Here is a 144,179-nt window from a genome sequence, read left to right on the forward strand (position 1 = left end):
CTTATAACTGAGCTACAGTCTCTCCCAGCCCAAAACAATCCCTCCCCATGTGGACATTATTTAAGCTAATTCAAATATTTATAATCAGAATATTTTTGCATTTGAGGCGAACCACAAACTGGTGCCCCTGCCCAGGCCAGGGAAGAAGGAGTGGCTGCAGATCTACATCAGGATCAAGAGGAAATAGAGATCTACATTGAAACAAGGGGAGGAAGGAGACCACCTCCTATTTGCCAAGAGGCCACTGCTGAGGAGGTGGGCAGAACCTACCTCCAAGGTACACAAGGCCAGATCTGCTGTATCTGTGGATCCTGCTGCCCAAAGCGGCCACCTCAGCTTGGCTCGTGAATGGGCCAGCCGTGCCTGGGTGGACACTGAAATGGCATTCTATCCCCTACCCCCCAGTGCCTTCGTAGAGTGGGAACTCGCTGGGTGCTAGAGGCCATCCTCTCTTTCCCCCTGCAATACAATAACGTGTGTCTACATTCTTTGGTTCCTTAAGGAAATGAAGTGATGCTCAGTAGCAATGCAGGCAAGCCGTTGTGGGGCTTTGTTTTTAAGCTAGTTGCCTGCTCAGAGTTTGAATAGGGCTTTTTGACAGGTGCTACTTGTGCCAGATCCTATGATTGTACAGCACAGATGCTGTGATCCGTTCCCTTAGCTCCATCCCTTTCCCCCAGTTAGCCCCGTCTGCATGTTCCAAGCACCAACATTGCCACCCTAACAGATGGGGGGCGGGGCGGGGGTCCACAGGGTTGGCAGAGATCCCTTACAATGAGCATGTGTCCTTCTCCCCTCCTCCTCTCCCTTGTTTGTTGAGAGAGACAGAGCTGGATCTGGGTATAGAGTTTAAAGGACAGCTGACAAGGAGGAGTCTTTTTTCAAAAAGAAAGAAAGAAAGAAATGTATCCCACATTGTCCGAGCATAATTGTGGTGCTGCTGCAGGCGAATCGTTTTGCCAGAGTTAGTGCAGAAACGTGAACGCTGGCCTTGACACAGGACCGTTCTGCTATTCTGGAAGACACCAGGAAGGAGACAGTAAGAGCTTCTGTGGTTACACATTGTTTAGCTGTCTTCTGGGAACTCTACTACTCAGGGATGTGTTCCCATCCCATGGCAGAGATGACCTCTGGAAGTCAACTGGAGCATCCAAGCTTCCTGTTCCATGTTCTTATGGAAAATGTAGGAACCCGGGGGGGGGGGGTGAGCTAGCCATGGACTACTGCAGTCCTTACTTGCTGGCCGTTCCAGCCTAAAACTAAGCTGGTTTTCTATTTCTATTATGGAGGATTGCACAAAAATATTATAGTTTGGGAAGGTTGTTTTTTTTGGGGGGGGAGAATAAGTGAAGATGTACAATTTCTTCTTCTTTCTCTCAACTCTAGCTCTCTCTTAACCTAAATATAGGAAAGTGCATACTGAAACTGAATGTTTTGCCTCTGCTCTTGCAAAGATTTTGATAAGGAATAAAGGAAACAGCAAGTGAAAATTAAGGGGTAGGGTGGAAAGGGGGGTAAGATAGGAAAGCTGCTAAAGTGGGAGCTTAAAAGGATATTGTTGGGAGAAATGTAGGGATTAAAGGAATAATAAACAGTCTGATTGATGTCCTGATATGTTGCATTTAAAGTGTAGTTTTTCATCACATGATTTCAAGCTGTGCTTTACAAATAGGGTAACTGGTGCAGTCAACTTCGAACAGCTTTTGAATTAGACATGCCTTTAAGATGTATTAATTGAGAAAACCATTATAATTGTTTATTACATTTATGTGGCTGCCCATCAGTAACAGTTCCTGGGCCACTTACAAAATATTAATCTAATACAGAAATATTATCAAACATTCACAAACTACCTGCATGAAGATAATGTAATTATTTAATAGGTTGATTAATTTATTAAAAGTTCAAAGACAATCCAAAAGTTTGTCTTTACACATCACATTTAAAACACCAGTGTCCCACAGCTAAGTTGGAATCTGCACACATATTAAAAATGCTGTGGAAATGCTTTTTAATTTTTTTTTGAAAAATACATTAAATTTGGCATAGCTCACTGTAGCCATCTAGTGTCACATTTGTATATGGCACTTTACAACACATTTAAAACGTTTTATTTGCAGCTGTATAGCTGAGTCCTAAGATGGTTTTCCATGCTGCTGTTTGGTGATAAATTAAAAAGTTTGTTCAAAGCATTTCAGAACCTCTGATGGCAATCTTGGCAGGGTAGCTAAAATTTAGATTTGACCTTACAATTATAATTGTTATGAGGCCATTGGTGATAATAAATCAGGCCCATATTTCCAATGATAGGAATGCCAATTTATTCCTTCCCATCTGTTTTGGCAGATGTTTTGTGAGAACCTTTTTCTTGCTTTCCTAGCTTTCATACCATTGCAAACCAAGAAGGACAACTCTTCCTATCTGTGGAAAGCTGTTCCTGGGCTTGTGGTAAGACTTTATGTGATATATCCTGTCCCACAGAATCACCCAGACATTTCACTCAATTAACCAGGGCAGAATATGGAGGCGAGTGGCTGTTTTCATGTGAACAAGCCCTTAGAGGTCAATCAGTCTGTAAACAATTAGAGAACTTAAATCATGATAAGCTGAGCCTGACCTGTAGAATCTCATCTCCAAAAGAGAGTGTGCTTAAACTATGCAGTTTTAATGCCATTATTTGCATGATCTCGATGGCAAATGATATCTTGATTAGTCTACCTTTCTGCTTGAGAGGTGCTATAATTTTGATGTTGTGAACAAATATGAACCTATGTGGATGGAGAGGATTAGGTAGCCTCAGTGGCTAGAAATGTATTTTTGTAGCTGCAACTCGTATGACAACTGTGGCTGTTTCTGGAGAGCTTGGCCACAGTAGCTCAGGCACTGGAGACTTAAATGTTGAATTACTGCAATACTTTCTCTCCTAACCTGATCTGGCAGCTGCAGTTAGTGCAGAATGCAGCAACACAGCAGACCCTTCAAGTGTCCCTAGTTTCCAGGGACACCCCCAGATTTACAGAAGCCATCCCAGTTTCTGATTTGATCCTGGAATGTCCTGCTTTTCCTTAGGACAGTGTTTTTCAACCACTGTTCCGCGGCACACTAGTGTGCCGCGAGATGTTGCCTGGTGTGCCGTGGGAAAAATTGAAAAATTACTTTATATATATTCAATATAGGCACAGACTTAAATTTTTTAACATTTTCTAATGGTGGTGTGCCTCGTGATTTTTTTCATGAAACAAGTGTGCCTTTGCCCAAAAAAGGTTGAAAAACACTGCCTTAGGACACCCCTATTTTCTTTCAACAGAGAAATGTTGGAGGGTATGGAGTTATCTGAACTCCAAGCCATCTGAAGGCAACCCTGTATAGAGACTTTTTAATGTTTAATGTTTTTTATATATATGTTGGAGTGACTGGGGCTAACCCAGTCACATGGGTGGAGTATAAATAGAACAACAACAACAACAACAACAACAACAACAACAACAACAACAACAACAACAACAGAATAGGACATCCCTATTTTCATCAGAGAAATGCTGGAGGGTATGAGCACAGCTACCAGCAGGAATTAAACCCTGTCAGCACATAAACACCTCTGCTCAGAGAACTGCATTGCTTGCTGATGTGTTACTGGGCCAAATTCAAGGTGTTGCCATTAGTATATAAAGCCACTAACAGCTTGGGACCAGTTTACATGTAGAAGCAACTTACTCCATATATGCCCACAATACAACAGTACTTACACTTTGGAACTCCCTGCCTGTTGACATCAAGCAGGCAGTTTTGCTGTATGTTTTCAGTACCTGCTTTAACGTTTTTGTATAGGAAAGCCTATGAAAACATGTAGACGCTGCATGTGTTTTAATCTGTGTTTTGTTTACTGTTGAGTTTAATTAGTTTTCAAAGTGTGTGTTTTTATAAAAAAACACCCTGTTTTTAACAGTATTTTGGGGGTAATTTTAATTCTTTAGTTTGTTTTTGTAAATCACTTTGAGGCTTTATTACAATCAAGTGGTATATAAATTATGTTAAATAATAAGAATAAAATAAAATAAAATAAGAGAGCAAGAGATGCAGGCAAAGCTGGCATCAGGGCTTCCTGCAGTCAAACTGGCCCATCTTGCCCCTGAGGCTCATGGGCTCTCCCCTAGCCCAGGCCACAGCAGTTTGCAAATGTGCCTATAGGTCCAAAAAGGTTGGCAAGCTCTATACTAACTAATCCTGTTCAGGAAAGAGCTCTTGCAAATTTTACTGAGAATCTGCCTCCTTCTAGCCTCAGTCTCCAAGTGCTTCCTGTTCAGTGTGGTCACAGTATTGCAGATGATTTCTTTCCTTAACTGGTCTTTAAATAGAGCAATTCCTTTTCCTTATGGTCAGATGTTAATTACTGGTTTTCTCTCATTTTCCCCTGCTCTTTTGTTTCAAAATTGTGCATTTTCAGAAAGACAAAGTAAAATAATGAAAGGAAACCAGTAATTAAGGGCAGTGGAAAACAAGAACAAGCTAAGAATGGGTCGATTCATCAGCAATGGCTTGCTGCACTGAACAGGAAGCAATCAGAGGCAGACACCACAAAATGGTGTCTAATTAAAGACACAATAGCCCTGGAAAACCTTAGTGGTATTTTGCCTGTCTGCACTGGATAGACCGATGCTACAAGTGCCCCTTAACCATGAAAACGATCAGCACAAATCAAGTTGAATATAGATGGAAGGACAACATGGGGGTGTGGCGAAATTGAATGCAATAGGTTGGCAAAATCATCTGGATTCCCTGCAAAAAAAAAGCAAGTGAACAATTGCAGACTGCATAGCTAGATTGGAAACAAACTGACATATCCTTTTGTTACAAAATTCCAATTTGGAATTCCAATACAAAAAGCCCTTGATCTGGCTACCATTATGTCATCAGACATGCTACAGTGAAATGGAAAAAAGAAACACATTATCACTACTAGCTTTACCTAACATACAGACAACTGGTCTCATTGGGCGGCACCAGAAAAAAGGGGATGAGGCACACAGAAGGGGCAAAGTATATTTACAAGCGAGTGATTTATAGGTGATCTGTCATAGGTGTGTTAGTTGAGATTCTTGCATTGCAGTGAGTTGGACTAGATGACCCTTCCCTTCCAACTCTACAGTTCTGTGATTGTACGTCCCACACGTTAAGATCTCTGAAAGAAAAACAACCATATATGTTACAGGCAGGAGTCCAGCAAGAGGGACAAGGTGGGGTTGAGGTCATTTTGGGGGGAGAATGCTTGCCCCCCCCCCACACCACCCATCATGATGGGTCTTCCCACAAACAACCCATGTGGCTTACTGGAAACCCATTGGCTTCCTAATAGTTTCGTTGTGTTATGTTATTACATTGTTGCACGCCATTCCAAGCTCTGAGCAGTGCTGGATTCCAGGGGCTCCAGCCTCTCTCTCTTTTTTTTTTTTTTAACTTTATTGTTTAATACAGAAAGAATGAATCCAAATAATAACATCGTCTCGAAATACACAAGACATATACAGAAAAAAAGAGAATTTGAGTTAAAAAGCCTGCATATGGCTCTTTGCTTAGATAAAAGCCTCATTATACATGTCATGACCTAATCCATACATCATTACTAAAAAAAGAAAAAAAAGAAAATAATAAGATACCTCTCTAATTCATGACATCCTATTCCGAATACATTAATCATATCAGTCACTTTATTATCTGACCCTTTACGCCTATTACACATATCTCCCTTTATTCCTTCTATCCATTCGTCCATTCAGTTATTATTCTATCCTTCTCCCTTGTGACTTCCACTTGTCCTCCTCCCAGATTCCATTTAACACTTCTTTATACTACACTAATATTCATTGTAATCTTTCATTTCTTCACCATTCCATTAACACTTTTCCTTTTGATCCCGATACAGAATGTCTAAAAATGGAGCCAGCATTTCACAGTGGGGCATTGCTTTTTGATGTATTCTCCAAATTTTCCCCAGTCTTGTTGGAATTTTTGATCATTGTATCCTCTAATTTTATCTGTTAATTTAGCCAGATCAATATAATTGAATAATTTTTCTTGCCATTCTTTAATTCCCGGCAGATCTTTCTTTTTCCAATATTGAGCTATTAAAGTTCTGGCCGCGGCAGTGGCATAATGAAAAAGTTTTACATCCTGTTTATTTATTTCTCCATCCAGAATTCCCAATAGAAGTGCTTCGGGGTTTTTCTTTATATTGTATTTCATCATTTTTTTAATTTCTTCTAAGACCTGGGTCCAAAAATTTTGAATCACCTCGCAGTGCCACCACATATGTATAAAGGTCCCCACTTCCTTTTGGCACTTCCAACAAGAGTTGCTCTTTCCTTTATACATTCTATTTATTTTACTTGGCGTCATGTACCACCTGTAGAACATCTTGATTAAGTTTTCCCTGATCCCTTGTGCCGCCGTAAATTTCCATGATTTTTTCCACAGCCCTTCCCATTTTTCAAGTTCGATTGTCTTCCCTAGATCTTTTGCCCACTTGATCATGGTTTCCTTGACCATCTCGTCTTTGACTTCCCACTCCAGTAATACATTATACATATTAGATATTAGTTTACATCTATTCTGCAAGAGGTGTTTTTCTAATAAGGAAGGTTCATTTAAGAATCCTTTTTGCATCTTGTCTTTATTAAATTTACTATTTATTTGGTGGTATTGTATCCATCCAGTTAAGAGGTGTTTGATGTCGTTATATTCTTTTATCTTCAAGTTTCCATCCCGCTGTTCTGTTAGATCTTTGTATGTGCCCCAATGTCCTTTTGAATTTATTTTTTTAATTGTGATTATTTCAATTGGGGATATCCATTTAGGTGTTTTGGGTTCTAATAATCTTTTATGTCTTTCCCAGATTTTCAATAAAGACTTTTTAATTACATGATTATTAAACCCTTTGTGGGCTCTAACTTTATCTTCTGCTAAATACGCGTGCCAACCAAATTTATTTTCGGATCCTTCCAGGTCTAGCAGTTCATGGTTATCTAGTGTTATCCAATCTTTTAACCACAAAAAGCCTGCCGCCTCATGGTATAATTGTAAATCCGGCAACGCCAGACCGCCTCTATCTTTGGCATCAATCAGAAGCTTATATTTGATTCTTGCCGGTTTATGATTCCATATAAATTTGGTCAGATCTTTCTTCCATTCTTTAAAAATGGTTGAGCATGTTCCTAGTACTGGGATCATTTGGAAGAGGAACAACATTTTAGGGAGGATGGTCATCTTTATGGATGCAATTTTACCTAACAGGGATAAATTAAGTCTGCTCCATTTATCTAGATCTTTTTTTATTTCCTTCCAGGTTTTGATATAATTGTCTTTGACTAGATTATTTGTGTTATTCGTGATCCATATACCCAGATATTTTGTTTTATTTATCACTTTCAAGCCTACCTCTTTTTGCAGTCCCTCCATTTCCTCTTTGTTCAGATTCTTAGTCAAAATGTTCGTTTTGTTCTTGTTCAATCTAAGTCCAGCCAGGTTTCCGTATTCCTCCACTTTCTTTATGCTTTGTTTAATACTTTCTGTTGGTTCTTCTACCATGATCATGATGTCGTCCGCAAAGGCTCTTATTTTATGTACATCCCTCCCGTTCCTAATACCTTTGATTTTGTCATCCTTTCTTATGTTTTCCAATAAAAACTCCAAACTTAATATGAAAAGTAACGGGGATAAAGGACAACCCTGCCTGGTGCCTCTCATCCAGGGTTTGTGTTTCCTTTTTGAAATGAGGCACAGCAGAGACTGAGGTGTCTTCATGATATATGGTTTATTTACACATATATACAACCTGAGCCTATGATGGAAGGTTCACAGCATAAACATCCCAAGAGAGTTTTGCTTCTTCCATAGCTGCAGCCCTGAATAAGCCATCATGCTCTATCTGCTGCCTTGCTTCTCCCAGACACATAACTCCTAACTCTAACCTCTCCAAGTTCTGGCTTTATCTGTTGAAGGAAAGTCCTCACTCCTTCCTCATCTCACAACAATACCATTTTGATCTTTGGTTGTCTTAATGGCCCATCAACCAGGAGGCTTCCCTGGCTGAATTAGCTTTTAACACTTGCTAAATTGAGGAATTAAAGTAATCTGTCACTGAGTTTAACACCCTAAGGTTTCATTAGATTCTAACACTTTGCTAAATCCGGGGATTATAGTGATCTGGCAATTTCCTGCAGTTAGAGGCCTTTAATTAAATTCTAACACTTACTGATTCCATGAATTGAGAAGTGTCTAGCACTCACAAGCTCATAACAATATATATACATTAATTACATTCAAGCCGGAATTCTTTTGTTGTTGAAACATAGTCAAGTTGTCAGACAGAATTTCCTAATAAAAGCAAGATGTTTCCCTGTCTGGTGCAGAAACAGCTGTAGCAATACTCTGATTACAGTGAAATTATTTTATTTTATTTTTGCAGTGACTTTTGACTCAGGATAGGGGATTGCAACTCGCATTGTCACTGACTATTGGCCAACCTGGGGCTGAGGGAAGTCCAATAACATCTGGAGCAGTGTTTTTCAACCACTGTTCCGCGGCACACTAGTGTGCCGCGAGATGTTGCCTGGTGTGCCGTGGGAAAAATTTGTTTATTTGATTCCTATTCAAGAGAATTACTTTATATATAGTCAATATAGGCACAGAGTTAAATTTTTTAACATTTTCTAATGGTGGTGTGCCTCGTGATTTTTTTCATGAAACAAGTGTGCCTTTGCCCAAAAAAGGTTGAAAAACACTGATCTGGAGGGTCCCTATCTGTCCTTAATTTAAATGTTACTCCCTGTCCATGACTATTGCAGAAATATCTTCCCCTACGTAGGCAACTGAAGCATTCTGTGTAGGAATTAATGTGCACCTTGCCCACAGATTTCTGTATGCAACAATAGGGCTCTTCACAAATTATGCTGACTACAGTGAGACTGCACCTTCTTTTCCTGCCCTGCCCCATGGGTGCATCTAGGATTTTTGTTGGGGGGGGGGCTTTTGTTAGGGGACCAGAACCTCAGTTATTTAAGTGTTTCTTTATTGATTTTATTTATTGGGGGGCAGCAGCCACCCTGCCCCTTCAAATTTGGCATTAAGTTTTGAAGTAGCAAATGTATTTACAAAGCAGCATCACAGCTGTTGTATGTGTGAATCTGTATTCTTTGACCGTGCAAATAGAGCCTACAACTGTTCAGATCATGTACACTCGCCCAACCCAAGCATGTGGAGCTTTAAATGTGAAATCTACACAAGCACAAACGTGATGGCTATAAATCTGTGTTCACGGCACAATCGTGTCTGTCTTAACACTTAAAAAAGCACTCATGCCAGGAAATCATATCTGTCATGTGTTGCAATAAATCTATGTCTTCTTTAAAAAACTAGTTACAGGTAGGTAACCGTGTTGGTCTGCTGTAGTCGAAACAAAAACAAAAAAAAAAATTCCTTCCAGTAGCACCTTAGAGACCAACTAAGTTTGTTCTTGGTATGAGCTTTTGTGCGCATGCACATGAAAGTTCACACTAATAACAAACTTTGTTGGTCTCTAAGGTGCTACTGGAAGGATTTTTAAAATTTTATTTTCTTTAAAAACTAGATTAGTACTGGTTTTACTTTGAATTACGTGGGGACAGAGCACCATGCTCTTTTTAGTGCTTAGGGCCTCTGGAGGTCTTAATTTGGCCCTACACACATGCCTATAAATTTGCGTTTCTAATTGCACGTGCAAAGAAGGCTCTTTCAAACACCAGATTCAAGTAGGTGGAGGGGAAAGGGCCTGCAGGTATGCTTCCTGTGTGTCTGCTCAGTTGGAAGCCCTGCCCTAAGGCCTATACAAGCAGGGCTGGATTTAGGTTTGATGAGGCCCTAAGCTACTGAAGGTAATGGGTCTCTTTATATGTCCAGCTGTCCTTTTCAACAACAAATTGTCGCTGGTTTTTTTGTGTTGAATATATGCTATATGGTAATTTACTTACATCATAGGAACCTACACAACACAAAACACTGTAGCTGTATATGTAGGTTTTATTTTATTTATTTATTATCTTATATTTTGGAAATGTACATCCAGGTTTTTTTTTACTTTAATTTTTTTTTGGGGGGGGGCCAAGAGAGAGGGGCACTTAGCTATAGGTTGTTTAGCTTATAAGTAAATGTATAATACAAGCCGCAGTTGACATTGCTCCAGAGAACTGTCTTCTGCCCAGTTGTGTGAAGAGCAAATACCGAGAAACTCTCTCACAGTGAAAGTTCCCCCCCCCCATCACGCTGCGCTCAGCGCGCATTGGGCTGCGGCTCCGGAACAGCAGCCCCTGCGCCGCAGGATGGAGCGCGGATCCTTGGCCAGGCCGGGAGCAAGCGACAATCAGCGATCCGGGCTCCGGACTCCCAGCCTCTGTCCGTCCAGAGCTCTAGTCCCGCCTCCCGTGCCCGGAGGCTGTTGGAGTCCGTGTTCTCCGTTGCTATAGCGCCTGGGGAAGTTTCCTTTCCGAGTCCCCGCGCTTTGAGCCTATCCTTGTGGAATTCAATTGCATCATCGCCTCCGACGCGCTCAGTTGCTAAGACAACTCTGGGCACTTGCAGGGAACGTTCCTCTCTCCTCCGCCCGATCGCCTGCACGCTCGCTCGCTCGCTCTCCCTTCCCCTAGATTCCAGCGGCCCGCGCGCTAGGTGGCAGGAGAGGACGCGCAGCAATAAGCAGGGGAAGCGGGCGTGTGGCTTAGCTGTCAACCCTCCCTGCTCCTTTCCCAATGCTATAATAAGGGAATTTCCCGCAAAAAAGGGAAAGATTGACAGCTATGGCTCGTGGGGTTCCTCCGATAGGACAGGAGGCAGGAAAGCGAAGAACCTTCCCTCAGTTCCCTTCTATAACCTCATCCTCTAGCTAGCAAGAGGCTAGTGGCCGGGTTACATTCTTTCCCGCGCAATTTTATAGCTTCACTTTTAGGCGAACGTGCGCGCACACTTTAAAAGGGAAATTGCACTTCAAGCAAACGCATGAGATTGCAAGGGGGGGGGGAGTTTGCCCCATCCTTTTCTCTCTTGGCTCGCAGGTGCCTAGAACTCCCTCAGGCTGCTTGCAACTAAACCGAAGAAGAGAGCGCGAGCTGTAGCGGCGTTCGTGTCTGAGTGAGGCGCTAAGGCGGCTCCTGTCGTCTTTAACAGCCTCCCCACGGGCAGAAATCCAGCAAGCGACACCTTCCTCAGTACGGCTGCCTCGCGCTGGGAAAAGCTTCACCTGTTGGATTTCTGTCGCGCGGCCGTTCAAAGGCGCCGGAGAGGCGCGGTTCATTCCAGCTGCTGCCGGAGTCCCTTCCCGCATGGCGCGCGACGGGATGGGTGCGCCCTTTCGTTGCTTTGTGTCGGAGGCGTCCCTCTTCTCCCCTCGTCAATCCGTGCTCCTTTCCCCCAACTGCACCCCGAACCTCCTCCGGGAAGCGGCCGACTTCCACCCCCAGGAGGGAGAAAGGCTGCGCGTTTTTTTGGAAGCCGTCTTTTCCCCTTTGCCCAAGCCGCATTACCTCATGCTAAAGAACTCCCTGCCTGAAGGGCTGGGCTAAATATCGGGACTGGAACCGGGACCGGGAGTGGGAGAGAAGTGAAGACGGGGCCAGGAGGGAAAGGGAGAAAAGGAAACAGGCCCGCTTGAACCCTGGGTGGGTGGGTGGGTGGGTGGTGGTGGGCGCGCGCTCCTTCCTTTCCTTCCTTCCTTCCTTCCCTCCCTCCCTCCCCCTCTTGCTTTCGGCCGCCGAGCAGGATGCGCGCCTTTCCGTGCCGCGGCTGCTCTGACCGCGGTGTGTGTCTCTGTGCCTCCCCTCGCAGATCCCCGCCGAGCGCCCGGAGCGCAGCATGCCCGCCCCGCTGCTCGCCCTCCTGCTTCTGCGAACCCTGCTGACTCGCCTGCTGCTGGTGGCTCGCCAGCGCCTCCTGCCGCTGCTCCGGCGCCTGGGGGCCCGCCTGACTTCCCGGCAGTCCCGCGAGGCGCTCCTCACCTGCCTCCTCTGCGTCCTCAACCTGCGCAAGAAGGTGGACGACGCCTGAGGCGAGCTCTGCAGGGAGACGCCAAGGAGAAGGGGCGGCCGCAGCAGCAGCAGCAGAAGCCCCCAACTTTGCAGGTAGGTAGCCCCACCACCACCACCACCTGTCATCCTCGCCGCCGCCGCCGCCGCTACCACTCATACAGAGACTTTCGAAGTGGAGCAGCACCCCAAAGAGCGAGGAGGAAACCGACGTCACCCCGCGCTGCAGCCAATTTTTTTTCTCTCTCCAGCATTTGAAGGGACATTTTTAGCTTCTGGGTGAGTGCGTGTGGAGAAGGAGCTGCTGTCCGCCTGCCAAAGGAGAGGGAGAGCAATCAGGGAGCAATCAGCAACTCCAGCCCTCCCAAGGAAGAAGATTTAATTTCTGATCTCATTTCTCAAGATCCACCCCCAGACAAAACCCTTCCAGCTTCAAGCCTCTCCCAATGCTTTTCTCCTCTTCGCTTTGAAGCCAGGACCAAGCTCCCACCCACAACCCCACACTCATGGTCTTTTGGTTTCTGGTGGAGATTTATGGATGGGGAAGCAAAGCACCACCACCATCGCTGACCAGAGGCCTGGCGTGGTGGTAGCAGCGTGATTTCTCAGGCCTGGAAGCCGAAGAAGTCTGGAAGTCCCCTTCCGTCAGACATTTCCGAGCAAGCTTAACTTCTGAGAGAGTTCCTGGGAGGACTGAACCCAACGGAGCAAATTCTGCATCTGCATACTTCAGAAGAGGCTGGAAAAGAATCTCTTGTGACCTTTCGAAGTGTTTTATAGTCTCTTGTTAGAGTTCAGAACTGGTGGCCCACTCTCCCCTTCCCTTTCCCCTGTTTCCTGTGTGGCCAATGCGAGGGGGAGAAATGTCTGGCAGCAGAGCAAGGAAGGTCCAGCCGTTCACTATTACCACCAAGCTTTCCCAACCCAAGTGCTCCCTGGACTTTCCAGGAGACAGCTGCCCCGACATAGCTGCTCTGGATAATCACGCCCTGCACCAAAACCTCAATGAGCGTGTGTCTCTGTATCTGACTCAGGCTTCTCCCGTGTCCTCTGAGGGTAGGTTTGACAGCACCAGCCCCATTGAGGTGGCCACCAATGAAGATCGCATCAACCGCAACTCCCTGTCCCGCTCTATCAAGAAAATCACCTTGTCCAACTGGCACGGAGAACCTAATCCAGGGGAGGAAACATCAACTCATACCCGTTGTGAGAGGAACTGCAACAACAACAACTGCAGAACAGGGAAATCACAGTTTAAGGTAAGGTCTTTTATATTCTTCCTCTGCCTTACTTTGTTTTGTTTTGTTACACTAGAGTGCATTGCTGCACTCTATATCACAGTCACATCAGGCCTGACCTCTCCCTTGGTTTTAGGGTCCTCTGAGAAGACACTACAAGTAGATGAAGGGGTGGTTATGTGTGGGTCAATATGTGTCTCAAGGGTTTTTAATAGCTTAAGTTTCCCCCTTTTTATCTGTTGAGGAAGATTATATTGAGAGCTTTGATCGCCTGAGACTAAGGAAGCAGAATTACTGTACTCCTCATATCATGGTAGAAAATAATTATTAACAAGGGACAGTTGGAGATGATGATGTCATCCTTTTTTCTGTAGGGATAAGATGAAACAAAGCACCTGCCTCCCTTGAACCACCACTGAAGTTTCCTTCATTATCATATTTTGCAGTTTCTGATAGTAGTTTTATGCAGATAGATCGATACAAGCAGCACCAGCCTTGCTTGTCAGAGATAGCTGTAGATCCTGGATAGTTTAATCCCTATTTTGATTACAATGGCTTTTCCATACAACCCTTCCCAAAACTGGGAACAGAGCCCAGGGATTTCTAGTTCTGCCTTGCCTTCTTTTATATCATTTCTATTCCATCTCTTATCTGTTGGGTTCATCTGCCTTTTTGGATGGCCTGTGGATGATGTAGTGAGAAAGCAACTAGCTGAGCATGGTATGGCAAGCCCAGGAAAGGCTGCCCATATCTTTAGTAAGCCTCTTAAGTTTCCTTTTTCCATCATGCTTTGCCCACAGGCATGTCAATGATGGGCAGGTTTTTATAGGGGTAGTGAGCAGAGTGATGCTGGTAAAGGCTTGGAGGTACACAGTTGAAAGACTTTGTACTTCTTTGCAGCAGTGGTTCCTGGGCTTGAAAGAAAAGGCAGTTTGCATTCTGGTGAAGCCTTCTACTTTTGTAATCCAGAGTCTCTCTACATAGTATTGTGCCAGTGCTTAAAAACCATACCCAGAGTTGCTTTCATTTCTTGCTCAGACTTGGGTATTTTTTGTATACACACAACCCTAGCAATGCCCTTTATTCCTGCTATGCTAGTACTAGGGTTGTTTTGAGCAGTTCTAAGGGCCGATTGTTCTGCCTGTGTTTTTAAAGTCCACATGGAAGTGCTGGCAAATCCCTGAAAAGATGCATTGTTGGGCAAACTTTATAGAAGCACCTTTTAAAAGTGGATGTCTCTGGATCACATAAGATCCATTTCCCCATTACAAAGATGCATTACTTGTAACAGTTTTCAAGCTGCTTCTCTGCAGAACTTTTAAACACTCAGAGAAGAAGAAAGTAACACTGAGACTACCGGTGATTCTATCCTCATGACACATCAGCTTTGTGAAATTATGAAACATGCCCCAATGGGATAAACTGAGGACATCCTGCTTATTTCGGTTTTGAGTGAAGTCAAGATTTTGTCAGGTTCTCTGTAGTGTCTGGTAAAGGCATTACTTCATTGTGCTATCTCATAGGCCCCAGGGAAAGCGTCCTCCAAATTGACCTTGACATCTCAGCCAAGAGTCTGTCTATAAGGCCTTCTGTGTTTCCCTGGCATTGAGCCTCATAGGACCCAGGCTAGTCCTTCCTTTGGATAGACATACATTTGCCCTCATTTGTGTAGTCACACCAGCCAGCGAAGGTTGCAGCCAGTCACTTCTCAGTTGCAACCTCTACTTTCCAAATCAACAGAGAGAAAGACTAACTCGTTTCTTGTTTTCACATGTGCTCCGGCTGCTGCTTGTTGAATGGGATGATATGGCAAGGGAGGGAGGGGGTCCTGCCTCCGCAATCCAAGCAGAGCAGCTCTGCAGGAAGGATGAGATCATCTTTGTGCTGACAGCCTTGTTTTCCTGCAGCTGATGGATTGAGGGAGCTTCGTATGTAAATAAAGCACTTATGTCACCTACAAGCTTATCTCCCATTACTGAGCTCTGGCTGGAGAAGGGCCAAGTGGGTTGTGGTGGGGAATATGTGGGCAGGTTTAACCGTGAACATCTCAGACCACAGGGCACTGTGCCAAACACAGTAACAATCATTTCATAAACAGGATAGGAGCAAAGCATCACCTAACACACCGATGGGATAGTTGTCCAGGCCAGGAAGTCTAATTTGTATGTTTGAGCTCTTCATCACTTGGATGCTTTGATAGTTCAAGCCCCTTTAAGTCTTATCTGGATAACAAAATGTATCCCAAAATCCGTGGTGGAATATTCTTGTTCGTATATGTTTTGGAGAGGAGTAGCCTGGCTCCAGTGGCCTAGCTAATGGTTTTCTTACCCACCCACTCACCCACGCCAGATCTCAGATGTACACTCCAGTAATGAACAGAGGGAGTGTACATACTTCAAAGAAATTGTGATATGGTGATTCATACATTTATAAAACACCCCCACCTCCTGCTAACTGAAGATCTTCTGAGCAGCAAGAAGCTTGTCTTGGGCTATCATTTCTTTGCTTGAAAAACTGAGCCCCAAACTTGCATGGTCCACCAGAAATCTCAAGAGATTTTGGAGACCCGTTGGAAATGATGCATTCAAAGCTACTTACGTAACTTGCCTTGACCAGACCCCTCTGCACGTACATGACACTTGGGCTGTAGTGCAATTCACAAAAGTTAAAAGTAAATCCAGGGTCTTGCTTCCAAGTAAATGTGCTTAGATTTGTGCTGTTGTAAGCCCAACAATAATTAAACAACCAATAGAAGAAGAAGAAGAAGAAGAAGAAGAGGAGTTTGGATTTGATATGCCGCTTTTCACTACCCAAAGGAGTCTCAAAGCGGCTAACATTCTCCTTTCCCTTCCTCCCCCACAACAAACACTCTGTGAGGTGAGTGGGGCTGAGAGACTTCAGAGAAGTGTGACTATCCCAAGGTCACCCAGCAGCTGCATGTGGAGGAGTGGAGACGCGAACCCGGTTCCCCAGATAACGAGTCTACTGCTCTTAACCACTACACCACACTGGCTCTCCAATAAGCTTATTTAGAAAAGTGCAAGATATTGAATGCTCATATAAGATGGAAATAAACAGTACCAAAAGGCAACATGAACTTCTAATATGTGCTTAAAATGTAGTTATGCTTGAGTGCACTTAAGTGCAAGCTTAACCTCTGCTTTTTGTTCTTATTCCCAGAACATAGCTTGTCAGTATTCAAATATACCCAGTTTAGGGTTCAGAGGCCACCACCACAGTAGCAAACCACCTGCTCTCCTTTGTTCTGAATCATGAACTCTGACAAGCATTTGTATTCTCTGGAACACAATAAATAATGATGATGATGATGCTCCCATGCTGTGTTCCTTCTTTGTTCCTTCCAAAAGAAAGTTCTTCAAGTCTGCTGAGCTCAGTCACAAGCATGCTACGACCACCTCCAGCGAGTCTCCCCTAAAAAAAAAAGTAGATTACATAGCTTTGGGTTGGGTGTTTGGGTGCTGATTTACTGTTCCCTCACAGAAACCTATGGTACTTTGTCTAGCACCATGTCACATTTGCTTCTAATAACATTGGCTGTTCACTTGTGTGAATTGCTTATAGCCCAATGTGTACATTAAGAAGGTACCTTCCTTTACTGCTAATGAAAGACAAATATAGAGAAGAAAATGTTCTGTGTCACTGCAGTCCATATCCTTCCTGGTTACATTTGACCATTTGTCACTGTTCTGTGCCAGATTTGTTCATTCCTGCTTCCCTCCCCCCACCCCCACCCCATATCCTAAGTCTTTGGGTATAGGTGAAGAACGTCTCTTCAGATTGCTTAATTTGATATTTCAGGCTTTGTGGATAAATGTCTGGCATAGGTAGCGTTGAGTGCTTATAGAGATCTGGATCCTGAGAAAGTATAGTTTTGTTAGACTTCAGGTTTTCTGCCTCTTCAGATAACACCTGTATTTCCTTCCTTCCCCGCTTGATAGCAAATCATATGGTATGTAAAGAGAGGCGGTGCAGTCCATTGGCCAAGATGTTATGCTTTTTGAGGTGGCTTTGGATATTAACTTCAGCCATGTACTTGCTGGGTTGCTTTGGAAAGTAGGCCTAGCGTATTAGCTTCTGTACTTCAGATGTAAAATAGGAATAAGTAGGCTATTACTTCCATTGCACTGTTCTTCCAAGAGTGAGAGTGGAACTTAGTGTTGGATAGGCAGTATTTCCAAATACAATAAAGGATTGAAGAGGGTTGCAAAGTGATGAGACTTTGTTCTGTATTCTTGTGGAGTGGCTGCCTGCAGATTTGTGACATAGTAGCAGCTGGCAGATAGGCTTTGTTGAAATTGTGGTTGCCCAGCTAGCATAGGTGTGTGATGCTCACCTAAGAGCATAATTTGGATGAGTCCTTGCTTTATGCTGCAGTTGGGCAAATGTGATGAAGTCTGCCCCTGAGAAGTTTCCTTTCTTCTTCACTCTGCCTTTGCATCATGAACAGCCCTTAGTTGTCCAATTCAAGTATTGTCTAATATTCTTCAGAGCTGGATGAGGTTGCACTCTCCTCATCTGTTATCTTCCCTCCCCCCTTCCTTTTTAGGTCTTTCTCAGAAAAGAGGTGGAAATAGAAGAAGAAAAGCAAGACTCTAGGAGGCCCCAGGCTAGTGGCCATTCTTCATTGGGCAGAGTTGCTCCTCTGCACCTGGGATGTGCCTTTATACCCCCTCTAATATATAAGCCCTTTGTTTGTGAGCCTTGGTGACTGTTTTGAGTCTTTTCAAATGTAAATAAAGGCAAACTCAATTATAGAATATGGACTGCATGCTTTCATTTTTGTCCTTGTAGAGCAGTGCAGTCAAATGAAGAGGAAGGAATGAGCCCATGTGAATTCCTTGGGTTCCTCGATAGATCATTGAAATCTCAAGGATGCAAAAAGCCTTTACAAATTAATAGACTCTCCACAGTTTCTCTGTACATTATCTACATAGTAAGTGGAGGTGCACACATTCTGAGGTTTGGATGGGGAGCCTGTGGCCCTCCAAATGCCATTGGACTCTCACTCCCATCAGTTCCAGCCAGCCGGGTTAGTGGCCAGGGATGATGGGAGTTGTAGTCTAACAGTATCTGGAGAGCTCAGATTTCCCATCCTGTTCTAAGGGCTGCCTCTGTTGCAGCCGTACATTCTGGCTCTGTTAAAGCATGTACAAAAAGCTACCTGAACCAAGGAAGAGCACATTCCATGAGAAGCTGCACAAGTGATTCATATGTGATGTAGATGTAGCAACAGAAGATATCTTGCGGCACAGTCCTGAGAACGTTTGCTCAGAAATATTGCCAAGTTCAGTAGAAGTTAATCACCAATGTGCCTGCTTAGCATTGTAGCTTTAGTGATTCACATGCCACCTTTCCAGGTTTATGGGGTCTTGTCTGAAGGGGGAGCTCTCATAGCTCTTCCATGTACAGATGTGTGTTCTTTCAGTGCAGTATATAAAAATGTAATCTGGGAGACCCTGGTACCAGTTTGCATATTCTTTCAGCTAATTGACAGCTAGCGTAAAGGACCAGAGCATTACCAGTTCATCACTTTCTAATGCATCCTTTGAAAGGCCACCACTCATGCCATGAGAACATGGCATGCCATTTTGTCTGAAGGCACAAGCTAATGGGAAATGTCAGAGTATTGTACCCCCCTCCAGTCTCTCAAAGGCTGTGCTCCACCACAGTCTCTTTTTTGTGTCCTTGTGCAAAGTGTCTTCCTTGTTCATTTCCAGCTTCCGTCGCTATATCCCGCCAGACAGAAATGCAAATGAAAAAAAGTTATGGGGAAAATGTCATGGGAGGAAATTAGGTTATGCCTGGGGCATGTCCACAAGCTTATCATGCAAAAACTGAACAGGACATCATTAGCAGGGTGATAACTTAGGCTATAAACAACTATAGATTATCAAGGACTCAGTCATCTGTGCTGTAAAGTTCGGTCCCTTTAATAGTGCCCCCCCTTCTTGAATAAGAATAAGAATTATTCTTGTTTTCTATAATGTGTCTAGCCGTGATCAATTTATGAGGCTGTTATGCTACCCCCAGTCTTGATAGGGAGCCACTTTTCCATTGTAGATATGTGTGTCCTCACTGACAACCCTATGCCACTTGCTGTCCTTTAGGAACTGTTTCTGTTCAGTCTCTTCTGTTTTCATTCCATATTTGTGTTCTGAGACATTCCCTTGCAAAACCTCTTGGTTTTCATTCAGGACTCCTTTTTGGATGCCCCTACGCTATAACTGGTTTAGCAGTGTTGGGGGCCCTCTATGTTTGTATAAAGGTGATGATGAAGAAGAGGAGTTTGGATTTGATATCCCGCTTTATCACTACCCAAAGGAGTCTCTAAGCGGCTAACATTCTCCTTTCCCTTCCTCCCCCACAACAAACACTCTGTGAGGTGAGTGGGGCTGAGAGACTTCAAAGAAGTGTGACTAGCCCAAGGTCACCTAGCAGCTGCATGTGGAGGAGCGGAGACACGAACCCAGTTCACCAGATTATGAGTCTACTGCTCTTAACCACTACACCACACTGGCTCTTTGCTAGACATCTTTCGCTCTAGAGTCATAGCTCAGTGGCAGAGCATCTGCTTTACATGCAGGAGGTCCCAGGTTCAATCCCTGGCATCTCCAGGTAAGGCTTGGGTTGTCCCCTGTCTGAACCCCTGGAGAGCTGCTGCCAGTCAGTGTAGATAGTGATGAACTAGATGGACCAATGGTCTGACTCAGAATAATGCAGCAGCTTTTGTCTCTCCCCCTACCACCTAGTTTACATACACTTACAGGAAACTTTGATCTCCAGGAATCATTGAGAGGGGTGAAACTGATCATTAAACTGGATTGAAACCAGCTTGTGTTTGCAGTGTAGACCTACCCTTAGCATGAACTTTGTTGGGAATATGCACCCAAGCTTTAATCTTAAAATGTTAAAAAGTCATGCTCTTCATGCATCATGAACTATTTCCCTCCTGACTTACACCTTCTCTGCTTGAAGGTCTCAAATTGTATCTTTCATAAGTGCTCTGGTATGTGTGCTGTCAGTGTTCTGAGTTCAGTAGTGTTAAGCCTTTCTTTCCATGCTCTACCATTTAAGAGCAGCCAGTACTGACCTCTCTTCCTGCAGTGGGATTTGAGATACTGTTTACAAATGTAGCCCTCCGTGGTAGTTTGCAGCTGGACCTTGGGCTGAGCTTGGAGGAAAGCCATTTCTGCAGTTGGCTGACCTTAGCGGTCTTGGAGTGGTGACAGAACATTGCATCATTTCTGACCACAAGAACAAAGCCTGGAAGAAATCCAGACTTTCTCCCATTTGATGAGTTACTTAAAATAAGTATCTCTCTAGACTGCTTTTGAGGAGCAGGGTCTGAGCTCATTTGTAAGGCAGGCAGACAAAAGGTCTCCCTGTTTGTTCAAAAGCTCTTTTACCTGAGGGCTGGGAGTTTTGCAGAAATAGGTTTACTTCTGCCGAACCTGAGGGAGGCAGGACGAGATGAAGTTAAAGATAGGGCCTTTCCTCTTCTATGTTTTGCTTAGATGACGCCTTAGGCTTGATCCCTGGCACCTTAGTGGATCTTGAGTAGCATTGCCAGGAAAGAACTTCTAGAGAGTTTTGTCTTCAACTGTACCCCTAGACTTGTCCATATGTGCTGAGAAAGATGAATCATTTACTCATTGCATACAAGATTATTGCAGTGAACAGATAATGCAAAAACACTGAAAGATTTCAGTGGAACCAAGCTTTAAAGTACAGTGCATACATACCCTAAGGCTCTATCTTTTTGATTAACTTACTTCACAATATCTGAAGAAGTGTGCATGCACACGAAAGCTCATACCAAGAACAAACTTAGTTGGTCTCTAAGGTGCTACAGGAAGGATTTTTTAATTTTATTTTTACTTCACAATGCCGTTAGTTCCAAACCCCTCCTGAAGCTCAATGAGGGCATTGCTGCTTCCCTTTTATCAGACTTGGACCAAATCCAAACAAACTTTCCCTCTGTTTCTCTCTCCTAGATGTCAAGCTGTGCTGTTGCAGGTCCCTGGAAGGAGAATGTCAAGAACATACAGGCAGGCGAAGTAGCAGGGCTGAAGCCTTGCCTCCAGAGCAGCCCAGGGCTGGCTGACCTTTCCAAATGGAGCCCTCACATAGCTCAGTTCAACTGTGACATGATGCAGGTAAAAGAAAACGAGATTGGCAGAAGAACAAATCCACTTCAGTGTCTTGGTGGAGCAGGAACATGTTCTGCTCTTCTTTCCCATACTACAGTAGAAAGGAAGGGAAGGCAGCCTTTTCCTTGCCAAAGGTCTTTCCTCTGTTAAAGTGAGAGGAACGTGCAGACGGAAGGAGACAAGGTCCCTTGGCTAGAGGGAGGCTGTTGTTATGGCATGAGGTCATCCTTGGCAGCTTGTCTTTAGGATGGAGGACCAGAGGAGAGGGGGTCAATCCACAGATATCTGATTTCTTTCCCATCTCTTTGAGGTGAAGGGGGCACAGAATAGCAGTCTCAGTCTGGTGTAGGGTGATAATAAAAGCGTATTATTTTTATATCAGAATGTTTGGGTATGTAGCTTTTGTCATGTGACTTCACAGAAGCTCTGTGAGAAAGGTGGCTGTCATTCCTCTCTGTGCCAGGTGTCTTGAACCAGGAACTCTTAGCAATGGGACTAAGCCACTTTACTTTCTACAGCACCATGGCTAGTTGCCATGGTAGTAGAAACAGGAAGCCTGTTACCCATATGGCACTCAGGAGTTTAGCATTGGCCAGGTGACACAAGGGACCAATTGCATTCCACCTGCTCTTGTGAAGCTGCTAATTCATGCCTGGCTCTTCAATCTGAGCAGCTCAGACTGAACCCAGGCTGAGCTCTTGCGCTGCACATAATAGCTTCTTTGCTCCCCTGTTTTCCAGCTCTTGCTAATCCCAAACACGTAGCTGGAACATGTTTCAGTGCTTGTAGGTATGACTATGAGCTTGGTAACTGAAGAGCAGTGTAGATGGGTAGTACATAATTAAGAGAAATAAATTCACACTTGTGCCACTTGAAGCATCTACTTAGCATTTTTCCATTCTATGGATTGACATCTGAAACCTCTGGGATAGATCTGTGGGGAGGTTAACTCAAGGGCAGCCTTTGCCAACCTGGCGTCCTCCAGATGTTCTGGACCACAACTCTCATGAGTCCCAGCCAGAGCAGCCATCTGTTCACAACATCTGGATGCTGCTTTAGGGGAATATTGGAAGAAAGTCACATTTTACCCGGTCAGACTGTTTGCCCATCTAGCCCAATATGGTCTTCTCTTGCTGGCAGCAGCTCTCCTGTGTATTGAAGAGAGCTCTTCACCATCAAACCCAAGCTTTGGTTAAAGCAGACAAATGATTAAAAACATTGCAATTCTACAAGATTACATGCTGTAGCAATGGGGAGTTACATGGAATAGCCCTGTTCTGGGTTTTCTTTAATGTCATGCCAGAACAGGCATCTTCTCCATTTTGCCCAAAGTCTCTCCTTTCTCCCACACAAAATCAGACTTTTGAACTTCCTAATGGAAGTAGAAAGAGTGCTTTCCCCAGCTGCTTGTCCAGTTCCCATCTTGGCTTTTGTCTTCATGTTTCAGGCTGAGAAATGGGTGCGAGCGAAACTCCGAGACCTGAAGGATGGTTGCAGTATTCAGGAATGGGAGCGGGCAGCTCAGACGTTACAAAGAGACATGAAAGACTTCGAGAATACCATGATCAAACTGAACCAGGTACAACAAGGTCTCTGGAAGCCCCCTCTCCCCCCTGCTTTGAGTCCTTTAGGTTGCAGCACGGCCCTGAAGAGAGACTTAAATCCTGTTCACCCTTGCTCCCTCTCCTGTAGTCCAGCATCTTTGTGTTTTGTCCTGTTTCTGCACTCTTGATTTCTAGAGTTTCCATGAAATCAGTGCTCTGGCAAGACTGGATGACTTTTAAGTCTCGCCTCTCCATGGAATGTAGATTCCATGTTAGGGATCGTTAGGAGAGGGACTGAAAATAAAACCATCAGTGCCATAATGCTGTTATATCTATGCCGAGAGAGCGCACTTAGAACACTGTGCACAGTTTTGATTGCATCACTTCAAGATTGTTATTATCAGAGCTAGGGGGGAAAACACAGTGATTGCCACCAACCTGGATGGCTTTAAACTAGGATAAGACAAATTTGTGGAGGATAAGACTATCAGTGGCTACTAGCCACAATGGCTGGGTTCTATCTCCATGGTCATTGCCATTATACCTCTGAATACCATTTGCTGGGAATCAGAGGTGGAGCTAGCTGCTCTGGCACCTGGAGCGGTGCACATGTTGTGCACCCGGGGGCGGGGTGAGCATTTCAGGGGGGCACAGCGATTGGCCCAGGGGGCCTCACGGCGATGTCACCTCCCCTCAGGGATGACACACGGGGCGGACCGCACCCACCGCACCCCCCTTCCTCCGCCAGTGCTGGGAATCACAAGTGAGGAAAGCGCTGATATGCTCAGGTTATGCTTGCAGGCTTCTCACAGGCGACTGTTCAAACAGGATGTTGGACATCATCCTGATCCAGCAGGGCTCTTCACGTGCTCTTATGTTCTTTCCCATCCTTAGATGGGTGACCAGCTTATAGTCCAGTCAAACTCCAGTGCCGAGATAGCGAGGCGACTACAAACCCTGCGTGAACAGTGGCAACTGCTGAAGCAGATGGCAGCAAATCAGAGCAAAGCAGTGAGTGGACTCAGAAACTTACAAGAGTTCAACCAGAAAGCTGAGCAACTAGAAGCTTGGATCAGGCAGAAGGTATGTGCCAAAGCAGGGCCAACCCTCAGTTCCCCTGTTTCTGCAGCATGTATAATATATATGTTTGCTGCCCTGATCTCATAGAATCATAGAGTTGGAAGAGACCACAAGGGCCATCCAGTCCAATCCCCTGCCAAGCAGGAAACACCATCAAAGCATTCCTGACAGATGGCTGTCAAGCCTCTGCTTAAAGACCTCCAAAGAAGGAGACTCCACCACACTCCTTGGCAGCAAATTCCACTGTCGAACAGCTCTTACTGTCAGGAAGTTCTTCCTAATGTTTAGGTGGAATCTTCTTTCTTGTAGTTTGAATCCATGAATCTCCTTTGGGATAGAAATGTAATGAACGGGTGAATAATAATGAGGGCTAGGGAAGAGCTATGCATAGCCATAGGGAAGAGGAATTTATGTTTGGCCTGCAGATGCCAGACACATATATGGAAGGATCTCCCCAGCTGGTCAGATTTTTCTGAAATCCACCTATGGAATTAACTCAATAGATTACATTTTAAAAAGAAAGCATTCAAAAAATCTTCCAAGGTTGTGGAGCAAAGGTCAGAAAGATTTGGACAGTAGTTGGTTACAGCAGATGGGGAGCTAAGGTAGTCGTTTCCCCATGGCATCTATAGTTTGCTTTCTCCCCTGTCTGCTGACTGCACTGGCCATCTAATAGCAATTTTCATGTGCTCTTGTCTTCACCCCCCAAATTGCATTCCATAACAAGACGTTCTAAATTCCTAGAAATCCTAAATCTTTAAAAGAGGAAAACAACCCTGAATACAAAAATAGAAGCAAGATTAATTGATTTTCATAATTTCCTCTCCATTTGGCTCTTGGGACTCTTGCTTGCCTAGATGGGGAGAGTTAGAGGGGCATATGTAGAATCCTCGGTCTTCACACGGCTGGAATGTAGCCTATTGTACAAAGGTTAGAGTGACACCCATGACTCTGTCCACCTTTGCCTCTAGTCCTGTCTTTGGAGTGAAAATGGTTCCCCACTCCTAGTCTACAAGTTGGATTCTAACTGTGTATTCTGAAGCAAAACCAAACCACTCCACTTGCATCTCTTAGGATTGGGATGAAATTGTAACACTGTAGTCACTGTGCCTTCAATATCTCATATATTCTAACCATTTCTATCTGCCCCTCTAGGAAGAGAAACCTTTGCTAACTGCCCTGCTGCAAGAGAATGCAGACAAGATTCAGCTTACCCGACGCATCCTTGACTTGAAACAGGTGACAGTCATGTGGGATTCTCTTCTCTGTACGGTACAGTGTTGTGGGGGATGGTTCTGACAGTGCTGTTTTACCTGGGGTGGTTGCAGTTAGGCTTTGTATCCTACCTCAGATTATATAAATGGCATTGCAGTTCATACCTAGGTCCTATTGGGGTAGCAAGAGGGTAGCCTGGTGCAGTCCTTCATCACATTTTGCAGCTGCCATGTGCAAGAGCAGAAAGGTGCCACTGCGAAGATTTTGTCTCTTGTCTGTACTGGATAGTACTACTGTTTTCTCAGTCCTCCATCCCCTCCTCCCTGCAATTTGGGAATAATAATTCTTGGCCTGCATCATAGTTGTTGCAAGGATTGCTGAGATAATGTATGAGAAGTACTTGAAACACCTGAAAGCACTGTAAAAAAAAAGTTGATGCTTAATTATTATCGGGAGCTCCTAAGCTCCCTTCGAAAACAACTTCTGAGTACAAGGTTTATTCTGCTGGGGCTCTGTTGGCAATGCCAGTAGCGGTTAGCTTCTTATGAGGTCATACTTTTATAAAGAAAGTAAGTTTATGTTATCCTTCTTCTCCCCCGCCTCTCCTCCCCTTTTCTTTCTCTCTCATCCAACTTAGGAGGAGCAGCAGTTCCAGGCCCTGCATGAGGAAATGAACAGCCTGGCTCACAAACTTGAGAAGCAGGGGAAGAGCGAGAGCAGGAGCATTATGGCACGGCGCAAGCATCTCAATAAAATGTGAGCTAGAGCAGGAGCTGGTGGGGGAAGAGAGATGGGGCATAACCAGCATTAGGATGGGTTATGGAATCATCTGACAGCATTTGCTTTACTTTAACTGTCAAGGATGTGCACTAGGCCAAGCTACTACCCCGTTCCTAAGATCCTTCTGCCCATCTTACCTTCCAGGTGGCTGCGTCTCCAGGGGACACTGAAGGAACACCATGAAACCCTGCAGCTGGCTCTGGAAGCAGCTGCCTTCGTCCAGCAAGCAGAAGTGCTCCTTGGGGCCATCCATGCAAAGGTAGGTTCTAGAGGAGCTTCTAAGAGGAGGTGGTGGGTGCTTTCTAAGAACTGCATTGCTACTTGTCTCAGGGCTTAACGCCTGTTGTTTCTGTTGTAGCGGAGGAATCTCTGTGGAGTAGGGAAACAGAGGGAACCTGAAACCAGCCCAGACCTGGATGTCAGGGATATAGCTAGTCAGGTCATGGTAAGTTGGGCAATGCCCAGGAACATGACTTGGAGCCCCTCCAGATGCCCTATTTATTCAGCATTCATCTTGAGTTGCTTACATAGAGGTCAGAGTATATTCAGCCTTTATTGAGCAATGATTCTGATTTGTTTGTGGGGTGGTTATACAACAATGAGCAGCTGTCTTACATTCATCCTGATGTGTTGATACATATTCATGTTAGCCATTTGTTCATCCCACACTTTTCAGTGAATTTTCTTGTCACTTTCCAAACTACAAAAAGTCTTGATTCTTTAAAAAAAAAATGGATTTGTGCTAGCGCAGCAGAGTGCTTTGATCCACTTTAATTGCACAAAACCAAATTTCTGGTATGTGCTCGAATCCCTTCTGCAAAATAGTGACAATCTGTTGGCATGCTTAAAGAAGATTGGGGGGGGGGTGTTTTTTAAAAGATTTGTAGACATGTCCATTTCTCCCTTAGTTTAGAGAGCAACTTGTCATCCTGTAAATAATGAACTAAGCAAGATGGCCTGGACTCAAAAACTGATATCCAGCTGAAGTACCAACATCTGGTATATGTCCTACCCCTCCACTGCTGGAGTGATTGTATCCAAAGTGAGGTGCTCATGCTGGTATTCTGAAAGAAGCTCAGTTTTCAGCAGAAGCTCATGAATGCTGAGGAATGATCCACAAGAAAAGGAGTCAAATCCTGCATTGTCACACGTTTGCTGCTGAAAGTCTAATTCAGCATCGTCTTTGGAGGCAGTCTATAGATTTGAAATGCACAACTTGTCAGCCATTAAGATGCATGGTAGCCCACCAGGGACTGAGAAAACCACTTGGTTTGCTTATGCGCTACATGATACAGTATGTATAGCTAGTGAGATGCATTTATCTTGATGGGTCATGTTAATTTAAGTCAAGTGACCAGTTGTCACTCCTGCTCACTCATTCATTGCCAGCCTTTTTTTGCCACCCAGATGCTGGATGTAACCGTGTCCCAGTTGATAAGCCTCCACCCCAGCCTAGTAGCACGAGTATCTCACAAGCATCAAGATGTGAAGGAGAGCTGGGCCCAGCTCCAGCAGTTATTGAGGTATTTGCTGAATGCCTAATTTTTGTCTCTCTGCATGAGGTGGATCCTGAGCTGGTTAATGATTATATTTAGCAAATGTCTCTAATTTGGGCACGCCAGAGCCATTGTTGACAATACTAGTACCATATTGTGTTTTGCTGTGCCTTTAACAGAAGTGTGGCATACAGAAACTAAGCAGGTGAAGAGTGTTCTGTGCCCTGCAAAGCTTTGCATGCTACTGACATTAGATGCACAGGAGCAAGGCTGTTAGGAAAAGGTGGCAACCCAGACAATGTCCCCCCCCCATTTCATTCCTCTAGAACAAGGTACTATACATGGTAGTTTAATCACAATTTTTTTTGAGGTTGTATGCCTTCAGGCAATGCATTTGTTTAGATTTTTAAGTTATGAATATGCAGCCTATATGTGTGGGTGCTGAGGGTGGCATCTATTTCTCTCCACCAGTCAAGGCAAAAGACAGTTTAGGAAGTAAAGGGAAGCCCCCTCTTTTGCTTACCTTCAACACTTACTTACTTACTTACTTACTTACTTACTTACTTACTGTCTTCCTTGTTGTGAGTAACTTGAGGAAACTTTTACTCAAAGCTAATGTGGACTCTGGAGTCTGATGACCTCTGCTTCAGCAACAAGGTTAAGCCAGCAGCTCTGTGACTATCACTGTAACTTCGGGATGCTCTACCCAAGACATTCCTCTCTCAACAAAAGCTGAAAGCATAATGAAAGCTGAAAGCATAATGGGTCAGAATAAAACAGCCTGAGAAAGCTGAAAACAGTTGGGTTAGGTGCATAAGCCCAAGACACTCTACCCTGAAATACTGAGTGTTGAGCTGCTCTGTGCTCATTTGGCTTGAGCACCAGGATTTCTTCAAGGATGTCTGCATTTATTCTGTGGTGATTATCATCTCTCTTTCTTGCCCTTTTCTGTTTTCTACTCTAACAGTTTTGTTTTTTTCACTTCTCTGCTTTCCCTCGCTCCTATTGCCCCACTACTGGCTTCAACCAGGAGATCAATTGATTCCCCAAATCGTGAACAAATGAAGATCACGTCCAACAGTGCAGGGAGAGAGGCTGGAGGAAAACCTGTGTGGGAGGTAAGAAAAGTATTCAAGATAACACCTCAAGATCTCCTGGGTACTGTGCATAGATGACCAGCCTCAGAGCATCCTCCATTTGTAAGGCATGTCTCATGGGTAAAAGTTACCTCTAGAGAAAATGTTTCATGCGTGGATGCATGGCAACAGGCAAGACTAGTCTTTCAATCTCAGGTGGCCACACTTAGGCCAGAACTGGTGGCTCAAGTGTCCCAGCAGACAAGGAGGGTCTCTGTAGCCTTCTCAGCTGTAGTCTTCTCGTCATAACATGGTGGTGCTTAAAAGCCCAAGCCAGTGCAATTACTTTTTATGGTGAGGAAAAACAGAGAGGAGTGCTATGTACTCTCTCACCCAGAATTAGTAAAGAAGACCACTGGTGATTGCTGCTAAGCAGTGGCCTGTTTGCTTTACCAATATCCCAGAGCAGACTTCATGCTACTTAAGGTTTTTTTTGCCTCAGCCAAGCTCTAACACAAGAACGATGCAGCTGGCAAAGGTGGGGAAGAGGAAGAGGATGGTGAGTGGCAAATTCACCCCCCTTTCTCCCACAAGGTGGCACCTGGGAAGAATGCAAAATGCTTGGCATTGGGCCAAGAGCTGGATTAAGACAGATCTCTGGGAACTGGTTCCATAATTTTGGAACCACTTCAGGGTTCAGACAAGGTCCTGCCCAGAGTCACAGCCAGTCTTACTTCTCAGGATTCTGAGCAAAATATATTCTTACCCTTCTTTTAATCCTAGATATGGAAGGACATCCAAAGAAGCCAAGAGGGCAGCACGGACTCACCAGGCAAGGAGGCCATCACCAGTGACGGCAGGAGGTATTGGCACACACAGTGCTTTCCTGGGAGAAGAAAGCTGGGGGAAAGCTGTGTGGGATGTGGTGAGAAGAAACTGGGACTGGGGAGGGTAGAAGTTGCTTACTGGGGTCTGCTTTGTTGCTTAGCAACAATTCACTATGGGAAATAATTTATCTCTTACTCCTAGGAGAGGGGCTGGCCCTTTGAAGTTGAACGGGTTGGGGGGTCCCTGTGGTCTTGGCACTAAGCCCAGCCTCATTATGGGTAGATGCTGAGAGCTCCACAGAAAAACAGTGAAGCTGTGAGGTTGAGCCCACCACTCAGTGGCTTCTAGTTGAATCTAAGTGGCACCTGCAACAAAATGCTCAGTTCAGCGTTCCAGTCAGTCATGCCCCCTCCCATTCAAATTTTCCTGGTTTTCTATCACTCTCTTTGGTTGTCAGCATTCCATGGCCACTGAGCATGCTCAGTCCTCATTTTGCTGGGGGTGTGTGTGTGTGTGTGTGTGTGTGTGTATGTATGTATGTACTTATATAAACCTCATGGTTCTCCTGAGCCTGCTGGTACTTCCCCATTGAGCATGGATGCTTTAGCTACATTAGGACCTGCACTAAGAGAATTGAGTTCGCTATTGGTTATAGAATGCAAACTGCCTTCACTTCAAAACAAAATAAAAAAATTCCTTCCAGTAGCACCTTAGAGACCAAGCAAAGAATCGTGTGCTATCTTAAAGACTCCCACATTTATTATAGCAGAAGCTGTCATAACAAATTTGTCAGAGTAGAATTCAGTGTTACACTATTATGAACATTCCATTTGCGCAAGCATTTCTGGAGGAGATGATCCCTCCCTCTCCTAAAGGGCTGTCACATGGAAGATGAAGCAAGTTTGTTTTCGCCTGCTCTGGAGGGTAGGATTTGAACCAATAGCTTCAACTAACAAGGAAGATTCCAACTAAAAATCAGAAAAAACTTTCTGGCAGTAAGAACAGTTCAACAGTGGAACAGACTACTCAGGAGGTGGTGGGCCCTCCTTCCTTGGAGGTTTTTAAGCTTAGGTGAATCCCACCCAGTATTTAAAGTGCAAAAAATACCCCCAACAGAGTAATATGGTTACACTTCTGAAAATCCATTAAAATGTGTTGTGTTTTATGGCGATCTCAATATGTATGAATGCTCTCTCGCTCTCTTTCTGTGGTGTTTGAATAGCTGTTTCGCACATGTGTAATTGATGTGGCAGTTATCAAGCAATGAATTGGAATATATGGCCTCACCCTAATTTTCTGTCTTCTGCAGGAGGAGAAAGAAGCTTCTCTGGCATTCAAATGCCTTGAAGGACCTGCCCCAGCAGGAGGCACACCTTCAGGACTTCTGCCAGGTTGGTGATGGGGTAATGTCTCTCTGCAAGCTTCACCAAATCCCCAAGTCTTTGTCATTCTGCAGCCCACATAGATTCCTTTACTGTGGTAGTAATTCTGGCTTCCCTTGGGCTGCTGGTAGGCTGCCACTTGGCTAAAGAACAGGCCTAGTCTACAAGCATAGCTGAATGAGGTGGTTATCAGAAACCAAAAGCAAAATGTTGACAAAGAGGAATCCTATGTTTCAAATACCCAAGTATTTAAGCAGGTTTGTGGAATTAAAGTGTTTTTCAATTAGGACTGTTGTGGGTGGTAAGAAGAAGGGAGGCATGAGAGAGGCTTGTTCACCAGGGATGCTCCCAGTTCCTGCCAGGCAAAATACATGACAGAGTGGGGAAGGGTGGTTGGGGTGTGTGTGATCCCTCCCCCCCATTCTGAAGTGACTTCAAAGCAATCCATTATAATCTATTGCAGCCTGACAGGATGGCCCCTCTGGAATTTCACACACACACACACACACACACACACACACATTTGTAAACCTGTCTGTGCTTGGCTACCCAGAGCTTAAATACATGACCTTTCACACACCCTTTCAAGCACATGCATTTGGAGAGGATCCCTAACTTGGCAGAGAGAGAGAAAAAGAGGGGGGGAGAGAGGGAGGGAGGGAGGAGACCTGAAATACAGGACAAAACTGTATCAATACAGGATGTAGCATCTTACATTGAACTACAGGATAATCCTATATTATACAGGACAGGTGGCAACCCTAGCCCAGCCTTACAAAGGCATTTTCTGGGTCCCACAGGAGATTTTGTTTATTTTTTGCATTTCTATCCATCTCGTTCTCCAAGGAATTCCTAGTTCTCCCTCTCCTCATTTAATCCCCACAGCAACACTTTGAGGTAGGTTAGGCTGAGAAGCAGTGACTGGCCCAAGATCAACCTGTGAGCTTCTTGCCTGAGTGGGGATTTGAACTGTGGTCTCCCAGGTCCTAGAGTCTGACCTCCAACCACTACACCACAGTGGATCTGTTAATACCCCCCCCCAACAGGGACAATGGCTTCTACTCTTAGAGCATATCTGAGGAGGGAACTGAACAAGTGGGGACCATGGCTCAGTGATGGAGTGCGTGCTTTTCATTCTGAAGATCCTAGGCTCAGTCCCCAGCATCTCCAGTTAAAAGGCTTTCTGGTAAATGGGCTAGAAAAGATACACACATACCTCAGGCCCTGTAATTCAGCTGCCTATCACTAGATGAAACTGGAATTTGCAGCTAGCAGAGTCCATAGGTTTTGTCTGTGTGAGTTACCGATTGGGTAGTTTGCGCCCCCTTTCTTTGACGCCCTAATTCTCCCCCCCATACTTTGTGCTAGCTGCCCCTTTTGCTGCGAGGGCTTTGCCCATTTGTATCTGGCTACTCATAGATGAAAGGCTGTGGCTTATTTGCCTTTCATTGCTGCATAGCTATTCCCGGGGCTTTGTGAATTCCAAGCGGTCTCTCCAGCTCGGGAGCTCCCTCTCGTAGGAGAAGACACCAAAGGTGATTTATTATTGACTGCCAAACCCCTATTAGGTGTTTGGCATATAAACACCTGCCCGCCCATTCTGGGCCTGTTAATTCCCGTTTAGCAGGAACGCTATCTTTAATTGCGGCAGCCATTTTGGGGAGCTTCTCCCCCTTTTTGTGGCAGGAATGCAATTTTGCAGTCCGGCGGCCATTTGGGGAGCCTTCTTCTTGCCCCCCCCCTTTCGGGATATCTCCAGCCTAGGAGATTCCTCTTCTGGGAGAAGAGGCCTTTCATTATTGACTGGCCGCTCAAGGCAAACAGAAATAAAACTCCCTGTAAAGCGCAAAGCGCCAAACCTCGTACGAGGCCACTCAAGAAAATGGGAGAACGCGAGTGCTAAGCACCTAAAGCCAGCCTCTCAATGGGCAACAGCAAGGCCACAAATGACAGGCTTTGAATGGCTCAAATAAAGCAATGGATTACACAATTGGAATCCGATGGAGACAAACTCCAGGCACCCTAAGAAGGCAGGGTTGGATCCCCTTACCAGCACTCGGAAGGGCCTGAAGGGCAAAGCCCTTAAGGAGCTCCGATTAAACGGGGGGGGGGAGGATAAAGGAAAGGCAAAGGAAAATTCTAAATAGGGAAAGTTATTACGACGGGAAGGCAAGGATAGGAGGAATTTGATAGTCACCGTCATCGGTTGAATCTCAGTCTCTGTCTCTCAGGATGCAGCGGACACGATGCAGATGCTGTGTTCCGATGCACTAGCCCCAAAGAGGAAGCTCATGATCACGTGCATGGGCTTAAATAGGTCCCCCATGTCCTTTACTTGCGTCCCATAGGTCGGATTGAACCCAGCAACGAGGGACCTACCAATAGGGCGTTGTGGCTATCCAATGATCCCACCCACAACACACAGGGTCTGGTGGCCAGGTCGCACCACAACACGTGCCCTCTTTGAGGGAGGACCCGATACATCTTAATGGCATGTGTGTGTTGTACATCTTAGGAACTACACAGGTGGAGTCCTCAGATGGAAGATGCCCTTGGGGAACTGGAGGATCTATGGGAGGAACTGAGAAGGCGGCACCAAGAGAATGGCGTGGCCCTAAGGGAGATTGATACAGTGAGTAGTGGCTGCCACTGGAAAGGGTTCTCATCCTTCCCTTTTGTATACATGGTGTGCCAGCTTTTCACATCCTGTGATCTCATGGCACTGCGTGTTTCTCCACCCTTGCTGGCAACAACCAAATGATGCAGAGTGGAAGCAAATGAAATCTACACCATCGTCAGATGAGACGAATTATGCTAGACGTTAATAAGAGGTTTGGGGGTGGAAGGGGATGAGACAGCTGACGTTTTTGGCAGCTGCTCCATGTTTTGGGTAACATGTAGTTTCAGCCTCACTCAGAAGACCCTAGCAATTCTAATATTTGTAGCTCATTCCCTGCAAGTTCTATCCCTGACAGAGGTTACATTTCCTGTTCAGTTGGATTGCTTGCCTGTCATCCATGTGTTGAAAACTTTTTAGCCATAGGGAACAGATTATTTGTGGTGTTGTGTTCAGTTTTCTCCCACAGTTAGACATTTGAACCTTGGGATTAGGATACATTCTCTTATTTATTTAAGAAAGTTGTTTGCCAGCTTTCAGGGCGAAGACCTTCTCCTGCAGAGGACAGTGCGCAGTCATTTTCTTGTTATACTCAGGCTGTGGGGCTGCCTTGCTCATGCAACTCCTTTTTGTTTGCAGGCTCTGCGGTTGGTTGGGGAGGTAGAAGAGGCTGAGTGTTGGCTAGAAACTGTGCTAGGCTTGCTCTCTGAGCCAGCAGCAGCAGCAAAGAACCTTGATGACCTCCATGGAGACCTAGAGAAGGTTGGCACCCTGGAGAACCAAGTGGAGGCATGGCATATTAAGCTTCGAGCCCTGCAGGAGGATATGAAAATGGACTCATCCTCGGAACACACAGCAGCTGCAATGATTCATAGAAAGATGGAACGAGTGAAGGAAAAGTGAGTTTTCGGGAACAAAAGAGTATTCTCTGTATGGAGGTGGTGTAGGAAGGAGACTTGGCTTCTGAGAAGCTGGAGAAGGAGGTTACTTCAGGGAGGAAGAATGGTTTCAAAGGAATAGATGCAGGCAACCAAGGAGGAGGAGAGAGCCAGGGTATTATTATTTTTAAGTTTCCCTTGTCATAGGAGCATAGGGAGCTGCTTTCTGCTCAGTCAGACCATTGGTCCATCTAGCCCAGTATTGTCCTCACACTATATAAGCAGCAGTTCTCCGGGATTTCAGACAAAGATGCTGGGGATTGAACCTAGGTCCTATGCGGGACTGCCCCTGAAGCTGACCCAGAAACTCCAGCGGGTGCAGAATGCCGTGGTGAGACTCCTCATGGGGTCTTTGCCGTGGGACCACATTCATCCAGTGCTCTACCAGCTGCACTGGCTCCCAGTGGAGTACAGGGTCAGGTTTAAGGTGCTGGTTTTGATCTTTAAAGCCCTGTGCGGCTTAGGACCCTCGTACCTAAGGGACCGCCTCTCCTGGTATGTCCCGGGTAGGAACTTAAGGTCCCCAAATAATAACTTTTTGGAGGTCCCGAGCCACAAGGATGCTAGGTTGGCTTCAACTAGGGCCAGGGCCTTCTCAGTACTGGCCCCGACTTGGTGGAATGGTCTGTCACAAGAGACCAGGGCCCTGCAGGATTTGGCATCTTTCTGCAGGGCCTGCAAGATGGAGCTGTTCCACCTGGCCTTTGGGTTGGTTTCAGTTTAACCCTGATGTGGGGTATAAATAAAAAATTGTTGTTGTTGTTGTTGTTGTTGTTGTTGTTGTTGTTGTTGTTGTTGTTGTTGTTCTGCATGCAGAGCAGATGTTCTACCACTGAGCTGTAGCCCATGTCATTCTAGACCTATCTCTCATCTCCATCAGCTTTGTCTGTCCAAATTGAAGTTGCGTATGTTTAGGAAGCAGGTAGCATTGCTCTCGTGAAATATGCTTTTAGGAATATGCCATGGTTTCCTTCCCAGGTTTGCCTGTGTGCAGGAGGCTCTCCAGCGCCGAACATCAGACTTGAAAGATTCCCTGATTTTAACTGAGTTCTTGCAGAATGTGCATATGGAAGAGATGCTGAGTCACAGGAACCAAGGACAGGTGAGAAGCAGAGAAGACGTGGGTGAGGGAAGGAAAGAACGAGGTGATGTGCAGAGGTGTGGTCTGAATTCTGTCCTGTCATAGGAACATAGGAAGCTGCCTTATAGCAAGTTAGACCATTGGTCTGCCCAGCTCACTACTGACTGTGCTAACCGGCAGCAACTTTCCAGGGTTCCAGATAGGGAGTCTCTCCCAGCCTGGAAGTGCAAGGTATTGAACCTGGGACCTTTTATGTGGAAAGGAGATGCTCTGCCACGGAACTACAACACTTTCCCAGAAGGGTCAGAGTTCTCTTTATGTTTAGTTTGAACAATGAGGGAGCATGGCGCTGAAGGGACACAGATCTCCATAAAAGTCCCTTGTGCTGCGTTGTATCTAAGTGGTCAGATTAGTGACACAGTTTGTGGGTTCACATGATTTCAGTATGGTATGCCATCCAAATTACTGCGGAAGGTAATGTACAGAACCTGTACAGCTGAGTTCTGTCACCATTCTAGCTCTGGCCACATTTAGTAATGAAACACCTAACCATAATGCCACAAATTGCAACTCTTGACACTGTTGGTGAATTGGCTACTGCTGCTTATTGAGGCCTGATCTTACTGATATCCACTGGCAAGTACCTGGGCCTTCAGCAAGGTGGCAGAAATTAGCTTCCCATCTAAACATACTCGGGACTTAAGATCAGTGTTGGAAATTGAAGACACTTTTATTTCAATTTGCTTTTAATTTATAAACCTAGTTTGATCGCTGCCAGTTTTTAATGCGTAGCATCTTTTACATTTGCTGGTGTTAGGTCTTCCTTAGTTTGAAATAAAATCGAAAATTCTTTCTAGTAGCACCTTAGAGACCAACTGAGTTTGTTCCTGGTATGAGCTTTCGTGTGCATGCACACTTCTTCAGATACACTGAAACAGAAGTCACCAGATCCTTAAATATAGTGGGGGAGTGGGGAGTGGTATTACTCAGAAGGGTGGTGGGAATGGGTGATAGGCTGATAAGTGTGGAAAACCTGTTGACGACTCTAAACGGCTGCAATTAGTCTTGCAGGGAAAGGCAAGGGGTGAGATGGCTAAAGATGGCTTTGTTATGTATAATGAGATAAGAATCCAATGTCTTTGTTCAAACCAGGTTTCTCCATGGTTTTAAGTTTGGTGATTAGTTGCAATTCAGCCACTTCTCTTTCCAGTCTATTTCTGAAATTTCTTTGTATTAAGACAGCTACTTTGAGATCTTTTATAGAATGTCCTGGGAGATTGAAGTGTTCTCCTACTGGTTTCTCTGTCTTGTGATTCCTGATATCAGATTTATGTCCATTTATCCTTTGGCGTAGGGTTTGGCCTGTTTGTCCAAAGGCTCTGAGTTATATTATTAGTAGATTGCATGGTTTTATTTATGATTTTGATGTAAGTTGTGGTAGATACAATTAGTAGTAGAACAAAGATTTAACCAACTCTATTATCATTATTGATATTAATATTGAGTGGCTTTTAGTCAAGCCTCTATCTTGAAGTTTCACTTTCCTTCCCTATAAAGTAGGAATCATGGCAATTTGCTCAGAAGACTTCTGTGAGAGAATTAACAGGGTGGCCTGTCTAGATTGGTACCCAATACTTGTTTTGCTTTAGGCAGCAGCGAACCAGCTAGGCTCCCAAGAGCCTCTGCAGCTCCTCATAGCCCAGAGTGCTCAACAGCTGAGCAATGAGGACATGAGCAGGTCACTGGAGGAACTGCAAGAAGCAGTGGACATGCTGAACAGTGTCGTGAAGGAGCGCGAGCGGGCCATGGAGGCGGTGACCAAGACAGAGAACCTGAAGTGCTTTGTGCAGGCCTTGACAAGTGGGGAGGAAACTAAGGTAAGAGAAGGTTAAGAGGGGCTGCATGCTAGAAAATCACTCTTCCCTAGTGATTAGAGGTGGAAAGCCTGGACCACCCCATCCTTCAGTGTTGGTTATGGCATTTGGGCAAGAAGCTACAAAATCTTATCTTCTTGTTTCATAGAGGAGGACTGACCGCCTATTAAATGCTACCAGCACTACTCTGTTGCAGTTCCAACTTTGGTTTGGTTGTCCAAGCAGTCCGTAGCACAGAGAACTGTTTCTCAGGTCGCCTTTCTTTTTTCAATTTTTCAGCTGGCCTGGGTCACCTCACAGATTGAGACAATGAGGGACAGAGCAGAAACACTGGCTCAGGACATCATGCAGGCAGAGAGAAGCTTTGCCACAGTCAAGAGTGAGGCAGATCTTCTGGAGCTGCAGGGGCTCACGAAAAGGCAGAAAGAGATAGAGGTGAGATCAAAAGGTTATTTCAGGGCTTATAACAAGCACCCCACATAACCAGTGTTTGCTCATGGCAATGTTGGAGAAGTGCTAAATAAGGCATTATGCACACCTTGGAAGTCTGTTCTTCCACCCAGGACCATTGTAAATTGCAGGTTGAGATTGTTATGCAGGTTCAGGTTTGACCATCGGTTCTGAGCTCTCACTTTTTTAAATGGGTCAGCATAGATCTGATGTTTGATGGTACTGCCCTGTTGTTTGTTTGGCTTCCTAAAGCCACTTGGGAGTCTCATGCTTCTTTTTAGATTGGGCAAGCATTTACTATTGGGAAGGAGCCAGGAGTTCCCTGTTCGAAAGCCCTATTGCTAACCTGAATCCTGCTGTCTTGTATTTCATAGAGTGAAATGTCTAGCCTGAGAGGGGACATGGAGAAACTAGAGAGAGCCTTCATTGAGCTGGAAGATTGCTGTCTGATTGAAATGCCAAATGAATCCAGAAGAATCAGTGAAACACTGGAGGCTTGGAAAGATCTGCAAAAGCTGGTGTTGGGAAATGCAGTTCATGGACAGCAAGCTGCTCATTTGCAGCAATTCTTCAGAGCTTATTTAGCCATTATGTAAGTCAGTAGACCTTAGTGGACTCTTCCTGTCCCTTGAAAGTTTGTGACTCACCCATTTGTGATATTAAGCCCCCATATGGAAGCACCCCTTGTTTTCAGCTGCGCTTGGGGACTCTCCATCTTATCTACTTTGAAGTCAGTCCAGCAAGCTTGAGTCTCAGGATCAATTCTAACTCCCATACACACACCTGGATGGGGTGGAGGTGGGGCAGGGTGGAAGTGAGATTTGGGACCTTGTAGGGGTACCTGCCTGTTGTCTTTGTCCATGGAGTTTTCTTGGCAGGGATACTGGAGTGGCTTGCCAGTTCCTACTCCAGGTGGATCACGTTTGGTCCAAACTCTCCACTACGACCTGTCCATCTTGACCTGTCCATAGCTTCCCTGAGTAATTCAAGCCCCTTCGCCACGACAAGGCAGTGATCCATGAAGGGGATCAACAACCTCAGATATGCTGATGATACTACCTTGATGGCAGAAAGCGAGGAGGAATTAAAGAACCTTTTAATGAGGGTGAAAGAGGAGAGCGCAAAATATGGTCTGAAGCTCAACATCAAAAAAACTAAGATCATGGCCACTGGTCCCATCACCTCCTGGCAAATAGAAGGGGAAGAAATGGAGGCAGTGAGAGATTTTACTTTCTTGGGTTCCATGATCACTGCAGATGGTGACAGCAGTCACGAAATTAGAAGACGCCTGCTTCTTGGGAGAAAAGCAATGACAAACCTAGACAGCGTCTTAAAAAGCAAAGACATCACCTTGCCGACAAAGGTCCGTATAGTTAAAGCTATGGTTTTCCCAGTAGTAATGTACGGAAGTGAGAGCTGGACCATCAAGAAGGCTGATCGCCGAAGAATTGATGCTTTTGAATTATGGTGCTGGAGGAGACTCCTGAGAGTCCCATGGACTGCAAGAAGATCAAACCTATCCATTCTCAAAGCAATCAGCCCTGGGTGCTCACTGGAAGGACAGATCCTGAAGTTGAGGCTCCAGTACTTTGGCCACCTCATGAGAAGAGAAGACTCCCTGGAAAAGACCCTGATGTTGGGAAAGATGGAGGGCACAAGGAGAAGGGGACGACAGAGGATGAGATGGCTGGACAGTGTTCTCGAAGCTACTAACATGAGTTTGGCCAAACTGCGAGAGGCAGTGAAGGATAGGCGTGCCTGGCGTGCTCTGGTCCATGGGGTCACGAAGAGTTGGACACGACTGAACGACTGAACAACAACAACAACAACAGGGGTACCTGCACAACCAGGTGGTTGCTCCCACTGGTGCACATGTGAAGGGCTGAGCTTGCTGCTGTCCCAGCCCAGCACCATCCAGGCAAGCAGCAGCAATGCCTGCATTGAAAGGGCAGCTCCACCCCACCAAATATGCTCTTACTGAAACTGGATGCAACTTCAGTGTAGCACATCACAACTTATCTTGCATTTATTTTGGTGCAGTTACACATGCCCTGGATGTTGTGATTTAGCTGCAGGTTTCCTGAGTATTTACTCCTCTTTGCTCACACATTTGCCAAGACTGGTGATTTGCTTGTGAGATGTAACACCAACTTTTCCATGGAAGGGCTTAATGTGTAGATTGTTTTGCCACAATGGAAGCACCCCCTTAGTGCAGGCACCCCCAAACTCGGCCCTCCAGATGTTTTGGGACTACAATCCCCATCATCCCTGACCACTGGTCCTATTAGCTAGGGATGATGGGAGTTATAGTCCCAAAACATCTGGAGGGCCGAGTTTGGGGGTGCCTGCCTTAGTGGTTAAAAAAGAGGGGGGAAACTATTTTTACTGGGACACACCTTTTTAATACTGCTTTAAAAGGCTTGGGGAAATGGTATCTATCTTAACTGTATGCCACTACTTGAAAGACAATGCTGTCTAGAGGCTGAGACAACTTGATGCAGAATAGGTTTTTATTGGGATTCTTCCAGGTTTCTCTGTCAATTGGTAAGTACCCTGATCTGTAGCTTTGTTGGAAGGGTAGAGGATAAACTGAGCTGCAGTTTTGTGAGGTGTTAAGACACATTTCCTCTGGTCATATTCATAGCTGCTCCTCCTTCCTTGACTCTCCAGCTCCTGGACAGAGGATACTCGGGCACAGATCTTCTCTGAGACTATGAGTGCCCATGGTCTCTCAAAAGCTCAGTGGGAAGACCTGGAAAGTAACATGGAGACTAAGTTCAAGGAGTTTGAGGAGCTGGCAGCAGTTGGATGGAAACTGGTAGCTGAGGAGCACAGCTTGAGTGAGACAGTAAGTGTGGCAGGCCATGATATGCAAGCTTCCTACATGCCTGCATCATCCTTCGGGGAACAACCTCCCATCCCACCTCACTTCCCTTTTCTTTCTCTTGCCATCATTGCTTTTGGAAGGGAGAAGGTGAAGCATCTCATCAGGTGGGTGGGAACTAAACAGTTGTCCCAATTGTTTGTCATCCTGAGGGATGGCCCTGACTGACATCTGTACCTAGAAGAGAAAAGAGAGAAATTCATCGTGTGGCCTTTTCCCCCTCCTTTCATTTCTTTCTCAGTTTTGTTCTGTCTTTTTAGATAAAGGAGCGAATGGAGGAGCTGCAAAGCATGCTGGGATGGGTGATGGTGCGCTGGAAAGCACAGAGTTCCCAGAAGGACCCTGGCAGTAAGAGTGATGGCAGGGAGACTCAGAATGGCACGCTGAACGTGACTGAGCACTGCCAAGTTAGTATGCAGCCCCTGAGTGGCAATACTAGAGCTAAACTTGAAAAATAGCTTGCCCTGCACTGTGTGTTCATTGTGGAATAGCTATGCTTTGTTCACTCACTTTTTATGGGGCATCTGCACAAAGTTATAAACATAACACCCCCCTTTCATGTTTTCTCTCTTTAGCTTCCTTCCTCCACCATCCCCACAATTTCCCCATGTGTATATTATCTATCTTGTTGCTATTCTGCCTCATAAAGACCTGTTTTGTTTTGTTTTTGCATAAATTTTTATTTGCTTTTCTATTTTATCATATCATCAACACATACTTGTCAGAGTGGTGCATGCTCTAGTTATCTCTCGCTTGGATTACTGCAATGCTCTCTATGTGGGGCTACATTTGAAGGTGACCCAGAAACTACAATTAATCCAGAATGCGGCAGCTAGACTGGTGACTGGGAGCGGCCGCCGAGACCACATAACACCTACATTGAAAGACCTACATTGGCTCCCAGTACGTTTCCGAGCACAATTCAAAGTGTTGGTGCTGACCTTTTAAGCCTTAAACTGCCTCGGTCCAGTATACCTGAAGGAGCGTCTCCACCCCCATAGTTCTGCCTGGACACTGAGGTCCAGTGCCGAGGGCCTTCTGGCAGTTCCCTCGCTGCGAGAAGCCAAGTTATAGGGAACCAGGCAGAGGGCCTTCTCGGTAGTGGCACCCGCCCTGTCAAAGAGAAAAACAACTACCAGACTTTTAGAAGACATCTGAAAGCAGCCCTGTTTAGGGAAGCTTTTAATGTTTAACAGATTATTGTACTGTATTTTAACATTCTGTTGGAAGCCGCCCAGAGTGGCTGGGGAAACCCAGCCAGATGGGTAGGGTATTATTATTAATAATAATAATAATAATAATAATAATAATAATAATAATAATAATTACTATGCTGCATCTGTTCTCCACTTTTGTGCTATCAAAATTTGAGCAGCTGTAGTTATGTACATCCATAGAGTAATTATATTTTTTTGGTGGTGGTGGGATTTCTGTTGTTATTATTCCCAGAAGGAAAGCTTCTGAGTTTTTGGGAAACATTCTTTTAAACATTTTCTTAATAAATAAAAAAAGAATTATGGGAGATGATATATAACAAACTTAAGAAAATGTCATAATGACCTGTATAGATTGCTCTACCCTTTTCCTTATCTACGAACTCTCTAGGAATCAACACTTTAACCCTTTTCAAATAGCAGTGTCATTATGTTCATGTTTTTCTTTCCCCCTCCTTAAATTGCAACAGGGAGGCAGTTGTGCCTAGGGGTGCAGCAAGCAGGGAAAGGAGTATTGAAGCGATATCCCCCCCCCCAACATTTGGGGCTATAGAAAGGGGTAACTGCCCACTTGGCTCCAGACTGCTAGATGTCTGGAAACCGAATTGTTATTTCACTTCTGGCTTAAACCAAAACAGCAATAATTAGATGCTGCTGATGGTATTCACTTTATGAGTCAACTAATAAAAAATATTCTCTAGGTGACATACGTAGTGCAATGGATAAAATTTAAAAAACTCCATGTGATAATTCAACAACATCATAAATTGATAAAACTGACCCAGCAATCCTACTGTGATTTATTGAAGCAAATCAACTTAAAAGTGTGGTTTACGAAGTTAGCTTGTTTCAATAGATTAACCACAGTTTAGTCTTCAGACATGGCACTAAACTGTAGTTAACTGAAAACAGAAGCAAAAACTGGCCTCTTCATGGCTGCTCCAGAGTATGAGAGGAAAGGTGGGCAGGGAGACCACACAAGGCTGGGACTCGTGCATGTAAGCTAAACCACAGTTTTGCATTACTTCTACCGGTAAACCAGGGCCAGCTGTGTGTCACTGAGTGGCTGCTAACATTGCCACCTTTTTTATTGGCCCTGCACCTATGCCCGTAGCAGCAATCTAACAGAGAGAAATCAAGGAGCTGAAGTTTTTCACAGTTTGATTTCTGTGTGTCACATTGCTGCTATAGGTACAGAATCAGGGCCAGTACAAAAGAGGTGGGAAAGTTAGCATTCATCTAACATACCAAGCAATACATTTTGACAGAATCACTGGCTGCTGTTCACACACACACACACACACACACGTGAGCAGAGCAAATTTTAAGCTGCATGTATTGGTCTTTAGGTGGGGGAGATCCCATTTTAACAGGACACCCTAGAATTAACAAAGAACAAAGAAGCTATCACTGCAATTTCATTCTTTATTGTATTACCTTACTCCACAGATTAAAGTAGTTCCTGAATCAAGTGTGGGTGAAGCAAATAGTATCCTTAATTCCAGTGTTTCTGAGAGGCCTCCACCTACCCTTGGCTCCCTCCCAAATGGTTCAGCAGCACAGCAAGAGAGCAAACCGATCTCCACTGCAGTGCTATCTACCCTGGATGTTCTTCCAGGGCACAGGCAGAGTTTGGAAGAATTGGAAAACCACTTGCCCTTTGAGATGGACGTCCCGAAGGAGACTCTGATCCTAGAACCCTTGGAGACTCCTGTGCTGCTGGTGCCCCAGCCAGGCCCTGGCAGTCTGGGTGGCACAGTGAACTTGATATTGAGCATTGGGAAGAAAGCAGGGAGAGAGGCCACAGGAGGCCAGGTTGGAGCAGCACCATCAATGGGACCGGAAACCTTGCACAAGGTAAGGTGCCCTTTACTTTAGGCGTGTCATCGATAGACCTGTTTGCTATCTCCAGGACATCGAATGAGTGCCCCTGTGGCAAAGGGAGGCAGTGTTTTCATGATGCAAAGTATTGCCAAGTGGGATGTCAAGTGAGGGAGTGCCAAGCTTAATGGCTAAGGCTTGCAAGTAGAGAACTTCTAACTTCCCAGTGAGCATTAAGATGTTAATGGACACTCTGAATCAGGGAGACTAGCAGCTCTGTTGCTTTTTTGCTTCTCGTTTAAGCCACTGCCAGGCATGCAGTTCTAGAGCTTCCTCTTCATGGGTCAGGCACTGATTTTGCCCTTTTCTTCCTGGCTTTTGCAGGTCATCCTTGCTATTCCTTCTCATTCATTCATTCATTCATTCATTTATTGTCTCTCTCTCTTTCCTAAAAATCCAGCTCTCTGAAACTAAATCCTCAGCCTGTAAAGCTTTCTGGAAACGTTGCCAGGGGCTTTTAGGAAATACTTTGGGTAGTTTAAAGAGAAAGAAAAGGCCACCCCGCCAGCATGCAGAAGAGGTAACATGGAGCAGTGGGGGAGAGAGAATGGACGATGAAGCATGTCAGACTGAGAGTGGTTGCATGGTGCAAGGAAACCTTGACTAACCCATCCAATAGCCTCACTCAAAAGGCAGCTCCTAAATTAGGAGAGGGAAACGCTCCAGGTGGGACTTGGCTATCATCCTTGACCTGGCTAGCCGGCTTGGGACTTAGTAAGTTGGAGTCTCAACAGCTTTTAGAAGGCTGCATGTTCCCTTCTCCTATATCACTTAAATGGCATCTCTAAAATGTTAAGACAGGGGTCAGCAAACTTTTTCAGCAGGGGGCCGGTCCACTGTCCCTCAAACCTTGTGGGGGGGCAGACTATATTGGGGGGGGGGAGAACGAATTCCTATGCCCCACAAATAACCCAGAGATGCATTTTAAATAAAAGGACACATTCTATTCATGTAAAAACACGCTGATTCTGGGACTGTCTGTGGGCCGGATTGAGAAGGTGATTGGGCCGCATCCGGCCCCCAGGCCTTAGTTTGCCTACCCATGTTTTATGAGGTCACACAGATGCTGTGTCTCTCCTTTCCAAGGCTATGGTGAATAAGTTACTAGACTCAGGTAGGTAGCCGTGTTGGCCTGACACAGTTGAAATATATATAAAAATTTAAAAAAAAAAGTCCAGTAGCACCTTAGAGACCAGCTAAGTTTGTTCTTGGTATAAGCTTTCGTCTGCATGCACACAAAAACTTATACCGTGAATAAGTTAAATATGTATGCATTCTGTGCTTGCACCTGTACTCCTGAGGAGATGCCCCCTTAGGGGAAACACCTTCAAATATTTTGTGACTTCTCCTAGTTAAACCATAGGGTTGCCATGTGCAGCACAAAATGCTTGTCATGTCATATTATTGCCATCTCGGGGAAAGCAGTATCTGCAGGAATCCCCCCTTCTGGATTATTCTTAGAGGCACAGGACTATCCAAGCAGACAAACCAGAGCTTAAATCTGCAGCCAGCACAGTGGAATATGGAGCTGTCCTCCTCAGCACAATAATTCATATCCCACAGCAGAAGAGCTACTGGATTTGCTACAGGAAACAGGAAACGAGCCTGAAGTGCACTGCCTCTTGATATGGGCTGAAGGCAGGCCAAACTAGTTTGCTTTGAGGAAATGACCCGCATGACAAGACACGCTCACTTTGGGTGAACAAGAATTCAGAGTCTTGTGGTGATTTGGGGATGAGATGAATTGAGGGTTGCACGAGGAGAGGAGTACACCTACCGGTATTTGCTAGCAAGCAAGTCTTCGTAATCACTCACACATTAGCAATTGTGATTAAAAGGGCACAGCAAGACAATAATTAGGGACTGAAGCAGATGGGTAGCTGCTACAATTGAAAGGCTGAGGCATGCTGTCCAAAACTAGTTTCTGGCGAGGTGCCTGAGCATAGAAGGTACAGTAGCTCCAACAACTTGTGAACTGGAGAGGAGGACTTCAGGACTGTAAAGTGTAATCATTTAGAAAGTCAGCTGCCAGTCATGAAAGGAAAGGTACATCAGCCTCTACAATGTACATTAATTATTCCTGAATTAAACTCCTAGACATCTCCTGCAGCTGCTGCAAGAAGGGGGATTCCTATTATGCTGAGAGCTGATTCATGTGCACAAATACCCCTGGTACATCAAGGAGCTCATACAAACTTAAAGCCTTATGCTTTATAGATCCAGATCTTATAGAAGCCTTATACGGTCAGATCATTAATCTTTCTATCTCAGGATTGTCTGCTCTGACAGGGAGTGGCTATTCCAGATTTCAGACTGGAGTTTTCTCAGATTTTCTGAAGAGGCTGCAAAAGGAACCCAGAATCTTCTACATGCGTTCTGCAAGCATGTGTTCTATGTATTGGCTAAGTCCCTGCCTAAGGGTTTATTTAAGCCCAGTTCTCTTCCTGTCGTGATAGCTTTCTGTGTAGAGGGTTTCTTTGTTTCTTTTTACAAGGAGGAGCATTCATACGTGCAATCTGCACCACATGCAATCTGAAACCATACAGTGTAAGATTCTTCCTGCACATTTCATTTGGCCCTGAGCTGGCCTCAACTGTAGCACAGCCCATAGCTGCTATCATGGTACCTCCCATCATGGTGGGCTCTTCAGTTTCTACTGCAATATTTCATACAGTCGTACCTCGTGTTGCGTTCGCTGCAGGTATCCCGAACAGCACGGGATACGAACGCGCCGAACTCGCAAGTAATGGAACGGAGTACTTCCGGGTTTGGTGGGTCACACAGGTGCAGACTTGTGCAGTGACATCACGTGCATGTGCAGATGCACCGAATCACGACCCGTGCATGCGCAGAAGCGGCGCTGCGGGTTGCGGACTTCTCAGGATATGAACGGGCTCCAGAATGGATCCTGTTCGTATCTAGAGGTACCACTGTACTGAGTTCTGTAGCCTCTTTTCAGGCTGCATCATCTATCCTGAAGTAGAGTGGGGTGCATCTAGCAGCCTTGCAAGTTGCCATTGTGCCCCTTCTGGAAAGCCCAGCAGAGGTGGGTCATCTCCAGCAGTAAGCTTGGAACCATGGTAAGCCAGAAGTTTTGTTGCCACTCCCTAGGATTGAACTAAAGTGATCCTAACATCCTGGAACCTGTTGCGGACAGTCTACCTTAGTGTCTGCTACGATTAATGAACATGCATGCATGTATACTCGCTGAGTTTAAAGGAGCATGTGCTAGTGCATGTCAGTTTGCTGCTGTGGCATCCAAAATAGGTAGGTTTAGGCTCCAGTGACCTTGTGCAAATTGAAGAGTGCTCCTCATTGGGTCTTCCCTCTTTCTGCAGGTGAGCACCTATTTGCACGTGAAGGAGAAAGAGGGAGACAGAGATGCAGGCATGGTTTGTGGAAGCTCTACTATGCTGCGGCCTGCTAAGCAAACACCTCCCGGAGCTCACTCTTCCCCATTTCCCAGTCCTGGGTGGGGCACCTCAGCCTTCCACACCTTGCCCAAGATCAGCTCCAGCTGCTTCTTACTGAGCCTGAAGAGAAAAGGCAGAGTGGAGGCAGAAGATGCCCAGCTACTCACCTTGCAAGGGATCATGGGAACCGAACCAAGAGACCTGCAGGCAGGGCAAGGGGAGAGGCACAGCACTAGTAGCACCTGGCCCCCAAAGGGTAACAGGAGGGCACAGGCCTTGCAGGCAGAGTGCCCGGCACCCTGCAGAGAGTTGACAGACTATGTGAAGAACCCATTGGCACGGGCTATTGACGCTGAATGCGACTCAGTTAGGGAAGTATCTGGATGTCATGTGTTCCCAAGAGAGAGCAGAGGTCTCAACAGCCCCCCGTCACTGGCAGAGCGGATGAGCAACACATGCCAGCATCTTTCTCTTGGTTCTGTCCTGAGCCTGGAGCTCCCCAAGGATCCCACAGTCCTAAGGAATATCCATGATACCATCAGAGTAGCAAAAGAGGGAGCAGCAGGAAGGAAGGGAATAAGCCAAGCCTGCCACGGAGCTCGGAGCAGCCCAGCTGGGGCAAAAGTGCAGGAGGTTGGTAGTAGCCTGCAAAAGAGGGTGCTCGGAGGGCAGCCAGTCGTGCACCAGAGGCCCCTCAGGCCTGAAGATGCTCATGACAAGCTTCCCCAGGGTAAGGGAGGCACATGGTTTGAAGAGGTGAGCATCAACCCAAGCTACAGCAGGCAGAAGGCCTGCTTCGTTACTCTTTGTGGAGAAGACAGGCAGAGTCCAACTAGCCAGAGCAGTCCCAGTGACGACTTCCTGCATTTTAAGCAGAACCGGCTATCCCGCATTAGTGTCCTGCATGAGCAGATAGGTATAGAGTGGGACAGACTAGCTACCTCACTGGGTACAACTGGCAGCTCCAAGGAGGTGCAGGTAAAGGGTTCGGCTGACCACAAAGCCAGAGAAGCATCTCGGGTGAAGCTGAAGCCCTCACCTGCTAAGCACACGGGCAGCTCCGATGCGGTTTCCAGCATAGCCAGAGCTAAGAACCCTGCTGTGAATGGGGCAGCAGAGAAGGGAAGCCTTGTGAGAACCTCACCCTCGTTCCTCCACCTGGGGGTCAAATCTCCTGCCAAGCTGTCTGTATTTGAATGTGAACTAGACACCCCAACACCCTCGGAGCTGGACCCTCTTGTCCTGGCTGCTGGAGGAAGCACGACTAAAGGACCAAAGTTGCTGGAGGCTTGTCACCCTGCCCACGAGTTGTTTGAAGAGGAGGAAGAGGAGCTGCAGGCCATATGGAGCAACGTGGAGAAGCACAAGAAAAGCTCGGGAATCCACAGCAGCCCTGCTGGAAAGGTGGATAAGATGCAAAGTCCAGACAGCTCTGGTGCAAGACTCCTCCGGGCAGCGGCAGACAATTTGTTGGTGGCTAAGTTCAAGCTCCCCACCTCTGCTCAGCTGCTTCAGAGGTCTGAAGGAGAAAGAGGGACTAGTTGTGGCAGTCCAAGTCGCTGCCGGGCACCCATGCCTTCTGGCCAGGAGCCATCAGAAGGGGCAGTAGCTGCAGCTGTGAGGTCACTGCAGAATACCTGCCCAGGGGCCCAGCAGAAGCTTCAGGCAGAGGGCAGAAGTATTGGCAAGGTCAGAACCATTGGCTTCTATGGGGCAGGGGTGGGGATTGTACGCCTGGAAACCAGGTGTTTACTGTTCTTTTCCTCAAGTCCCTGGATACTGCTGGCATTGATCTGCAATGTGTACTTGAGCAGTTTCTCATTGCACAATTATTAAAATGTGTATTTTTTCCTATCAGGAACCAGCAACTCCGCAGATGTGGAGTATTTTCTTTTAAAGGAGATGCAGATCGCCTAGCTAATGAGATGTTTGCCCATGAGATGTTTACATCAGTACTGTTCCTGGTTTGACTGTGGGGAGGGAGGGAGGGAGAGGAAGAGAGATCCCAATCCCCCAAACACTTTCCTAGCATGAGCTATACAATGTATGTCTTTTCCATTAATCAGTGACTGCTCAAAGCACACTTTTTCTTTTTGCTGTTTTGGGGAATGTGGTGTTAAAATGCATTCGTATTGGAAACACTGTTGCTTCATTGTGGTTGCTTCATTCATTGTTGCCTGCCTCTTTCTAGAATCTTCCCAGTAAACTTGAGCTTCAGATGATGGAAGGAGCTTTGGAGAGGAAGCATCTGTTGCAGGCAGGAGGCAAGAAGGTACTGTCAGAGCTGCGTGGCATTATGTGAGGGGGTGGGTGGGAATGTGAATATGGATGCCGATGACTCGCCACCAAGAAACAACTTCATTGGAGTTCCAGTAACACTTCAACAGAGCCTAGCCCTGTATAGCAGAGCTTTCCAAACATTTCATGTTGATGACACACTTTTTAGACATGCATCATTTCGTGACACATTAATTCAGTTTTACTAGCAAACCGGACGCGTTAAACTGACCCCTTTCCAGCCCCGACAGAAGCAAGGTGAGCATTTGTGCAACACACTTAACACACTGCAGCTGACTCAACACACAATTTGGAAAGCTCTGACTTATATCAACACGCACAGAAACACTTCTGAGTGAGGTGGTTCAGGCATAACAGCAAACCAATATTCGATCCTGATTTGCAGGGGAAGCATAAATACAGTAACAGTTTGCCGTGTGACAAACTAGCTATGGTTTGGTCCAAGCCAGGATCTGCCCAAGGCTTGGTGGCTGAACTCACGAAACTGAGGCTCCGTGCTGCTTATTCACACAATGCCAAGCCATGGTTATGTCTAAACCCAGGGGTGGGAAAACCTCCAGTCTGTGGGCCTACGAGGCTGTTTCATGAAGCCATTCCCACCTGCTCTACCCCTGAAGTCAGGTGTGGAGCAGGTAAAGGCAAAGCTTGAATGAAATGCAGCTAGTTGCCACTTTGCAGATTTTGTCTGCACAATTTGATTTCAAACCACACAGAGAAATACAGACCACTTGACGCTATTGTGACATCAAGCGATTGACAGGTGGAAAGCCCCACCCACTGGGCAAATGGGGCCTGTGATGGGGTGTGGATATAAGGATCTGGATCACTGGCCTGGCTTAAACCAGCACAGTGTGGGTAGTGCATAAAGCAAAGGGCCTTTACAAATGACGAAAAACTTGTGGATTTTATTCTTACCGCTATACTGTATTGCCAACTGTAGCTGCTGCAGACAGGAGGTGGAAACATAAGGTCCAGAGTAAGCTGACCATATATCTGAAGGTGATGTTCACTTTTACTTTGCACTGATGTTCATGTTCCCATGCTTTGAAGAGCTAGAAGGGGCTCTCAGGCAATGGTTGCCTTTCTTTGTCTCCAGGGGAAGGGAGGGGCCTTACTCTGGAGGCAAGCACAGGCAGATAGGGACTTCATGCACATGAAACCATCTGAACAGGTCACCTTATGAACCAACCTTAACTCTTCACCTGCTTCAGATCTGATCTTTTCATTTCTTTTCTCCTAGGCAAACTGTCGTTCCTGGAACACATTCCACACAGTACTGATGAGACAAACTTTGTGTTTCTACCAGGACAAGAAAGACACCCTCAAGGTAATGGTAGGCAGTGAGGTGCCCAAAGACAAATGGAGATAAGAAAAGGGTATGAGTAAGGCCTGTGTCACATTTTCATATACCTCCAGCCAGTGCTTTTTTCCTTAAAAAAAAATGTTTAGGGGTATGATTTTCCTACTCATAATGAAATACTGCCCCTCAATCAGGCAAAACTTTGATTCACAAAATGTTTAGGGGTATGCGTCCCCCTGCGTCCCCCCAGGAAAAAAAGCACCACCTCCAGCATTTTCATATCCTGTATAGTCCTTTGCCTACTGACATCTCCTGTGAATGTTCGGCATGCATAGATTGTCAAGCATCTACACTTTGCCGATTGCATTTATTTTTGTCTAAACTTTCAGTGCATTCTCTGCCAAAATAGAACTAGAAATTCTTGTAAAGACTAACTTAACGTCTAAAACTAAAATAAAGACAGTCCACAAATCACAGTAAAACCAAGCCTAGTCATAAGTGTCAAATCTCAAAACCGTCAGGCAGCTTTGGCAGAAGAAAAGCTCAACAAATATAAAAGCTTGGTGTACTAGCACAGGCTGTCCCGAATAACAATTGCCCACCCAAGAGAAGAGTGAAGTAGCTAGTAGGAGCCCACTTCAGAGTCTGAGAGCATCACTACCAAGAGAGCCCTGCAGTTTGTAACTGAAGAAACAAAGGCTGCATACACACCATGCCTTTTAAAGCACATCCACACCCCATGAATCCTGGGAATTGTGGTTTACCCCTCACAGACCTACTGTTCCATACACCCAGAACAAACTATTTCCTATGTTTCTTTTGGTGGGCGAGGATGCTTTAAAGGCATAGTGTGTATGCAGCTGAAGAAAGGCAGAGCAGTAAACTCAAGCAGTCCCTTTCTTCAGACTCAGCAGCCATGCCTTGGGATGCCTGCCTTTCCTCCCCATTAAAACCTGTCCCTAATTTATAACTTCAGAAAGAACAGCTTTGCCATGGACATTGCTCCCTGGTTCTCCAGTTGAACTCTTCTTCATGTGAGAATATTATTATTATTAGTTATGCGCCCTTCAACTTAAGATCCCTGGGTAGCTTACAACAATTAAAGCACAACGTTAAAAACAGTTTAAAACAACAGAAACAAGAAGGGTCCTACAAATATATATCTGTACTGACATGCAACTTAAAAACAGTGGCTTTCTGATTCCAGGGACTTTTATCATTTGCCTTCCTTTGCACAGCAGAGTTCTGTAGTGGCCTTGCCACTGAACCTCCGCGGAGCCGTTTGCACGCTAGAAACAGAGTATATCAAAAAGAACAACTGTTTCACACTACAGTGAGTAACCTCCTTTTCTTTTCGTTCACAAGATAATACATGCAGTATACAATAAGCTCTATAAAGGGGTAATAAATGCTAAACAATAATAAATACTATTATGGTTTTTTAAAAAGAAAATAAAGGTAACTCAGGACTGTAATACTGCAGGGACAGCCTCTTCCCATATGAATTGACCTGGACCTTGCAATCATCATCTGAGGCACATCTTTGTGTGCCTTCTCCATGAGAGGTCTGGAGGGAGGCAGCACGAGAATGAGCCTTTTCTGTGGTGGCTCCATATTGTGGGATGCTCAGAGGTTTGCATGGAGCCTTCATTACAAATCTTTAGGTGCCAAGTGAAAACATTCTTCACCCAGGCCTTTGACTAAATGCAGTGGTATTTTGGGTTACATACGCTTCAGGTTGCATACTCCGCTAACCCAGAAATAACGCTTCAGGTGAAGAACTTTGCTTCAGGATAAGAACAGAAATTGTGCTCTGACGGCGCAGTAGCAGCGGGAGGCCCCATTAGCTAAAGTGGTGCTTCAGGTTAAGAACAGTTTCAGGTTAAGAACAGACCTCCGGAACGAATTAAGTTCTTAACCCGAGGTACCACTGTAATCAATCTGTGGCCATTTAAACTGGTGGGAGTATTGTTTCGTTTGTTGTTATGTATGTTTGTGTTTTTATATTGTAAGTGACCCTATGATCCTCAGATGAAGGATGGCAAGATAGATAGATAGATAGATAGATAGATAGATAGATAGATAGATAGATAGATCTGGGAAAGACAGACTTCAACATGCTGGGTTTCCATTGTGAGGATGTTGATGAAATGCCAGCCCCTGAACAGCATAAATGGTGATAATAGAAATCCTTGTGGAGGGTGCCTGCTTCTAGCTCCTAGATTGCTAGGTATTTGAGGCTGGTGTTGGTTGTTGTACCTGTATCCCATCAAATTCCTTCAGCCGATTTCCTTGCATACCCCAGGTTGAAGGATGGCTCCAAGTACCTCCTTAGAGCTCCTACTGAGCCACTCATGTGGGAGTGGATTACCAAATTGCAGCAGAACTCAGGTAAGACTGAAGTAATTACTGTATAAGGAAGAGACCATGGGGGCATTGGAGGTCTAAGTGAAGAAAATATGGTTACGACTCAGGAGCAAGAGGTAACTTGAGGCCTCCTGCAGACCACTCTGGTGGTCCACATGAGCAAGAGACCCACATGGGCACTCTCGGTTTTCCCTCCAGTTCACTGTCGAGAGAAGCAGCAGTGCCATGTCATGTTTTTGGTAACTGGTTTTATATTTGTGTCAGACTTTATATCTCCCACATTTCCCACTGTAATTGAGTCAGACGTGAGTTCAGAAGGGGGATTCATCTTTGACATACAGAAGGCCCATAGAGTGCTGGTACTTGCACGTGGGAGGCTGGAGCTCAGATTCCAGTTTAGCTACAAGGTTTTCTGCAGAACAGTTGGCTCCTGGGCTCCATTCCTTTTGTGTAAAGAAGAAAATAATAAGTCTGTCCTGTAGGTTCTATGGGCTACTGTACACCTTGCATTTTTTAGGTGTACACTCCAGAAACAAGTGGGCATGTGGCAAAACAGGTGAATGATATGTAGCTTTTAAAAGTCTGCTTATCAGAGAGGCTACCACTCCCTATTGCAAGGCAGCAAGTATGTGGAACAGACCTATGCCTCAGGTTTCTTCGGGTGAACAACACTCTTGATTTTCAAAAGCCATCTCTCAGTGTGAATGAATGAATGAATGAATGAATTTATTTTACGGTCACAGACCAACTCATTAAATCAACAATACAAAAGTGATACATTAAAATTTGCACAGCAAATACCATACACGTATATGCACGTATACAGCAGCATCTAAAATATATGGATTAGAATCGGGGCATTTAAAATATTGCCTAAAAATTGCCATTTAGGGTTCTGTTCATAGCGATAACACTGCTTGTTCTCTGAGCCTCATGGCTGCTACACAGTATTTCGCTACTTTCAGGGTAATCTCAGGGTCCCTGTCCTCCACAAGGCATTTAAGGCATAGGAATTCATTTAAAGGATTTTGCATGACTGGGGAAATAAAAACACGGCGTATGTCATCGTAAAAGCGGCAACGTAATAAAACATGAGTAACAGATTCTACCTCCGGCAGGCCACAGGGGCAGAGTCGTTCCGCATATGGTTTACCTGCAAATCTTCCCTGCAGTAAGGCAGATGGTAATACATTAAATCTAGCAAGGGTAAACGCCCGTCTATATTTGGGTATTTGTAATTTTGTCAAATACCTCGCTGGAGAAAATCCTCTCCCATTGTCCCCTATAGCTAGATGTTTGCTCATCTCACTCGTATGACGTTGGAGTTCCACATCCCAGACTCGTTGGCGAATGGTTGCTCTTGCTTTCTCGTATCCCGCAGCCAACAAGACCTGAGGCGAGAATCCCAAGTCTCTTAGCTTTCCATACAGAGTGACTTTCCATTTGGATTGGAAAGCATCCAAAAGAGTTAAGGGTGCCAATCCAACAGGAAAGAAAATAAGTTTCAGCCAGTAATGAATCTTGAGAATCCATATGCGGGCGCTGACAGGAATTTGCCCTACCTCCAAGCGAACCGCTATATTGGACACACAAGAAGGGATCCCTAGCAAACAGCGGTAGAACTTAGTTTGAAATGATTCCAGGGGATCATAGTTTGAAAAGCTGCAAATCTGTGAGCCAAAGGTCAGTTGTGCTAATATTTTTGCAGCAAACACCTGAGAGGCTGCTGGAATATATTGTCCTCCTCTCCCATAGAAAAATCTTATGGTAGCTTTAGTAGATCTTTGGACATTTGCAATGGTGTTTTTAACATGATAAATCCATGACCCCCTTTCCTGGAAGGTTATACCCAGGTATTTGAAAGTTGCTACTTGTTCAATAGGGTGATTGTCAATTCTCCATCTGTGTCTCTTTCTTTTCTTAGAGAACACCATAATTTTAGACTTAGTGTAATTAACTGTTAGTTGTTCAGCTTTACAGTAGGCAGTAAGTGCTCTCAAGAGTTTCTTTAGGCCTACCCCGGAGAAGGAAATTAAAACAGCATCGTCTGCGTATAGAAGAACTGGAAGAGGTCTATCAGCCAACTTTGGAGGATGGGCGTTTTCTCTTTCCATCTTTTCTACTAGGGAGTTGATATAATAGTTAAATAAAATGGGCGCAAGGACACATCCTTGTTTAACACCATGGTGGATTTGAATTTCCCTGGATAGGTGACCCTGCCGGTCGCACCTTACTCTGGCACGGGTATTTTCATATAATCTACGGATGAGGCACAGCAGGCGCCTGTCTATATTAGAGGCGCCAAGTTTTTCCCAAAGCCTATCTCGTGATATTAGGTCAAATGCTGATTTAAAATCTATAAAGGCTGCATAAAGAGATCCTCCTTTTCTTGACGAATATTTTTCAACAAGGTGCTGAAGCACTAGACCTTGGTCTAAAATTGACCGTTTCGCTCTAAAACCTGCTTGTGCCTCCGAGAGAACATGCTCACGCTCCAGCCAGCTCTCGAATTTATTACGTAAGTGGGCAGCGTATAGTTTGCTGATGATGCTTAAAAGGCTGATTGGTCTGTAGTTAGCAGGGTCTGATCTGCTCCCTTTCTTGTATATTGGAATAATAATAGCCAGACCCCAGTCCTCTGGGATGATGGCCGATTTGTCTATGCTGGTAAACAAGGCTGCAAGGACTGGGGCCCACCACTCCACATTGGCTTTGAGTATCTCGGGAGATATGTTATCGACTCCAGGAGCTTTGCCATATTTAAGAGATTGAATGAGCCTGTGGACCTCTTCAGTAGACACTGGCGGCCACTCATCCCCAACATCACTCATTGTTGAGGGCAAGGCCTGTTGCTGTTGATTGGTTAAATACAGAGATTGGAAATATGTCTCCCATACCCCAGCAGAGATGTTATATTCCACTTCAAGGGGGGAGTCTTGCCATCCTTTAGCGACTATCTTCCAGAAGGTGGCTGAGTCCCTCCTTCGAGAGGCCTCAATTAGACATTGCCACTCTTCCCTCTGGGTCTGAAGTTTCTTCTTTCTAATCAGAGCTTTATAGCTTTTTTTAGCTTCGAACCAATCTGGGGGGAGTGAAGGTAAATTGTCCAATTTGTACTTTCTGTATTTCCCAAGCAGAGAGCGCTTCATAGCAAGACACTCCTGGTCGAACCAGGTCTTAGATTTATTTGAATACCGTGGCCGACACTTTTCTTTTTGAGGGGTCAGGGTAGTTTGTAAAAGTAGAATCAGGTCTTGAAACAGATTTATTCTGGTACTGGGGCATGGGGAATTTAAAAGGCTATCCCTCTTTTTAAGAAATGTATCTGAGCATAACCTCCCTGAAACTTCCTTATCCCGACTGGCTGTCCATCTTATACGAGAGAATCTCAGCTCCACATCAGTGGGCCTGGAAGATTCAAGTTTATCAAGGCAGAGTGGGGCCTCTCTCACATCAAGAAGAACGTAGAGCGGTAAATGATCACTGTCCATACGCTCCTCTACCTTACATTCAATGGCTCTATTCATTAGATTGTAAGACACCATGATATAATCGATTGTAGAGGCTCCAACACTGGATATAAACGTAAATTCCCCAACACTCTCCCCTTTAGAGCGGCCATTTAATATGATCAGATCCAACTTGTTTGATAGATGCATCAGGCACAGCCCAGGGAAATTGCAGCCTTTGTCCTTTGAATACCTAGTTGGAATGAAGTGGGATTCATCTAGGACAGGCGGCAATTCATGGAAGTGGGCATATAGGGCATCATCAGAGTGGCCGATTCTGGCATTTAGATCACCGGCCACTATTACCGAGGCCGCAGGAAATTGGGTCATCAGTTTGTCGATATATAGTTCCAAGCATGCCCAGGTGTTTTTGATCATCTGTTTTCCTTTTTGAGGGGGGAGGTATACATTTATCAATAATAAACTGGAGGATCTACATCTCATCAGCAGAGCCAGAGCCAGGTGGTTCAATGGCTCCAGCTTTGTTAAGGTGACCCTCAACCTGGTTGAAACTAGGATACCGAGGCCACCTTTAATTCTCCCACCTTTGCTGCTTGGTGTTCCTGGAAGGGAAAACGAGGAGAAACCATTGGCAGCTATTTCACTAGAACTCCAAGTTTCCTGTAGGAGAACAATATCGTAGCCTTGTATAAATTTTACAAAAGATGGATCACATGTCTTTTTGGGCCAGCCTGCAATGTTCCATGTTACAAAGGAGAGCTTCTCCAACGTGGTGAGTTCAGGTGGAGTGGGTGAAGTATGGTAAGGAGAAGAAACATCACCTGAAGGAAGGACTGGATTGAGGTGCCTACTTTGTCCATCACAACCTCCACCCATTGAGTCTGTCCATCAGACTTCCTCTTGGATAGCCTCTAGGGTGCCGAATTTGTCTACAAAAATTGCGCCATTTCCAGACATTGGAAGTGCAATTTCAGCTTTATGCGTTATCAGTTTAGGTGTTAACGGGGGTGCTGGCGGGCCCATTTCTTCTGGTGTCAAATATTGGCATGCAATCCATTCTTCGTTGGTTAGAGGTTTTATTTTACAGTTGGCATAATTGTATTCCATAGGGGCAGGTGGAAATGCAAGTAATATGCATTTCCTTATAGCCGAGAGTTTATCAATTAATGCGTCTTGAGATTTCTGAATTAACTCTAAGTTGGCCATCAGGCACTGCCCGTTTTTAAATGTGGTGTCATTTTCTGCCTTTTCTGGAGATATTTGAATTTTCGGGTATTGATTTCCCTGAGTACAGGTTTTGGCAGTGTCCAGCTGGGTTGGCTTGGGGATTTCTGCCTCACTGTGCTTTGTGAATCTAAATTTGCATCTGTCCGTCTTGCATTTCTCTAAAAGTGGAGGGGGGGTTCCAATGTTTTCAAAGAGGCGAAATGTCCGTAGCCCAGTTCTCCACAGTTTGTCTTTATTTGCCAGTACTTGCTTTACTGCCCTCCAGTCCTTAAAGGTCACCACCACCCTGTTGTATATCTTGTCATATGGGAGAAATGTTATATTGCTGATGTTTTCTGCTCGTACGAGGTCTCTGATAGCGTGGTCAATTTTCATCCGAATATTGCCTTCCCTTTGTCTCTGCCTTGAATGGTATCCGTAATTATCAAAGGTTATAAAAACCAGTTTGTATTTATTTAAAGTTAGATTCCATCCATTCTGCAGAGATTTAGCGGGCGTCTTTTTGGATTGTATAGAATATTCACTAAATCCCACAGCCCTCTTGTGTAAGGTTGACCGCTTGGGCACCAAGAGATCCTTTCGCTTTTCCGGGGCTTTGCTTGGCGTTAACGTACATTCTGTCATATTTTGGAGCACTGAGGGAGTCTTTAGCTTTTCCGCGGCTTCATTTGGAGGCAGTATGAGTTCTGCTGTATTTTGGGACACAGCCGCAGATTGATTTATTGGGGTACTTGGTTTTTGGATTTTTTCCTTTATTATTGTGGAAGAATTCTTTGTCATGGAGTCCTCCAGCAATTTGAAGAGTTTTGAGAAGTTCATTTTCCTGCACTGAGAGTACAGATTGCCAGAGCGGCGGCCCATTTTAATGTTTTTGGTCTTTTTCTTTTTTTGTGTTTGACGTTTCCTCCTTAAGAATGATTTCCTGGCTACGTGGGTACTTTTCGTCTGACCTGTTATGGGGAGATTTAATTCCCTAAATTCAGTGTCTGGTTGTAACTTATCGCTGTTAGGGGCATTGCTGCTTGTTTCATGAGGTAGAAACATTTCTTGACTCTTAATTAGTTCGACTAAGGTGGAGAGGAGGCCCAGGCTCTCTGACAGAAAGTCTTTGACTGACTCAAGGTCTTTGCTTATCTGTGCAGAGTAGTTGCTGAGCAAATCTTCAAACATCCCAACTATGATATAACGAAGATTGTCCATAAATTGTAGCCCGGTGCTGCCTTGTCGTTCTTCTGAATCAGACGAATGAAAACCCCTTAAGTTCTCTCCAGAAGGGGGGGGTATGATGGCTGTGTTTGACTCATTTTCGGAGCTCCCAAGTGGCAATCCCTGCTCCTGGGCTGGATCTTGATCTGAGCAGGCAGCTTGATCCTCGTACCCCTTGTTAGCCAGCTCCGCTTGTTGCAACTCAGTTGCCAGGTCTATTGCAGCCCCTCTATCATCTATTTTGTCCTCTCTCCTATCCCAGAGGTGGTCTACAGACCATTCGTGTGGGTGGGGGAGGGGATTTTCTAAATTTCCACATCCTTTTTTTTCCAACTGGAAAAAAGAGGGGATCTTGGTCTGCTTTTTATTTGGAGGGATATCCTTGTCACATAAGGGTAATATGCCCAGTTCTTTATAGCATTGCCTTGTCAGAACCATGACTAATTTCAAGGTGGTCAGAGCGACTTTAACGAGTTCACGGTTAATCTGACGGGCTGCAAGGAGGGGGAAAGATTTAAAGTTCCTTCTAACAGCGTCCTCCTAGCAACTCCCGGAATTTTTTGCTGATAAGACTGCTGGTTTGTAGTTATTATTTCTGAATTGAGACTCTTCTCAGTCTCTTTATCAGCGTATTATTGTTATGAACGCTCTTACTCACGCAGACAAAGCGGAGGGATAGCTTGCCTTGACGCCATTATCCCGGAAGCTCTCCCATCTCTCAGTGTTTGCTTTTCTGTTCTCAAAGGCTTACCTGAAGTGGACTTTTTCCAGTCAGCTTCCCAGACTGCCCAAGAGACGACCTCTGCTGTTAGGTAACTAATATAAGCAAAGCTTGATCCAGATGTATTTGCTGGGGGGAGGGGCTAGCTTTTAAAAAAGTTCTTCTCATAACATTTGTTCCAATGAGGACTCCTGTCCAGTGGCAAGTAGATCTTCTCATGAATCATACAGTGCTATTTTGTCAAACTTAACATATTAAACAGAAAAACAGGTTTTGGATTTGTCTGCATTCTAACCAAAATTCAAATTTTGGAGTGAAAATTTGTATGTGTTCCCCTTTTTCTTCTCTCTCTTTTTAAGGACGGATTAAGATTTAGGAGTGCATCTAGGACAATTTAAGCTGAGGCCATTAGTTAACCTGTTTAGGAGTGATCCCATTTGCCCCTTGCTGCTCTGCTCTAATTTCTGCCTTTATTAGTGATAGCAGCTTCCTTGTGCTCCCCACCCCCAACATGTTACATCCCATTATTGTTCAATCTGCTGAATTTTCTCAGCTACGTAGAAACCACTGGTACATCAAATTTCCCATTCAGATACTCTAAACCCAGGCTGTGATTATGGTGGCTTGTATTACCTTTACTCTAGCTTGGCATAGCCCTGTGCAACTGGGCATGTGAGACCAATTCTCTTATTTTCTGCTGCTTCCATTTGCCCCCAGTGTGATTCCTAGCCATGGAGTTCCCCACTTGCTTGGCCCTCATCAGTCTCTCACAGCCAAGAGCCAAGAGGCCATACTCTTACCCAGATCAAGTGTGAGGCTGCAGCTGCCTTGTGAAAATCAGGATGACTTATTGGACTCAGCAGAATCACGGACAGGTGTGTGTGTGGGCTGTTCTTGAGGGTTCTCTTTAAAGCAGGGATGGGGGACCTGTGGCCTTCCAGACTGAGCAGTCTCTTATGATTCTGCAACTAATTTGGGAGGGGGTTGCACTTACTTGAAGGATGTGGTTTGTGGATTAGAGCAACTCGTGGGTCCATTGCTGTCAGTGGGGGCAAATGTAGCCTCTGTGGTGCAGAATACTTTCTATTACTGTTATGTATTGAAGTTCTCACCCTAGGTCACTAGGGGTGTGTGTGTATATAGTTCATTCTACTGCAGTTTTCACTCAGGTCCGCACATGCAAATGAGGGATTGAAAGTGACGTTCAGGGATTGGGTAACTACAGAAAGTTGTTACTGTTGCTTGTAGCTGAGTTCTATATAAGCAGGCTGCTGAGCCCTTCAGTTCACTTCTGTTCCAGCCTGAGGATAAACAAGAGCTGCTTGAAAATCACTGTGTCGTCTGCTGTGTCCACCCACTACTTAACAATTACCTTCAGCTATCCATGTCCTGGCATGAATAATCTAGCTTTGGTGGTCTGTGGCCTCATAACCTTCCAAGTGGATTCCTTTCATGCATTATATATGAGACTGCCTTTCTAGATGGTCCAGAAACTGCAATTGGTGCAGAATTCAGCAGCCATACTGCCAATAGGATCAGACAATCTGAACGCCTTACAGCAGGTCTGGCTCCGTGCACTGACTTCTGATATATTTCAGGGCCTAATTCAAAGGGTTGGTTTTAATTATATATCCTCATGTAGCTTGGACCCCCAATACCTCATGGTACCCTTTTCCCTTTATGAGCCTGCTCAGTCAGAGCTTAAGATACTCTTTGGAGACCCTCCTCATAGTGCCCGTTGCCAGAACTTGGATGGTGGCAACAAGAAAGAGGGCCTTCTCAGTGGTGCCCCCCCTTGTGTAATGCTCTCCCAAAAGAAGCTTGCCTAGTGACTATGTTAAGATATTTACAGTATCAGGCACAGGCTTCTGTCTGTCAGGTCCCTGATTTTCTTCTTGTTGTTCTTTCTTTATTTAGATTTCTTCACTATGAAGTCCCAGGCAGGTCACAACAATTAAAAATAATAATAATACAATATTACAAACAGTTAAAACAGCTGACCATCAAGAGCATAGAGTGGGTCCTAAAATACATTTTTCAGTTTTCAAAGGCCACGGCAAAGAAGAGCAGCACCTCGCTGTTGTTGCTGGAGTATTTCTAGCTGTTGATGTTGGTTCTGGGGAGAGGGCTCCTTGATTTTATTGTGACACCTTGTGATTTTGATGACTGTGCTGCGTTTTTAAATGAGTAAATTGTTGTTGTTGATTTTTTTTGTCCATTATTTTAAATCATCTTGAGACTTTGGTATAATGTGGCAAGTTCAGTTATAATAATAATAATAATAATAATAATAATAATAATAATAATAATAATAATGAATTCCTGGAGGTCTGCCGTCATCCTTGATTTCTTCCTTTCTCTCCTCTTAGAAGACAGCCAGAAATCTGCTGCCATTTATACCACAGAGCACAGTCTGAGGCACTGCTCTCCTACAGCATCTACAAGGTCGCAGGAACCTTACATTTTTGAGGAAGAGGACTATGGGCTAGTGGCGAACAAGAGGCGATCATATTCCTTTACCTCAGGTGCATACTGTATGACCTTAAAAAGAATGGGTTACCAAGCCCTCTGCCTGTTTGTACAGAGAAATATGAGTTTGTTCATTTGCTCATGTTCTGCATTTGCTCAGTTTGGCCCTTTGCCAACTGACTTCTATTCAAATGCAGCTGAAATCTCTCTGACTAAATCCAGTCTGTTGTGCACCCAGCATGATATCATTATGCTGTTTTCAGTGCTTGGCTGCATTCATTCAAAGCACGGTTATTCTCAAAGGAACAAGTTCATTGCTTAATGTCACCATTAGGTGTCAGCAACACACTTTTGACTCAGTGGCACATGTCTGAAGTTGAAGCTTGTTACCTTTGTAGATAGACTGTGCATACACTACATCCCTTGTCCCCCCCGCCCCCACCCACCCCCCGCAAAGTGAAAGTAGTCACATTTTAAAAGAATAAGAAATAGCAATATTACAATTTTCCAAAAACAATTTCTGGAAGGGCTGAATCACATAAAATGCAGACCTTCAGAAACAAAGTATGCAAGCAGCGGCCAGAAAGTAAACAAAGAAGGTGTGTGTTCAATCTTACAGGCCTTGGAATTGTACATCCTGGGAGTTACAACAGAAATGGCCCTTTTCTCTTGTCCCCACCTAGTGTACTTAGTGGGGGGGGGGGCGGCCACCACAAAGAAAGGCCTCTCCCACAGCATGTAGAAAATGGGACAGTTTTGTGTGGGCAATAGAGTCTTTGTCCCAAGCTGTTTAGGGCTTGAAAGATAATGACCAGAACTGTGCATTATACCTAAATATGTTGTGGGTGGAGGTAGGCGTTCCTTGGTGAGGGGAAAGCATATTTTGAACATACTCAGAGACAAGGTGGCTTAGTACTACTACTACTACATCACATGTTCCATGGCTGAGCCTTGGCACCAGAAAACGCCCTGGGGCAGAGACGTAATAAGCCTCAGTTCAAACATTGCCCTCAATTCTCTTCTCCTCTCTTTACTTAAGAGATGGGATGAACGTGATACTCCGGGGTAAAACAACCATGTGTACCACAGACTATTAACCAGCCTCTGACACGTTCTGCTGCTTGTTTTCAGTTCATGATGCTGCTGTGCAACCTTTCCGCTCCATTCTTTTTTTCCAGCTACGTACCAGAAGATCACACCTTTGTCGGTGTCCAAGGAACCCTTGGGCCTTGGCAGCAGCTACTCAGTCACTCTGTACATTGGAGAGCAGGTACCGACTCCTCCCAGGCCTCGCTGCCATTCCTTCATCGCCTCTCCTGGTGGCGCCCGAGAAAACTTGGGTGAGAGGAGCCAAGGCGCCTCGCCTCGCCAGAAGAACAAATCTGTCTTCAGAAAGTTCTTTGGGAAGAAAGACTGAGATACCAGCTCATTCTCCTCAGCCCAGGAGTGGGATTTGTGGCTGCATGCAAGCGCTTGAACCTTCCTAGGACTGGACCCAATGGCTGCCAGGGGACACTGTTATGCTGCACCGTTGCTTGACATTTGCTCTCGGTCTCTTCCCAAGGAGGTTGGGTGAGAGAGGTGGGACTGGTAGGCTCTGCACAGTGAAACAATCCCTTATCTCTCAGCCCCCCTATGCCATTTAACTCAACCCTGATAGGGGCAGCAACCCCAGGGAATAGCAGCTGAGAGGGTCAAAGGTCTTCAGGGAGAAAGGAAATTAAAATTAAAAACCACCTCATTCATATTGTTGGAAGGTAGTATATTCCAAATACCATGGGCTTTTTCTCTACAAGCACAGAGCACAGCCTTTGTTTGACATACAAGCTAATATAGAAAATCAGGTAATACATTCCCAGGCACATACATATTAATACTGTATTTGTATTCAAGGCAGGGGTTGTGGAAGACTCATGTTGCTTCTCTTCCTTCCTAACAAATGTTTGCATGGCCCATGAGGGGATCAAAAAAGGAAGCGCTTTCTCGGTACCAATTATCCTGACTATGTTATTTACGCAGGCATATAGGGTTGCCTTTTGTTTTTTTAACTTGACCTGGTGCCTTCGCAGATATTAGCAGGGGATAATGCGTAATCTCCTGATTTCTGCAGGTCAAGCTGCTGTAAAATGCACATGTCAACACACACACACACACACACACCCGGAGGCCAGGCCAAGGATTATTTTGGATAGTCAGCAAACCTGAGTCAGTCCTAAAGTCTGCAGCAGAGCCCACAGCTGAGGAATTATTTCTTGGGCAAATTGGTACATTATTAATTAAGAATGGGCATGGATTAAGGTTTGTGGAGGCTTTTGGAACTAGGTTTTTTTTTGCACCTCAAAAAGAACAATTTCTGTACCTACCCTGTTTATGGTTCAGAAATACAGGGTGAGTTCTCCACTGTGTGTGTGTGTGTGTGTGCGTGCATGCAAAAAACCTTAATGTTCTGCTTTCTTTTCTCCTGCACTATGATGCCTAATGCAGCAGCAATTAAGACTTGTTAAATAGTCAGTTGCATCTCCTCAAGAGACATTAACACCACATTAAAACACCAGTTGGCTGTCTGTGTGTCTTCCTTCAAAGTGTAATAGAGTTTATGGAGTTATTATTTAACTGTCTGTCAGTGAACCTGTTGCTGAATAACCCTGCTCTAAGGCTCCTTAGCACACTTGGCACTCCTTGCCCATTGAGCAATGCTGGCTGGGGCCGATGGCAGTGGTAGTCCAGTGATATCTGGAAAACAACAGGTGGCTTGTCCCTTTAATGGTGGTGGGGTTCTCAAATGGGAGGAAGTGAGGGAATTTATTATTTATACCCCACCCTTCTGGCTGGGTTTCCCCAGCCACTCTGGGAAGCTCCCAACAGAATATTAAAAACACGATAAAACATCAAACATCATACTGAGGTCCAGCTCTGAGGGTCTTCTGTTGGTTCCCCTCACTGCGAGAAGTGAGGTTACAGAGAACCAGGCAGAGGGTCTTCTCTGTAGTGGCGCCCACACTGTGGAACGCCCTCCCATCAGATGTCAAGGAAATAAACAAGCATCTAACTTTTACAAGACATCTGAAGGCAGCCCTGTATCAGGAAGTTTTTTATGTTTGACATTTTAGTATGTTCTGATATATGCTGTGAAACACCCAGAGTGGCTAGGGAAACCTAGCCAGATGGGCAGGGTATTAATAATAATAATAATAATAATAATAATAATAATAATAATAATAATAAATTTTTAAAAATCAAATGTGAGGAAGCCTTTAAGCAACCAGCAGTGGGCCACACCTGTTTAATCATCTCATGCTGTCAGTGAAAACTTGTTCAGCCCACTCATAAGAGCAAAGTGTGGAATGGCAATCAGAGCTGCTGTTTAAGCTGAAATTGGCACTGGTTTCCTGGAGAGATGGAAGCAGCTCCACTGTAAAAGGCAGGGGCTTTTAATTATCTGTAACCATCTAATGAAGGCAGTTCAGCCTCTTAAGATCTGCAGACAGAAATGTTTTCTTCTGCCTGAAAAGATGTAGTGAGAGAGACAATATACAAATCTGAATATGCAGAATTGTGAACCTAGGAGTGCAGCATGAAAAACATGGAGCACATCTGCACTGCAGATTTATTGGGTTTATTCTGGTCTGGTGCAGTTCTGACTTACAGCACCTATGCCTCACTAGATGCTAGAGAAAGATGCATGTACCGGTAACTTTAGTGAACACCCTCTTAAGGGTTGAAAAGCTGCTTTGTTCAGGAGGGCAGTTAATAAGAGGGAAGTAGTGGGAAATGATGCAGTTAATTTTTTGCCTGTTCATTATTTTTCTCCAAATCACACCATGGCTCCCCCCCCCCCCGTGTGTATGTGTGTCACATGGGAGCTAAGAGGTTCAAATATAAGTTTGAAAACCCAGTTTGCCAGGGTTAGCAAAAGGCAGTTTGTTGCAAGAGGTGAAGGACAAGATCTGTCCATATAAGCCAACCAGCCTGGCAATTTAATACTGATTTCAACATTGGCAGTAAATCCGTGTCCTTGACTGCCCTTGGTGGCAGTAGGCCAGCTTAGGGGGTGCAGAGCAGGCTCTGTCCTCCAGCACCACTTGCCTGAAGCACCCACCTCACTCTTACCTAATGAGAGGGCCAGCCTGTTTCAAACAACATCAATAGGCTGCAGCTATACATGCCGGCATGAAAAATTCCAGAGGGATTAAGTGTGTGAGACTGTTGTAGCAAAAGCAGTCTTAGGACTACACATTTATGCGGCACATATCTGCCCCCCCCCAGAGTTGTGCACTCCAGGAATGCATCAGTCTAGAAGCAGAGAACATACATGATGCATCGCATATATAAAGTCTGGGATTTACTGCTAGTATCACTAGTTAAAAAGCATTTCTGTTTATCAGAGCAAAGACAGATCTCTTCTTGAGACTCCAGAGTGCTGTTTCTAGTAATGGTTGATAACTCTAGAGTGGTGGCTGCATCATCATGGGCAGGACCCTAGTTCCATATTATAGTTTTGCAGTCATCATTGTGTGGCCAGTCAGTGGCTTGTGTTAGATTTATAGAATGCAGTGGTATCTCTGGTTATGTACTTAATTCATTCCAGAGGTCCGTTCTTAACCTGAAACCGTTCTTAACCTGAAGCACCACTTTAGCTAATGGGGCCTCCTGCTGCCGCCGCCCAATTTGTGTTCTCATCCTGAAGCAAAGTTCTTAGCCTGAGGTACTATTTCTGGGTTAGCAGAGTCTGTAACTTGAGGTACCACTGTACTAACTTCCCAGCTCTCTTGTTACCATTGTATTGCTATCCATGCTGCTTTTGGTGATTTGGGGTGGCTTTTTAAAGGATTAGACAAATTCATGGAGGATAAGGCACTCAGTGACTACTAAGCATGCTAGCTATGCTCTCTGGTCTGGTGCACTCTGGTCCTGCTTGCAGGTTTCCCCATCAGCATGTGGTTAGCCAGTGTGAGAACAGGATGCTGGCCTGGATTGGCCATTGACCTGATCCAGCAGGCACTTCTTTCTTTCTTTTAAAAATAGGCTTTTTTGTTAATTTCCCAAACCTTAACAAGCAAATACAGTGACACGTAACTTAGTGGTTGTCCCACTAAGAGAGTACAAGGTGCACCAAAGGGGTATGAAAGTTTGTGCAAAAGCACAGACCATGGCAAACCGTAATGGCTTCAATCTAATAAGTCTTTCCAAAGTCCTCTGTTTGATTGAGGTGGTCTCCATATCTGTCCATCCCAATGCTTCTATGTGAGGTGAATGGTTGCCAAGCTGCATAGAGGGATAATGGATCTGATTTCCCCTTAGCATGTATTTGACATGTCACCTTCCTCTGTTAGCACAACTGTCCAAACATAAGTATACCAAGAGTCAACAGACTGTCCACCTGCAGAACGCAAACACCTGGCAAATTCTAAACGCACCACCACTATCAGAGCTATCAGCAATTCTTTATAACATAAAAGCTGGTTGGCTTCTTCTGTTATCCCTAACAGCACTAATGAAGTTGACGTGGTTATGTTTTGTGTTTTACATTAATTCCATTTCCGCAAAGACACTGGTCCAAAAGGTGTGCACATTCTGACAGTGCCACTAGAGGTGCAGAAATGTCATAGTAACACTGCAGTTGCTTCTTATGTTCTTACAGTTTAATTTAGGCCCAGGGCCTGCTTAGCAAGTGATGGTACATATAGGCTAGGAGTCACCAAACGTAAATTTGCAGATGGCACACACCCATCACATCCTGTTTCCTTGGCTACAACAGAATGCTTCTTTCAAGCCTTATTTCAGCAGGTGGAAGGGAACTGATGGACACCAAGAAAAGGCAGGTACTATACTGACAACCCCCAATGAAGACCCTCTGAACCAAGTCTGCATGGCTGTGCATAGTGTTGATTAACCTTGGAAACAAAACAAAATAAAAAAATTCCTTCCAGTAGCACCTTAGAGACCAACTAAGTTTGTTCTTGGTATGAGATTTTGTGTGCGTGCACACTTCTTAAGATACCCCTGAATAGTATCTGAAGAAGTGTGCATGCACACGAAAGCTCATACCAAGAACAAACTTAGTTGGTCTCTAAAGTGCTACTGGAAGGAATTTTTTATTTTTTATTTTGTTTTGACTATGGCAGACCAACACGGCTACCTACCTGTACTTGGAAACAAAGGGAGCCTGGTTCAGTGCTCAAGCACATGTTTCACATGCAGAAGGTACCAAGCCCACCCCCTGCCTCACATCTCCAGTAAAAGATTAGGGAGCAGGTGAGGTGAAAGAACTGGAGCCTGATACCCTAGAGAGCTGTCATTGGTCCAAGGATGAACAAACAGGCCTATACCTTTCCTTCTCTGCTGGCAGCCCTCCTACTTTTGGCATTAAGGATATAGGAGCTTCCAGGTCAGGTTCTGGCACCTCTCTTTTGAAATTCAATTGTGCTCACACCTGTTCCCTCTTCCCTTCTGAAGGGGGGGGGGGCTCCTGCATCAAGATTTTCAGAGTGTAAGAGAGGGCAAGAGACTACAAGCTATCTGCACCCAAACAGGAAATGAGGGTCATGAGATGGCAAGAGGAGACACTGCAATTTGTTAACACTTTGCTGCTAGGGTTTATCCTGCTCCATTGACTCAGGCTGCCTATGCTGCTCCCCATTCAGCATCGGAGTCTCTGTTGAAGCTACTGTGTTCCAATGTACAGAGCTGGCTTCAACTAAAACAGGCCTTTGATCCAGCTCTAGCCTGATATCGTCCACTCCAGGTGTGGAGATCCTCTAGTCATCCTGATGTTGCTGAACTACAACTGCTGTGTTTATTCTGCATGGAAGGGAAACCATTTTAAAAAGTGTGTGGCAACATTTATGTATAAGGAGGTTCAGGAGAGGGATGCTTCACCTATTACATTTCTGCCTGCATTGCAGAGCTGTCATCAACGCCTAGGAAGCCCTGTCCTGGGGTGGGGGGGTGCACTCTGCACCTGCTCAAGGGCACTGCTTTCATTACTGATTCACATGTGTCGGAGCAGAGTCCTGCTTTCAAATAAGCCTCATCTAAGAAAGGTTCGCCAAGGGCGCCAGTGGATAAAAACAAGCGCCGGGCGCGCTAGGACCTGGGGATGCTCAGCAGGCGCCCGAGCAGAAAAGTCTCGCCGGGACGAGCAGTCTGGTGGAAGGCGAGTTTTCCGCGGGAGAGGCGGAGAAAGCGCTGCAGCCGGCGGCGAGGTGGCCAAGCCCTGGGCAACATGTAAGCGTGCGCGGTGGTGCCTCGGGGCTCCAGCTGGTGCTTCCTGCTTGCGTTTGGCTGGGCCGAGTTCCCCGCAAAGGGAACTTACAGGTTGTAAACACCCGGGGGTGAGGGGCGGAAAGAAAGAAGCAGAGACAGGCGCCCTTCGTCCGGGGCTGGGGAAAGAGTCGTCCGCAAGGCCACCCGCTTCTCCACGAGGTGCTCGTTTCTGAACTGCGTCGGGGGGCGGGCGGGCGCCCCTTTTCCGGCTCCGGCGCGCAAGGACGGATCTCGTTGGCGCACAGCCGCTGCTTCCAAAGTGGAGGCTGCTCGGGAGCCTTGGGCGCACGCCTGCTTGGCCGCGTCTGTCCCGGCACATGTCGTTCTTCTAAAAAGCAAGTCGGGCCCAGTGTGCTTTGGCGGGTGTGCCCGGAGGAGGCACAGTTCCTCAGAAGCATGGAGAGATTAACTCGCCCTTTATGTATGCCCTGCTGTGTTCTCGATCGTGGTGGATTTCCTATCCTTGTCACTGCTTCGGGAACTCAACGATCCCCGTTCATTGCTAGATGTGAACATCCTGGGAGAAATAAATGTTAGCCGGTGCAAGGTCCGCGTGTCCTCCAAAGTATAATGGTGCGAAATCGCCCAGAGGGCATAAAGCGCCTGCTAAATTCTTAATTGGATTTGGCTGGAGAAAGCTTAGAAATTGCCCTTTGAAGCCTCCCAAAGATAAACTAGCTGATGCTCAGGAAGCTACCAGTTGACCTAATGCCGTTTGCTTGTCCGTTTGATGCAGCAGCAACAGTGCTTCATTTTACCCCTTGGGTTGGGTGGAGTGGAAGAAAACGGAGCTCCAGATACAATTGTGGTGTTAGGCATAGCATGTCTGTGGCAGGGAACCAGAGAGAGCTTGCCTGGAAGTTGCATGTAAGTTGTTGACTGTGCTTCCTCCCTGCAGACTTTAATGCTGACTAAGTAGGGGGACTTTGCCACTAATGTCTAGGCTGCTTCCTTTTCTTTTTCTTGCCTGGAGGCGTTACTAATGTTTGCTTTTTCTTGGTCTAAACAAGGTTAAGAGTGTTGGGATATTCCATCAAGCAGGTGCAGAGCAGGCATTGGTCATCGTTTTGCTGTGTCCTTGATGCTTAGTCTCCAGGCTGGCTATGTGTACAGATCTCCAGGTTTTCAAGGTCACAGCTTTGAATACATATCTGTGAAACACACAGCCATTTCTGTTGCACACTAGCAGTCTCCATCCATTCTAATCCCCCCACCTCAATTTCCTTCTGTTGCTCTTTCCCCACTAGCCAGAGCTGTCCTTGGTCAACTGTGTTGGCATCTCAATGATGGAACTGTGCCAGGTTTGGCCAATCGGCACAGGTGTTCAGAAGGTTCCCAGGTTGCAATCCAGAGATTGTGTAGATGATTTGTACTGTTTTTACAGGAGCAAAAGAGGAATCCGTTGTGGTTTCCCTTCTTCTGTTGCTCTCCTGATGCCTTTTGCCTATATGTTTCTGAACACCATTGCTGGAAATCACGGGAGGGGAGAGCGCTGTTTTCATCAGGTCCTTCACATAGGCACTGTGAGACCAGGATGCTAGACTGGATGGGCCACTGGCCTGATCCAGCAGAACTCTTCTTATGTTCATATTCTTCTTCCACAAAGTTGGCAAGGTTTCCTTTTGCCCATGTGCCCCTTTTGCTCTAAAAACTGGATCTTCCCTTTGCATTTGACACCATTTTAAACAGAACGGGTCTGTCACCATCACACTGAGCTCAGCCCAGAGTTCAATATGTAAATACATGTGGGTTGTGGAAGTGGCAACAAGGCAAAGGGAACATCGGTTGCCGATGTACTGTGTGACCTTGGGAGAAGGTGGCTGGTGCTCTCTTTGCTTAAATTTCCCTCTTTGCACCACCAGGGAGGCTACTGCCTTGCCATGCAGGCTATGAGGCTCTGTTCAGGAGATGCAAGAAGGGTGATTGATGATAGGAGTACTGTTTCTCCTGAGTTTCCTGCCCTTCCAACTGCTATGCAGCTGATGTTGTGGGAGACTTGCCGCCCTCTCAAGTTTAAGCTTGATTTCCGACAACTGTGCAACAAATGATTGGCAAGAACCATGATAACGATCTCTTGTGCAAACGATGGCCGTTTTCACACATGCAGTTTAAAAGTGGCCAAAATGCCCATTTGCAGGACAAATGACTCTCCTGTTTTTCTTCTCTGCATGAAGAGTAACATGAAGCGTGAGCTTCTCTCATTCTCTTTTAAGCATCACTTGTGAGATGATGCTCATTTAACTATCTAGACAGATATAGCTTAATACTGTCTGTCCAATTGGATTCAAATTTTCTGAATTAGCTGGGAGAAAAATAGGTGGTTTTGCTGCATTTTGTTAGGTTGTGATGATTTGCTCAAGTGTGGAAAGCCAGATTCCAGCTAAAAGATGGAAGGCTCCTTTATTTCAAGCAGTTTCCAGGGGACTAGTCTTGAATCCTGTGGTCAATGCACAAGCAGGAAATTCCATTTTATGGGTGGCTTTTGGAGCAAGGCATTACTGAACGGGTGAATTTGTACAAGGGTAGGCAGTCCTTCAGAGCCTCTCATGCACTGGGGCTCAGGCACAGTTGTTGTGCTCATGCAATCGTCATGGTAACGTACAACTGTAATCTGCCCCATCTCCCTCTGCAAGCCCTTCCTCTATGAGCTTATTCTAGCCTGGATAAAATAGCTTTTTGCATGAATACCGCAGCAAGGCAGTTCCTTGTGCTTCCAGCTCTGATTTGCTGATGATTGTGCTGGACAGCACCAGACACCTGTGGAGAAGTTATATTTGTTTATTGTCTAAAGCCAAATACAAAATACTGCTAATGCTGTCGCTTTGGTAGTTGTGGAAAGATCAAGCTGTCTTAATTCTCACTCCTTTAGCTACTGTTTTCTCTGTGAAATCATAGGACCCTGAGGTATGGTTTTTTTTTTAAAACATACACACACAGTTAATTTCTTGCACAGCTTTTCCGATATCCATCCCACTGATGTTTTCTCCAAAGGGGTGCAGCAATAAGAATGCATGCTTTTGAGTAATCAAACCACTTTGCAAGAGCCTGGTGTAGTGGTTAAGAGCAGTGGACTTGTAATCTGGTGAACCGGGTTCAATTCCCCGCTCTTCCACATGCAGCTGCTGGGTAACCTTGGGCTAGTCACACTTCTATCTGAAGTCTCTCAGCCTCACTCACCTGACAGAGTGTTTGTTGTGGGGGAGGAAAGGAGATTGTTAGCCGCTTTGAGACTCCTTAGGGTAGTGATACAGTGGGATATCAAGTCCAAACTCTTCATATCAAGTCCAAACTCCTTCCCTTCTTGTAGGGTAGGCCACTATTATTGTTTCCATATTGCAGATTCCCAGCTGACTCTGGCTGAGAGGTTGGATTGCAAAAGGCTGCCCAGTGATTGCACAGTTAAGAGGTGAATGGAGGATTTCTTGCTGGTGGCTCAAATTCTTAAGTCACTAGATCCTAATTAAGTTTGGCCAGAGAGGTGGATGTGATTGGATACTGCAGACTAGCTGTCACCTTCCTTCCCAAAATAGGTGGTAAATTCTAAGGCCAAACATACCTCTTAGGGCAATCTCAATTTATATCTGAAGGAAAAGACATGCTGGTGGAAATTTAGGCATGGCTTTGAGGCCTCCCCATCATGGCTTCTCTGCTGGTACCAGTGGCATACTGGAAAAGGGATGAAGCACCACCACTTATATCAAAGCAGGGGTGTTGATGTCATATGCTGGAGCACTATTTGCCAATCAAACCTATAAGTTATTCCTGAGAGAGGAATCCATTACATGAGCTAAGCAAGAGGAAGGCACAGGTTACTTTGGTATGCAGGGCTAAGGATTAAACTGTGGCTTCTATTTTGAAAACTTCTGACCAACCAAAATGGCACAGAATTGTGAGTGAGCTTTCGAGTCCACCAGAATGCTTCATCAGGCTGAATGTTAAGCCAAGTGCGTATGTGTGTGATTTAGAGAGAGAGAGAGACAAGCTGACACGGTATTGAAGCCATAATGCCTTCATTAGTCAAAAGTTTGTTTTTGTTGTATGTATAGTCTTAGAAGAGGTTTGGGAACCTGGCCAGTGGAAGCGCCTGCACTTCCGAATTTACTACTACACACACCGCCTAACTTTTAACTTTTCTTTCAGTTCTTGCCTTTCTTAACACGTCCAATAGCAGGGATGTTTCTTATCAGCCTTATCCCCTTTTTGCTTTGCTAATCTGTCCCTGAAATTCTTCTTTGTTTAACTCTCCCCATGCATCTTTCAGTGTAATTTCACTATCCTAGTAGCTTTCTGCTTTATCGTTCTCAACACATCAGTGCATCCATAACTCTGAGAACTGCCTTCAGGCATGTGACTCAGCGTGATTTTTGGCTGCTCAATCAGCTGCTATTTGAACTAGTCAAGTGATCCTTCCTTGAGGGGAGATGCCTGCAACTGAGGGTGAACGATTCCTGCCTGAGGAGAATACTACACGGCAATTAACATCTCTTCCAAATTTAAAACTATCCCATGGAACAAGCCAAATAATTATAACCTAACACTGGAAAAAGTTTTGCTGTTTTGCGAGTTGTGAGAGAGATTTCTGCTGTTCCCATTTTACAGAACTCTGGCTGAGGAATCATCCAGTGAACTCATGCCTGGGCTGGGATCAGAATTCAAAGAATTTATTCGCAAGGCCACAAAGAATTATTGTCATGGGCCTGCAGTTATGTCAAAAGGGTCTATAGCTCTCACCCCACGCTCTTTGGAAAGAAAATGCCAACTCTAGAAATCCCTCCCACCAAAGGTTTTTCAGGGGCTTATTTTGTTTTCTTTTCAGTGCCAAGGGCAAGACATTTTAAAATACATTCTTTCTGCCTTTTAAAGTTCACTTATAACTTGCACTATTTTAAAAAGGGTTTTATTTATATTCAACTGAAATTCAGCAACAAATGTCAACGCATGGTAAATAGAAAAGAAAGAGAGATGCAAAAACAATTCAAAAACACAAAGTTCCCAGGGAAGAGGCACAGTGCCTTATTCATCATATTGTCAACACTGGTGTGAATAACATTTAAATCAACTTCTGCAATATCTGTTTTCTTATTGCTGTATGGCTGATTATTTAGCTTTTGTATTTTTGAAAACTGTGTCTAAAGAAAAAGAAATCCACCCAAGGAAACATTTTGGCAATGATACATAGAACAGCAGCAGAAATGGAAAGCGCAGAGCCCAACGCTGGCATAAAAGCAGTTATAAAAGAAATGTTTGTCCCAGTCACATTTCTCTAAGTGGTTGCTTTTTCTTTACTCTTTTAAGGATCCAGTCCTCAAGTTATGTCTGCTGCAGAAGGTATGCTTCAGTCAATGGGATTACTTGGGAGATAAACTTGATTCATAATTTCTTTCTTAAAATGCTTGCCAGGATCTAAAATAACCAGTCAGTAGCAAAATCGCATGCCCTCATTCTCTCTCCCTGGGTCTGCTGTTCAAAATCCTGTAGCTGTGACCCCATATGGACAGACCCCATAGCCCAGCTTTGGTTATCTACACTCTGGTAACCTCTAGGCTGAATAACTCTGATGCATTATATGTGGGGCTACCTTTGACAATGGTTTGGAAACTACAGCTAGTGAAGAATTAAGTGACTAGATTGCTGACTGGATGTACATAATGCCAATACTGGCCCAACTGCATTGGCTGCCAATTAGTTTCTAGGCTCAATTCAGGGTCCTGGTTTTGATAAAACCACTGGAGTTGGGGTAGCATGTATCCTTTTTATGCTATTCCAGGATGGACACTTTTAGTTAACAAATGTCTTCTATTTTCTGATGTGTTTTTAATTTGGTAGTGTATGGGTCCCAGTAAGTTACTTTGAGAGAAACTTTTTTTGTAGTAAACAGATAAATGTAATAAATAACAAGGATGACACAGTTGACGCCGACATGGAAAGTACAAGCATATGGGCATTTCCCTGCGTATTTCCCCTGACAGGCCTTGCTCACAGTTTCTCCTTGTGTGGGAGGACAAATCTGCTAAGTCATGCAAAAGGGAAATACAATGCTGTCACGTGCTGCTCCCGGGGCCATGCCAGGATTTGGCTTTGGGCACATCGTGGCAGACTCTTGAAGAGAAAAAAAAAGCACTGGCATGTCAGTGCCTGCCAGAAGTTGAATCCTGTGGGCACCAGCAGCACAAGTACGTGACAAGTGTGTGGCCAGCAGAAGCAGCTTGGACATTAGGCACAGGGAATGCTTCTCTTTATGTGCGGCGTGTCCAGATGAGCCACCCTAAATGGGAGCCAAAGAGAACGGGGACAACAGGCCTTTGCTGTAACGTGGATGCCATCGCCATGAGCAGATCTTGGAAGGTTTACCTCGGTGTTTTAAAAGTTTCTCCGTTCTTTTGTCAGGCTATTGGAAGTGCTTAATTCTATAAGCCATTTAATCCAGCTCCTCATGTGCCTCATGTGCCACCTTGATCCTGGCTAGGGAAATAGCGCAGTTCCTTTCCTTCTCCTCCGTCCGCCTCCAACACCCCTTAGCAACAGAGAGCCCTGTTCTCCCATTTTAAAGGGTGGCAGAGCTTCCCAGGCTGCTGCAGCTAAGGTCAAAAAGTACTTTGTCTCTTTAAAACCACCCCTCTGCTTTACCTATGGATCAGGTGTATAAACATTGCACTGCCATCCATAAGGCTATTACACCCACTGCCTGTTTGTTTGTTTTTTTGGAAATGAGAAGCAACCGCAGTTTAAAGTTTCACGTATCTATCAGTTTACTTAAGAGCTGTGGCACAGCACATTTAGGATGCATGCAAAGCAGGCAGAGAGAGCTAGAGCAAAATGCTTCTCCTGTGGAAAGCATGAGTGGCTCCTGAGACAGTGAAATGACCAGTTCTCTCCTCCTAGCAGTAAAGAATTAAGATGGACTCGGTCTCTTTAATGGCAGGGGGCGAGTCAGACACCAATGTGAATGTGCCTTTGATTCCTTGGCATGGGTTCAATGACTCCGGGAGGCAGCTTCACTTGAAAGACAGGGTCTGGCCCAAGGTCACCCAGTGGCTGAGTGGGGATTTGAACCTGGGCCACGCTGGTCCTGGTCCAGTTGCATTCTGACCATTGCACCACACAGGCCCTCCAATGAAAGACATGTTTCTGCCTTCTTGTTTTTGTTTTAATTCAGAACAAAAATTCTGCACCACTAAAACATAGAGACATAACCCAATCTAAAGAAGTATCTAATAAATTTCACAGCACTTAATTTTAACTACTAAATAAAAATGCAGCAATCAATAGTTGGAAATCAAAGGGCACTGCTCAAAGAAATGAATGAAAATCTTCAGAATGACAGCCTTATATGATGTTTTTAAAATTATCTCCTCTTCAAATTACATATATTTTTAAAAAGGGAAACCACTTTACTGTTAAACTGGGGAAGGTGCACCTGTAGCCCTCTGTATGTGTGTGGGGGGGGCTACAGTTACTACCACCTCTGACCATTAGTCATGCTGGCTGGGTTTGACGGGAGTTGGGAGTCAGATTGCGTGAGAGCCAAACTTTCCCTATTCCTGGTCTTCCACCTTGTTTTGGCACTTTGAATGTCTCAATTACTGCATCAGTTTTTTCCAGCAATAGTCCCTAGACCAGGGGTCAGCAAACTTTTTCAGCAGAGGGCTGACACATTCTACTCATGTAAAAACACGCTGATTCCTGGACTGTCTGTGCAGGGGCGTTCCTAGCCCCTCGGCTGCCCGGGGCGGGAAGCCAAGGGGCACCCCTGGGGGGCGAGGCATCGTGGCGCGTGCGTGCGTCATGACGTCATGACGCACGCACGCGCGGCGACGGCCCGGCATCCCCGGGGGCGGGGCATCGCTGCGTGTGCGTCATGACGCACGCACGCGCGCGCGGCGACGCCCCCGCCCCTGGGGTATGCCGGGCGGGGGCTTGGGAGCATCGGCGGGCTACAAAGAGCCCCGAAGCCGCAGCCATAGCGCAAAGGGCTGCCAGGCTGCGGCTTCGGGGCTCTTTGCCGCCCACCGAGGCTCCGGAAAGCGGCGGCCCGGCATCCCCGGGGGCGGGGCATCGCTGCGTGTGCGTCATGACGCACGCGCGCGCGGCGACGCCCCGCCCCCTGGGGTATGCCGGGCGGGGGCTTGGGAGCATCGGCGGGCTACAAAGGGCCCCGAAGCCGCAGCCATAGCGCAAAGGGCTGCCAGGCTGCGGCTTCGGGGCTCTTTGCCGCCCACCGAGGCTCCGGAAAGCGGCGGCCCGGCATCCCCGGGGGCGGGGCATCGCTGCGTGTGCGTCATGACGCACGCGCGCGCGGCGACGCCCCCGCCCCTGGGGTATGCCGGGCGGGGGCTTGGGAGCATCGGCGGGCTACAAAGAGCCCCGAAGCCGCAGCCATAGCGCAAAGGGCTGCCAGGCTGCGGCTTCGGGGCTCTTTGCCGCCCACCGAGGCTCCGGAAAGCGGCGGCCCGGCATCCCCGGGGGCGGGGCATCGCTGCGTGTGCGTCATGACGCACGCGCGCGCGGCGACGCCCCGCCCCCTGGGGTATGCCGGGCGGGGGCTTGGGAGCATCGGCGGGCTACAAAGAGCCCCGAAGCCGCAGCCATAGCGCAAAGGGCTGCGAGGCTGCGGCTTCGGGGCTCTTTGCAGCCCACCGAGGCTCTGGAAAGCGGCGGCCCGGCATCCCTGGGGGCGGGGCATCGCTGCGTTGCGTCATGACGCACGCGCGCGCAGCGACGCCCCCGCCCCTGGGGTATGCCGGGCCGCCACTTCGGGAGCCTCGTCCGTGCAGCGCTGCTGCTCCCGGGGTGACGGAGGGAGCGGCGGCGCATGGGAGTGGTGGGACGCGCCGCCGCTCCCTCCGTCACCCCGGGAGCAGCAGCACTGCACACACCCGCCTAGGGGCGGCACCAGGGGCGGCCCGCCCCCACCGCCCCCACCCTACGACGCCCCTGTGTCTGTGGGCTGGATTTAGAAGGCGATTGGGCTGCATCCAGCCCCCGAGCCTCAGTTTGGGGACCCCTGCCCTAGACTCTCCTTTTCATAACCATTTTTTAAGATGGTAAAGGATTATTACCCTTAGTCAAAAATGGTTGGATTTTGTTTTCCCCATTACTCCACATGTGATGCAAAAAACAAATTTTGCTATAATCTGTCCAGCATTGACTAGCAGATGCCTTACATTTAATCCTAATTGGAGTCAAGTGCCAGCATACTAAAAATAAACTATTGAATTTGTGCACAAAATGATTTCATTACATGTTTCAGCAAAGGCTTTCTCTTTTACAGAGAACCTTAAGTTCCGATTTTCTATGAGTACTGGTTTTCAACTTTCACTTGATCGAATACTGTGTAGACTACACCAGTGTTTTTCAACCTTTTTTTGGGTAAAGGCACACTTGTTTCATGAAAAAAAACACGAGGCACACCACCATTAGAAAATGTTAAAAAAATTAACTCTGTGCCTATATTGACTATATATAAAGTAATTTTTCAATTTTCCCCACGGCACACCAGGCAACATCTCGCAGCACAGTAGTGTGCCACGGAACAGTGGTTGAAAAACACTGGACTACACTCATGCACCCATTGCTAGCTCTCATGTAATATGATCAAATCAGAGGGTGGGAAATGAGCAGAGAGGAGGATGTGTAGGTCAGAGTTCTGAAAAATCTGCAAGATCTCCATCTAGAAGATAAGTTTGTCACAAGCCATTTTACAGAATGCTGATGTCTTGGTTTGTGGGCTGGGAACAGTGACACTGCAAGAGATTAAACCAGACCAATCAGGGAAGGCAGAGAGACTCAAGATGTTTTGGTGCTTGTGGCAGAAGATCCAAATGATACCCACAATGGGGGTGAAAATGCACCAGTAAATTACATAATGGATAGATTACTATACATTGATCTACTGTGCTGCAAACAACAATGTGGAAAATGCGCAAAATATGGTCCCAGTAGTAATGTATGGAAGTGAGAGCTGGACCATAAAGAAGGCTGATCACCAAAGAATTGATGCTTTTGAATTATGGTGCTGGAGGAGACTCTTGAGAGTCCCATGGACTGCAAAAAGATCAAACTTATCCATCCTTAAAGAAATCAGCCCTGAGTGCTCAGTGGAAGGGCAGATCCTGAAGTTGAGGCTCCAGTACTTTGGCCACCTCATGAGAAGAGAAGACTCCCTGGAAAAGACCCTGATGTTGGGAAAGATGGAGGACACAAGGAGAAGGGGACGACAGAGGATGAGATGGTTGGACAGTGTTCTCGAAGCGACTGGTATGAGTTTGGCCAAACGGCGGGAGGCAGTGGAGGATAGGGGCAGGGGAGTAGCAAGGTAAATTGGTACCCGGGGGCAAAAAAATTTTTGTCACACACCCCCCCCCCCAGGCATGGGAAGGTCAGGTGGTACCTGGTGCGAAAAATTTATTGTCAACCCCCCATTGTTTCCCCCCCTGCAAAAAATGGTTTTCCATTATTTCATATTTTCTTACAAAGGAATAATAACAAATAATAATAATAAAAAACTTTTATTTATATCCCACCCTCCCCGGCCAAAGTCGGGCTCAGGGTGGCTAACATCAGATACATAACATTGGTATAAAATCAAACAATAATGATATTACCTCCTAAAAAACATCTCAAAATCAAATTAAAGTCTAATTAGATGGCTTTCCACAGGGTTAGGGTTGGGAACAGTAAAGTATTCTCTTAACTGAAATTTCAGCCTTTATGACATAGGAAAACAGCCAAGTGAACAGCTATTTTGGTGGAGGAGGGTCAAGATATTAACCGATATGCATGAAATTTCATATATAGCTATATAATCCCCAGTATAGTAAGATAAGACCTTCGGAGCAGGCATTTTAAAAAAAAGTAAAAAAAAAATTCCTTCATAATTTGTCACCCCCTCCATTATGGAACCCGGGGCGACCCGCTCCCTGCCCCCCCTTTGCTATGCCCTTGGATAGGGGTGCCTGGCATGCTCTGGTCTATGGGGTCACGAAGAGTTGGACACGACTGAACGACTGAACAACAACAAAGGGTTTTTTCAACTGCACAAATGGTAGCTTTAGGGAGAGTGAACTTTTAATTAATGCTGGATCATTGGGGCAAAAATGGAATATTCACCCAAGGATCAGATGAGTTCAGTGCCATTTTGAATCTGTTCATGCAGCCATTCTGTAGGCGTGCCTGGCGTGCTCTGGTCCATGGGGTCATGAAGAGTCGGAGACGACTGAACAACAACTCTACTAGGAAGATGCATTTGGGGCCTGTTCATACCACTGACTGCTAAATAAGGAATTGCAGCTTGTGTGAAGCACTATGCCAGGCTTCCTCAAGCTCAGCCCTCCAGATGTTTTGGGACAATTCCCATCATCCCTGACCACTGGTTCTGCTAGCTAGGGTTCATGGCAGTTGTAGGCCAAAAACATCTGGAGGGCCAAGGTTGAGAAAGCCTGGACTATGCAATTCCCTACTGAGCCAACTATTTATGGTTTTACTTTTCTTTTACTTTTTTTTAAGCAGTCCTGGAAAATTACCAGGCCTGCTCAAACCTGAGGCTTAACAGCCAATGTTTAGCTCATTGCACCACATTTCTCCCCTCCCTGAAGAAACGGAACACTTCGTGTTAGGCAATCTGATGAAACGCAAAGTACATATTCTTAAGGACCACTTGAAATAAGAGAAGCTAATTGGTTTCTAACTTTAATGAGATGAAGAAAAATGAAACAGTGCCATTTCTTAGAGGCCTGGACTTTGCTGCTTGGCTCCTTGCACACATCCTATGAACAAAAGCAGGGCCAGCGTCTTTTATTTATTTATTAGTTATGTGGCTAGTTACATTTTAAAATATAAATGTAAATGCCAGCGTCAACAGTTGGCACCACTGGGCTTTTGCCACTGGTCCACAGCCCAGCAGGGGACCCACTGGCAAGAGCATCCCCCCAGGGAAACAAACCCACAGCTCAGGCCTAGGGGTCTTGGCAACTCTACTTGGAGGTCTTGCCCCAATGACACAGTTGCGAGGACTGAAGGTCCCTGCCTTCCCACCCCTCCTTAAGGCTCTTCCTTTCCCAGGTTCCCCTCCCCCAGAGTCTCAAACTGCATCTGCACACAAGTAATCTGTGTTCTGCTCATTTCATTTCTCTGCCCGTTCTCAGACACCAGGGGGGAGGGGAGCTAGTTGCAGCAGGAGGGGGAGACTCCCTGGATTCTTCAGCAACCTCTTGACCCCCACCCTCTCCAGCCTCTGCGTCTGGCTTAGAGTCTGGACTGCACTCTGCCACAGACTCTTTCTGCTCATGAAACCCTGTTGCCACACCAGCTGCCCCCGCAGTCTTCTCCCTCTCTAACCACTCATTGTCATAGAATCGGAAGAGACCCAAGGGTCATCTAGTCCAGCCCCCTAAGATGCTGGAATAAAGCACCCACCACCATTCCCCTAGCTCTGAGTCTTCTTCCCCTGGGGGTTCCCTAGGGGGTTCCCTGGCTGGTGTCTCCCACCACTCCTCTGCAACCAGCCAGTCCATAACAGGTGGGTGGACATGGAGAGGAGGAGCCGAGCTCCTTGGAGGCCAGAACTGCCACCTAAGGCAACTGCTTCACCTTGTCTCATGGGCTGGCTAGCTCTGGTTCACTGCCTCTCGAGCTGACCCAGACAACAGAGGTGGTGGGAAGAAGGAGCAATAGATGCCGCTGCCTGCTTGCTCACTGGCTCTCTGCCTGGAAAAGAAGAGTGTGGTCATGGCAATGAGGAGGAGGAGGAGGAGGTGGTGAGGATGGTAGTGAGAAGGGATTGTCACTGAGAGGGGTGGAGATGGCCTTGCCCTTGATGGGTCTCAGCAATCTGGAGCTGAGACTGAATTAAGACAAGCCTTGCAGTGAGCCAAGTACTAGGTTGTGCTATAGTGATACTTTTCTCTTGTGAGCTGCTAAGGAGCAATCTGCAGAGGCCTGCCATGGGCACAGCTTGTCCTTTCAGCTTGTCTCACACAGCTGCCACTGACATCTGCCAGCTGGTCCTGCAAAATCCTGGCAGCCGAGGAGAGTTTATAGAGCAGGAGGACAAATCCCTGAATCTCTATCATCGTATCCTTCCCTGGATCATCTGGTCTAAGGATATATAGTACAGACTGCATACCTGCTCCTGAAATCTCCCACTAGAATTGGACTAGGAGCATGTGGCGGGAGTTTTTTCCCCCGTTTCTGGAAAACTACTAATCTATTTTCAGCTGTTTTTAATTGCACTTTAATTGAAAGTGAGTGGGCTGCTTTATGTTTGACTTTAATATATTGTTGGCTGACCTCGGGAAAGGTCAGTCTTTGAAGTGAGATCTGGCTTAATGCACAACTAGAGGTGAGGGTGAGTGAAAGATGGGAGGTCAACACTAGGGGGAGCCAGAGCCAATGGCAGGCAGAGCCAATGAATACTAGTCTTCACCCCACCCCTCCATTCTGAGTTCTGTACAGACAAAACTGTGTCACAGGTGGAGGAAGCTGACAGCCAGCACTGCCCCTTGGACTAGAACACAGGCAGCTGGGGTCTGGCTGAGGTTGTGGGGGCAATGCCCCATTCACTCACTACTGGTGAGGGTGGCTCTGTGGCACAAGACCCTTATCCTAAGCTCAGGATTCTACCTTGGCTTTTTTGGTCCTTGCTGGTCTTTGGCCTCCACTTCATTTTATAGCCTAAAAGCTTGGCTAAAGTCCAACGGTGCTCCTTCGCTGGAGTCTGGCTCCAGTTGCCAGCCAAGGAGCTGCTGCTCCTGTACAACAGCTTAATAGACCCGATGACCTTGGAGCCAGGACATGCCATTTTCCTTGTTGAGCAGGTCTGTCGGCTCCCTGTTTTGCCACCACCCCAGGGCAGGGGGGCAGTAATGTAACCGGCCAAGTCTTTGATGGGCTCAAGGTGATCTAGGTTGGGGTGTCAAACTCAAATTGTTCAGAAGGCCACACTTCTATTTTTGCTACCTCAAGAGAATCACATTGCTATCCCTCTCTTTACAATTTTAAGCCTGTATTATTATTATTATTATTATTATTATTATTATTATTATTATTATCATCATCGTTATTAAAGAAAAATATTTTAAAATCATAATACAAGCTATAATACAAGAAAGAAAACAAAGAAGAAAAATACATTACTGTACCTTATCATTTATGTTCCAACTTACAGATATCTACTCTTCCATAAATCTCTCAATCTACATTCATAAGACGAAAGTTACACACACACACACACACAATATAAATAGTAAGATGAATAGTAATATGGCTTTTGTTAATATGTAATAGAAGTTGCAATCTTCAAGCCCTCTCTGTTTGCTCTCTTAGTGATGTTTGCATTACTTTGCTTTAACTCCGTTTACTTTGTGAAACTATGACTCACAGCAATGCTCCCTCAGTATCATCCTTGACTTCTCTGTTAGATGTCTCTCTTTTCCTCTCCACTCCTTAGCAGGTCCTCTCCTCTCTCTTTGCAGGCCATGGGTGTCTGTGTGTCTTCTTGCACTGCCAGAGTCTGCAGCCCTATCCCATGTTATCCCCTCTGTTACCTGCTCTTTTCTTAGGACCACAAAGATATAGAAAGCTGCCTTTGGCAGAGTCCATCTAGCTCAGTACTGACCACATTGACTGGCAGCAGCTCTCCAGGACTTCAGGCAGAGGGTCTTTCCCAGCCCTACCTGGAGTTGCTGGGGATTGAACCTGGAACCCTCTGAATGCAAGACAGAAGCTCTATAACTGAACGATGTGGATTCCCGTTCTTCACGCCAAAGGTCATCCTACATTCCGCAGTAGTTGGGTTTCCTGCATTTCAGGGGGTTGAACAAGACAATCCTCGGAATCCCTTCCGATTTGTTGTTTAGTCGTGTCCGACTCTTCGTGACCCCATGAACCAGAGCACACCAGGCATTCCTGTCTTCCACTGCCTCCCGCAGTTTGGTCAAACTCATGTTGGTAGCTTCGAGAACACTGTCCAACCATCTCATCCTCTGTCGTCCCCTTCTCCTTGTGCCCTCCATCTTTCCCAACATCAGGGTCTTTTCCAGGGAGACTTCTCTACTCATGAGGTGGCCAAAGTATTGGAGCCTAAGCTTCAGGATCTGTCCTTCCAGTGAGCACTCAGGGCTGATTTCCTTCAGAATGGATAGGTTTGATATTCTTGCAGTCCATGGGACTCTCAAGTCTCCTCCAGCACCATAATTCAAAAGCATCAGTTCTTCGGCGATCAGTCTTCTTTATGGTCCAGCTCTCACTTCCATACATCACTACTGGGAAAACCATAGCTTTAACTATATACAGACCTTTGTCGGCAAGGTGATGTCTCTGCTTTTTAAGATGCTGTCTAGGTTTGTCATCGCTTTTCTCCCAAGAAGCATGTGTCTTTTAATTTTGTGACTGCTGTCACCATCTGTAGTGATCATGGAGCCCAAGAAAGTGAAATCTCTCACTGCCTCCATTTCTTCCCCTTCTATTTGCCAGGAGGTGATTGGACCAGTGGCCATGATCTTAGTTTATTTGATGTTGAGCTTCAGACCATATTTTGCGCTCTCCTCTTTCACCCTCATGTAATATGATCAAATCAAAAGTGTTCCCCACTCCATATGCAAAAGCCAGCTGGTCTGGCAGCTGAATCTTATTTCAGCACTGATGATGGGACATTGTCCCCTATTGTAGCTTAAAGGCAGCAGGTGAGCTTATGGGGCAGGTGACATAGTACCCAGAGCTCTCTCCTCCAACACCCCACCCCAGCATCCTTTGCCACCTTGTTCTTCCTACTGGTAGGGCTGACATCCCTACTAATATTTTAATTGTGATAACTTGTGAGTTTTCAATTTGAAAAACTAGAACCACAATCTCGTGTCAGATTGAGGCTCCAGTATCGCACTGTTCCTACAAGCAGACTCTGAATATGAGCAAGATTTTGTGGAAGGTCAGCTAGCAGGCAAATATCAGTAAAGACACAACCTCATTGTATTGGGAAAGTGTGGAAACAAATTTTGAATCCATACAGGCTATTTATTAATCCTAGTAGGTGAACTGAAACTGTTTTAAGTGTCAGTCATCTTTGTAGTTTGAGCTCCCAGGCTATTAACCTCTGGGAAATAACGTCAGCCGTGAGAAGGAGCTGCCATGAGATCCATTTTGGCTTAATGTTTACCTCATGTATGAATATATACCACACCCCATATCCATGGTTTATGAGATTCTGGTGAGTCAGAATCTTGCAATGCATTTGTGTGGAATGTGCACAGCTGAGAGTCTGCATGCGTGATGCTGGTGCCCCCGACAGAGTTGAAGCCTGAGCTACAGACAATGTAGGTTTGTTTCTGCTTATTGAGCCAGAAAGGCAACGTTCAGATTCCTGCTTGTTCCAATATAGAGAAATGACAGCTCCCACTGGAAGCCTGCAAGACCCCATAGGGCCTCCACAGACAACAATCTCAAGATTCTATCAGGTAGAAGGATGAAAATACCAGTAGCTTAGGGCGGGTTGAGAGTGAACTGTTATTGTCACCCCAAATGACGGGCATGCATTTGCTCAGCCAGAAGGACTCATTTCGTGATGGTGGCACAGGATACAATTGACACAATGTCTCCTGGACTGCCTTATCTGTTGCGTAGGGAACCTGTTTTCTCCAGCAGAGGGCAGTCATTTCATGTATGTACTTTATTGGGTTGGCATTTTGATAATAGCATCCAGGAACAAGTGGAACTTTGTGATACTATATAGTCTCACTATCCACTATACAATTTCAGCCTGCAGCTTTCTTAATTTTACTTATGCATATACGGAAAGCACAGGGATCACTCAAAATTAATTTGCTGAGTAACATGGCAAACTAATGACCCATTCAACGTTTTAGAAACACAAAATGAGTAAGAAATTATTGCAACTGCAATATAATGGGTATTGTTAACTATAATTAGCTTCATTATTAACTATTGAAGAATTGCCCTTATTTAGTAGCATTCATTACTGTCATCTTTTCTGTTATTTCAGTGCAGATCGCACTGCATTGGCAGAGAACAAATCAATTTTAATTCGGTCTCTCAAGGAGGTCTGGATATATAATTCATGCCAAAATTAGGGTTATTCATTGCGATTTTATTTCTTAGGAGAAATAATCCATGGGAATAAAATAAAACAAATGGATAAATTGGTCCATAAGAAGTGTACTATTTATTAAGAGCCAGGCTCCGATATATAAAATTAGGGATGGGTAGCAACTTGATTCAAAGTATAAATACATAATATGGCGACAGACCACCTAATGCCATTTCCGTCCTACAATCACTTACGGCTCACAATGAGCAAAAAAAACCCACCCATCATGCATGTGAGATATGTTGTATAACACATCTTTTATAACTACAAATTGTATCAGTTATGTTGTATAACACATCTTTTATAATTGCAAATTGTATCAGTACTCCCCTTATCCTTGTACAATATCTCACTTATGTTTTTTGGTATCACATGTGTATCACAGAGCTTAGCTTGCCTGCAATGATGAGTTGAAGTGTGTGTGTATATAGTAGTACAATCCTATACATGTTTAAGTAAGTCTCATGGTTCTCAGTTGAGCTTACTCCCAACTGTGGGTAGAGGACTGCAGCCAATTGCATCTTTGTACAATGGTGGTACTTAGGCTTTAATAACCTGGCACCTATTATTGTGTCATTTTGACATATACATAACCTCCCAGGCTTTTTCAAATACCTGTATTGGATGAGCTGATTTTAACTCTGTTTCCATTCTGTTGCTTTGAGTGTGTGTGGTGTGTGTGTGTGTCCATCAGCCTTTTGCAACGATTGTTTTTTATATTATTTCTTTCTTTAACTGTTTAACATTGAATATGTAACTTTATTTAAAGTTTAGTATTATTAATTAAGACTTGTATACATGGCAGCCATAGGTGACAAGGAATTGCAGGAAGGCAAGTGCATAGCATGCCCTGGGAGGGGGGGGACGGACACTGTCATTATACAGGAGCCCTGGATTTTGGGGAAATGTGTGCTAGGAAGGAGAAGGGGAACAGAGGGAGAACCCCATGTGGTGCTGGCAAGAGGAGGCTGCACTAGGAGCCATGATGACTGAGTGCTACTTTACACCCAAGCTTGCTGAAGATAAGAGAGGGGCAACGAGATACATTATTGAGGCACAATGTTCCATACCTCCTCCGCTGCAGACTCCCAGGTGTAAAAATGTGGTAATAAACCATATATCTTAAAGATACTATCCTCCACTGTGCCTCAGTCTCTCCAATCCTGGGTAGCATCTAGAATCCCTGGAATCTGTAACCAGTCATGGAGATTGGGGTAGTGTACAACAATTGCAGCAGATCTACTGGCTTGTCTCCTATAGGCCTTCTCGGTATAGCCCAGTTCACCGTTGGTATGTTTTATGCTGACACTGCTGCTTCTCTTTATTTTTGCAGACAAATGAGTCATCAACAGGAGGTCATGACCTTGTTTCTTCAGGCTTTTTTTGATGCTCCCCTGCCCCTTTGTAGATATATTGGCTCATAAGGAGCTTCTTAAAAGCAATGTTGGATGAATTAAAAACAACATTCTCCTTCTGCTTCACTTTTCCAAAAACAATAAAATAACGTGTCCAACCTCTGTGTCTTCTCTCCCCAGCACTGGCCAATTGTTAAGTGAATACTTTTACAACCCATGCACCAAATTGGCCCTCGTATAAGTCAAAGCAAGAGAGTTTGCTGGAGTTTTTGGGGTGGGGGAGGGTAGGTATTTGCCCTTAAAGAGCAGCAGATAGTCAGTTTCCATAGTTACCACCACAGCAGTGCCTTTTTCTGCATCCTTGAATAAACCCCAAGACAGGGTGCGCCTCTTGTTTTCCCCTCCCCCTTCATTTCCCTCGGACAAGAGAAGGAATATAAGGATTTGCTACAATTTCAAATTTAATTTTTAAAAAACATGCTACCCAAGCCCTAGGTTCCAAGTCCTCAAGGTTGCAGGGACGATGCTGACAATATTGCCAAATGTTGTTGCAGCTACATTATCTGTGGAATAATTTTTCTTTCTATTTAACCCTTTTCCCTCTCCACCCCAGAGCATCTTCTTTCTGCAAGCTCCTCCTTTACTGCTCCCTCATTTTCACTCTCTACCATCTCTGAGATTGGGGTGGCGTGCAACAATATATAGATAAATTTTATAAGTATGTGTGGGGAAAGAAAATAAAAAATTCCTTCCAGTAGCACCTTAGAGACCAACCAAGTTTGTTCTTGGTATGAGCTTTCGTGTGCATACACACTTCTTCAGATACCTGTTCATGGACTTCCATTGTGCATGCACACGAAAGCTCATACCAAGAACAAACTTAGTTGGTCTCTAAGGTGCTACTGGAAGGAATTTTTTTATTTTTTATTTTGTTTTGACTATGGCAGACCAACACGGCTACCTACCTGTAACTGTGGGGGAAAAGTTAATCACCTTGCCCCCACCCCTTCGCTGTGCCATGTACCTAACCCTCCCCAGGCTGTTTGCTGAAATTTAAGGACACATGATTAGGCCTCCAAAGTTTCAAGTCATTTGGGCCATGGATTCAGATGAGCCATGACAGCAACCGACTAGTGTCCTGATAACGCACCCAGCAGCCATTTGTGCCAAAAAGTTTAGCTTGGCTGGTTTTTATGACCTAGCTTCCTGGATAATGGGACCCTAATGACCAGAGGGTTTGTACCTCTTTCCCTGTTCTCATAGTTGTTTAGCAGCCATGGCAGAATGAACCCTTGGCAGCAATCTAGGATTGAGGATGTTATGGGAGCAGCAGAGAAACTGGGGCAAATAGCCCTGGATGAATTTGGTTTTAACACTGCTAATGGATCTCTGCAATAGGAGCAATTTGTTTGTGAGTGAGCCTTGAATTTTGCTTAGTATATGTGTATATTTCCCCCCTCCCAACACTGCTAATAGCTGCTCTGGCAAATGGCATATAGGTATGGGAAATGGTATGTGAGACAGGCTAAACACTATGGCCGCTGCTCCCTCTGATTAATTAGGAGGTGTTTGCAGACAACAAAGGCTGAGTGAAGTCCTGAAATAATTTTCAGCAGTTAAACTCATAATCCATTTATGTTAAATTTCATTTTATTTCTATATTTGGATACTGCTTTTTAGTCGTCGTTTGCAGGAAGATGTTTATAGAGCATTCTGCACTTCTTTCCTAAATCCAATGTCCTTGAAGTAAGTCCTGATGACTTTCAACAGGGATTAACTTTCAAAATGAGTGATTTAGAACTGCAGCTGTGGACAATATTGCTGCTTTGGGTTTTCATTTTACAGGATGTTGCTACAAGAACTCTGGTGTTCCTCTAGAGAAAATGAATTACTTCCAAATTCTGGCACCAGGCTTTCCTCGGGATTGGGGGTGTGCTGAGTAGATTACATTCCCCTCATATGATGATTCCGAGTTAGAATGAGAATTCACTTTGTGTTCGTTATTTGATATTATATGCAAAACTGCATTTAACCCCCAATCCTCAGCTTTCACTGTGAGCCGGCACTAATGGAGGCAAAACTCTCCATAGAGTAGTTCCCTTTCTTGGAACTTCTTTTCTCTTGCAAGTGAAATGACGATTTATCATGCTTTTGAGGATTAAAAGATCTTTTACGTATGCCTAAAACTATCATAATCTTCATAACCTTTGTGAGCAAATTCTGTGTTTCCTTCCCTTTGCATTCCTGTTATAAAGGCTAAATAAAAGCCAGTGTGGTGTAGTCGTCAGAGTTCAAATCTGGCAGAGACCAGGGTTCAAATCCCCCACTCAGCCATGAAGCTCACAGGGTGATCTCAGGCCACTCACTGCCTATGAGCCCAACCTACCCACAGGGTTGCTGTGATGATAAAACAGGGGTGGGGAGAACGAATCTTCGCTTTGAGGGTTTTTTTCTACATTCAAGCTGTATGTAAATTTTATGAAATAATAAATAACTATGTAGTCACCTTGAACTCCTTGGAGGAAAGGTAAGATATAAATGCAACAAAAACAACAACAACTTAAAGTAAAAACTAGTCTTGTGGCCCCTAGTACTTAAGGCATCCCAGCTCAGTGGTAAAACATCTGCTTTGCATGCAGAATGTCCCAGATTCAATTCCCATCATCTCCAGTTAGGACTGGGATATTCCTGTCTGAAACCCTGGAGAGCTGCTGCCAGTGAATATAGCCTGGAATCCATGGATGACCAAGACGAAGATTACCTACATTTGCAAGCCTATCTGTGAGGTGCCCTGAGTCCCTGTCAAGCAAAAAAGGTGGGGTATCACTTAATAAATAAAAATAATAAAATTTAAATAGGTCTTGTTTCCATCTGCAACCAAGGTTGAAAGGAGGACTGATTTGTACCTGTATGCTAACTACAATAACTACCGCACATTCAGTGTAAAAACAGCAAAGAGTCTACTAACACAACTACTTCTCTGGAAATCACTCACTATTGATCATTAACATGGGTGGATCAGTTACCCTGATAGTTACTGCTTCTCTCACTTGCAATGACTATGTGACTCCATTTGATATCATGACCTGTGTTTTGAGAACACTACCAGTGTGATGACGTTTTGAGGAGGCTCTGTTCTGCTTAGCCTTTCCTTGTATTCCTCTTCTCACGAGGCCTCATCAGAGAATGCTAAGTGACATCAAGCCTCTTTGTGAATTCCAGTCTGCTAACAGACAATACTGCGTTGCTGCCATGGGCTTGCCAGATATTATTAAAACAACAATTAGTTAAGTTGGTTCTTGGCATTCAGGGAACTCCTGATTGCAGTAGTTAACTATTTTACCAGCTTCCTGATGGACCTCAATTTCCCATTCAAAGAAGAGGTTGACTTAAACTCTAGACTGCTCCCATATTTTATTTTATTTTATTTTCTGTGGAAATCCAGATTCATTTATGGGAGGCGCATTTTGCACAGATGCAACCCTTCCCTCTGTGAACAGGATTGCTGAGGCCAGTGTCTTTGGGGCTGCCTTTCTGAACCTAACTCAGAGTAAGCCCTGACAGCAAGGGTGAACCCTGAAAGAGGAGAAAATAGTCTGTTCTGCATCTGGATTGCTCATTATAGAAGTGAGTGCCTCCAGGCTATCCTCAACACCACCCCAATCTCTGAGCAGTGCAAGATTTCAGGGGTTCCAGGTGCTCACGCAGGTTCTGTGTTTCCTTTTGCAAATGAGGCACAGCAGAGACTGTGGTGTCTTTGTGGTATATGGTTTATTTACACATATATGCGACCTGATCCTATGTCGGTGGGTGTTATGTATTAAGTTTAACTGCAGTACTCATTCTGGCCACCGTGGCTGCAGTTCTCACTTTGCCCACCATGGCTGCAGTTCTCACTCAGGTCCACAACATGCAAATGAAGGATTGAGAGTGCCGTTCACGGATTGGGTAGCTAGAGGGAGTTTGTTACTGTTGCAAGTTACTGAGTACTATATAAGCCAGGCGGCTAAGCTGTTAGTCAGTCCAGGACTCAGAGCTCAAATAAAGAGCTGGTTGTTTTAAGAGCTGTGTCTTCATCCATCTTTCTCACTACTCAACAGTGGGGTTCACACCATTAACACCCAAAAAAGCTCTTGGTTCTCTCATAGCCACAGCCTTGGATTCAAATACACAGCAAACATTGCGCTCTCTTCCTTCCTTTTCCAGTCTGCAACTCACTCCCCGCCCCCTGCAAGGTTTTATCACAGCCAACTCTCAATCCTGGCTTTTGTCCTTCCCACTATCTAAGAGCTGGAGAAGGGCCCCCACTCATTTGCCATCTGGTACAGAGCCCCTCTCAACTTTCATAAAGGGGTATCGCTGTTCCTTTGTCACCCCAGGCGATTACCTCAACAGGAAACTAGCCTGGGTTATATTTTAACACTTGCTGAATCTGAATGCAGGGGTTCAGTGCCCAGCAGCCAGTTTAACACTCCAAGCCTTGATTAAATTCTAACACTTACTAGATCCAGGAATTATATGTGCCTGGCACCCACCCACCCCCGAACTCAAAACAATACTGGTGCCCTGAAAATCTCTGGAAAAGCTCATAAACCCTGGCATCTCTTCCTACCAAAGATGCAAGGCAGAAAGTGGTTCCTTAAGCAGGGAAGAGGCTTCCTGTGTGTGGTATAAGGCTCTGGAAACTTATTCACATTCAGACCCTGTCCTGGGTGTTTGGAAATAGCAATGACCCACTTTGTCGTCTGGGCTCCTGAATGGAAAGGCTTGAAGAGAGCAAAAGACATGGAGCGCATTGAGGGTGGGTGGGAGGAAGCAGAACATTAGGGGCAGGGGCAGTGGGTGAGGGGTGGCACAGCAGCCAGTCAGAGTGAAATGTGTGCCAATTAGAAGAAAGGAAGGGGAGGTCACAAAGACCCAGTGCCAGCCAAATGATGGTTGGAGAAGAGCTGGCTGGAGGCAGTGCCACAGCAAGAGAAGGGTGCTAGGGAGGAGTGTGCAGAGAGGCAATCAGTTTCAACTAAGGCTGCCCTATTCAGAAACTTAAACAGTGCACTGAAATGAATGGGAGTTAAATTCCAAGAAAACATGCTTAGGATTGGGGCCATAGTCCAGGCATGGTACTAGACATGTTTACTTGAAGGCAGCAATTTACCCCAAGTGCCTGTCTTGCATTTATATCCTGCCATCTGAGTTCTGCTCTTTTATCCCTCACAACAATCTTGTAAAGGGGGAACAGCTAAAAAGAGTGACTGTCCCAAAGTCACCAAGTGAGATCTATGCCCCAGTGGGGATTTCAACGCACGTCTATAGGAGAACTATGTCCCCACTTTCCACCAGGCCTCAGACACTTCTTCATGTGCTACATAGTTAAAACTATGGAACTTGTCCCCACAGGAGGCACTGATGGCCACCGACCTAGCTGCGTTTGAAAGAAAATTAGACAGATTTATGGAGGAGAGTGCTACTGATGGCTATGCTCTGCCTCCACAGTTGGAGGCAGCCATGCTTCTGAAAAACGTTGCTGGAAACGACAGGAGGGCAGGCAGAGTGCTCCTGTGCTGCTTGTTGGTATTCCGGTTGGCCATTGCGAGAACAGGATGCTGGCCTAGATGGGCCACTGGCCTGATCCGGCCCAGCAGTTTTGAATGCGTGAAACTCGGAAGATGGGCAGGCCCCTTCCTCACGCCCCGCTTTGCACTCATACATACCTCATGGCGAATCTCGAACGAAGGGCTTCCAGCCGCCTCCCTCGTTTGGGAAGCGCCCTGCCAACTGGTCCAGGCCCAGGGCACAGTCACCAGGCACGGTGCCCAGCAAAGGCGGGAAAAGAGGCGGCAGCTGCAAGCCGACCGAGTCCCTGCAGTGGCGAAGCGGCGCGCGAGGAAAGGAGGAGGCGGGCCGCGGGAGAGCCTATCTTTGCCACGAGGCGGGGCTGCCCCGGAGTGAGCCGGCCCCTTCGCATGCAATTGCCGCCGCGAGGACGCTGCACGCCGAGACCCGAGAGCGCGGGGCCGGAGCGGCTGGGGCGGCGCAGGTGAGTTTCCGCCTGGCGTGCATAAGGAACCGCTTCCCTCGGCCTCCCAGGGGGCCCAGGCGCTAGGCGGGAACGGAGAGACACCCACCCCCGAGCCGGGAGGAGCGACGTGGCCCCGCAAGCCGATGCTAGCCAAGCCGATGATGGATGGGCGCCGGGGTGGTGGCGCGTGTGCCTGGCATCGGGAGCCAACTCTCCCCGGAGCGACGAGCGCGGGGAGCGCAGCGGCAGGTCAGGTGCATGTTGCTGCTCGGAGGCGCTGCCTGGCGGAGGGCGGAGATGGGCTTCCTACCTTGCTCGCTCCTCGGCCACGAGGCAAGCGGTGCCAGCCTGGCACTCGGCTCTAGGGGGCTCACCTCTGCTTCCTTTCCAGCAGGCGGCTCGAGGAGTCGCTCCGGTTTCACAGAGGCGGCAGTCGCAGAGCAGATCCTACGGGCTCGAGCAACTTAGTGTCTGTATCTATATATCTCTGTCCGTCCATTCATCCTTTTCCCCACCCGCTGCCCTGAAACGTAGGTTGCCAGAGTAACGCTTATTTCACTCAGAAGAAAGAGGCGCCCAAGCAGCGGTGGTGGTGGCATTTTTTGAAGTTGGCGGGAAGAGAAGTTGGCGGGAAGGGTGTTGTTAGGATGCCCGCGATCGGGGCTGGGGGGCTCTTCCCCATCTTCGTCCACCTCTTAGGAGTCATACTCTGTTCTTTTTCGACATTTAAGAGCTTGTGAGCCGTTTCCCTTTCTTTGAATAAAAGAGTCTTAACGATTTCTTCCTACCTCGTGGTAACAGGGACCGCCCCCACTGGAATCCCTCTATTGTTTCTGACGTATCGCAGCGCCGCCGTTCGACTTAAAAGGAATTGCTTATCTTTCCAGATGGCGAAAGTGTAAGCTGTGTATCCCTTACATTTACTGTATTGAGTTATTCCATACTGCATGGCGGTGGTTAGAGTAGATGGTGCGAGAGAGAGTCCTGTGAGCTGGTTTTGGGCACACCCATTTTATTTATTTTTTGCACACCTACGGATGGTTGCTTATGCACAGGATTGTGTGAGTGGTATAACCAAAGTCTCCAAAATTTGTACCCACATGCAACGATTGCTGCTTTTTCTTGGATCTTGTCCGGTATTCCTGAGAGAACTCACCCAACCTTAGTGTGCTGCTTTTTTTTAGCAGGGCTGGAGAACCTGGGCCAGATCTTTATTTCCCCTCATAGTCAACTTTGACAGGTGGTTGAGACTACTCCCCGGTCAATCACCTGACATTATGTTGTGGGAAAAGATAGTGAGGAAGCAGAATAGCCCCCACCCCTTGCATCAGATGATGATGCATGGGGAGTTTAATCAGGCTTCCTGCAGGCTTTGAATAGCAGTTGCTGGAAACCACAGAAAGGGAGAGTGCTTTGTGCTTGGGTCCTGCTTGTGATATGGGTCACTGTGATAGCAGGATGCTGGACTAGTTAGTTAGGCCATTGGCGGGATTCAGCAGGCTCTTTCGGTGGGAGAAAGGATATGTGCCTATAAGCGGTTTTCAGTCACATGTGCCTAGGGTTTTAGAGTAGGTCATGGGGTTATGTCAGCATCGGATTTTGAGGAGGAGTTTGAATCAAGCAGGAAATTAGGAAAGTGCCTTGGTCTGTCTAGATCACTCCAGATGTGGTGGGTCTAACATCTGGAGGGCCACAGGTTCCCTACCCCATATTTCCGCAGACTGGAAGTGGCCACAGTGGCATAACGCTGCTCGTCGACACCCGGGGCAGGGGCGGAGCATGCTTGCCAGGTGGTGTCGGAATGCATTCGCCCAGCCCTCACCACTGTTGGGCAGGCGTGTGCCGGGCGGGCACAGAGGGTGCCCTTCACGCTCTGCTCTCACCAACCCCGCCACCACTGGAGCAAAGCAGGGTGTGGGGATCTCTGCACAGCCTGGAGGCGCCTGGTTCACACCTCCCCACCAGATTCTGTGCCCGGGACCTTGGCACCCCTGGGACACCCCCCCCCCACATGCTACTCCACTGAGTGGCAATCCAGGGTTTCAAAGAGGGGCATTTCCCAGGCCTACCTAGAGGTGGCAGGGATTGAATCTGCATACAAAACCTGTGCTGTACTACTAAGCTGCAACCCTTACTCAGGTAAGGCAAGTGGCATCATACAGGTGTCCTGAGAGGCAATTTCAAGCATAAGGGGTAGCAAGAGAGAGAGAGAGAAAGAGTAGGATGCTTTAAAGGAGCAGGAGACTTGGCTGTTTGAGGGTCATGGAACTAGAGAAGTGAACATTACAATTGGAGATGGATAGTAGGCAGGATAGTAGGAAGTTGAGGGAGAGGGCAAATTGTGAAGGGAACCTTCAATTGCTCCAATTTCAAAGCCCTCATTCCAAATGCACTTTCTTCATGCACATTCAGCTCGCTTTTTCCTATTCAGTTTGCCAGTAGTTACTGTCAGGTTCCTGACCTCTTTACCTTTAACATGAACTGAAGGGCAAGCTAGACAATAATCAGGATCTAAAAAGTTGGGGAAGTGGGAGTTTAACAGTTTCCTCACCTGCTGCAGTCCTAACAAAAATTCCTCTTCTGAAACTGCTTTTTTGCATTGTGAGAAAATACCAATGCAAATAGCAGCAGAGGAGGAATTTTTGTTAGGTTTGAGGCAGGGTAACAAATGTTTAAGCTTCCTCCTCTTGCTGCTGAGATCATGATAATTATCACCCCCATAAGATGGTATTTTCATTTAAAGAAACATACAGATTAAAGGCAAAGTCACATTTGACTATCCAGTTTAGCTTTTTGTCTTTTCTATAATCTGTGCTGCTCTTCCCACACCTGGTGCTAAATGGCAGAGAAATAGAATAGGGAAAACAAAGTATTTTATTGTACCAAGGTAAAGGTAAAGGACCCCTGACCAGACTAGGAATGGATACACCTCTGGGGAGCACATTTTCTCATCCACCTTCTGTTATCTTCTTTCTTTCCCAACATCACTCTGATCCCTTTATTTAAAGTTATCCTTCTTGCGGACTTCCGGTTTCCCGCGACTTGCAACCGCCCGCGCGCCGTTGGGGTTCTCCAGACGCGCACTCGTTGCTGGTGGAAAAAGGGGTTCGCAAGGCTTCGCGACCTCTAAAGGGGCCGTGGAGGGCATCCAGGACCTAATAGGGAAGAGCTGCGACGTCGGTGGGGTCCCCGAAAATCGAGACTTGGAGCTCGAGAGGGACGGGACCTGGGACGCCAGGGGCAGCTCTCCCTCCGCCCAGCGAGAAAGCCTGTAGCCGGCTGCAACCAGCGGGAGAATTCCAGTCAAAGTAAGACAAGCCAAAGACGGTAAAACCCCTCTGTTGCTGGAGAAGTATACAGGGAGAGAAGCGAAGGCAAAAAAAAAACAAAAACCTATCTTCACTGAAGGATTAAAGGATTAAAGGATTAAAGGACTAAAGGATTAAAGGATAGGGGGTTGCTCCCCCCTCCTATTGTAGCGCTTGCCTGGCGACTGGAGGTGGGAAGCAGGAAGTGGCATCTAATTTAACTTTGGCTGAAGGAGAAAAGAATAAGTTAAGGGGTGTTACCCCCAAACGTAACTATACTTTGTGCCTAATATCCAAGGTTTTTCTGGGAAGGGGTGCTGTTTTTCATCACCTCCCCCGCTAAAAGTTTTCCTATAAATGACTCTGGTTGGCGTGGTAACTAGAATTTGCTGACTCATTGGAGTTAATGGAACTGAGACTAAAGAGAGAGGAAATGCTAGCCAGGATATGAGAATGCTGTTCTCCGCTACCGGAACCCTGAAATAGCGATACGAAGCGGTACAAAGAACTCCAGAATACGCTTTAATGAGTCTGCATGCTGTATTCTACGAAAGAGACTGGGTCTGTAAGTCTATAAGTCTTTAAGTTTTTGGACTTTGTAAGTCTACAAGTTTTTGGACTCTCTGGGACAGTTGAAGAGGAGGACAAAGAAAAAGATTAAAATGGTGCCTTGATTAAATGTAACAAACTTTGTCTCGAGGAAAGACATTGAGGGACTATCCCCTGTAGAGAGTAAAGACGGATACAACGCTGCCATCTGGTGGTTGAGAGAGAAGTTACTTTGTTGCATTTATTTTTGGGGAAAGACAATGAGGGACTATTTTCTGTGGAGACTTAAGAATTAAGACAGAGACTACGTTACCAATTGGTGGATAAGAGAGTAGACACTTTGTAACACCCTCATAGGCATTTTTGAAATTAATGTAAAAACTCTCTGTCTTTATATACTCTGTACCTCATGCTAATAGAAACTGATGTGACAAAGGGTTGATAAAATTGGTGTGGGAGGAGCAGAATGTTCTAAGAGTTTTAGGAGTGAAGCAGGAGGTATCACCTGTAAAGGATAATTGATTTGTGACTGAATTGACTATATTGGGTATTTGCTCTAAGTGTAATGGGGGAACTCTCCCCTTGAGCTAGGGGCTAACGCTTTAACTCCTCCCCTATCTTTCTCTCTATATACCTCTCTTCTACTTGCACTTTTCACTCCTTATCTACTTTCTCTGTTCTCCTTGGTTTGTTTAATTATTTGAGCATTTGCTCCCTATCCTCTTTTACTCCTCTTTTTTCTATCAGAATTGTTATAATCGCTTTTTTTCCTTTTTTTTTTGCTTCTCTCTTTTTCGTTCTCCTTTTTTTCTCTCTCTTTTCCTTCCTCACCTCTCTTTTACGTTCTCCCTTCTACCTATTCTTTTACCCCCTTTTTCCTTCTCTCTCTCTATTTCCTTTCCCCCCCTTTTTTTCCTTTTCTTTCTATCTCTTCTCCTCTTCTTCTTTGTCCCTTCTTTGTTCTTTTTTCTCCTTTCTTCTCTTTTTTTCCTCCCTCTTTCTTTTTTTCTTCTCCTTTCCCTTCTTCTTTTGCCTTTTCTTTTTCTTTTTTCCTTTCTGCCTCTTCACTTCTGGCGCATGTCCTAATAAGTGAAAAGAACCCCTGCACTGTAAAATCAGAGGGGAATGTCTAATATTAATAAGAGGAACACGATCTCTGTGGCATCGGGAGCGGCGGCAAATACCAACAGAAGAAGTTCAACTCCAGAACTGAACTTAAATATGGAAATGAAAGAACTGATAATGGGACTGAAAAAAGATATTTCAGACCTGAAAAAGGAAATGAATGATAATGCTAAAACTATTGATCAGAAGCTGGATGGGATGGGGCTAAAGATTGATGAGAACGCTAAGATGGTCACAGAGATTACGGGAAAAATGAATGAACTGGTGATAAAAAATTTGGAGATTACCAAAACGGTCCAGGAACTGAAGGGTAAAACAATCAATCTGGAGGAAGGGGTGAGAAAGACTCAAAAGGAAAATAAGGAAAGGAAGACAGAGGTTGACAAAGTTAGGAAGGATGTAGAAGAGATGAAGGAAACCCATGAGGCAGTGCTAGATGCGATCGCTTTGATAGAGATGCACAGGAGGGAAAAAACCCTCAGGCTAAGAGCGATCCCAGAAGAGCCAAATGAACAGATAGAGGAAAAAATAACCATGGAGTTGGCCAAATGGCTTGAAATGGAAGACCTAGAGGTAGCTCAAAGTATAGAAAAGGTGTACAGAATTAGATCGAGCTACGCTAAGAAAAATAACTGGCCAGGAGATTGCTTACTCACATGTGTTACTATGGACTTGAGGGATAAGATATTACAAGTGAGTAGTAAGAAAAAACTCAGAATATTAGGCTCAGAAATCATTATCCATAAAATTGTACCACCTAGATTGCTGAGAAAACGTGACAAATACAAACCGCTCGTTGAAGCACTAAGAGAAAGATCTATAGTGCACAGGTGGGAGTTCCCGGAGGGGATCTCCTTTTACTTCAAAGGGAAGAGACGGAAATTCACTACCTGGGCAGAGGCAGACAAATTCAGAAGAACGTACAAAGATGAGTTAGGAGGTAAAAAACATCAGGGGAAGGGAGCGGAGGCTGCGGGGAAACAACAGGAGGAAGAAGAAGGTTAGCGTTGTGGACTGGGGAAAATTGTAAACTGTACATTCTAATAGAATTATAATCTTTATTTTATTTTTTCACTTTTTGTTTCTTGCGGATTTGGTCTTATACAATAAAAGTACAACCAATATCTCATTAACAAATTAATAAACAAACAAATAAAGGCGATTGAGACCCCTCAAAAACTGAACAAAAAGTTGAATATGAACTTGAAAATATTAACATGGAATGTCAATGGCTTAAATGAAAAATCCAAAAGAAATAAGATAGAGCATATATTATATAAGCAGAAACTCGATCTGATATGTCTTCAAGAAACGCACGTCGCACAACAGCATATTAGAATTTTATCTAATAAAAAATTAGGATTAGAATTTGTCTCATCAGACCAAAATAAGAAAAGAGGGGTGGTAATCTATGCGAAACCCCAACTAGAACCGGAGCTGTTGTATAAAGACACTGCAGGTAGGGTAGTAATTATTAAAATAACAATTCAAGGTGAGAAGTTGACGGTGGTAGGCATCTATGCCCCAAATGAAAAGAAGAGGGAATTTTACCAGTCCCTGGAAGAGGTACTAATGGAATACATTGGAGAAAAAATAATTTTAATGGGGGACATAAATGGGGTTGCCGCCCCGGAATGGGACAGGACGCCAAGGGTATCCAAAAAGAAACAGATAAAATTGCCAACTACTTTTTTCTCCCTAACGGAAACATTAAACCTAGAAGATGCATGGAGGAGTCAAAACCCACTCAAGAGGGAGTATACATATTTTTCCTACCCTAATAACACAGCTGGCAGAATTGATGCTATTTGGATTTCTAAAGACTTAATTAACAAAATATATAAATCAGATATCCGCCCTAAAACAATATCCGATCATAGTGCGGTGATAGTTTGGTTAAAAGGAGAAAAGAAAAAAATAATAAGATGGAGGCTCAACGAAACACTATTAAAAGATGAAAAAAATAGTAGAAAAAGCTAAGGCAACCCTAAAAGAATATTTTGAGCTGAATTTAAATGACGAAATGGACCTTAACATGGTATGGGATGCGGGGAAAGCAGTGGTCAGGGGTTTTTTCATTCAGCAAAGTGCCTACTTAAAAAAAGAGAAGGAAAAGAAAATTCAGGGTATAGTGGAAGAACTAAAGAAAAAAGAGAGGGAGTTATATCAAAAACCAGATGACGAGGAAATAAAAAGAGACATCAAAATATTACAGTCACAATATTCAATGGTAATTAATCAGGAGTTGGAGTGGAAAACGAAACTTATGAAACAGAAAAATTTCGAACAAGCCAATAAGCCAGGGAAACTCATGGCGTGGCAATTAAAGAAAAAGGAAGACGAAAGGATAATTAATAAAATAAAAATAGGTGACCAAATTATAATAAACCCCGAAGATATCCAAAAAAGATTTGTGGATTTCTATAAGGAACTTTATAGAGAAGGACAGGAAACTGATGAAGAAATAAAAAATTACCTAAAACAAGCCAATATACCGATAATATCAGAAGAACAAAGGAAGTGGTTAAATGGCCCTATTACAATGTTTGAAATCCAGGAAGCAATAAAGAATGCTAAAAGTGGGAAATCGCCGGGCCCAGATGGCCTTTCAGCTAGTTATTATAAATGTCTTGAAGCTATAGTGGCGATACCGCTTAAAGATATTATGAATAACATCATGAATGGAGGAAATATTCCGGAAACCTGGAGGGAAAGTTATATCACCCTAATCCCAAAGCAAGGAATGGATCATTTGAATATATCAAACTTTAGACCGATATCACTCCTCAACAACGATTATAAGCTATTTGCTTCCATTTTAGCAGAAAGAACAAAAAAAGTACTACAGAGCATTATTCATAGGGACCAAGCAGGGTTTCTCCCCGGGAGACAAATTCAAAACAATATGAGAATAATAATAAATTTGTTAGAATATTTAGATGCCAGAATTGACAAACCAGCTGCATTCATGGCAGTGGATGCAGAGAAAGCTTTCGATAACTTATCATGGAAATTTATGACATCAACGATACAACAATTGGCAATGGGGGATAAATTCTGCAATAGTATTAATGCAATCTACAAGAGACAGAAAGCTAAAATTATTATAAACGGAGATATATCACAAGAGTGTGAGATTAACAAGGGGACGAGACAAGGATGTCCGATGTCCCCATTGATCTTTATTCTGACTATGGAAATACTAAACAACCAACTTAGAAAAGAAGAAGGTATCAAAGGTATCCGATTGGGGGAGAACATCTACAAGTTAAAGGCCTTTGCGGATGATTTAATTGTGACTACAGAAGAACCAATAGGGAGCCTGGTAAAAGTTTTAGAAATTATGCAAGACTTCGGCAGAGTCTCCGGATTTAAACTGAACTACAATAAGACTAAACTATTAGTTAAAAATGTCTCGGTGGAGGACAAAAACAAAATTGAAAAGATAACGCGACTTAAAATATACGCTAAAATTAAATATCTGGGCATTTGGCTATCAAATAAAAACATAAACCTCTTTGAGGATAATTACAAAAGATGCTGGGAAGGAATCAAAAGAGACCTCATATTTTGGAACAAACTAAAATTCTCTTTTCTGGGACGGATAGCAGCAATTAAATTAAATGTATTACCTAAATTGCTCTTTTTGTATCAGACCATCCCAATAATAGGGAAAACAACACCAATAGAGGAGTGGAATAAGGAGATAACAAAATTTGTATGGGCAGGTAAGAGGTCAAGAATAAAACATAAAGTGCTTATAGATAAAAAAGAAAGGGGTGGATTTGGACTCCCCGATCTCAAAATTTATTACGAAGCCGCATGCTTTGCGTGGTTGAAAGATTGGTTTCTACTCCGAGATAATGAATTGTTAGATCTAGAAGGATTCGATCTTCGATACGGATGGCACGCATATCTACACTATGGAAAATACGCCGTTCATAAAGACTTCACAAGCCACATAATCAGAAACGCCCTATTTAAAACCTGGGAAAAATTTAAAAGATTATTGGAACCAAAAACACCAAAATGGTTATCCCCTGTAGAAGCAAAGGCACTCAAAAGAAGAAATATGAGAACTAATTGGCCTACGTACAATATGTTATTAATAGAGGATGAAGGAGAACTTAAATTGAGAAAGTACGATGAGATAAAAGATCAGTTGGGAGGATGGTTGGATTACCATCAATTACATGGAGTGTTCCAGAAAGATAAAAAAACAGGGTTTGTTAAAGAGACAACAAGGTTGGAAACAGATTTAATAAAGAATAATCATAAAGTAATTGCAAAAATGTACCAACTATTATTGGAATGGGAAGTAATGGAAGAAACTGTGAAGTCCTCTATGGTGAAATGGGCGCAAGACATTGGAAGACCGATAATGATGAGGGAGTGGGAGCACCTCTGGAGGGTCAGTATGAACTTTACGACTTCTTCAAATATAAAAGAGAACATGATGAAAATCCAACACAGGTGGTACCTCACACCCTCAAAATTGTCAAAAATTTATAAAGGAACAACTAATGTGTGCTGGAGATGTGGGGGGACTAACGGAGATCTGTTTCATATGTGGTGGGCTTGCCAGAAGATAAAAACATTCTGGAATCAGATTTATGAGGAAATTAAGAAAATGTTAGGGATCACATTCCCTAAGAAGCCTGATTCTCTCCTATTGAGCATTTTAGATAAGGAAATCCCAGTCAAATTAAGGGAGGTCTTCCTGTATGCTACAGCGGCTGCCCGAATTATAATCGCAAAGAGGTGGAAAGAACAAGAGCCACCTACATTAATAGAGTGGCATAACAAACTGCAAGAGTTCGCCGAGATGGCCCAGATAACTAACAGTTTAAGAGGGGGATCAAAGCAAAAATTTTTAGATAATTGGATGAGATATAAAATATATGTTGAAAAGTACACTAAGGGAAGGATGGCTATGCCAGCTTTTCAATAGCCTTGGTGAAAGAAAATAAGAGATTGAAGGGAAATGGGGGCACTGGTCGAGATGGTAGTGAAGTAAAGTGTTTTAGAAAGATAAGGAGATATGTTGGTACACACTCATGAGTAAGAGAGAATTTTACGTTTGGGATTGACAGGAAGTCGAGAGGGTTGAGTTTTGTGGTTGACATGGTTTTTTTTTCAGGTCTAATATGCTTGTTGTTTTATTTTTTTAGGTTGTATTTGGGGGAGGGAGGGGGATGAGGGTGTTTGATTTGTTTCTCTCTTTATTTTTTCTTTGGTTTTTGTGTTCTTTCTCCCTTTGGGTGTTATGTATATATGGATTGATGAAAGGATATGTATGGCTAACATCATTTAAATTAGTGCAATTTTGTTTTTTGTAACTAGAAACGAAAGGAACAGTAACTTAACAAACTGACAACAATAAGTGACAATGTTTCTTCTTTTTTGGAAACATTTTTATTATGATTTGAAGTTGGATTGCTTGTTGTATATCTTTGTTGAACAGCCTATAAATAAAATATTTTTGGAAAAAAAAAAAAAAAAAAAAAAGGACCCCTGACCATTAGGTCCAGTCGTGCCCGACTCTGGGGTTGCGGCGCTCATCTCGCATTACTGGCTGAGGGAGCCGGCGTACAGCTTCCGGGTCATGTGGCCAGCATGACTAAGCCGCTTCTGGACAAAGCCGCTTCTGGTGAACCAGAGCAGCGCAACTAGTTCTTCAGTGTGTCTGTATCTCAAAGCTTGGGAAAGCATTCCAGTAGCAAAGCATAAGGAGATAAGACAGTTTGGGAAGAAGAAATGAATGAATGAATGAATATTCAATAGATGTTAACGGGGATATTTGGGATTGGCATACACTTTATGCTGTTGTGAGTGGTATTGGATTATATGATAAATGTGGGGTCTCAATTAGAAACAATTTGTGTAAGTCAGGCTGCCAATAAAAGTACAGGTTTTTTGACTATAATGACAGTGTATTGCACTGTGTAGTTAAGCTGTTATATACTAAGCACTTTAAGAAAACAAGAGTAGCCTTGTCACTCTGTAACAAAACAACTCCAATTTCCACAGTTGGGTAATACCTTTATTTGGACCGACTGAAAGATTACAAAGATGTGGCAAACTTGTGAATTCTCCAGAATTATTCAGCAGGCAAAATGTTGCACAATTAGGGGTGGTGCATAGGGCAAAATGTAATAAAGTAATAAAAATAGACTCTTATAGGTGTGGGGTCAGTTTACAGACAAAGTCAAGCTGAATTCCACCCATTGTTTTTCTGTGGTGTGCAGAATTATTGCTAAATCTTCCATCGGTTGCAAAAATTGATTCACTCCAGATAAAGAGGCACATCCTTCAGCAATAGAAGTACCTCCTTGTATCCATCCATCAAAGTAGATGAGGCTGCCTTTTGCAGAGTCAGAGCAAAATACATATCTGCAGCAGTAGTGTGTACTTTCATGGGCAGCAGATTTCCAAACTCTCATAGTTGGGGTAGGGAGATCTGATTGATTGATTGATTATTTAATTTCTATACATTTAATACATTTAAAATATATCTAAACTGTGTATAGAAACTGAACCAACAACTTAAACAAAATATTACAAATATGCACAGTTACATATAAAAATGTTACATTAATACAAAATATACAAATATATATAAATCATTATAAATCAATATAAATTCATTTTTTAATATCAAAATCAATTCATTCTCTTTCTGACACATCCACCCTCTTAGCTTTTGGGTTTGCACCCATGGTCTGATGGGTGGATCTTCAAAACAAAACAAAACCCAAGTACCTGTTAACCACTTTTACAGTGGTGAAATGCCCTTACACTTACTAAGTTAAAATGATTCCTTGCCCTTTTTTCAAGTGGCACCTCTGCTCACAAAAGTTGTAGAGAGGCTTAAAACACAGAATGTCATAGCAGCAAAGCACCCCATCAAACCTGCTAATTTACAGGCCAGCAGCAATAAATTTTTTTTAAAAAAAACCCCACAATAAAATGAACTAAACCTGGGCTGGTTAGAATGTCTTTAAGATCTTCTTGAAAATTGACAATGATGGGAAGGGAGTCCCAAAGGTGCCAGTCCACCAATGAAAAGCCCTTGTCTCAGGTATCCACCAATCTAACTGCTCTTACTAGCAGGCCGGAGGGCAGGGCACCCTCATACAGACTACAGCTCAGGCAGTGTTAGAAAATAGATATTAAAGCTAGGAGCTAAATGGCCCCTTAAACCTAGGTTATGGGTGCAACAACGGAATGTTTAGGCACACTTTTTTAATAACAAGAATACAAAGCTGAAAATGAATGAACTGCAGCTAAAATACTTTGTTCATTTTTCACATGGTTTAGTCCTTCCCCTGCCCACCCCCTGATATTCTTAAGAGGGTCTCTTCTCCAGTTGTCAGAAAGTAGCTGGAAGTAGGGAGGCAGAAAAAAGGTGCTCCTTTCCTTCCACTCTGCAGTTTTAATCTGAAATTTTAGGTGCAGTACTGCACCCACAGACCTCAGAAACTGCTCAATGGGAGTTTTGAACACTTGAGCTCAGGCAGTTGTATATGATCACAGGCAGGGGTAATAATTGTTCATTTATGTCTGTTGAGGAAAGCCTTTATGCCAGGCACTAGTAGGAATCCCCCCCACACACACACCTCCCAGTTCTGACCACCTCCTGGCTATTTGCCCTGCAAGACTTGTGCCACCAGCGTGCCTAGCAAGCCCTTAGCCACACTTGGGAACAACAGGCACTGAAACTGTGGTGCCTGAGAGTTGAGAAAGAACAAGATGTTATAAAAAGATTGAGATTAATGTCTCCATGAGTCATAACACTCCTGGAACAAGCATTTCAATGCTGAGCTCTCTGATAGACTTACAACCTGCAACTTGACTCTTAAACAACAGGGAAGGAGGATCCTTGTGTTCATTTTACACATAAAAGAACCAAAGACCATAGGTGGGGTTTCCACTTCTCTAGTTGCTCTAAAAAAAATGATGCCAAGTAAGAGAAGGTGTAAAGAAAGCAACTCCTGCCAACCTAGCAGTTTGAAAGCACGCCAGTGCAAGTAGATAGATAGGGCTTTTTTTAACCTTTACCAAAGAAAACAACATATTTGCTGCTCACAAGGCTTAGGCTATGTCAGGCATAGGCAACCTCGGCCCTCCAGATGTTTTGGGACTACAATTCCCATCATCCCTGACCACTGGTCCTGTTAGCTAGGGGTCATGGGAGTTGTAATCCCAAAACATCTGGAGGGCCGAGGTTGCCTATGCCTGGGCTATGTCAACACCAGAACATCTGAAATGTTTCATCCATTCTTTTTCATTTCTTAGTTCCAGCCCCACACTGAAATAGCCCTGGATTTGCACCACTGTTCTCATATGCATACACACATTAGGAGTAGGCCATGTTTGGATGACATGCTAGATCATAAAACATGACTTACCATGGATTAGTACTGTGCAAAGGGTGCAGGGGTGCATGTCAGAATGGGTGTGGCCAAATTGGAAAAGTAGCTGCATTAAGAACTGTAATTCTCAAAGCCACCTTACATAAGACGTCCCCGTCAACTACTACTATTTTTAATCAATTTTAAATCATTCATTATTAAATTATGTAACCAAAAAGTATTTTTTAAACCAACATATTTTACGGAGAGATTTGGAGGGACACACACACAACATTTTGCCATCACAGTAGGGGACCTACAGGAACAGTCAATTACTTTTTTAAAGCTTTTTAAAAAGTATCTATATATTTAAATGACAAATTTGGGGGGGGGGGTGCTTTTGCCATGCGCTCTCTCCAGTATGCCTTGCTTCTTTAAGCCAGTGCAGAATCTGTACATTGATCCCTTGCCCGTGCTTAGCCTATTTCTTAAATGAAAGGTGCCAAAGTTCAGCTCTGCCTCAAAGTCCCACCCCACTAACCTTGATGCATTTATCTCTAATTTCAGATAGGTGTGGGCAAGTTGTGTTGATACAGTCCTAATAGAAACCAAGGCACTCTAGACATGCTCTGTCATAGTCTAGCTGACAATGCGCTGTTTATTTGTTTCCACCCTGACCCTCTCTTTGTTGCTGAGATTATCTGCTCATTCATGCTACATGTGCTGCAAGTGGCACAGACAGTAGGAGTTGGTTGCACTCCTGGACTTGGATAAAGCCTGGTGTTACACAGCTCTCCATTCCCTAATTTGTGGCAAAACCACATTATGGCACAGCATATATAGATAGATAGATAGATAGATAGATAGATAGATAGATAGATAGATACTGTGGTGTACACCAGAGGAACTCAGTCTTCTACTTGGTTGTACACTTGCCAAAAAGGTTGTTAGTTGCTGATCTTGGTACTATTTCAGTTGGGGACCTGATACTTTATACCTTCAAAAGTTCTATTTATGCCTTAACAGCTGCATCCAAACCCAAAGGCCTCTTAACTTCATTTTTAGTAGCAATGGAGATCTCCATTTTTCCAGATGTGCATGCCCCAAAGCAAAGTGCTGGGTCCTCTTCCTTAACTTGAATGGACCCCTACTAAGTACTCACTGACCTCTTTACAGGGTCCAGGAGAAAAGGGGCAAAAGCTTTTTCTTTTCCAGCTGCTACAGAAAGTTGGTTCTCTTGGGCGTGGCTGGCCCACATTACCTTCTTATAACAGGGTAGGGATAGAGCTTAGCCCTGGGGCCAGAGAGGCAGAAAAGGATGGGCTGTCAGGAAGGGAAGGGCTTTCTTTGGTTTTAAATATACGGATCTTCTCCTGTGCTCTTTGGGACTTGGTGCGTCAGCAGAAAGCTTTGATTTTAGGGATAAAAAAGCTATGTGAAGAATGACTGTGTCAGCTGGAGCACATACTGTTGCCTCCCCCTGTTTCCCTCTTAAATTCAAAGGTTGCACCCTGTACCTTAACCGTCTGATGGAAGGGTTGGTGGAAATCAAATATACTTCCTCCTTTAAATCAGTGGGGCTGGTGGTCCTTCCCTTCCCCTTTGTCCTTCCCCTCCACTCACCCCTCATTATTGGGCACCGGTAAATACAAGCCCGTTGTCTTTGTCCATGGAGTTTTCTTGGCAGGGATACTGGAGTGGCTTGCCAGTTCCTCCTCCAGGTGGATCACGTTTGGTCCAAACTCTCCACTATGACCTGTCCATCTTGACCTGTCCATAGCTTCCCTGAGTAATTCAAGCCCCTTCGCCACGACAAGGCAGTGATCCATGAAGGGGCCACCTCATGAGAAGAGAAGACTCCCTAGAAAAGACCCCGATGTTGGGAAAGATGGAGGGCACAAGGAGAAGGGGACGACAGAGGATGAGATGGTTGCACAGTGTTCTCGAAGCTACTAACATGAGTTTGGCCAAACTGCGAGAGGCAGTGAAGGATAGGCGTGCCTGGCGTGCTCTGGTCCATGGGGTCACAAAGAGTCGGACACGACTGAAGGACTGAACAACAACAAATACAAGCCCAGTAACAAGAGACTTCTGTTATTGCAGACACTCAAGTTAATAACCAGCATTAAGATCACACCTAGAACACAGATTGCACAGATGTTTCAGGGAGGGGCTGGTTTTTAAAGATGGAGCAGTAAACTCCTGATTCAGCTTCTATCCTTTAGAATTCTTTGAATGGAAAGCTGTTCTTTAATCTTGGATGACCCAATAAAGAGGGGAAGCCCATCTATCACACAGGAAATGTTGACAATTGTGTGGGTCTACTCCTTTTAACAGATATCTGAGATTAGTTTTTGGAAAATATCATTTGAGGACTGTGCTCACTTGGTTGCCTTCCAAACCACCTGATCTAGCTCTCGTGTACTATGCTACAGTCCATAAAAACGTAAGCCATAATACATTTGTTGATCTTTAAGGTGTCGCAAGACTCTGTTGTTGTTTTCCTGCAAGAGATTAGCACTCTGGAACCGGCTGACATAAGTGGTGGCAGAAACTCATTGCGTTTCTGTCTCTTGTAACATAAATTAAATTAGGCTTGGCACACTTGTTGTTGCAACCAACCAAAGTAGCCACTTTTCCTTGTAAATTACTGTATATGGAAATTTTCTTTGGAAAGTTACTCCTGCTGACTCTTCATTTCCTGGTAAGCATCTGTAATTGTTTTCCTGTGGTTTGTTTTCTGAGCAGACACACATGGGGAAAAGAACCAGTGGATGCACAAGAATGTCAGGTTGTTTCTGGAGGTGGATTAAGAAACTTGTTAAGGTTGCAGTTCTGCCCTCACTGACCTGAGAGTAAGTCCCATTGACCTCAATTGGGTGTGCTTCTGAGTAGACATAGGATTGAACTACTAAGATCAGGCTTCCCCAACCTGCAGCCCTCCAGATGTTTTGGCCTACAACTCCCATGATCCCTAGCTAACAGGACCAGGGGTCAGGGATGATGGGAATTGTAGTCCAAAACATCGGGAGGGCCGAAGGTTGGGGGTGCCTGCCTAAGATGGTAAGGAATGTTTTGCAATATATTACTTTGGGAAGACCATGCTACAGTGATAATGGAAATGCTTCTCAGATAAAGATTGCTGGGCCAAGAAGCCCAGCTACTTAACGCTCGCGGAGAATGCCAGGGTATTCTAGCTAATCTGAAAATTCTGCTTTGCTTATCTGAAAAGTCCCTTTTGCTGTTGGCAGTGGAAACTGAATTATGCTTTTTAGCCTGCTGTTTGGTCATTGCTTGCGCACTGTTTAAAGGGCAGCCAGGAACGTTTTCAAGAGGTGTCAGCAAATCAAGAGATAGTGCCAGTTCTGTAGTGCGAAGTATGTGTTTACGTAAAGCCTTCCAGTCTTTCTGGAACCTTAGTTTATAGCCCCAATGTCCTTTCAACTATTGTGCAAATATTTCTAGTACAGGATACCAGATGGTTGGCTAGCTCCAGCCCACTCCCATGGTGGTACTTGATGGAAAGTCCCTTAACCAGTAATGCTTTCCGCAGAATCTAGTTTATATTTTGTTTATAAAATCATTTATATACCTCTGTATCATAAAGTATCACAGGGATGGTTGTTAGTATCACCCCTTTGGAATTTAGCAGAGGCTGCCTGGGCCGCTTGTTGGACCGCCATGCTCCAGATAATTTCAGTGATTGAGTTACTGTAGGTTCAGGTTGTCCTTAAGGTATCCTGGGCCCAAGTTGTTCAGGGCTTTGTATATCAACGCAACACCCTTGAACCTGGCCCAGTAGCATGTGGGCAGCCAATACAGGTGTTTCACCGGAGGTTCACATCATGTCATTTGTCTGCCCCACACTGCTTTCTGCACTAATTCGACTTTCTGGACCAGACCCAAGGGCAGCCCCACAAGGAGTACCGGTACATTGTAGTAATCTAGTCTCAAGGTTACCCATGTATGGACTACTCTGGACAAATTATCCTGACCCAGATACAGCTGTACCTGGCATACCACATGAAACTGGTAAAAGGTAGACTTGGCCACAAGAGAGAGGAAAGTATTTTGGTTATTATAGACTACAATACCCTTCAGCAAGGTTTTATTAGTTGTGGTTGTTATGTGCTGACACATTGGCGTTTTGCTGACATATGCCACTACACCCTTAAAGTACATATGCAGCACAAATGTAAACTAGTTTAATTGCAAGACCTGTCGTGTTCTCTTGCTCTATCCCTCCTACCCTGAACATCATAGTTGGGAAGGAAGGATTTTGCTTCCTTTGGGGCTTTAGATGGAACAATTGTGACTTGAAGCCAAGTGTTGCACCATAGCCTCAGCTCTGAGGAGCAGTTTTCTTCTTCATAGTGCCTGTTAGCCCTTCTCCAAGATACTTCATTTCATTCTCTCTTTTTCAGGTTTCCCCCCCAAGCTGAAACTCAACATTTCCTGGCTGAGCATATGCATTTGTGTGGGGAGGGTGCCCCCTTTGGTTTTTCCTTGTACCACTGGAAACCTTGGAATTCAGCTGAGCGTGTTGATACCTCCCTGTTGTTTCATTTTGGCTCCAATCCTGTCAGCACTCGACCACTTGAGTTTGCTATTAAAGGGAATTGTTTGTGGTGCAGGAGTGCCTTTAGGCCATACCTGAACCATGAATATAAACCAGTTTAGCTCTCCTGGATCCTTCCAACTGATCTGTGGCACTACAAATTAAGAGCATTTTGTCCTCTGTTCCTGTAGTTCCCTGGGAAGTGGATATGTAGCTTAACTTTGAGATATTCCCTTCCTGGGGCCTACCCTAAACCTATGGAATAACTAAAGGGAGTTTATATTCACTAAGAGACTTGAAAGCAGCTTTCATAATGAGGTGAGAATAACATTTCCCCACCACCACCTTTTTTGAGTTCAAGCGGTCTAGGGTTCCGGCAAAGTTGATTTCACCAGCACGACCCTGATGCTGCATAGCCAACATCTTGGGTTGGGTCCCCCAGATTTCACTGCTAAGTGTCAAAAGAATTAACATTTCTGTTTATCCAACCATATGATTATAGAATACACCCAATTCAGCACTTGGCTCTCCCTGCCTCTTGTCACGTTCAAACAGACCACACCTTCAGCAACTTGGCACAAAAAATGGTATGAGTAGGATTTGCCTGCTGGGTCACATGCAGAGAGGATCGCTGGCATATTGGCCTCAACGCTTGCTTTCCCAACCAAGACGATCAATGTAAATAAAGGTAAATTAGGGGGTTGCATCATAAACAAGCTGTGCACGTGAAATATTTCTGGTTCTTTTTAAAAATGAGGCAATGAACTCAAAAGTAGATGTCATGAGACTAAAGAAATAATGGGAGCAAAATATCCAAAGAATGTAAGATGAGCCCTATTGGATCAGATCAGTGGTCCATCTTTTATTTCTTTTTAGCTGTGATTTTAGTCATCTTTTGAGTTCTTTCAAATGCCTTTTAAAAACATTTTTTATTTTTGTAAACCACTTAAGAGGTTGTTTTTTTAAAAGTCAAGTGGTTTATAAATATTGTAAAATAAATAAATAGGCAGGAGAACAGAAGACAGCTGGGGCGGGGCATGAGAGCACTCTTCAAATACTCAAAAGGGTAGTCATATAGAAGAGAGCAACAAATTGTTCTCTGCTTCTTCAGAGGGCAGAACTACATCCAATGGGGTTAAAATACGGGAGCACAGATTTTAGTTGAACATTAGGAGAAACTGCTTAGTGGTAAGAACATCCAAACCAAAGAACTAATTACTTTGTTGGAGTGGTGGGGCTCTCATTTGACATGGGGAGGTACGGTATATTCAAACAGAGGCTGAGCAGCTGCCTGTGATGGATGCTGTACTCTCAACCCCACCCCAAGAGCATTTGAAAATTGCACTACTGGTGCACTACTTAATTATTTTTCTGTCTGTTGTTTAGCAACTGCAATATTCTGTGCTAGGAACTAATATACCGGTATGTAATTTTTAAAAAGGAATTCAAATATCAATACAATAAGAAAAAGAAGCAATAAGTATACAATTAAAAATCAATATTGGTGTCTTAATGCAATGGATAGGCCTGTTGTGTTAAATGAAATTCACAATCTTCAATGTAACTGAGTTATTCCTGACTGTGGGTAGAACCCTACATTTGGCCCTATTGAAATTCATTCTGTTAGTTTGGGCCCAGTTCTCCAGTCTGTTAAGGTCATCTTGAATCCTGATTCTGTCTTCTGCAGAATTTGCTACTCCTCATCTGGCCTACATTTTGCAAGCTTCTCTGCAAGAATATCATGGGAGACTTTGTCAAAAGCTCTACTGTATTCAAGATATACTATGCCCACAGCATTTCCCTGATCCACCAAGCTTGTAACTCCATCAAAGAAAGAAATGAGATTTATCTGGCATCACTAGTTTTGGAGAAAACCATGCTTGGTCTTAGTAATCACAGTATCCTCTTTTATGTGCTCACAAACCAACTGTTTAATTATTTGTTTTAGGACCTTTCCTGGTATTGACATCAAACTGACCAGTCAGTAGTTACCTTGGTCTTCTTTTCCCTTTTTGAAGAAGAGGACAACATTTGCCCACCTCCAGTCTGCAGGAACATCACCCATTCTCCAAGAATTCTCAAAGATTATAGACAGAGGCTCTGAAATTACACCTGCAAATTCTTTAGTACCCTTGGGTACAGCTCATCAGGCCCTGGAGATCTGAACTCATTTAAAGTAGCTAGGTGCTCCTTTACCAGCTCTTTTCTTGAGCTTCCTCCTTGCATCATTTGTTGTGTTATCACCAGGTTGGACACTGCTCTACTCTATTTCCTACAGTTAATTAAGCTGGACTGCCTCTATAAAGCCCCTTTCAAAGTCCATGAGCTCATCAACACTTTCACTTGACCTGTATTTTGATTGCATTGTGTACCAATTAATTTCCCTGGGTCCAAAAGCCTTTCTCATGGTTATGCGGCTGTGCCTTGCGAAAATCCATTCTTACCAGCTGAATTGAATCTTATCAATTTTGCAGGAAATCTGAACAGAGTTTATTTAGCTGAGCTTCAATTCAGCAGGTAAGATTGGATTTTCACAAGGCAAGAGTTGTGGAACAATGATAAAAGCTCTTGGAGCAGGGGGACTTAACCAGTACATAAAACGATCAAAAGTAAAAGGTTGGATGAGCCCCAAGATTCTATGAAGTACTTCCTTTTCTCTGTCCCAAATCTTGATTTGATGAGCCTGAGTTCTAGTTTTATGAGGGAAGGAGGAAAACTTCAATCAACACAATGTGCAATTTTACAAACCTCCCTTAGTCACCTTTCGTCAAGACATTACGTTGCCTCCTTCCCCCAAACCAGAAGTCCTACTTTCCAGTTCTCTCTGGCAGGAAGGGAGTGAATTACAAACAAGAGGATGTGTGGCAACCAGCGATTCATTTTTAATGAGTAAATGTTTAGGTCTATACCTTTTACAGCCTAAAAATAGAGATTGGGAGTGTGTGTGATTTTGTATTTCCTTCTTTGCCTTTCCAAAGAAAATAATTTTGGGGGGGGGGATTTCAGTGTTGAGCAGGGATTTAGTCTCCATGAGTCCTAACCTCACATTCTACTCACTATATATCACAGGAAGGGTTCCTGAGGATCATCTACTCCAACCCCCTGCAATGCAGGAATATGCAGTTGTCCCATAAGGGGATCACACCTGCAACCTTGGCTTTATCAGCACCCTGCTCTAACCAAGAGGGTGTGGGTTGTCACTAAACACCTTTGTTGGGGGGTAGATAAGGCCTGTGGCGCTGTGGTCTAAACCAGTGTTTTTCAACCACTGTTCCGCGGCACACTAGTGTGCCGCGAGATGTTGCCTGGTGTGCCGTGGGAAAAATTGAAAAATTACTTTATATATAGTCAATATAGGCACAGAGTTAAATTTTTTAACATTTTCTAATGGTGGTGTGCCTCGTGATTTTTTTCATGAAACAAGTGTGCCTTTGCCCAAAAAAGGTTGAAAAACACTGGTCTAAACCATTGAGCCTCTTGGGCTTGCTGATCAGAAGGTCGGTGGTTCGAATCCTTGCGACAGCGTGAGCTCCCATTGGTCCCAGCTCCTGTCAACCTAGCAGTTCAAAAACATGCCAAAAGTGCAAGTAGATAAATAGGTACCGCTCCGGTGGGAAGGTAAACGGCATTTCTGTGCGCTGCTCTGGTTTCAGTGTTCCGTTGCGCCAAAAGCGGCTTAGTCATGCTGGCCACATGACCCGGAAAAACTGTCTGTGGACAAATGCCGGCTCCCTAGGCTGTAAAGCAAGATGAGCGCTGCAACCCCAGAGTCGTCTGTGACTGGACTTAACTGTCAGGGGTCCTTTACCTTTTTAAGGCCTGTGGGCTGGCTACCCATGGAACTGATTGTTAGTTTCATCCAGCAAGGCTCTTATTTCCAGAGCCAGGTATGTTCAGGTTAAAAGAATAATCAATTTTCTGCTGGTGTCATGCATAGCTCCAAATGCTCTCGAAGTTAACACTCAAAGTCTGTTTGCAGCTGCCCAACTTCCTAAGTCATCTGGTGATTACAACCTTTTGGGAACATGCAGTGAGCCAGCCTTGTTGACCTGAATGGAGGGTGTGCCAAATGTGTTGGAAGGCAGCCAATATTTAGAAGTGGCTGATAAAGCTGGAAGTGGTACACATACGCAGCAATCAGTGCTAAATAGCAAGTTTGGGAAGGGCAAAGGGATTGTACACCTTGAATGAAGCAAGTGGATGTCCAGAGGGGTTTTTGCTGTCAGTTCAGTTCCCTGGGGAAAGGGATTTGATTGTGGGAATTGTAGTTCTGTGAGAGGAATAGGGGTCTCCTAGTGACTCTCAGCACCCTTAAACTACAGTGTCCAGAGTTATTTGGTGGAAGCTATGACTATTTTAAATGATATATTTGTGCTTTAAATGTGAATGTACCCCATGTCAGGTCATTGGTCTGCCAGCAGTTGGACTTCAAGTCACTTTGACCATCTGGAAAGGTGGGATAAGAATTTTCTAAACAGCCCAGTGTTTTTGCCTATGATGGTGGCTCTCTAAGGGCCAAAGCAAGTGCCTTTCCCAGCCCTGCTTCATGAGACACTTTGAAGATGCTAGGAATACAACCGTAGGCCTTTTCAGGCAGGACATATGTTTCACCAACAAGCTGTGCTATTCATCCCATTTTATGTGACACTTTTGCACCAGATGGTCTTCAGAGCATCCAGTGATGCAGAATAAAATATTCTGCACAGCAGTTTAAGGTTGTTTGCAAAAGATCATCTGTCATAATACAGCCCACCGGTGGTGGATGTGTGTGTGTGTGTGTGTGTTTGGAATAAACCACCAGCATGGGCCAAACACATGTAATGACTTGCCTTCATTTTGGGTTCAAATTCTACATCCAGGGGTATAACAGCAAAGGCAGCATTTCTAGTAGTTAATTTCCAATGGTGGTTGTACCTGTAGTAGGGCCTCCAAGCTTGTAACTCAGTAATTGTGTGAGAGTGAATGAAGAGATTGGATGAGAAGCTTCCTCAAGAGAGGGAGGGAGGATACAGGGGCTGGAGAAGTCACTCTGCCATAAAAGGCAACTTTTCCCCACAGATAAAGCCTGGACATACTGATTTTCTAACTGCTGCTTTAAAAACATGAGGGTTTGTTTTATTTTAGTAGCCATGGTCCTTCTCTCTGGGTGATACTCAGAGTCTCTTACAGCACAGATAGGTCCCCAACTGAGGCTGGTTCCCATAATAGCTGCTCACGAAGCCTATGCTTGCTTCCTTCTCTCTCAGTCCTACTTCTATGCTTGGAAGAGCTTCCCTTCTCTCTTTCAAGAGCCTCCGTGACCCACTTGAGCAATGGCTTTCCTGACCACACCACCCCCAACCTCACTGTACCTGCTATTCCACCCCCATCACCACCATCACTACAGGGCTACTCCACCCTCTTTGAGTTCCCATTCGATAGCCTCTCCCATAACCCTGTCTTGCTTGCCACTTGCACACAATGTGCCTCTGGGCAATAATTGCACCACTTTTCCATTTTGTGCAGTGGCTTGTTTCTCACGGGTACATGAGCCGCTTCAGTAGAACGATGGTTCCCCAACATTTGTTCATGGGGAAAACACGCTTGCACAATCTATTCTCTGACCCCGGGTGACTCCATGGTATGTATTACTGTGGTCAACCAGCCTTTCTCTGTTTTTCCACACAAGGAAGCTGTTGATGCTGCAAGAAGGTCTACTCAGGGGCCAAGAGACACTCTAATCTTCCTACCTTTCCCCCTATTTTAATTGTTCTATGGAATTGTACATTTTGTATGATGATATCCTTCTAAGTCACTCATTCCGGCAGCGTGAAACAATACATGCATGAATGATTGAATTATTTATTGAATTATTTTGTTTAGGAATCATTTCCCTTGAGGCATCCCAAAGCAATTTGCAATATAATAACACATATAAAACAAAAATAGAAAAACAACAAAAGCACATACATGAAATAAATTCAAATCCAAGACACATTCCAACTGGGATAAAGATTTTAGAAGGCTCATTGAAAGACAAATGTCTTTAGCAAGTGTTGAAAATTCAACAGATGGCACCTGCCTGCCATGCAATGGGAAGGAGTTCCAAAGATATGGTGCTGCCACACTAAAGGCCTGATTCTGACACTAAATAAAGTACCTCACGGTACAACAACAACAACAACAACAATACTTTATTTATACCCCGCCCATCTGGCTGGGTTTCCCCAGCCACTCTGGGCGGCTTCCAACAGAACATTAAAATGCAATAATCTATTAAACATTAAAAGCCTCCCTAAACAGGGCTGCCTTCAGATGTCTTCTAAAAGTCTGGTAGTTGTTTTTCTCTTTGACATCTGGTGGGAGGGCATTCCACAGGGCAGGTGCCACTAGCGAGAAGGCCCTCTGCCTGGCCCCCTGTAACTTGGCTTCTCGTAGTGAGGGAACCGCCAGAAGGCTCTCGGCACTGGACCTCAGTGTCCGGGCAGAACGATGGGGGTGGAGACACTTCTTCAGGTATACTGGACCGAGGCCGTTTAGGGCTTTAAATGTCAGCACCAACACTCAGTGCTTGGAAACGTACTGGTATCTGCAGGATGCCCTCTCCTGCAGAATGCAGTGATCAGTTGGGGATGCAGGTTATGAGGCAGCCTTCTAGGTATCCTGGCCCCAAGCTGTGTAGGGCTTTGCACACCAATACCTTGAACGTAGCTCAGTAGCTAACTGGCAGTCAGTGCAATTTTTCAGTAGCAGTGCAGAGAGAAGAAACACCCTGGTGCATCTGCAGCAGCACAACTGGATGCCTTCATCTGCCCCAGCTGCAACAAAACATGTCTCTCCTGTATCGGTCTCTACAGCCACAGCAGGTGCTGCAACCTTCCAATAGCTTGACCTCACCCCCCTCAAAGGTTCACTCCTCCATTGTCTCTCAAGACAGATGGATGCCCATGAGTGTAATATGATAGTGATATTCCATGCTGCTTAGAAGTTGAGCCGCCACATTGACTATGACTTCCTGTTATCTGCAATATTCTTGCTGGTGCTGTCTTTCAAAGAGCAGTCAAATTCCCAACCATCTCCTAACCATCGGATGAGGATTTAGCCCATAATCTGCATTACAAAGGAATGATAAGCTAGAAGCCTAACACATTACTTCCTAACCTTAGGCTATCTCTTCCTAGCTCCTCGCCTCCCTCCCTGTTCTGGTCAGATGTCTTGTTTGCTTATGCCCTGCTTAGGCTACCACCAAACAAAATCCAGCTTGGTCATCTTGACTGTTGGTGTGATCTGTATCAGTTCTTGCTTCTGAAGAATTGCTTTGTTATATAGCAGCCTTGTGACACCTGAAGGCTGTTTTATGGCATAAGCTTTCATGGACTAGAGTCCATTGGATGCATGGAATACTACTACTACTACTACTACTACTAATAATAATAATTTATTTGTACCCCGTCCATCCGGCTGGGTTTCCCCAGTCACTGGGCGACGTCCAACAAAGATTAAAATACATTCAAATGTCACACAATAAAAACTTCCCTAAACAGGGCTGCCTTCAGAATGTTATCTTAAGTTGGTAGGCGTTTGCGTGCGCGTGTGTGCATATGTCTCAATCACATGTGTGGCATGGAAACATTAGCAGCAAGGTAAAATAATAATAAATAATAATTTTATTATTTATATCTCACACATCAGGCTGAGTTTCCCCAGCCACTCTGGGCAGCTCCCAGCAGCACACTTAAAACAGAGTAAAACTTCAAAGATGAAAAACTGCTATAAACAGGGCTGCCTTCAGACGTCTTCTAAAAGTCAGATAGTTGTTTATTTCCTTGACATCTGGTGGGAGGGCGTTCCACAGGGCGGGTGCCACTACCAAGAAGGCCCTCTGCCTGGTTCCCTATAACCTCACTTCTCACAGTGAGGGAACCACCAGAAGGCGGTTTTGATTCAGGCCACATGTGATAGAACATAACTTTATAAGTGTTCATTTAGCAGTTTGATGCTAATTTCTGCCCTCCCTTCCACAGGTGGGCAGGGTTTGCGGCACTGGGCAGGGGTTACCTGGGCGGGTGCCACCCACCTGCTCAGGTTGGCCTTTTGACCCGTCTTCAGCCAGGTAGGACAATGGACATTTGGCCGGGGGTGGGGTCGAGGGCCAAATAAAAGAGGCTGACCCTTTCAGCCAGGCTTCTTTTGGTCTTTCTTCCTTCAGGTCAGCAGTTCAGTTTATGGTCTCACACCTGCTTTTCATGTCATATTGGTACCCACTTACTCTTTTGTGTTGTGACTGAATTGTTTGTCTTATACATAGAATATAGATAGGTATTACTGGCAGATCATAGCACGTACTGTAATGGAAGATTATCAGGTTCGATTAATTTTGATGTTGTGGCTGACATTATTAGGCCCTATAGCAGTACTGGTTGAATGGGGTTGATATCTTGGCTGGTGGCAGGATCTGGTCCCTCAGTTTGTATTTTGTGTTATGTGCAAATAACAGAGCTTAGTTTGGGTGGAATAAGAAAGATGATAGTTTTCAGGTCTCAGGATGACAGTAATGATATTTTTGTCTGACTTGCAGCAGTGGCGCTAGTTATTATTTAAACCATTCTGTAAATCAGCCTTCCCTGGAGGTCTCTCCTCTGTTGCTGAAATAAGCTTTTGCCAAGATAGAATCCAGTCCACTAAATTTATCTGTTGCCTAAACAAAGCAGAATGCTTTGTCTGTTCCAGGGGGCTATAAATTAGACAGGACACAGCATGCTCTTCTTCAGCCTCCCTAATGCATAAACATTCAAGCATCTTCTTGAACTGGAAGGTGGATGGCCTGCTTTGAGGAAAGTTTGGAATAATTATCTGGTGCCCAAGACAATAGGCGGAAGAAAAAAATGTTTCTGTGCAATATATAGCCTGGCTCAATTGCTTGAGTCACTTCCACTATATGCTTCACCCAATTGCATAGGTTGATATATGGGGTACTAGTGGGTGGGAGTTGGATTAAAAAGCCTCTAAGTCTTTTTCAGACCTGGAGAGGGCAAGAACGGGAAACCCAAGACCTTCCAGATTTTACTGGATTCCAGCTCTCAAAATCTCTTGACCATTAACCATGCTGACTGGGGCTAATAGGAGATGGAGATATGGAGGGTAATAGGTTTGCTACCCTTGCAACAAATGGCTTGTTTCAGTTTTCTAGCCTGAATTTGAAAGGCATTCTGCAGACTTGTGGCATGCTGCATCTTTTTTCCATTCCACTTGTACTGATTGCTGATGGTGCTGGGAGCCAGTGTGGGTTTCTGCCAAATTTATAGCAGTGTTTTTGCATCCAGCTCTCAGGGGTGTCCATGCTTGATCCTATGCCTTTCCCCCTCACTTTGATAATTGATATCTTTATCCATGGACTTGGCATTAGGATGAATGCTGCTAAGAAAACTAATCTTTTAGTTTCCCATCTGTTCCATCCCCTCTTAAGGTTTTGGCTGCTAGTTTAGTGCCGTGTGAATGGGTGGTGGGTTGCTTAGCCTGAAATAGACCCGTTATTTTAGTCCTGTGTGTGTCGTGAACTAGGGGGGGGGGGGAACAAGCCATGAATCCCAGCCATTCCTCCAAGAATAATTATTGGTCAAATTCCATGTCAATCATGGTCATAAACAGTTCTGCCATGGTATTTTACTTTTAATTGGTGGAAGTGATGGTATTTTAGCACATAGAACGTTTTGTCCTGCATTTTGGCTTCAACCACACTCCCTCTAAATTGGGACCAGCTGCAATGCTGTAAGTCTTGCATTGGCCCCTAGGCTGAATAAGAGAAGGACAGATGTCTCCGAAATATGGATGAAAGGGAGCAGATGGCAACTGAAAATAGCTCAGTGGGAAGCTGTGCCTTTGTAAAAAGGATGAGTGCTGTGTATATATGAGGCAGGTCTCTTGCCACCAAAGTTTCTGTGCATCAGACATTCAGAATAATTTTGTGCTGTATTGCAGTGTTTTTCAACCACTGTTCCGCGGCACACTAGTGTGCCGCGAGATGTTGCCTAGTGTGCCGTGGAGATGGTTGGGATTTCCCCCCCTACTCGGGTGAAGATGTCGCGGTATGGCCATTACGGTGGAGGTGAGTGGCGCGGGTGGAGAAGAGACCGCAGCGACGCCTCTCTTTGGCTCTTTTCGAGGCCCCGCTTAGCTAAATTCGCGGCGCCTAGGAGGGGACTCCCCTCGGGGTAACGGCAGACGGGGCTTGTGGCCGGACCTGGCGGGGTTTGTTTTCCCGCCCTTCGGCGCTACTGACGCTGCGCGGGCAAAATGGAGGCAGCGATGAGATGGGCGGGCTGGTCGAGGGAAGAAGCCGCGAGGGCGGCACCGCGGTGGTGCGTTTGGCGGAGCCGTCGGCGGAGGGAGGGCGGTGCGAGGGTGGAGAAGCGGCGCCGGAGGGCGTGAAGGGCAGTTACCACTGCTTGCTCTTCCTCTGCCGGCTGCCTGCTCGTTGGCGCGCTTTCCAGGAGCCTCTAATAAAGGGAGCGGCGGCCTCCCCCTTTCTCCTTCTACACGCGCCTGCTTAAACTTTTGTGCCCCGAAGTATGTGAAGTGCGCTTCCTATGCGGGTTTTTTTTAATTAATTGCTTTGAGTATCTCGGCTATAACATCCAATTAGATTGACAGAAAAACTAGGCAAAATCTTTTGCGTTGATACAGGGTGTCGGTATAATAGTATTATTTTCCTCCTTGCCGTCGCTTTGACGTGGGCCCTTCCCCGCCCCCTCCATAAGCTGCCAGCATGGATGCTGGAAACTTGCGTTTATGATGGTTGCAGCCCTCCTTTTGCGGTTCAGTGGGAGTGCAGTTTGGCAAGTGAAGTGAACATAGCCTGAAATTGGCTTAAGACTATTAAGGACGTGTATTTTCTTGGAATTTTCCATTAAAAAATCTTTTTTCTTTTGCGGGCACCGGACTGTGTCCTGGGTATGGGGGGTATGTGGGTTTTTTGACATCATCTTCCGACTTCCTTCCCGCCAAAGCACAGTGTGCGCAGCAGCGGAGAGAAGAATTTCTGTTTACTTACTATTTCATAATAGAGTAATTATAAAATACTTTCTTTGTGTTTATTTGATTCCTATTCAAGAGAATTACTTTATATATAGTCAATATAGGCACAGAGTTAATTTTTTTAACATTTTCTAATGGTGGTGTGCCTCGTGATTTTTTTCATGAAACAAGTGTGCCTTTGCCCAAAAAAGGTTGAAAAACACTGCTGTATTGCATGCACACACAAGTTGCTCCAATCATGCTTTTTTGTGGGCTGAGGGTGAACCAGTTTCACACTTGTGTTGGAAGTAAAAGAGCAGAATGCATGTATCACTCCACTCCTGCAAGACCAAGTATCTCATACTCTGCAAACTGTAGAATTTTGCAAGAGTGTACCTGCATCACCATGATTCCTACACATTTTGATTGCAACGATAATGAGTAAGATAATAAATAACTTTGAAGGAGAGCCACAGAATGGTACAAAGAACTCTTTTCTGCCAACATGGTGGCTGTAGTAAATCCGGATTCAGAGAATGAGAATTGCCCAAGCTGCTTTGTTTCACCTGAAATGATTACTATGAATTACCTGTGGGTGGAATTCAACTAATGAGTACCATCAACAGAAGCCCACACAAAGACTTCCACTTGCACAATGGGCTTCCCCCCTCCTCCCCCTGCCTCCTCCCCCTGCCTGCATGGCAGGGGCAATCATTCCATATGACAAACTGAAATGGCCAACAGAAGATTGAATTATTCCTTATATGTCACCATCTGCAATGGCACTATATTTCACATGGTCTAAATGCTTGCTTGGGATCCATAGAACTTGCAGATATGCCTTATAAATAAAAGGAAAAAGGATAATAAATTGTTGGAGGCTTAGGCTTCACTTGCATACCCACATTCCTTGAAGTAAGCCCCATTGAGTGAGTAAACATGGATAGGATTATGCTGTTGGGCTGGGAACAGACAATAGGATTTTTGAGAGTTAATAATAATAATAATATTTATTATTTGTACCCCGCCCATCTGGCTGGATTTCCCCAGCCACTCTGGGCGGCTTCCAACAGAAACCAAATACAACAATATCAAACATTAAAAACTTCCCTAAAAAGGGCTGCCTTCAGGTTTTTTCTGAATGTCAGGTAGTTGTTTATTTCCCTGACCTGTGATGGGAGGGCGTTCCACAGGAACGTTGAAAATCTGTTTCAGAGTTGAAATCTGTTTGCTAGAAGGACCACTGTGTTGTTTACTATCATCCCACTTTGGTTTCTGGCAAACAGGTTATGCATTTTTTGGTATTGTTTCAAAAGCCTGCAAAATCCATTTGACCAGAAACAATAATTGGACTCAACCACAAAAAACCTGTGTGAGCACTATGGGGAGTAATGCCTCTCTTAGCTCGCCTTCTGCAACTCTCTTAAAATGTTTACAAACTTAGTTTGATTTATTATTGTTAATGTGTGACTCATGGCTATTTATGTGTGATTCATCGCTGTTTGGCCATTATTCCATCATCCCTTCAGAGGAGCGGCCAAGGAGCAAGCACAGTCACTCTAAAGTCTAAATTTGCTTGTCACTGGTCAGGCAGTTCCTTATATTTTCTTTCTAGCTTTTTAAAGAGTTATTGACATGCAAGGGTTAAGATGTAGCTGCAGGTTAGAGGTTGGTGCACTGTCTTCCTCTCTGGGAGGTAGTAGCACTGGAAAAGCCAGCCTGATGCAGTGAATAAAGTGTTGGGCTTGGATTGGAAGGCCTGAGTTCATATCCCATTCCCCACGTAGCTCAATAGGTGACGTTAGGTGGCCTTAGCTGACACAGCCAAACGTTGTTGTGAAGATAAAATGAGAGATCTCATTGGAGGAAGGGCAGGACAAATAAAGCAAAACTGCCTCGAGTATCTGGGATTAGCACCTCCCTGCACACTGTGTCACCACTGGATTGATTAAATACTTCAGTATGTTTGTTACTGAAAGACCTATATTGGCTCCCAGTACGTTTCCGAGTACAATTCAAAGTGTTGGTGCTGACCTTTAAAGCCCTAAACGGCCTCAGCCCAGTATACCTGAAGGAGCATCTCCACCCCCATCGTTCAGCCCGGACGCTGAGGGTTTTCTGGCGGTTCCCTCACTGCGAGAAGCCAAGTTACAGGGAACCAGGCAGAGGGCCCTCCCAGTAGATGTCAAAGAGAAAAACAACTATCTGACATTTAGAAGACATCTGAAGGCAGTCCTGTTTAGGGAAGTTTTTAATGTGTGACATTTTAATGTATTTTTAATATTTGTTGGAAGCCGCCCAGAGTGGCTGGGAAAACCCAGCCAGATGGGCGGGATACATATAATATATTATTATTATTATTATTATTATTATTATTATTATTATTATTATTATTATTAGATAATTGGATGCAGGACTGCATCGGTGAGATAATATTGGGGTACTTAAGCGAACTGCCATTTTGCTGGTCATGCTAGGGCAAGCTTGTTCTTTTTTTTTCTTTTTTTCTTTTTTGCAAAGTGTTGTTACTAAAACCTACCTAACCTGACTCAGTCCCTCTCTTGAAAACAGGTACACATGAGCAGTGGAAGGCATGCACCATTCACAGCAGGACACCTTCATCATGGCTGTTTAACAAAAGTGCTCTGGGTACCTATCATTCTACATGACCATGATTAAAAGGGCCAAGTTCATAGCACTCTTTGTAGCTGAGATGGGGGTGGGGGTCAATGCACAGGGGAGCTGTATGCTTTTCATGTTATTAACATTCCTCAAAGTTTCCCACAATTAGGATACTTTATTATTATTTTATTGCTGCTTCCTATATAGAATCTTCATGGGGATAGGAAATCCTACTTTCCTGCCATTGTGTCATTTCCCAATTTTGCCCATAGGGAGTAATTCTCTTCCATTCTTGTGGTAACCTCCCCCTCCATCATTGTTTGCTCGTTGTCTTGCTGTTCTAAGGAAGGTTTATGCATCTCATTCACCGATGCGCCTTGACCACTACAGTGTATTTCCAAGCTGAAAATCTTTGACTTGGCTTGCATAGTGATTTAATCATCCTGTAGCAAGTACTTCAACAAGCTGGCTGCCAATTCACTTCCTGGCTAAGTTCAAGGTACTGATACTGGTGTATAAAGACATATACAGCTTGGGACCAGGATACCTGAAAAAGTGTCTCACCTTTTATATACCCAATTAATCACTGCACTCTGCATTGCAGCTGGTTATTCCTGCCTAAGAGGAAACATTGTGAAGCGGCGTAGCAACCACTGCTGCAATCTGGGGCAGATCAAAGTTGTTGAGAAAGCTCCCGTGCCGCCCAGAAACAAAACCCCTGACACACAGCAGGGAACATTAAAAAGGCGCTTGTGCCGACCTATAGACCTCCTCCCCTGCCCCTGCCTCAGGGGTGTAGGGGGGGTTCGCACTGGGTGCCACCATGGAGGGGGGTGACAAATTATCAAGGAACAATTACTGCCCTACTAGGGTGGTTCATAAAAAACTTTTTTTAAAATGCCTGCTCCAAAGGTCTTATCTTACTACACTAGGGATTATATAGCTATATATGAAATTTCATGCATATCCATTAATATCTTGACCCTCCTCCACGAAAATAGCTGTATACTTAGCCGTTTTCCTATGTTGTGAAGGCTGAAATTTCAATTCAGTGGAGCAGGGTCAAGATATTAACTGATGTGCATGAAATTTCAGATATAGCTATATAACCCCTAGTTTAGTAAGATAAGACCTTTGGAGCAGGCATTTTTTTAAAAAAAGGTTTTTTTATGAACTGCCCTACCCAGGTCCTGGAAAGTCAGCCTATGTGAAGAAAATGAGGCTAGGGCCTAGGCCAAGTAGATCTTGCCTTGCCTTCGCCCTTCCCCCTGCCTGCAGCTGATTGGCCAGCTGGGTTGGGGGTGGGGCAAAGGCAAGGCAAGGCCGAATCTACTCACCTAGTCTCATTTTCTTCACATAGGCCGACTTTCTGGGCTGCTGAGGAGGCCTGCCAAGGCCGCTGCCTGTCCTGCGCACTCCCTTGGGGCCCCAACCCCCCTCCGGAAATCCTCTTCTGGCCCCCAAAGTGGAGCGTGCAGGACAATGGCAGTGCTGCCGCCCCGTTTTGCCCATGCATGGCGCCAGGAGGAGCAGCTCAGTGCCACTCTGGGCACTCGGCATGCCAGCCTCCCCTTTGCCCCCAGCCTCCCCTGCATGAAGGTAGGATCCCCCAAAAACAGTTGTGTAATTAAAAGAAGATGAGAAAAACCAGCAAAGCAATTCTGTGGCTAATTGACCAATTCCTTTAAATAGGGCCCATTAATGAAGTTCACACTTTTGACAACCAGTCTGATGCTTTTGCAGAAAAATATTCCTAGACACAAGACTTTTACTTTTTTATTATTTTTTAAGCCCTTTCAGTCTCCCATCTCGATGCTAAGTACAGCAAACACTACATTCCTACTTCTCTCCCCAAGGCTGGATTATTTACTTCTGTGTGCTTGTGTATCTGTGGCTCCCTTGTATCTATTAGGAACTATTCTCTCACCTTTCCTTTGATATCTATGCTACTGATTACTTCTGCCATTTTTAAATTTAGAGAAAGCGTTTAATTTAAAAAGGATCTGTACTATAGAATAACAGTGGTAACAATACATTGAAGACAAGTAAATATTTTGGGGAGGGTGGTCCCAGAGCCCTAGCACCACCATCCCAAAGAGGATAAAATGGACGGACTTTGGTACTCTTTTGTCCTCCCCTCCCCCAATGTCTTTCTCTCTTTCTGAGCTGGCTCCCTGACTGTTACATTACATGTGGGGAAACCCATGTGGGGTTCCTCTCTGTGTAAAGTCTTCAAGCTGTTCCTGCACGTGCCTGACAAATCTGCCCCATTGTCAAAATTTATCTTTTCCCCCACCTCTAGTCTCCATTGTTGCGTGTCCTGGTTGAGGGGGAAAACAGAAGACGGATGGCCATCTGTCAGGGATGGTTTAGTTGAGATTCCTGCATTGCCCCAGGGGTTTGGCTAGATGACCCTCAGGGGTCCCTTCCAACTCTACAATTCTCTGGTGCAGGCTTGTGCAGAGTTTTAGGTACAAGTTGGATGCAAGGGGTGCATAGGATTGCAGTCTATCTTATGCACCGTCAGCTCAGGAATAAGTCCCACTGATCATGATGAGACTAGATTGCTACTGTGCAATCCTGTTTTTTAAATAAATATTTTCCTTTTCAGATAATACAGAGCATGGTGAAATCACAATAAATAAAACCTCCCCTTCGGTAGTTTCAAGCATTACTACAGGCTACACATAATATCTGTACTGCATTGTTTACTGTGACAGCACCTGCACTTTGGAACTCCCCACCTGTTGCAACAAAGCACGTGCCTTTGCTAGACTCTTTTCGGGCACCTGCTAAAAGCATTCTTCTTTAGGCAAGCATACCTAGACGCTTAGGAAGTTGAAGTAATTTTAATCTTAATATTTTAGCTTTTGTATGTTTTAAAGTAGGATTGTCAATTTTTCTTGATTTTACTGCTGTTGTGTTTTTTTGTTTTGGTAAACCACTTTGCATGTTTTTAAAAATAATTTGTATTAAATAAATAAACAATAAATATAAATAAAATAACACAAGCCAAAACACAATCCATCCTGTAGATTTAAGTATCTGTCCATAGTTGCCTACTTGTTATCAGAGGCCCAGAATCCACATTCCTTTGTAAGAAAATATGAAATAACATAAAACCATTTTTGCTGGCAAATAAATAAATAAATGTGGGGGGGGGTTTTGACAAGAAATTTTCCACACTGGGTACCACCTGACCTTCCTACGCCTCCTCCCTGGCTACCTACACTACTGCATTGTAAGTGCAGAATAACTTTCCCATGTGACCAACCTCATGGCCTTACTTTGCCTCAAAGAGCATCCTTTGCTGCAATGGGAAGCTCTGTGAACTAAGGGCAAGTCCCCAACCTGGGTCCCCATCAAGTTCCTTCCTCTCCTCCACTCTTGGGACAAAAGGGGTCTTGTTTGCTTTTATTCTTTGATTAGCACACAGCCATCAGAGCCTGAGACTGACCCTGGGAAAATGTCCTTAAGCTGAGCCAAGGGAGCCTTACAACTTCCATTTGCAAACTTACTTCACTGCTTTGGGGGAGATGGAAATGTTACTGCCACACCACTCCTTGAAATGCAGGCGGGTAGCTTTCCTTTTTGGACAACTTTTTGGGTGAGTTCCCACCCCTGTTATAGAGCTTTGTAGGTCAAAATGGACACCCTAAACTGTGTCCAGAAGGCAGTCTGGAGTTAGTGCAAATCCTAAAGTTTTAGTCCATATTATTTTATTTAAATAGCAATGTTTTTCACCATCCCAAATAGTAGCGGAGTTCTAAGAGCCATATTGAAAAAAATGAAACTTCATACGGTTGCTAGCCAGCCTTTGCCCCTCCTCTCTTCTCTCTCACAAGCATTCTCTTCCTAGTTTCTCTTCCTCTTCACCTCAGCAAGTTCCTTATTTCTCCTGCCTCCTTTCAAAGCCTCTTGTTTTATTTCCTTTCCCTTTGATTAATATCAGTATTTGCTGCTGCCTTCCACCTGCAAACAATATGATTACATTCCCACCTATTTATTCACATTGTGTTTCCTTTGCATTGCAATGAATGGGGTGAAATGACAATGTAATTTATGTAATTTTGGCACAGCAGCCAGAGAGACAAATAATGTAGGTTTTAGTGGAAGATGAACTGCAAGGGGATGGAGATAGCACTGCATGCAGTGAATACAGGGTGGGATGGAAAACAATGCCTTCTGACATCCCTTGTCCTCTACCACTGCCCTCTTAGCTTTCAGCCCACAATTCTTTGGAGCATCACATGCCACAATTCTTCCACACTGACTCTTCCTTGCTGGAACTTTGCTAGGGAAAGGTGGGTGTGATCCAAGACACTTGTGATCCAAGACATTTAACAGTTTCATGAAGGAATTCAGTCATTTTTCCTCACCAGTAATTCCAAAAGCTCCTGTTAAATGTCTACATGCTGTGTAACTATTAAAAACACAGGCATACTCCTGGAGGGGGGAAATATTGCAACTCTACAGCAACTCCCACTTTCCAAGCACTTGACTGTCAGACAGATGGGAGGGAAAATAAAGTCTTGAACTGCTCTTGAATTCTGCACATGCCACCTTTGGGGCATCTCTGGTGTGGAGTGTAATTTAATACAAAAACAAAAAAAACACGCCGGTAAGATAATGATGCACTGTGCCAGTTATTCCTGAAATAATTCCTGAAATAAACACCTTGTTTATGAATACATACTCTTTATCATGGTAAATATGATTTCTCCTTTCAAAATTTACTAATCCAGCTCATCAGGGTGGATTAAAGAAGGAATGAAAATGAAATCTCTTCTCAAAATATCGTTGAACATCTTCAGCAATTTGGAGCAGGAGGAGGATAGTTAGTTAAAATCATCCTTGTTGGCATCGTCTTTCCAACCTGATGATATTGGTTATAACAAGGGCAGCCAATGTGGTGCCCTCCAGGTGTTGTTGGAGTCCAATGCCCATCTGCTTCTGCAAGGATTCCAGTTGTCAGGGATGATGGGAGTTGTAGACTAACATCTGGAGGGCACCACATTGACTTACCCCAGTGGTTTAACATGCTCTTTTACCATTTTCAAGACTCTGCAAAACATACTTTTAACACACTTCTCATTGCCTTGGAGCCAAGCAGTGGTTTGACAACACACAGCAAGTCTGTCTTAACTTTTCAACACAGCAAGACATAGACTCCCTATTTCTCCCTGGAGTTGAAAGAGGGTGTTTTGTGTTCGGATTTCAGCAGTAGGCTTGGACTGTATCTATGACGTACTTAAATAAGAATCAAATTCTCCCCAAGGAAAGCAGTATCTGTGTTCAGAATGAACTTTGAACTTCTTTTTCCTTGAGCAAAATATTTTTGCAGTATTTTGGAATATTTTGGCAGGAATTGGGGCAATTCAGGCCAAGGAAGGGGGAACTTAGGTCAGGGTGGTTGGTGAAATGGAATTGGGAGGAGTCATGGCTTCTTCTGCATTATCATTTTCATAAAACGTTTATAGCCAGGTCCTAAGCACATTTTTGCTTGAGAATTTAAGACACATTGATTTCAGTGTAGTTCGCTTCTAGATTGTGTGTGTTTAGGATTGCAGCTTTAATTTGCAAAGTGCTGTGCCTGCTCAACATATTTAAGACATGGGGCTCCCTTCCTAAAAGAATTTTGGGAACTGTAGTTTGCTAAGGGTGCTAGCTCTGTGTGGGGGTGGACTACTGTTCCCACGATTATCTGGGGGTAGCAATGTGCTTTAAGTGTATAGTGTGTGTGCAGCCTTAGTTAAAAAAGAGAGAGAGTATACTAAAGCTCTGCCATGGTTTTATGGAAGGAATGGAACCACACTGGCTCTCAGATGGAACAGGGATGCCTGTATGTATCATTGACCTGAAGCCTTTCCCTAATGTGGGAGGCAGGGCAAAGCTTTTTTCTGTCAAGGCCTGCATTCCTTTGGGGGCTGCATGCTGGTGGAACTGGTAGCAGGTGGGGCCAGAGCCAAAAATGGGCAACACTGCCCCTATTCTCTCTTTCTGTTCTCTCCACCTTCCCAGCAAGCTGCTTTGCATTTCAGTTTCCAACTTTCCCCTTATCCTCCCTCTTGGTTCCCCCCACCCACATGACATTTAGCCAGGGGCCTCATATTACCCTTGGACTGCAAGTTCCTAACCCATGCCCTAAACACCCCTTCCCCTTTGCAGTAGCATTACTCAGATACCGGGTACTTTGAGATCTTAAAAAAAAAAAACAACCCAGCATGCAAATGGAAAGCGAAGCAATTGATAAAAGAAGAAGTAAAAAAGTGAATAGTTTTTGTATTTCTTTTGCCAGCTCCTAAATGTCAGCAAAAGGGGGGTGGGAGTGGCAAAAAGATAAAAGAGAGGGGCATTGATAAATTTAATTAGAAAGTTTCAGGGCTGTTGGTCCTCCTCTGGCCAGCCATAGTTCTAATGCAACATTTCTTGCACCCTCTCTGAAGTGGGGGGCGGGCAGTCACCATACAGGGACAGGGGCATAGCTCATTGGTAGAACACATGAGATTTGCATGCAGAAAGCTTCAGATTTAACCTCGGCTTCCTCGGTTTTAGCACAGCTGCCACCTGGAAAGCCAGGTTGGGAAGACACCGACTAACTCTAGTGGCCAGATTTAGTATATGGCAGCTTAGTCAACCCAGAATAGCTACGTCCGCCTTTATCTGTTAGCATACTTACATTCACCAGCAGTGCTTGGAATCCCATACACACCAATTCCATCCATTTTACAAGCTGGTTAAAGAGTGCCTAATCTGCGATAAGCAAGCTTCATCTGCATTAAGTAAGCTTGAGTGAATACCCTTACGTTCAGTCTCATGGTGATTCCTCTTGGCAACTCAGTAGAAAAGATGTTATGTAACTCCCAGCCTTATCGCTGTTTTCACAAGGTGGTCTTCTTAGAAAGGGGCCCCTGCTGCTGGCAAACTGCTAATCAGCAGGTGGTTTGGCTTAGATACTGCACATGTGCGTGTGTTTGACTCATTCCTGGACCACTGATAATCTACTGGAACTCTTAGTACATGCGCGTTAAAGGATTTATAGAACTAGCCTGTGCTCTAAGTAAGTCTCTTTTCAATGTTACCTTAAGATTTGTAGGGGGCAAGGGCACGTATGCCTAAACCTGCCTATTCTTTCCAGCTGAAGGATCTGGAACATGAAGTGTTGATTTGGCCAACTGGTCCATTTCCATAATGCTGAAAAGAAGCAGGACAGGCCACAGGGGACTTGGCTGCTGCTTCTTCTGGGTGGAGGCCCCATGGTTTGCTTGGATGCTGAGAAGGTATCATTACTGATGTAATTAATTACAGCCACTGAGCTGCTCTGTGCAGATATTCCCTGTGATGGATGTCCGTGTATATATATGCTAGAGGCTCAGGAGAAAGGCACAAACAGCCCATTAGTCTTGTGGATATTGGCAACACATTGGCTGGTGCAGTTCCAAGGGAGTCTGGCATTTTGCTGCGATGGGGCCCTTTGGAGGATCTGCAGGGTGAAATCCTAACTGGGTTTTTGCTTCGAATGCTGCCTTTTGGGGGTGGGGAGTGTATAACTGAGAGTTTGGCTTTGCTGTTCTTTAGATGAGTATAATCTCCAGCGCGCCTTAGGTTTACAACATTATTATAATAATACAGAGAAATAAATTTAGATTCCTAAAAGATCAACCTAGCAAGGGCAGCATCCTTCAGTAGTGTTTATAAATGGGCCTGGAGGTAATTAGTCATGCAAACTAGCCCAGTTCTGCCATCAAAAGATATAACCTAATAGGGGCAGCAGGTGTGATAATTATATTTTATCTAGTGCCATCACTGTGTGTATATAACTCAAAGAGGCAAATGTTTTCCCTATTGAGTTTGCAATGTAAATTCATTTCTTTTTTAAAATTAAAATAGGTCCTAACTATTCCACATTGTACAGTGCAGGTTTCGACATGAACATATTTAACCCTAACAAAATAGGAAATTCTTTCCAGTAGCACCTTAGAGACCAACTGAGTTTGTTCTTGGTATGAGCTTTCGTGTGCATGCACACTTCTTCAGATATTTTGTTTCGACTATGGCAGACCAACACGGCTACCCACCTGTAACTGGAAATATTTAACCCTGGATAGTGTAGTATGCACCATCTAGTAGTAATACTCCATCCTGGATTTTATTTCCAAGACTTGATCCTTATTGCCCTTTTGTTCATTCTCTTATGGCCGGTCTCAAAGCCAGACTGGATCCACCAAATGCAGTGCTGTTGGATGAAAACTGGGGCTTTGCAGCACTTGTATTCTTGCCTTTAGCTCCTTGTATTGCAATCTCAACATCTACGGGGGCAGGAGGGTAAGGATGGAAGATGAGTACAGCGGTGCTTATTAAAGACACCTACAATTTGATCCCATTTCACCACCTTTTCTGGTGGTGAAACAATGACAAACAGAAGGAAACTCTCTCCATACTCCTTTGGGGTGGTGGGAAAAGCTCAAGGCACATCTGAACCTTTGGGAACCTTGCACCACAGCTTTTCAACAAGGCCAGGTGGCAACTGTGAGATAAGATAGTGGTTAGGTGAATCCAGATGCATTTTGAACTGGAGCAGTCTTCATCAGGGGATTATGAGAAACAAATGTTGATACAGCCATTTGGTAGAGTGATGAATGCTTATGTCTCTTTGAACCTTGAGCACGTGGAAACTAGGGAAATTTGTGGTGCATGCAGACCTAGTCTGATTTTCATGAAATGTGGGAGAGTGGGCAGCCTTCAGTGTGAAATAGAAAAATATATATGTTTGTTTACAAACTTTGGTGCCCCTGGAGTAAAGTTCTTCCAGTCCATCCCTTTTTCACTCCTACTGTGTTTATTCTAAGGAACTGAGGGATGTTACATTCCAATCTCATGGTCCCCTGCTTACACAGGGACATCAAAGGAGGAAGATGTGCCTGACCTCTGGAGCAGAGAAAAGCTTATCAGCTTAAAAACAGGGGGAAGGAAGGAAGGGGGAAAGATAGAGGCGGGAGATTCAGGCATCCTTTTGAACTCCAAACAATGCATTTGCTATTCAGAATGTCTGAAACATTCTGGGTACTGTGCCCTCACGTAAAGGAGGGCTGAATAACAAAAATAATTGACCCAAGTTAAATATCTGCTTGATCTGCTCTGAGCTGACAATGAAATAACAGAACAGTTGGGGGATGCATGGTACTGGGTCCCCCCAAAATGTGGCCTCCCTGTTAACTGCAGAATTAGCCTTGGCATCACAATCCTAGGCATGTCTGATCAGATGTAAGTCTCATTGGTCTCATGTGCGCTTACTACCAGGTAAGTGTGCATAAGATTGCAGCCTAAAGCTGTGAGACCAGGCTGTTGTGTGGATATACTGAGCCCTGAACAACTTTGGCCCAGGATGCCTAAAGGACCACCTGAGCCCTTGTATCACAGTTTGATCTTCAGAAGGAGCACTGCTAGTTGTCCTTTGTTGGGCATTTAGCATCACTGGCCCTACCCAAGCTGTGGAACACTCTTCCAGCAGAGATTTGGCAGGCATCCTTGCTTTGGACTTCCAGGCATCTCTTGAAGGCTTTTTATGCCAACAGGTCTATGTAGTTGCATAAAACACATCGTTTAGCCAGACGCTGTAATGATAATCTTGTACTGATTTTAATGGTGTTTTATGTTTTATCAATGTGCGCTGCCTTAATATGGTAATAGTGGTATATGACCACTTCAATAAGTAAATAAAATAAAATAAAATAAAACTATATTACTATATGAATCAAATCCTTCTTAGATTTACCTGCAGTTTTCTGGCAGTAATTCCTGTTTAGTGTTTTTCAGTTGCTGCATTCACAGGAACTGCCACAGCTTTGTTGACTTTGGGGAAAGGAGAAGACAATAACTTCCTTTTGGGGTGTAACAAAGACTGCCACAAAGCAAATTCTGACTCTCAGAATGCAGAATAAAATTTAGAACTTATCTGCTGTGCACAATTACAGGGTTTTGCGGGTTTTCTTTAGAAGGCATGTCCATGGAAACTTGCCACAGCAAACGGATATACCGGTAGTTATATAGTTCATATAGCCATTCTGATTCCTTTTACCACATCCCTAAATTCATTCCAAAGAAAGCAGTGTTGCGTTCATTTGGAGGCGATGTCAGAACAAGGGCAAAAAGTGAAAGGAAGCATTGTTGAAAACAAGGAAAATATTACTTAGGCACTCTTCTCTTACCAGCAATGCTGCAGTGAACAAGTAAGTCATTGAGCACAGATTAGGATAGGAAAAAGTTCACCTGCTCTCAGTACCTTCTGTTTATTTCCCTCTTAACTCCTTTGGCCCCTTCCCTTGCTTCAGGTTACAGACTCCACTAACCCAGAAATAACGCTTCAGGTAAAGAACTTTGCTTCAGGATAAGAACAGAAATTGTGCTCTGGCGGCGCAGTGGCAGCGGGAGGTCCCATTAGCTAAAGTGGTGCTTCAGGTTAAGAACAGTTTCAGGTTAAGAATGGACCTCCGGAATGAATTAAGTTCTTAACCCAAGGTTCCACTGTATTTCCTAGTCAAGAGAGAACCTGGACAGCTTTGTGGCACTTTGAAAAATATCCAGGTGATAACATTACATACCGGTAATCAGTTGTAGGAAAGATATATGGACTGTCCTTCAGAAAGGAAAATGCCCTCTTTTATTTTTTGATAGTCCATTTTCCTAAAGGCCATTACCTTTGAAGCGCCCAATACAATTTGCTGTGACAGCGCTGTGAACATTTGTAATATCCTCCGAATGTACCAGCAACTGGCTCTAGGCTAACAGCTGCAGAATTGTGCAAGAAAGCTGACCTGAACTATGTTTGCTGACTGACCATTCCCAAGGCTTGCTTGTTATTATAAACCTTATCAAATTACTTGGTTATCATGTAGGAGTACCCAAACATTTTGGGTTGCCCTAACTTACTTTGCCCTGGTCATGTTCCCCAAGCTGGTGCTATCCATATGTTTTGGACTACAAATCCCATCACCATGCTGGCCACAGCTGATTGGAGTTTGTAGTGCAAGATATTGAGGGCACCAGGTTGGGGAAGGTTGCATTAGTCTGTAATGGCTGAATTACTCTTGTGGTAGGGAAGTTTGTACCATCAGGGCACCTTCCCACCCACTCCATTCCTAGTTGTTTAGCACTGCCTCATTTCTCAGAAACAAAACACAGCTTTCTTTGGAAAGGATTTTTGGAGGCATGTGGCGAAAGCAACCAGGAAGACCACGATGAGCCATGTCCGTTGTGGCTTTTTTTCCATGCACATCCTTACCAAAGGGTTCTGGATTTATGCCCACAGAACTGTGTCCCTAGCATGGATGACTGTTTCAGTTTGTATTTTCCAGTCCATGAGTTAAATTCCCATTCATAGCTTTGTGGGCACCTGCAAAATTAAAAGAGGTAATCTGAGTAGATGTGTGCAATGAAGCCTTCTTGAGAAGGTGCTGGACTTTGCTGTGTATGAACAACAAGCATCCTGTAGTAGGGGATTGAGATTCAAGTAAGGCTTTTAACAAAGTCCCCTTTAATATTGCAGAGAAGCTGGTAAAATGTTAGCCAGATGAGGAGTAGTGAATGCTGCAGAAGACAGAATCAGGATTCAATTTGACCTTAACAGATTGGAGAACTGTGCCAAAACTAACAAAATGATAGACTATCTTCTGCACATAGTCAGGAAAAACCAGCTGCACAAATAGAAGTTGGGGGACACCTGGATTGGCCATAGCACCTGTGAAAATGATATAGGGTCTTAGTAGACCACAAGTTGAATGTGAGTCAACAGTGTGATGTAGCAGCAAAAGAGACTAATGCTGTTCTAGGCTGCATCAACAGAAATTAAGTGTCCAAATCAAGGGAATTAATAGTACCACTCTAGTCTGTTTTGGCCAGACCCCACCTGGAATACTGTGTCCAGTTCTAGGAGCCACAATTTAAGAAGGATGTTGACAAGCTGGAGAGTGTGCAGAAGAGGGCGACCCAGATGATCAAGGGGCTGGAAACCAAGCCTTATGAGGAATGGTTGAGGGAATTGGTTATGTTTAGCCTGGAAAAGAGGAGACTGAGAGGAGATATGATAGCCATCTTCAAATATCTAAAGGGCTGTCACATGGAAGATGGAGAAAGCTTGCTTTCTCCTGCTCTGGAGGGTAGACCCAATTCAGTGGCTTCAAATTACAGGGAAGGAGTTTCTGAGGAAGAACTTTCTGACAAAGCTGTTTAACAGTGAGTAGAATGGACTCCCTCGGGAGGTGGTGTACTCTGCTTCATTGAAGATTGACTGGCCATCTGTCATGAACGCATTCAACTAAAGCACCACTCTGCATTGCAGGGGGTTGGACTAGATAGCCCTTGGTGTCCCTTCCAACTCTACAATTCTATGATTCTATGAAATGCAACTCCTGCCCTTCCTGATATGAAGAGAGCAGAGGGGAGTTGGGTGTTAGTGACAAACACAGAGTAGCTCGACCCAGCAGATACTGCAGACCTACTTAGCATTCCTGACAGAGACAAGCATCCTCCATCCCCACCATAATCCCATAGTTGGCAGCCGCAGCTGCTCCTACCCATTATGTGTTTACTTAAGCCATGACTCAAGCGACGGACCAGATGTAGCGCCAGACACTGATCTGACCGCAAGTCAGATCCAGCCCATGGTTCTGACATGGTCTTTGCCTCATGTCATTCTCAAAAAAGTGGAAAGCAAAACACATATCCACTCCTTTCAAATACACGGCTCTCAGCACAGGACTAGGCTCAGCAAACTTAACACGGTAAGTGCCAGTTTCTGTTCCATCTGGCTTAAATTCTCTCCAATGCAGAATTGTGCTTCTCCTCGGTCTTGGACTTCTGTTTGGAGTCTCTTTCTGTGGTGGAAGGAGGGACCGTGTTGGAGAGAGAGAGAGAGAGAGAGAGAGAGAGAGAGAAGATTTGTTAGTAATGGTACCATGATGAGAGTCATGGAGTGTTGTGTTCACAGGTTGGCCAGGTTGCCGTGAAGGCAGATATTCATCCCCAGCTGAAGTATCGAGTAGCAAATAATCTTAAGAGCACTCAGGAACACAAAGACAAATTTGAAACTGCATGGCACATGCTTGTTTCCAATACATTAGAAAGGACAGTGTTGCCTTTTCACCCATGGCTCACTTTAGGACAATCTGTTAAGAGAAGAGAGTAGAAGACACCTAACTAGTGTAATCAGTTCTAAACTACGTACAAACTTTAGTTTGACTTTATTACTTACATTGTATGAGCATGGAATGTTTCTTGGAGGGTGGGGGTATATGGGGATTGTTTGTTATATATATTTGTTTAGAAACTTTCAAAAATGGTAAAAAGCCATGTTCAGGAAAGAATATAGATGAGAGATAGTTCATAAGATACAGAGTGGCCTACAAGTAGCAAAGGGCTCTACACAATGCATCCCAACTGTCTGGGGCATGCAAAAGTATAGCCTGACCCATCACAGATCCAGCTGAAATTTCCTGGTAGTGATGAACATGGCAGCACATCTCTGAGCTGTTGCACTGATTGGATTTGTCACAGGGATGCTGGATGTCTGGAGGACTTGGTTCTCACAACGTGGTTTTCCATGCCAGTTCATACACAGAAACACTTGTGCCAAGCCTTGTCTTGTCCTGTAATGCTAACACTCAGATGTAAAATACTTATCTATAAAAAAAACAAAAAAAGATGTGCTTTTAGCAGAAAAAAGAAGAGAAAAATCTCTGTGTACCCTTTTACTTTTCCCTGAAATGCAATGGCTGTTTCAAACTTCTCTTTGAAACCACCATGGTTAGAGATGTATTTTGAAATGAATGTTGTGACGCTCTGGATCATAGCGGCAATCTCTGCCTTTTACAGAAGTGTCTGAGGGCTTGGGTGTGATTCATGGTATGTTTGTTGCTTGCACCTGGTTAAAAGCATGAAGAAAAAAACCCTGCAGCTTCTAGGGAACCTGGTGTTTTTGCATGATGCCCTTTAGGATTATGGACTTTCAAAGCATTTGCAATTCTGAGACCAGGGCATTTCTTCCACTTGAAAATGAAAGTCCAGCTTCAGCCCCAAATTCGGCACCTGTCGGGTGATATCCTACTATATCTCTGCACTGCAGTGTTGTGTGTGTCACCTGTGGGAATTGTTCTGTTTTGGAACAGAATGCAATTTGTGATTTGTACCATCCTTTATCGTTATGGTTCCTTATTGATTGTTACTTGCTCTTTTTGTGTGTAATACTGTAGTTAAAACATTACAGATAGATATAAAAAAAATTGTGGGCTTTGTGGAGAGAAAGAGAAGTATGTCTTTGTAACCAGTGGTGTCATGGGCACTAGCCAATAGGTACCTGTGGCACGTGCGCAACTGAACTTACTGTATTCCAAACTGCAGCTGCTTTTTGCAGATAAATTGCATTTTCCCATCAACATAAGTGCTACAGTGGGGAGGAAATCTGGATTACCCGAACAATGTGAGTAACAGCTCTATGTTCACGATGCAATAAAACAATAGTCTTGAAATACCTAGTGGTATAACAGGCCATTATTGCAAGCCTTGGGGAGAAAAGACCAAGGGGAATCTCTGGTCTCCTCTGATTCCAAGAAAGGCTGGGAAAGTATTGCAGCAGAAGGAAGGGAGAAGTGATTAAGTGCCCTTTGTCAAATGGGGCCATAAAAATGTGATAAGAATGAGATGGATTAAGACTGTAAATCAATTTGTACACCAATTATGGTGTAAAAAGTATTTATTTATTGTGCATGCTTTAGCAGAATCACAGAGATTCAGTGTATGTGCAGAGCAAACAAGTAAGAGAGTTTTGGGGGGTGGAAATCTCAGGGCCTGGCATAAATAGATGTCAAACAGCTTTTAGATATAACCAGCTAAGCTCCATTCTTATGCAACTGGAATTTGCATATTTGCTGTAGCCAGTGCTTAAGTCACCACAGGAGCTGTGGTTTTTGACCTCTTCATTTCATGTAGGAAAGATGCTAAGCTTTGGTGGGAAAGCGAGAAATGTTGTAAAGGCAGGAATCTGTCTCCATATCTGCGTAAAAGGAACAAGTTGGCAAACCATGCAGAAGACAGTTTATTTTAACGATTTCATGATAAGTTGTTCATTTTTTCAGACTGTACACAGTTTAAGTTTCTTGAAGTATTAAGTGATACAGAAGTGCTTTAAAATAAACGAATGAATGACACATGCACACAGGAGCAAAATCTCAATTCAGAGAGATGATGTTTGGGTAGCACCTTCCCATTAAAAGTTATTTCATTTTGTAGCATCTAATCTGAAGATCACTTTCTCCATGTCATGGTATAAGGCAGATGATAAGTACCCCCCCCCCCCAAAATGCACTCAAGTTCAATGAGAAATTGCCATATCTTGTTAGGAGCAGGGAACAAAAACTGTAAAGTATCACAGAGTGATGCTCTTCCTTTGCATCCTATTATGCTTGTGTATGGAAGACTTTGGAAGGGGGCTGTGATGTGCCCAGGCTGTGGATGCCAGGGGGTTATGGGCAATAATGGCAAGGAGGGCTCCCAAGTTCAGGCTTAGGTGTGGATCACATTGGAACCACTGTATCTTCTCTCTGTCCAAGAAATATTGCATATTGCTATGATTGTGCCTGTGTAGCAACATAGTCTTGTTTGCTCTCCTACTCCTTTATCATGTCAGATGTTGGTTTCTCTCCACTTTGTCCCCCAACTTCTACTTGTTGTCTGTTCTGTCTTTTGATCGCTTGAGCACGTAAGATCTTTTATGTTGGCTGCTCTACCTCTGGCCTTTTCCACTGTTGTTTCTGCTTACTCAGATTTCCATCACTGTATCTGTGTGTAGATTTCTGGACAGCATTCATCCCCGTTTTGCCATTACTGATTCAGTTCTCAGCCTTTGGTAAATAGAACATTGTGTGTGGAAGGTGGGAGAGCTAGGACTGAAGTGGGGAATATATAATTTTGGTAAATCAGTAACAGCCCAGTAGTTATCTGTTGTGTGCAACTTCTGAAAGGGCACAAGGATTACATCCAGGTCTTGTAATGAGATGGACCTGTGTGAGAGTTAAAGGGATGGATCCACAACAAATCCTTGCTGAGAGCATTTCCCCAGTATTCACAAGCAAGATTTCCTTTTTAAAATGCCACTGCTAAATGTGTTTTTGCATGTATTTTCTAGAGAGGTCAACAAGGGCACTGTGTATTAAATTTTCTATTTGTGATCCTGAGGACTAGAAACTTTTTTAAAAAAAAAATGGAGACAAGCTTGTCTGTAAGCCAGCACATTCTATTCTAGAAATCCACATGCATCCTTGTTCTGTTCAGCTGCTTCAGAGCTGATGTATAGAACCACCAGTGTTTCTAGATCCTTTCAGTTTCTTTGGATTCTATGAACAATTTCATTGGACTCCATTGTTTTGGGTTCTCATTAACTGTTTTTTCTTTCCTTAAAAAAAATCTATTACTTTTATTTGAGCATAACAAACAACCAGATATATTCAGTGAAGCTCCGTGGTCTTGTCAATATATGGTGCAAGATGTATAACATATTCATAGTAATCTAATTCAGCAAAATTAATCAGTAACTAACCTTTTTCTTTTCTTTAGCTCTCCAGGGGGCCAGCTGTGAAGTGAAGCAGTGAGAATTTCCTACACGCAAGAAACACCTGCAAAGTGCCAAAATGACAGGCAACAGCCCTCAAGACAGGTATGGTTGGGACACAATGAAACAGAAAGGAAACTGCCTGTGTATATGGGCAAATGCAAACACACACACACACACTTTTATTTAGCACCAGGCCCACCATTAACACACAACACACAGCTGCTAGAGTCCTACCACTTTATCAGGGATCACTGCTGATAGCTACTTTAGACCACCTTTAAAAATAATGTTTTTGGTGTTCCGATTTGTGCCCATGCAACTTAGTCTGGGAGTCACTGTGATTTTAATGTCCTACAATGCCTTGGATTGATGCTATCTCAGGGGCATTGTGGGTAATTTTAAAGATGCAAACTTTAGACTGAGCTGCCTGCTCCTCAGAACACGGCTGCTGCCTACTATGGTCACTAGGTAAGTCTGCTACTTACCTAGCAGACTTACCTAGTGACCATGGTAGACCAAGCACTAGTGCACTTTAACAAAGACTCCGCTAAAGCCCGGAGCCAGCTTTGCTAGCACTGTATGAAACAGCCCCTTCTTTTCCTACACCTTGATTTTTATTACAGGTGGGTAGCCGTGTTGGTCTGCCATAGTCAAAACAAAATCGAAAATTCTTTCTAGTAGCACCTTAGAGACCAACTGAGTTTGTTCCTGGTATGAGCTTTCGTGTGCATGCACACTTCTTCAGATACCAATTGATTTTTATGTCAATGCACACTTCTTCAGATACCAATTGATTTTTTTTTTTACCAATTGATTTTCTTCAGATACCAATTGATTTTTATGTCACATGACACCTTTCCCCCAACATGGAAATAGGAAGCTGCCTTTATATAGATGTAAGCCTATGAGCCATCTAGCTCAGTATTGTCAACATTGACTGGCAGCAGTTCTCCAGAGTTTCAGGCAAGAGTCTTTCTCAGCCCTACTTGGACCTGAATGAACCCAGGACCTTTTGTCTGACTTATTGTATAGGAAACGTAGTGTGAGTGTTTTGGATGACTGGATTTATGTTCTGATGACTGCACTGATGTCTCTTAAGAGACTTCCTTGTTCTGAGGCAGGAGCAACAACAAACAGAATCAATTGGCAGTGAAAAAGCTGTGGCACTCCCTTTTAAAAAATGAGCTCTGTCTCTTTGCCTGCTTCTGCATCTCCTTCTTCCTAGCTTTGTTCACCATGAACTTCTCACTTTCTGACATAAGAAGCAGGCAACATACTTAGCACTGAGGGCCCCTGGCATGAGCTTAGGATGAGCCACAGAAAGAAATTCCTTTTTTTTTAAATAAAGAATTTATTGGTTTTTTCTATAACAAAAAATACCATCACCCACCCACATTTATACAAAACAAAAGCAGACATAACCACAATTCTTCTTCTTTTTTACACACACAATGAAAAAAGTTCTAGTTTCAAATCTTTACAATTGACTTCCCCTGCCTTCTCTCCTTCGGTTCCAGATCCAAATTCTACTTTAATAACTTCATCTCTCAAAAAAAATTTAAATTCAAATTTAAACAAACATCTTAATCCATAATAGTTGGTAACATAACTTTATATCTTAACATATTATTCTTATATCAAATCTAAACTATTCTTCTTTCCCTTAAACTGCTGCTAGTAACATAGAAATTTAAAATATCCCTTTTCTTGTTAAAAAATAAACTAAAACTTAATGTCTCATCCCTCCGATTTCAGATTACCATAGCAAACCATTTATATTCTGCACTTAACACATTTCACCCTATCCCCCCTCTGTCCAATGTCCTTCTCCATCTTGCACCGGAACCACTCCTCAAATTGTCCTCTTTTCTTGAACATCCACAGAACCAGACACAGTCTCCAACAGACCTTGCATCGAACATCAGGGTGCACTGCTCATCTTCTTTCGGCTTCTCCCATTCAATGCTGCATTCTTCTTCTATTTGTAAAAATCTTAATTTCTTGCCTTTCGCTCCCGAGCTCTCACCTCGGGGGCTGGATATAACATTCCTCGCCGTCCCCGGGCT

The 144,179-nt window shown here is 44.6% G+C and overlaps 3 protein-coding genes across 9 annotated transcripts in view; all 3 read left to right on the top strand.

Annotated features, from left to right (window-relative positions):
* Positions 1-2,409: 2,409 nt before the first annotated feature.
* MYMX (myomixer, myoblast fusion factor) lies at positions 2,410-12,433 on the top strand. Of its 2 annotated transcripts, none has more exons than XM_033144556.1 (3): positions 2,410-2,448; positions 11,848-12,140; positions 12,296-12,433. In XM_033144556.1, exon 2 carries the CDS (start codon positions 11,875-11,877, stop codon positions 12,064-12,066), a length of 192 nt encoding a protein of 63 aa, XP_033000447.1. In that variant the 5' UTR covers positions 2,410-2,448; positions 11,848-11,874; the 3' UTR covers positions 12,067-12,140; positions 12,296-12,433. The 2 variants fall into 2 exon arrangements, with proteins under 2 accessions (XP_033000447.1, XP_033000448.1); XM_033144557.1 differs by lacking the exon at positions 2,410-2,448 and adding an exon at positions 11,100-11,681.
* Positions 12,434-12,778: 345 nt separating this feature from the next.
* Positions 12,779-64,852, top strand: LOC117044110. 6 transcript variants are annotated; one of them, XM_033144553.1, is made up of 32 exons: positions 12,779-13,303; positions 17,850-17,909; positions 21,298-21,459; positions 22,901-23,032; positions 23,892-24,080; positions 25,233-25,316; positions 25,930-26,048; positions 26,217-26,331; positions 26,431-26,517; positions 27,480-27,595; positions 28,599-28,686; positions 29,428-29,507; positions 30,782-30,875; positions 33,370-33,486; positions 34,111-34,370; positions 35,388-35,511; positions 37,140-37,367; positions 37,644-37,799; positions 38,189-38,406; positions 40,485-40,662; positions 40,959-41,105; positions 43,362-43,769; positions 44,194-44,313; positions 47,132-48,895; positions 49,398-49,478; positions 50,745-50,831; positions 52,043-52,137; positions 53,110-53,195; positions 59,820-59,886; positions 60,513-60,670; positions 62,165-62,320; positions 63,443-64,852. In XM_033144553.1, exons 1-32 carry the CDS (start codon positions 12,893-12,895, stop codon positions 63,679-63,681), a joined length of 6,426 nt encoding a protein of 2,141 aa, XP_033000444.1. In that variant the 5' UTR covers positions 12,779-12,892; the 3' UTR covers positions 63,682-64,852. The 6 variants fall into 6 exon arrangements, with proteins under 6 accessions (XP_033000444.1, XP_033000439.1, XP_033000441.1 ...); XM_033144548.1 differs by lacking the exon at positions 17,850-17,909 and having other exon boundaries at positions 30,782-30,863; XM_033144550.1 differs by lacking the exon at positions 17,850-17,909 and having other exon boundaries at positions 30,782-30,863; positions 62,168-62,320.
* A 77,271-nt stretch (positions 64,853-142,123) lies between these two features.
* SLC29A1 (solute carrier family 29 member 1 (Augustine blood group)) overlaps positions 142,124-144,179 on the top strand; it is a 22,139-nt gene continuing 20,083 nt past the window's right edge. Inside the window, exon 1 of the mRNA XM_033144555.1 lies at positions 142,124-142,215. Coding sequence (XP_033000446.1) covers positions 142,190-142,215 — 26 coding nt within the window. The 5' untranslated portion in view covers positions 142,124-142,189. The remainder of the gene's footprint in view (positions 142,216-144,179) is intronic.

This window comes from Lacerta agilis, chromosome 3 (assembly GCF_009819535.1).
Source record: "Lacerta agilis isolate rLacAgi1 chromosome 3, rLacAgi1.pri, whole genome shotgun sequence".
Classification (NCBI taxonomy): Eukaryota; Metazoa; Chordata; class Lepidosauria; order Squamata; family Lacertidae; genus Lacerta; species Lacerta agilis.

Bases quoted from the DNA above. Each gene is read 5' to 3' on its own strand.
- MYMX (XM_033144556.1), top strand. From the start codon at position 11,875: ATGCCCGCCCCGCTGCTCGCCCTCCTGCTTCTGCGAACCCTGCTGACT.
- LOC117044110 (XM_033144553.1), top strand. From the start codon at position 12,893: ATGCGAGGGGGAGAAATGTCTGGCAGCAGAGCAAGGAAGGTCCAGCCG. The intron at 40,663-40,958 runs GTAAGTGTGGCA...CTGTCTTTTTAG, and splicing joins AGCACAGCTTGAGTGAGACA to ATAAAGGAGCGAATGGAGGA. The intron at 59,887-60,512 runs GTAACTAATATA...ATTTGCCCCCAG, and splicing joins GAGACGACCTCTGCTGTTAG to TGTGATTCCTAGCCATGGAG.